This window comes from Schistocerca gregaria, unplaced genomic scaffold, assembly GCF_023897955.1.
Source record: "Schistocerca gregaria isolate iqSchGreg1 unplaced genomic scaffold, iqSchGreg1.2 ptg000440l, whole genome shotgun sequence".
Lineage (NCBI taxonomy): Eukaryota > Metazoa > Arthropoda > Insecta > Orthoptera > Acrididae > Schistocerca > Schistocerca gregaria.
In genome coordinates, this window is record NW_026061863.1 from 1,586,072 (window position 1) to 1,730,250 (window position 144,179).

Below are 144,179 nucleotides of genomic sequence, written 5' to 3' on the forward strand. Positions count from 1 at the left end.
CTATTACATTTTCGTCTCCCTTCACTACCTGAATAATTTCTTTTATCTGATCATGGAGTTCTTGAATTTCTTCGCCATCTGCTGAGGTAGTTGGCATATAAACTTGTACTACTGTAGTAGGCATGGGCTTCGTGTCTATCTTGGCCACTATAATGCGTTCACTATGCTGTTTGTAGCAGCTTACCCGCACTCATATTTTTTTAGTCATTATTAAACCTACTCCTGCATTACCCCTATTTGATTTCGTATTTATAACCCTGTATTCACCTGACCAGAAGTCTTGTTCCTCCTGCCACCGAACTTCACTAAATCCCACTATATCTAACTTTAACATATCCATTTCCCTTTTTAAATTTTCTAACCTACCCGCTCGATTAAGGGATCTGACATTCCACGCTCCGATCCATAGAATGCCTGTTTTCTTTCTCCTGATAACGACGTCCTTTTGAGTAGTCCCCGCCCGGAGATCCGAATGGAGGACTATTTTACCTCCGGAATATTTTCCCAAGAGGACGCCATCATCATTTAACCATACAGTAAAGTTGCATGCCCTCGGGAAAAATTGCGGCTGCAATTTCCCCTTGCTTTCAGCCGTTCGCAGTACCAGCACACCAACGCCGTTTTGGTTAATGTTACAAGGCCAGATCAGTCAATCATCCAGACTGTTGCCCCTGCAACTACTCTTCAGGAACCACACGTTTGTCTGGCCTCTCAACAGATATCCCTCCGTTGTAGTTGCACCTGTTGTGGTTGGCAGGAGAGCCAACCGTGATAGTAAAGGAGGCCGAAATGCTCGCGTTTTAGCTCACGCAGGCTCGCGTGAGGTCTGGAACATGACAAGGGAATTAGAATTGAGAAAAACGGACGTAGCTGGTGGAATACTTAACTTTAATCCATTAATGGAGAACGTCGCTCTTTAAAGTACATGATTCACAATATCAATAATACGGATAATGGCGCCTTGCTGGGTCGTAACAAATAACGTAGCTGAAGGCTATGCTAACTATCGTCTCGGCAAATGAGAGCGTAGAAGTCAGTGAACCATCGCTAGCAAAGTCGGCTGTACATCTGGAGCGAGTGCTAGGAAGTCTCTCTAGACCTGCCGTGTGGCGGCGCTCGGTCTGCAATCATTGATAGTGGCGACACGCGGGTCCGACGTATACTACCGGACCGCGGCCGATTTAAAGGCTACCACCTAGCAAGTGTGGTGTCTGGCGGTGACACCACAGCACCTACGGTACGGATATCTGTACCGTTGAGGCACGCAAGCGTCCCCACCAACGGCAAGGTCCGTGGTTCATGGGGGGAGGGCCCTGAAGGGTATTGTGTACATTAAAGTCACGAAGTAGCAAAAAGAGGTGAGGGTGTTGGCCACTGCTAACATCAAATGCTGGAGTGATGTCAATAATAGAAAGGGAACAAGTGATGAAAGGAAATTCAGACTGTAACAGCTTGCAGCCAAGTGTTCAGTGAGAGTGATTGAATATGAACGTCAACCAATAGGAGCAGCATGAATCCTTCACGAGATGGAATGTAATCATTGGGAGAGAGGGGGGAGATTAAAGTGGACTGGAAAGAAACGGAAGACGTCGAAGCCATCACAAGGGCAATTTTGTTTCCTCAGGGCAGGGATTCCAAGAGCAGTTTAAATCTTCATTGTTGGATGTAGTGACAAACATTCCACTGGAGGGAAGTCATGACGGATATGGGAGGAGGAATAATGGTGGGTTGTCACCTCATGGGCTGCTGAGTGTCAGCCTTCAAAGAATCAATGCTATAGGGCGTAGTGGCTGGAGGATCCTGTTCCATGCAACCTACGAAAGTGTCGGCATCCTCACTGAGTAAGTGTGCAGGTTCCATGGCACGAAAAAGGTTGGCACTGGCAGAACGGAGCTTGGGCAGGTGAGGGTGTCATGTGACGACGCTGCTTATGAGGACCAGCGAGTCAGCGAAAGGAAAGACAGTTTTCCTTGGATATCTGAGCCTTTGCTGTCGGCAGATGAAGTTTCAGATGTCTGTTGGCTTGAAGGATGTTTAAAATCTTCACAGGGCACTTTAGTCCCTGATTTCTAGCCTGCTGGTTGTGTAGCAGGTGATTTCGCCGCCAGAGGTGAAGATGTTGCGAGTTGCAGCTTCGGAGAAGGAGAAGCGGATACTACCGTGACACTAGGCTATTTTACAACTGCGATGCTGCATTTGAGAACGCATGTCCGTGTGGCGATTTCCTTTGAGGAGCGAGGAGTATCGAGATTTATACTTTTAGTAGCAGATGGTGGAAAACACAGCTTTCACTATCCAACAGCTTGTTAACGATAGGTTAAGGCTCTTTTTCCTTCACTCTGATCGCCTTGACAGCTTGCTCACGGAGATACAGAGGAAATTAACGAGATGAGGCAGCATAGTTGATATTGTAATTTATGCAGCAGGGAGAAGGTGGTGGGCAATTGCACTCATGAGCATCCCTACCACAAGTACTACATTCGGCTGTGCTTCGTCAAGATATTTGAGTATGATTGTAATGTAGACACCAGCAACAGCTGACTGGGCTTGTCATGTGGCACGTGATGAACTACTTAGCTTGCCGTGATCTGACAGAAGCACTACTACATCGGACATGGAACAGTGTGTGTAGGCACTATGGTTTTGTCAACCTGTTTCATTACCTGATGGTCTTCATCCATCCAGATAACACTCGCTGCAGAAAAACCAGAAATATCAGTGGAAGTTCGAAAAATACGTCCCACCGGTGAGAGTATTAAAATCCTAAAGGTAAACTTCAACTAAGTGCCAGAGTTTGAGGTGCTCATCAAAAGCAGTGATGCTCACATTGTGGTAGGTACAGAAAGCTGGTTCAAATCCGAAATGGTAGATTTTTAGGGAAAATTTAGGTGTACATCGAAAGTATAGATAAATGACAAATACAGGTCGTGTATTTGTCGCAGTACAGTAACTCAAATCCACAGAGAGAAATTGAAGCTGCATGTGGGTGACTGCACAAGACTGAGTACCACGAGTGGGTATAAAAGGATCCTATCGCCCAACAGACTCCTCTACTGATGTAACCGAACACTTGAACAAAACTAATTTTCCCAGTTAATTGTTGGATGATTAAAGTCTCCACCACTGATTACAATATGATTGGGGAACTTGTTGAGAAGTGAACTGAGGTTTCGTCTAGTGGTGGGTATGGTAGGGCGTCCTGTGAAAGTTCACTAACAATTACTGTTAACTGACAGTTAAGAACCCTAGTTATGATGGAAATATATTGGATTTAATGCAACGAACATACCTGAATTCTGAGGATACCCACATCGAAACTGGGATCAGTGACCATGGTGGGGTTCTGGCAACAGTGATTATTGAAGTACAGAGGTCAACTAGAGCAGAAAGATAAGTATGTTCTGTAAACTAGATGAAAATGGATGTTGTCATATGTGAATGACGAACTGGCAACACAAGGCAGGAGCATGTAGAAGAAATATGGCTCAAATTTGAAAGGGTAATTGACCACATGCTGGATAGATGTGTGTCCCACAGAACAGTTCATAATGGGAGATAACCTCCATGGTATAGAAACGCTGTAACGGAACTTTTAAAGGAACATTAGTGCAAAATAGGTCTGAAAGCTTAGGGCTATAGATAGGTGCTGAATGAAATGTTTGAAGGGATCACGCTCTGTTGACAGGCAGTGACTACCGTAGCCAAATATGTGAATGTAGGCTTTCCCGGCGTGTACTGCTGATGAAATCTTCTCGGGCTTCCATCCGGGTATCTGCGTCGAAAACCCGCGACGTTTCGATGAGGACATTTAACGTATATAGAGATGGGCAGCACGAATGGTCACAGGGTTAATTCGTGGGAGAGAGAATGAAAGAACTAATTCTCGAATACAGAAGCTATCCCGAGAAGGTGTTAAAGTTTCAAGAACCGGTTTTAAATGATTACTCTAGGATATACTACCATCCCAATTGCTCACATTGGGATCGTGAGTATATGATTAGAGTAAGTACTGCACGCACAGAGGCATACGAATGATCGTTCTTTCCGTGCTGTATACGTGAATACAAGAGGAAGAAGCTCTAGTAACTGGTACAATGGGACGTAACTTCTGCCATGGACCTCATGATGGATTGCGGAGTATAGATGCAGATGCAGACTTAGACGCTACCACCTTGAAACTCATCTGCATCGTCCTCTTGTTTCCTCCCTTACAAGCCAATCATCTTACTTTTTCTTTTGGCAGTCAAAAACTGGCGGAACTGTTTTCGTAGCTCTATTCTTTTTTGACAAGTTCTCTTTACTTGGGCGTCCTCGCTTTGATTTCTCTTAACGGCTAATAGTCCACCCGCAATTTCCGCTTTTAATTTGCGCAGTGGAATGTGTTGTTCTTGAAGTAATCTGCAGTCCATTCGAGTCACCTGGTGATCACTGCAATTTTAATTGCGTCCTGGAAGCTGTATAAATACTAAATCATCGATGCTATGTAGTATTTCTATAGTTATGATAATTTGTCAATCAAATACCACCAATACAGGTGTTGTAAGGTGCAATGACCCACCTTGGGACTTGCACGTATTGTCTTTGTGGAATGTTCCACCTGTGTCTCACCCTGAGTCTCAATACCAACGAAAGATGAATGCAGAGTAAGACGTTTGTTATCGTACGTATTACTACAATGGATCTCCTGTATCTTCTATTGGACATGCTATTGCTCCTCGTTCTCCAGCCTTCATGTCTTTTCGTTGGGGAGGTCAATCTTTCAGTATATTTACTCCTAATACTCAAGAGAGTACTAAAGAGTGTCACTCATAAAGAAATTGTCGGCGTGCACCTTGAAATTGTGGTTTTCTGTCAATGTGTGGTTTTTTGTAGTTTTCGGGCGCAAACTACAGTGGTCATTAGCGCCCAGACTAAATTATGAATGCACTGTGAGGCACAATGTTAAAGCAGCAACTAAAAAGGACAACACTAATAAAAGGCACATTAACAGGCAAGGAATAATAAAAAACAGCATAATCAAATGTCAGACAGGTTTGTCGAGTGGATAAACGATGAACGCGAGCAGCTGCTTTTGGGTCATTCGCTAAAATTTCTTCCAGAGTACATGGGGGGCTATGATCAAAGCGCAGTGCACTAAAATTTGGACAGGACATTAAAATGTGGCGTACAGTTAGCGATTGCCTACATTGGCAGAACGGCGCCGACGCAGCCGTCAGCAGATGGCGGCGGCTGAACCGGCAGTGTCCAATACGTAACCGGGACAAAACGACCTCCTCCCGCCGAGAAGGGCGTGAAGAGGTTGTCCAAGCCGTGGGGAGAGGTTTCAAGGTCCGAAGCTTGTTTTCAATAAGTGTAGACCAATTGGCATGTCACAGCGATAAAATGCGCTGACAAATGACCCTGCTGAAATCAGATGAAGGCACACAACAAGAACCTGTCCGAGGCTGGAGGACCGCAGCCTTGGCGGCGGCATCTGCAACTTCATTCCCAGGGATACCGACATGGCCAGGAACCCACATAAAGGTAACCGGAGAACCATCGTCAGCCAGCTGCTGAAGAGAGCGTTGGATCCGGCGCACGAAAGGGTCAACCGGATACGGATCACTGAGGCTCTGGATGGCGCTCAGGGAATCAGAGCAGATGACATAAGCAGAATGTCGGTGGCGGCGGATGTATAGAACAGCCTGGTAGAGGGCAAAGAGCTCAGTTCTGAAACCGAACAATGGCCATGGCGCCGGTATTTGAAACTGTGTGCCCCGACAATAAAAGAACACCTGACACTGTCATTGGTCTTAGAGCCATCTGTATAAATGAAGTTCGTATTAATGAACTTCGAACGAAGTTCGACAAACCGCGAGAGATATACTGAAGCTGAGGTTACCTCCTTCGGGAACGAGCTGAGGTCAAGGTGAACGCGAACCTGAGCGTAGGGTCAAGGTGGCGTTTGGCTCTCGCCCACTCTAAAGGTTGCAGGGAGTGAATAATTAAGTTGCTGAAGGAGGCAACGAAAGCGAACTCCAGGGTGTAGCAGGGCAGATACATAGAACCCGTATTGACAGTCGAGAGAGTTATCAATAAAGGAACTATAAGACGGCTTGTTGGCCACTGATAATAGCCGACAGGCATACCAACATAGCAGTACATCGCGCTGGGAGGTTAGTGGCAATTCACCGGCTTCAGCATGAAGACTCTCGACGGGACTAGTATAAAACGCTCCGATCGCAAGACGTAAACCCCGATGTTGTATGGAGTTGAGACGGCGTAAGATGTACGGCCGTAAAGAGGAGTGTACAAAGCTCCCACAATCCAGCTTCGAGCGGACGATCGACCGATATAAGCGAAGTAGGACGGTTCGATCCGCTCCCCACAACGTACCGCTGAGAATATGGAGGGCATTTAGAGAACGGGTACAACTGGCAGCCAAAAAAGACATGTGGAGATAAGTTTCCTGTCAAATGTAAGACCTAAAAATTATCCTGTCTCCACGAATGGGAGAGCAACGGAGCCCAGATTTAAGGACGGTGGGAGAAACTCTTTGTAGCGCCAGAAGATAATACAGACCGTCTTCTCGGCAGAAAAACGGAAGCCATTGGCGACACTCCAGGAGTAAAGCTGGTCAAAACAACGCTGAAGACAGCGCTCCAGGAATCATGTACGCTGTGCGCTGCAGTAGATGGTAAAATCGTCCAAGAAAAGGGAGACTAATACATCAGCTGGGAGGCAATCCATTATTGGATTGATCGCTATGGCGAAGAGAGTGACGCTCAAAAATGAGCAATGTGGCACCCCATTCTCCTAGCGAAAGGCGTCGGACAGCATAGAACCCACAAGTACCCTTATGTGTCGATCGATTAAAAATTCACGAAAAAAAAAGAGGGAGGCGACCGTGAAATCCCCATGTAAGCATGGTGTGGGTAACGCCCGCCCTCCAAAAGGTGTCTTAAGACTTCTCCAAATCAATGAACACAGCTACTGTCTGGCACTTCCGCAAGAAGTTATTCATAATGAAGGTCGACAAGGTAACCAAATGGTCGTCAGCAGAGAGGCACCTACGAAATCCACATTGTACATCGGTAAGTAGTTTGGTTTGGCTGCTCGAATCTCGACGCCTAAAGTTAACCATTCGTTCCATCACCTTACAGACATAGATGGTAAGCGAGATGGTCGCTATCAATAGGCGGAGAGTTCTTGTCCATTTGTTCAATAGGTTCGTCAGCCATCTTGTTAAGACGGCCGGGAGGTGGAGCTTCCTCCGGCGGTGAACGGCCAGATGTTCGGCTACCAGCGGTGCGGCCAGGCGAAACGGATGACGGCCTGGGGGGGCAACTGCTGGGTGGCGCAGGAGAAGAAACGCGCCGTGGCCGAGAAGGAGAACTGTGCTTCCTATGAGCCTTCTTGGAAGGTTGTTTAGTCGAAGTACTGGTCGATGGCTGGGAGTTCGAGGTACATAGGAAGTCTTCACGGGACGGTTCCTTCTTGAAGGCCCGTGCAGCTGACTTCTGGGTCTTCGACTAGGCAGAAGCTGATGAAGGTTCTTGTGTCTTAGGGGTGACGGGAGGAAGAGGAGACGTTGACCGGGCGATCTTAGCACTGGCCGAACGGACGACCGTAATGCTAAAGGTCAGATAGCATGTCTGTGTCGACACCTACCTAGTAGGCGAAGGAGGGGAGGGGACAGTACTGTATTTCCTTGTTGGGAGCAGCGTGGGCTTCCTACTAACAAATAGCTTGCGAGCAGCCGAGGTGGACACTTTCTCTTTGACCCGAATTTCCTGTAAACAGCATTAATCCTTGTAGATGGGACACTCGCGGGAGGATGCTGCATGGTCACCCTGACAGTTCACACAACAAGGTGACAGACAGACAGTCACCCCCATGGGCGTCCCTGCCACAAGTGACGCATTTATCGGCATTACAACTAGACTGGCGGGTGTGATTAAAACGACGACACTGGTAGCAGCGAGTAGGTGTCGGGACGTAAGGGCGAACAGAAATAACTTCATAGCCCACTTTGATGCGCGACGGCAGCTGAACACTGTCAAAGGCAAGAAAGCTTGGTTAGTTGGTTGGTTGTGTGGGGTTTATAGGACCAAACAGCAAGGTCATCAGCCCCTTGTTGCAAATGTGGTCCATTCCACTTGTTTGACATCTCAGGAAAGTCAGAACAATAAAAGGGAAGAAGGTGAAAACGTAAAAGGGCAGTCATGTTGTAAATGGTAAAAAACAATATGAGGGAAGTCAGCAAGACAACGAACCCAACACTATGATGAAGCAGCATAGGCAATACCACCTATGACTTAAGACGTGCAACTGCTAGAATGTAGAAGTACCTATGAGAAAAGGAGACTAACCAATCCTTTAAAAAAGGGTAAAACAGAGTAAGAGGGGAAGAAAATATTATCTCTGTCAGGGCGGTGAGTCTGGAATCTCCAAACATGGCTTACAGTGGGAGACACCCAAGCACTCACCGCCCTGCCCCAACACCTTAAAACTGAGAATAAAAACCACTTTCCTGGAGGAAACAGAACCAGAGAGACCATGTGGGAATCGTCAGCCAACATCAGAGGTAAAGTGTGGGTGAGTCTGTACTTAGCACGCAGAGCCAAAAGAAGGAGGCATTCAAGAAAAATGTGGGCTACTGACTGGAAGGCTCCACAACCACAAAGTGGGGGTGACCCATCCCGCAAAAGACTGGTATGGCCAATGCGGAGACGACACAGTGTGGTCGAGTCTTTCGCGAGAGGTGGAAGGAAGAACACCATGATCCTTGTATCACCTTGATTGCACGAGGTTTATTAGACAGCGGAGAAGCGTCCCAAAAGTTGGCCCGTGCCTGTGTGAAGTGGGATTTGATGTGAAGCCGTAAATCCGCTGCAGGAGGGGTTAAAGAAAACGGGGGTAAGTGACTGCTTCTCCAGCCAAATGATAAGCGAGCTCATTACTCAGGATACCCACATGGCCAGGGACATAAAGGAAGTCAATGGAACAAGCAGCACAGTGAATATCAACGAGATGGTCATGGATGACAGAGACCAAGGGACGACGCAAAAAATATCAGTCAATAGCAAGAAGGCCACTCATTGAGTCGTTACATGAACAAAACACAGTTGTGTTGGGACTGTTTAATAAAAGTAAAGGGCCTGGGAAATTGCCATCAATTACACAGTAAAAACCCCACATGTAGGTGGCAGCAGGTGATTTTTCGTTCCAACAGGGGACGTGAAAGCATACCCCACATGATCAGCAGATTTTGAGTCATCAGTGTAAAAACGACAGCATCCCGAAACTCCCATTAAGTTAGGCGGAAAAAGGAATGGATCACCATTGGGGGGATGGAATCTTTTGGACGTTGGAGGAGATCAATCCAAATTAGAGGCTGAGGAACTAGCCAAGGGGGGGGGGGTGGAGGGGAGAGAGCGAGGAAGACAGGACAAAGAAGAAAGCTGAAAATCACAGCAAAGAGACGCAAGGCAGAGCCCAACCGGTAAACCCGCCCGAGGGATGGAATGGGGTGGGCGACGTCCATGGTCTCGTAACAGGACAGAATAGGAAGGATGAGAGGGAGGGACAGCGAGTGCTTAAGACACCAGAAGCTGGGACCGCCGAACAGAAAAGGGGGGAGGGGAATCCCAGATTCAACCAGGAGACTATCAACAGAGGTAGTAGGGAAGGCACCGGTGGCCAAATGGATACCACAATAGTGGACTGGATCCAGCACGTGCAGTGTGGAAGGAGCAACTGAACCATAAACTTGACAGCAATAGTCCAAGCGAGACAGAACTAGAGCATGATAAAAATGGAGGATGGGGGAACGGTCTGCACCCGAAGAGGAGTGGGTAAGGAAGTGAAGGACATTGAGTTTACAGAAACATCCTACCCTCAGATGTCTGATATGGGGCAGCCAAATGAGCTTTTTGTGGAAAAGATAACCAAGGAAACGAAACTGTGGGACCATTGGCAATCGTTGTGCATAAAGATAGGGCTCTGGATCGGGGTGGATCATAGTACGGCGGCAGAAGTGGACCACCTGCGATTGTAGAGGAGTAAATTGAAACCCGTGGGAGAGGGTCCATGCAGAGGCACTCCATGTAGCTCCCTGGAGCTGCCGTTCTGCAGATGCCATCGAGGAGGAACTAACCCAAATGCAGAAACCATCCATATACAGGGCAGGGGCAACCAAAGGACTGACTGAGGCCACACGTCCATCGATAGCAATGAGGAAAAGAAGGACACTCAAGACAGAACCCTGTGGGATACCTGTCTCCTGGGTCCGTGGAGAACTAAAAACAGTACCAACTCAAACTCTGAATGACCGATGGAACAGGAACTGGCGGATGAAAATCAGTAGTGGGCCCCAAGACCCTTCTGATGAAGGGTAAGCAAAATGTGATGGCACCAGGCCATGTAATAGGCCTTTAGAAGGTCAAAAAACACTGCAACTAAATGGTGGCGCTGGGAAAAAGCCTGCCGAACTGCAGATTCCAAGTGAAGTAAATGATTGGATGATTGGAGACCGTCCCTCTTGGAAGCCACACTGGTAAGGGGACAATAGATCTCGAGACTGGAGGACCGAATTGAGCCGACGGGCTACCATCCATTAAAGTAACTTACAAACAACATTGGTCAGACTAATTGGCCAATAGCTGTCTACAAATAGGGGGTTCTTAACAGGCTTAAGGACAGGAACCACGATGCTATCCCTCCACAGAGAAGGGAAGTCGCCCTGGAGCGGATACAGTTAAACAGCTGGAGAAGATGTTGTCATTGTGGAGCACTGAGATGTTGAAGCAGTTCGTTATGAATGGAATCTGGGCCAGGGGCCGTATCATGAGAAGAAGATAGAACAGAAAGAAATTCCCATTCAGTAAAAGGTTTGTTTTAAGAATCTGACTCACAAGGGGTAAAACATAAGATGAAAACTTCAGCCACCAGTTTCTGGTGAAGGAAAGCAGCTGGATAGTGGGCTGATGCCAGTGCAAAATGGGTCGCAAGGTAGTCTGCACAAGCTAATGGGTCCGTACAAAGGCCATGTGGGAGGTGAAGGCCTGTGAGGGTGGACTGCCAATGGCAACCTTGGAGAGAGCGAAGTGTAGCCCATACTCGTGACAGAGGGACAGTACTACCAAGGAAAGAAACGAATCGTTCCCAACATATCCACTTGCTCTGTTTCATTCAATAACGTGCTTTAGCGCAGAGGCGTTTAAAGGTAGTAAGTCTGGCTACGGATGGGTGCCCCTTAAGGTGTTGCAAAGCTCGACAGCGATCACGGATTGCAATGGCAATGGCTGTACTCCACCATGGGACTTGCCGGCGACTTAATGGCCCAGATGAACGTGGGACAGCAGGGCTAGCAGCGCGAACAATCGCGTCAGACACGACATGTAGGTTGTCATCAATACAACCCGACAAAGAGGGAGAAAACAAGACCTGTTTAGTTTATAGAGGCCAATCGGTGCGTTGGAAACGCCAACAAGGTAACGTGTCATTTGGGGAGCGGGAAGGGAGAGAGATAATCAACTGGAAATGGTCACTATCACAAAGGTCGTCATTTGGCGACCAGTGTAATGAACGGAGGAGAGAGTGCAAAGAAAAGAGAAAGATCAATGGCATAAAAGGTATCATGACCGGCACTGACATGAGTAGGAGAGCCATCATCAAGAAGGCACAAGTCGTGGTCTGCAATAAACTGGTCTATGAGAAGACCTCGTCTAGATGGAAAGGCACTGCCTCACAAGGGATGATGAGCATTAAAATCCCCAAAAAGGAAGAAGGGAAGACGATGTTGCTGAAGGAGGGCAGTTAAGGCAGCAGGTGTAAGAGTCCTGTCAGGAGGGAGGTAAAGATTGGAAACCGTGACCTCAGAGTCTAGGTGTACCCTAACAGCAACAGCTTCCAATATAGTTTGAAGAGGAATCCACCTGCTAGCAATGTCTGTACGGACCAACGTACAAACGCCACCAGAAGCCCGTGAGGGTCCGACCCGATTTCGACAGAAAACACTGAACCGACAGAGGGTCTGTGAGTGATCATCAGTAAAATGAGATTCCTGTAGAACCACACAAGCTGCAGAGTAAGACGAAATAAGGGATTTCAATTCTTGAAGGTGATGGTAGTATCCATTACAGTTCCATTGGATAACCACTGAACAATGATTTCAATGGAGGTTGAACAGGCTAAAGCCAGTCATACCACCCAGTCACCATCTGGCACCGACAAGGAGGGGGCGACATCCATGAACGACAGAATCCGGATGGGACCTCTGCTGATTGGTTGGTTGGGTGTGGGATTGAAGGGACCAGACTCCTAAGGTCATCGGTCCCTTGTTCCACGATAAAATCACACGAAATAAAAACTGTCAGTCGTTAAAAACGGAGAACTGAGACAAGGGACGACACAATACGAGAAAGACAGACAAAGACCAGACAAACGGAACTAAAATCACACCGAGTGTGAAGGTGGTTGGCCGACCATGAAAATAAGGAAAAGCCAACCACCAAATGACATTAAAACCCACAGTTTAAAACCACAGGCGAAAGGCCCAAGTCAATACAGGAAAGAAAAGGACAAACACTCAAATCATACGATAAAAACCCCCCCGAATAAAACTCAACACGAGGACCTCTGCTGACACCAGAGGCTCTTTGTCTCGGACTTTTGTTGCTTCTTTTCTCTTTGAGATCTAGGAGGGCCGTGTGGCATAAAGGAGCAAGCTGCTGCAATATCGCGAACAGAAAGACCGGGCAACCTGGGGGCCGACAGACCGCGGCTCTCGCGGTCGTCACGATGCAGCAGACCTTTGGCCTCGAAGGTGCTGGGAAGGGGCATCCTGAATAGGCGCCTTGACCGGCAGATGCCGAAGGAGTGGGACACTTTTCCGGCTGGAGAGGGGAGCACCGCCCAGAGAAGAAAGTGCTGGAGCTGCAGGGGAGGGGGGAGGCGAGGGGTCCGAGATGGGGGTGAGGAAGGGGTGAAGATGAAACCAAAGCATAACTAGATGTCATGGACACAGGCTGAAGACCTGGATACTTCTTACGGGCCTCTGTGTAGGTTAATCAATCGAGGGACTTATACTCCTGTATCTTCTTTTCCTTCTTATATACTGGGCAATCGGGTGAACGTGGAGAATGACTACCATGACAATTTACACACACAGGAGGGGTAACACATGGAGTGGACGTCCACAGTCACCACAGAGAGGGGCCTGTGAACAGCAGGAAGACGTGTCCAAAACGCAAGCTCATAGGTGGTGGGAAGTACGGCTTCACATCACATCGATAAAACATAATCTTAACTTTTTCAGGCAGGGTAACCCCTTCAGGGTCCAAGATAAAGGCACCAGTATCAATACGACTGTCTTTAGAACCCTTCTGAACACGCCGAACAATCTGAACACCCCGCCATCCGAGATTGTCCCGAAGTTCCTCATCAGTTTGAAGGATGAGGACCGTGTGAAAAATACACATTGATCCAAGATGGGTACAGGCACAAAGGGCCATAGATTGGGCAAGTGAAGCAATTTTGATCAGTAACAAACCTGACCTCATCTTGATCAGGGAGTCCACTTCACCAAAATTGTCTTCCATGTGTTACACAAAATATAAAGTTGGTATTGGTGAAAGTATCCCCATCAGTCCTGGTGCAAACTGGATAATGGGGGAAGTGCTTCGCCAGTAGCCAACGGGCCTGACCCTCTTCCCAGGGGGTAGTCATGGAAGGGAAGGCCGAAGCGGGCAAGAGAAGAAGCACTTTAAGAATCAGTTCTACGCTGAGAGACAGCTGCAGAAGAACAGCCAGAGTTCTGGACCCATATGCATTTCATTTGCATAGCGTCCGCCCTGATACCACCAACTCAGATCAGGGGCTCTTCTCACAGGTGCCACCTAACCACAGCAAGGGCCATCTGGCATGGCCGACATTGCCAGGAGTTCCGATGCTCCAGCATGACGAGCAACCACTCCAAGGCATGCATGAGGAGGTCACAGCTCAGGTATCAGAAGTGTAATCCCTGTGTGTTCAGGGGGCTCAACCAAAAGGGTACAAAGCGACCCCACCACATGGGCTGGCTACCGTGCTGGCTATGCAACCTAGTATCAGACAACGACGTAAAAGAGAAGGTGGAATGTACTAGGAGACACTAGGTAAGGTGCTCTTCCCCAAATGGTTCACACTATGGAGCAAAAATTTAGGAATGGGGGTCAAACCCCAGAGGGGGACAGGTAATGGCAATAGGAGGAGCTGATTATGCAACAAAGCCAAATTGTAAAACCAACAGAACCAGGAGGTTAGCAGGGGCCAACTTAAGCAAGGACGCCAAGAGAGGGAGAGGAGAGGGCGAGGGGAAAGAAACAAGGAGGGGAAAGGAGGGGAAAAGAAAGGAAATGCAGCCCTGGAGAGAAAGAAGGCTGCAATAGCTCAGGGCCCCTTGCTCGCCACACACGTATCCACAAAAAAGTTGTGGACCCCATAGGGGGGCAAGAAAACTGTCTGGGTCATTACAAGGTCATAGTCGACCTTTTTCATGACCCTATGGACAGCTGTCACGCTCTTCTCAGCGAGGAAAGACTGAATCTCCTCGTCAATCAATCCATCAAGTGATCTAGTAGATACCACACCACGAGATGAATTCAAAGTGCAGTGAGCCCCCACCTGGACAGGGAACGTGTACAGGAGTGTGTCGCGAAGGAGTTTTTGTGCCTGAAAGGCGCTCTCAGTTTCCAACAACAAGATACAGTTACGCATCCTGGTGCAAGACTTGTCAGATCCACCTATGACATCTACGCAATTATGAATAACGAAGGGGTTGACAGATGAAAAATCTTTTCCATCATCAGATCTAGAAACTACGAGAAACTTTGGGGCAGGCGGCAGTACTTTTGTCACTGGTGGCCGGTCATGTTTCCGTTTTTATGGCAGAAGTCGAGAGAGGAGAAGGAGAAGAAGAAGAATTCATTGCGGATGAATCCCCTATGATTGCCACCATCTCAGATGGCGTGCTCCTTCCTTGTTGGGACCCTCCCAGAGGGTGCTCCTGCCTTAGGTGAATGTTTACACCTCAGGTCACACTTCCCGAGAAACGGACTGAGGGAACAATCGGCATAGTCAGAAGGTGTCAGCTCAGGCGATCATCCCTACCCGGGCCTGGCCTTTACCAGGGGGTACGTGTGAACCTTACGTGCCTACCCAGGGCGTACGGAATTACGCATTACGCCGTCACCAGCTATGCGTGTGAATGCGTGGGTCGGCCTTCAGGCACGCACAGGGAGGAAAGAAGAATAGAAAAAAAGGGAGAGAGGGAGGGAAAGGACAGACTGTTTTAAACGCTGAGCTGGAGACAATAGGGCGGACAAAAAGGTAAGGAGGAGGCAGGGAGGGAGGAGAAGTCGAGGATGAGGAAGAGGAGGAGGAGAAGAAGTCGAGGAAGGGAAGGGCAAGTCGAGGAAGAGGAGGAGGAGGAGGAGGAGGAGGAGGAGGAGGAGGAGGAGGAGGAGGAGGTGATGATGAGGAGGGGAAGGAGGAGAAGGCGAGAAATAGGTGGAGGAGGAGGAGGAGGAGGAGAATGCAAGGAAAAAAGGAAGGAATACAGTGATGGAGGGAGAAGGACAAAGGAAGGAAAAACAAAGGAAGGAAAACAAAGGAATGAAAAGGAATGGAAGGAAAAAGAAATGAAAGAAAAACCAAGAAAGGGAGGAAGATACCAGAATAATCCAAAAACAAAAATGACATCAAATGTAAGTCGTTGAACCGTTCGTCTCCGGACACAGTCGCAAACTACCCCCTTGAGGGGGAGGGACTCCTTTTAGTCTCCTCTTACGACAGGCAGGAATACCTTGGGCCTATTCTGACCCCAAACCCGCTGGGGTTGAACGAAGCGTAGCTCCAAAATTCGGTATGGAAGAAATGCAATCCTTAGTCGTACTTTATGTGGGTCGCAGGAGTGAAATAAGTAGCTTTTTAATCTTCAGGGCATTGTAGCCTGAATAGCATGCAACACGTGACAAGAACTTGTCAGAACGTCGTATAGGTCTCAGTATTGGAAAGATGTAAACGCCAGATGGCAAATACAGTCGTGTAATTTCCCGTTTTACGTTAGCCAGAACTGCACCCTCAGATTGTCGGATTTTATTACACCCTAATCACACCTCTGCTGGTGTTGAAAATCATCTTCCGTTATCCGAAAGTGAGTCACGTACGAGTCTTCGGTACAATATATTCTCGATGATTCGTGGTAACCTTTAACAGCAAGATTACAGTTAATGTGTTGCCGAATTTATTTGATGTTGTGCTCACCTACAGACTGAAAAATGAAGAAACACACACATCTGAAACCCCTTCATGCAACCATCACACTACCGACATAGCCCCAGTTGGTAGCAGTAATAATAATAGCTATGCAACTTTTGTCCACTTATCACAGCCCAAGATATATCCACTAAAGCAACTAACCGTGAGATGCAGCATCCCTCTCTAACAGATTCTTTGACGTTAAAAAGTAAAGTTACACTTACAATTCCCGATAATGATTTATCCTACGGGTGGTTTCCGACAAAGCTGAGATTTCAATCTATTGATACCAAAATATATCCCGATGACTTTTCATTCACAAAATGGCACAAACGCCTTTTACCGATCTGTTTCTTGCAGTCTGCTTCGTATAATGTCGGCCGATATGCCAATAAAAACATATGAATTTCAGCAATTATCCGAAATGTGCACGATCGGGCGGTAACATCAGCTACCCTGTGACCGCGCACGTAGCGACTTACTGGTTTGGAAAGATCTTCGGTCGATGTAAAATGCACAGATACCGTCGTCGACGTGACCGCAGCCTTACAGGAATGTATTACTGCACGAAGTCTTTAGCTGGCATACAGGCCACCGAGCTTCCCATATTGCTGACCCATTTTCTGCCATTTGGTAAAATTATCTTTTTCCATACTGAAGGCACTCTTCCCTCTAGCCTCTTAGCACTTCCACGCGCTCGTTGCCATGTCTACGTGATTCCTCTTCGTTGCTGCTATCGCTGCACAGACCCTCTCCCGCGAGAAGGGAATTTTGGTATCCTGTCAGTACGAAATATGGTCAATCTGTCGACCCAGTGACTCAAACCCCCAGTGACACAAAAGCCTACAGCACAGTGTCAACAGAGCTCACATCTGTCCACTTACTCACTTACGAACTAGAGTTTCAGTTGGCAAACCAACTCTTCAGGGCACCAAACGGGCGATCCAGGTAGTTCGTATGTGGGTCTACGTGCGAGATGCGCCTATTTTCTCACAGCAGGGCCACGAAAGATTGGAAAACTTCACCGCATCGATCCCGGATCCTGTAACGGTCTGTTCCAAATCGTGACTGCTGTACACACTATTCTGATAACCTCTTCGGCAAAGTGTGTTCGCTCTGTCGTGTAACGCATCCTGTTCTTATCGGTGACGATGTCCACAAATAACTTACTGTTATGAAGAGTTTGTAGCACTTCTTCAGCTCTCCACGAGTGCCTGAGTTCATTATCAAGCAAAGGTACCCAAGTATTGCGACACAAAACAGATTCTCCATTTGTTCCAGAATTGTTAACAGGGAGGATGGAAGTTCATGTTCCTTGCTACAACGAATAGTCTTAGAACGATGTCCGAATTTCAGTATTTTTCCGCTGTTGCCTCCTAATATCAGTATTCCGCCTTCTGTTCTCTACGTAAGTGAATTTCATTTCGTTCGATTCCCAGAGACCGATGATACGCTGTTCTTGCTCTCTAAACTGGTTTCCTTATCTTTCGAATTTGTCACTGTCTTACACCGTTGTTGCCGTAGATACCGACTCAAAGCGACCTAAGTCTGTGTTGTGAAGTTGTGGGACCTTTTGTCTCTCCGCATCGTCGAGCAATTTTGTTACTGAAATGTTATGCCCCGTCCTTCGCGTTTTATGAACATTGGCTGCATAACACTTGTGAATACCCTTTCCGGTAATATTCAGTATTCCTCTTCCATAATTTCGATGTACTTTCTGACTGCCAAAACGAACAGGTTTTCCACTCGATCACAGAGCTGCATGTTTTGCTTTAGCTGCTTCCGCTACTGCTGTCGTGCGTGTAGAAGCAAACTGTTGATCACAGCCCACTGAAACTCGCGTCGCGCCAGTAAAGGGTAAACTGTGGCACCCACCGACCTCCAACGGATTGCAAAAATAAATTAATTCTTTTCCGAAACTGTTACTCCCTTCACCGCCGCACCTCCCCCTCACAAAAAGTATAAAGGTAAAAGTTTCACCACCTCTACATCTCGAATGTTGGCTTCCTAAAATTCCTCGTCATGTTATATTAATTTGTACTTCAGTGTTACTGGCTATTAGCCAAAATGTTTCCTCACGTTATCGACGTGTACCACTGAAGCTGAGTATACAAGTATGTCGTACGACACAGGTTAGGAGACGAGACGTGGTAAACGGCGAGTATCGAGAAAAACCAACTCCTCCTAAAAGCTTAAATGCTTCTGCATCTCCATACCATATTTTAAATGAATTAAGAAAAGGTGTTAGAGAGTAGTTGTCGTATCGCTATCATGCACAGTCGTCTAATTATAAATACCACTATAACGTAGCAAATTATTACTAGTTGTCATCTTGTAATGATTGCGTCGCCAATAGGAATTCAGTATTCGCCGCGCCTTTGATTAGGCTTTGCGCCTTAGATCTAGGAGACGATATAGTCGCCTTGGAGCCGTATTCCGGTTAACGTTTGTTAAATCTCAAGAATCAAATTTGTAGTTGAAAATTATTAAATTCGCGCAGTTGATCGGTTCTCTCATTGCTGACGAAAAGCGACTGCAGTGCTGAGTATTTTGTGGAAGTTCGAGTTTTGTGAGTGGCTTGATGTAGGAGATATTCGTGTGCGAACCTTTCAACATGAATTCCGCTTGGCATGTTTCTTGCAGATTGCTACACATTATGTTGACCACTTCTCTATAAGACGCCTACTGAACACAATGTATTGACTCAAGTAGTCGTGGGTCAGCGACTTTTTCGGACTCAGAAAACTGCCATCAAGCCCGTATTTAATATCCGGACTTTATTTACGCCATATCGCTGATTTTCCGTTAAAAGTTCACACCTGAAAGCAGCCCAAGATATTTATTCCGACCCGATATTTTCAGTGTTATGGAGGCAAAACAACTAGAAAGAAATTTTAGACTCTCCCGAACGAGACATGCAAGAAACCCGAACGCTCGGTAGTTTAACTTTCGGTTTCTGCCCATGGACTGGAGTTGTGGCTTTTTCGTGGTGGGCACTTAGCCGAATTTTCGCCAACGCTATTTCTGTTGGCTAATCCAGTATCTACCTACACACAGTGAGTGTGCAGAAAACCTGAAGACTATAGAGGTAGATGGACGTTCTCCAAAGGACAGTGAGAACAACACGCGCCGCCACTTTTTTTCTTTTTTTTTCCCCGCACTTTGGTAGACGTTTCACGCAGGACCACGCAGCCAGCATCACACAGAATGACGCAACCGTATTCCGCAGCACGCTGCAACACGTTTCTGCACCCAAGGAAACCTGTCTTAGCACGAGAGGCGGATGTCACAGGCGAGCAACTGTCACCGCGCACACTTCACCTTTCCCAAAACGGCAGAATAATGCGCACCGACCGGTACTTCGGAATAACTTCTGTAACATACATAATATTTTCTGGCTGTTCTCTACTTTGAAAAACACTAATTCATTATCCGTTTAGTACAACAGACTAAAATGGTTAATTTATCATCAAATTACGATTACATTTCTACGTCTAAATGTTTCCACACTGTTGACTTGCGCTTCATTAATACACGTAATGTGAAATCAAAGACGTCACTTCATCTGTGTTACAAAATTTCTTCTGCAAAATTACAATAGCAAAGGAATACGCAGCAGTGAAGACAACGATTCATACAGAAAACCCGATACCACTGGCTGCGCGCTTGCACGGAAGTTTAAAGGTAACATCCTGAAAATGAGGATTTCGGAAATATTCCGGGAATGAAATTTACGTTAAGCAAGAGAATTCTTTCAACCTGTAAAGAGAGGCCACCTAGCTCCGAACGATATATGTGTCAACTAAGTATGAGTTGAACTCTACAAATATTCAACGCGAGTTATTGAGCCTTTAATATTGTAAAGGCGTCTCTTTTGATTTCGACGGCACGAGAGCAATTAGCCTACATCTAAGCCCTCGATGGCAATGTGAACACAAATTCTCTACCTAAACTACAAGCAATGAAATGGTTTTTAACAATAAAGCAATGTAATCCTACGTAACAACGTCATACTTTCATTTTCCGCTATCAGCTCTTACTGCAAACACTTCAGAAACACTAAACGCTAAAAAATTTTCGGTTCTTTTCATTTAACCTCTATGCTGTGCTACATTTGCAGATTTTACACGGACGAGGAACTCCGATGAAACTTGCGTAACATATGGATAAAATTTTCCGTTGCTTGTGTATAATACGAGAGCGTAATACACATCCAAATGGTCTAAAAATATTCATTCTTGTCAACCACTTACTACAGGTTTCCTCCATTTAGGTTGGTTGGTTTGAAAGAGGGGGGAAGGGACCAAACTGTGAGGTCATCGGTCTCTCGTTCCCAACAAAATTATTACACAAGGGAAATAAAAGAGATGTACAGCACGGTAACAGGAGAATGGAGGAACCAGGAGAAGAACAGGACAATCAACACTACCATGGACAAAACAGGAAAAGAAAGCCACAGAGGAGCAAGAAACAAGATAGAACAGATAAAAACATGAGCAGATGATCGTGGCTGACCCACCACGAGAACAAAAAGGAAAAAGCTAGCCACTCTGCGACACATGAAAACATCCACCACACAAGCTTTAGAGCTGAAACTTATAAAGAATGATAAAACCCACCCTCACGAATAAAACTTAAACCTAAATTAGCCAATGAGGCTTTTTCAGTTGAAATTAATGGCAACTAGTCCGGCAGCAAACCCGAAGAGATTTTCAAGACTTATTACGCCGGGAAAGCCTACGAAGTCACAACTAGTCCGGTAGCTGAAGAGTCCGTCACAGGGCAGCCAAAGGAGGACAGCTCACCAAGATATGGGCCACCGTCAGCCGGGCGCCACACCGAAACTGACTGAGGTGGGTAATCACGGTGCAGGAGGCAGCCATGTGTCACACAAGCGTGGCCAATGCGGAGCTGGCAGAGAACCGCAGAGTCCATACGAGAGGCCCACATGGAGGGTTGCCACACATTCGAAGTCTCCTTAGTGGCACGCAGTTTGTTGTGCATGCTGAGGTTAAGCCTTTTCGTCTCCCAAGCCGCAAAACCTTGCGGCGTAGTACAGCAAGCTTGTCAGTTGCAGAGAAGCCGATCTCCATGAGTGGTTTCCACGTAGCCTGTTGGCCAATCTCTCAGCAAGTTTGATGCCTGGGATTCCGAAGTCACCAGGGGTCCAGAGAAACACCAATGAACGACCGAACCGTTCCAGGGCGTAGATGAACTCCTAGATGATCGCTACCAACGGATGACGAGGAGAGCACTGGTCGATACCTTGTAGGCTGCTCAAGGAGTTGGCACACAGGAACGACTCCCCAGAGCATGAACACATCTGCTCAAAAGCTCAAGATACAGCCAACAGCTCCGCCATGGAAGAACTGCAGCCATCGGGAAGGAATGCTGTTCATTATGTCCTCCATGGACATACGCGACGCTGACGAGAGCATCAGCCATCGAGCCATCAGAGTAAACCAATTTGTCGCCTCAGTACGTGTCAAGAATAGAGATGAAGTGACAGTGGAGAGCCGCAAGGTTAATGGAGTCGTTAGGGCCACGTGAAAGATTTAGACAAAGCTGTGGCTGAGGCTTACAGCATGGAGATGTACGTGAATGGACCTCGAGGAGAGGTAGAACAGGCAAGGACTCCAGACAGAAGCAATCGAATGCAAACCGTAATCATTAACCCCCTGATCTGGGTTGCTGTTGTGGGGGCTGGAATGCCGTGGGCAGGGAAAAGGAGAGGGTAATTTGTATACTCAGGAGAACTACAAATGTGTGCAATGTAACTGGCGAGCAATTTTGCACGTCTAATTTATAATGGAGGGATCCCAGCCTTCACCAGTACACTGGTCACCGGACTCATCCTGTCGCTAATCGAACCCCACAGTGGTGCACAGGGTCGAGTAAATTCAGCGCTGAGGGCACTGCCGAACCCTAAATCACACTCCCATAGTCAATTCGTGATTGGACAAGGGCTCTGTAGAGCCACAGCAGCGTAGATCTATCTGCACCCCAGTTCGTGTTGCTCAGGCGTCGGCGGGCATTGAGGTGCTGCCAGCACTTCTGCTTAAGCTGACGAAGATGAGGAAGCCAAGTCAATCGAGCAACGAAAACCAGTCCTAAGAATGTGTGTGTCTCCACTACAGTGAGTGGATCGTCATGAAGGTAAAGTTCTGGGTCCAGATGAATGGTACGACGCCGACAGAAGTGTATGACACACGACTTTGCGTCTGGAAACTGGAGGCTGTGGGCTATAGCCCATGCCTGCACCTTGAGGATGGCTCCCTGTAGGTGATGCTCAGCAACACCAGTACTGGAGCAGCAGTACTAAATGCAGAAGTCGTCTGCATTCAGGGAAGGTGAGATGGAGAGTCCAACAAACAGCTGCTCCTAGATCGTTAAAGGCCACTAAAAATAGAGACACTAAAAATAGAGACACTCAATACAGAGCACTGTGGAACTCCATTCTCCTGGATATGGGTCGTACTATGGAAGGCACCAACTCGGACATGGAGTGACAAGACGTTTCCGATGAACATCCAGAGTGGCCCCAGAGACACTACTCATACAATGTGACAAGGATGTGATATCGCCAGGTCGTGTCATATGGTTTTCGTAAATCAATGGAGACAGCAATCAGGCGTTGGCGTCTGGAGAAGGCCGTTTGGATGGTAAACTCTAGGGACACAAGATTAGCAGTGGTAGAGCGACCCTGGCAGAAACCACCCCGACATGGAGCCAGTAGGCCATGTGACTAAAGGGACCCAACAAAACCGCCCACATACCATACATTCCAGCAGCTTATGAAGAACGTTGGTGAGGCTAATGGGCCGACAGCTAACCATGTCAAGCGAGTTTTTACCGGGTGTGAGCACCGGAATGATGTTGTTCCTTGCAATTGCAATGGAAAGACGCCACTGCTCGAGATCCGGTTGAACATGACGAGATGATATCGCTTGTAGTCAGATGAGAGACATTTAAGTATCTGGCTGTGGATCCGATCATGTCCAGGAGCTCTGTCAGGGCAATATGCAATTGCACTGAGGACCTCCCACTTTAACTGCGGCTGGACGAGAACATCACCTCAGTCAATACACGCCACAGTGAACCCTATAACGCCGCATTTATAGTGTGTGAAAGGCTGGGGGTAATTTTCCAGGGCAGAGTGCTCGGCAGAGTGCTCGGCAGAGTGCTCGGCAGAGTGCTCGGCAGAGTGCTCGGCAATCGCGTTTGTGTCTGTAGATAACACGCCATTTACGCTAACACCAGTAACACTTGTTAAGGTCTGGTACCCAAAAAGATGATTGATCTTTGCCCAGACGTGGGAAGGTGACGTATGGCGTCTAATTGTCGAGATGTATCTCATCCAACTTTCCTGCTTCCGTCGTTTGATAAGTTACCGAACGCGGGCACAGAGCTATTTAAAGGCTACTGTATGAGGTGCTCCATGGCAGGGTGCTGCTTATGACACTGTAGAGATCTCCGACGCTCCTTAATTACTTCAGCATCTTCCGGCGACCACCAAGGGACTGCCTTACGCCTTGAGCACCATGAAGAACGAGGGATTAAGTTTTCTACTGCAGAAACAATTGCTGTAGTAACTTGCTCAACCATCACTTAAATGTAACTGTGTGGGGGAAATTAAACGGTGACAGCAGAGGTGAAAGATTCCCATTCCTCCTTGTTTAAAGCCAATCTGGGCAGCCGTCCATGAGCATGATACTGGGGCAGTGACAGAAAGATGGGGAAGTGGTCACTACCATACAGGTCGTCACGGGCTCTCCAGTGGGTTGATGGGGGAAGTCTTGGGGTTTGAAGTGACAAATCGATGGCTGAGTAACTACCACGAGCCACACTGAAATGTGTAGCAGTCCCAGTATTTAAGAGGCGGAGGTCGAACTGAGACAAAGATTCGACATCTCTGTCTTGGCAAATAAGCACAGTGACAACCCACAAGGGGTTATGGTTGATTAACTCCCTAAACCTTTCCCACTTTTCGGAGATTTTACCAATCAGTGCAGCTAATACATCTAGGGGTTCGACACCATCTGGAGGAAGGTATATATTGCACAGTAAGATCCTCCATCGTCCTTATTCTGATAGCCACAGCTTCAAGGGGGATTTGAAGGGGCACAGGTTCACTACAGACAGTTTAGGACATAAACGAAAACTCCACCTGACACCCTATTATAGCCGCTACAGTTACTGTAATATCTGTTTAGCCATGGAGGGCAGAGGGTCCGCATTGTCAAAAACCAGCTTTCCTGGAGGGCAATACAGATAGCAGGTGTAAAGCCCAACTGTTGCCATAGCTCATCCAGGTGGTGGAATAATGAATGACGTCATCGTGACACTGTGAAAGCATGGAACATTCAATGAAGTGGTTTATGCCTCAGGCAATAAGCCGGCGGCAGCATGTGACTCTGAGCACTCTATAACCGTCATGTCTGTCTGTGTGTGTGTGTGTGTGTGTGTGTGTGTGTGTGTGTGTGTGTGTGTGTGTGTGTGTGTGTGTGTGTGCATGGGATGGTGATTTATGCATTTACTGAGGACCTATATCCCGCCAGACCCTCCCACACCCACCCACACACACACACACACACACACACACACACACACACACACACACACACACACACACACACACACACACACACACACACAGCTTGGTCCTAGTGGTTTTATTTTTGGATTTCTCTCACTGCACCTTGGGTTTCCCTGGCTGGGAGAACTTCACTGATTCAGTCTCCAGGACTGAGAATGAGCGTGAAGCCCTTCGACAAGCTGCTTTTGGGCTCTTCAGTCACTGGCAGGTGTCAAATTTCCCACTAGGAGAAACCTGGGAAGGGGACCCCTTCCTAGCGAGAGAAGCGAGGAAGACTTCTGTTCCCTTCCAAGATGGAGAAGCATATGTCCCCGATGGTTGGAGGAGTGTTGCTTCCAAAGTAGGTGGTGCAGGAGCAATAGGGAGGGAAATGCCCTCCACCAACAAGGAACATCTTTCGGCTCTGAGAGGTGGCTATGATTGGCAGAGCTGATCGTATTACGCCGATGTTACAACAGTCGTGGTACAATGTCACAGGCACAGGATGCAGGCATTCAAATTTTCTCTTAGCCCCAGTGTAGGTCATTCTGTCCAGTGTGTTTTAGTCCATGATTTTCCTTTCTTTCTGGAGAATCCTGCAGTGTAGTGAGCAAGGCGAATGGTGCTCTCCACAGTTTGACAGATTGGAGGCGGGGCACATGTAGTATTGGGATGTGAAGGGCATCCAGAATTTTGACATGTGACGCTGGATGTACAGCTGTATATGTCCAAACTTGCAGCTCTTAACGCACCGCATCGTGTGAGGAACATTGGGCTTTACAACACAGTATTAGACCGTCACGTTGACCTTCTCTGTCAATTTATCACCCTCGAAGGCCAAGACGAAAGCAGCGGTGGCAACCTGATTATACCTCGGACCCCAGTGGACACGCTGGACGAAATGAACACCGCGCCGCTCCAAATTTGCGCGCAGCTCATCGTCAGACTGCAAAATAAGGTCCCTGTGAAATATGATACCCTCGACCATATGTAAGCTCTTGTGGTTACAGAAACATCCCCAGCTTGTCATAAGCGAGTAAATACCCTGACTGGGCATACATGGGGAGTTAATGGCACAGGCATCAGGGGGTGTGGTCAGAGGGCTACAACTGACAGGGTACATAGCGGCCCCACTACAATGGGCAATCTACCGTGCTGGATGTCAGGTGCAACCAAGCGAACAAGTCCATTATAATCGTCGGTATAGAAAACGATACTGCACCGTTTATGGAAAAATACGCACCCAGGAGGGTGGCCTCGCCCAACAGTAGGAGAATGAGCAGAAGTGCAGATCCACGTCGACAAAGGATGCGGTAAGTCTGAGCACATGAATGCTATACTCCATGTAAGGCGTCCTTCCTAAATTGGCTCGCTCTTCGGGAAAATTTTGAAAAATTAAGGTCAATTCATAGAGGGGACCACCACATATAGGCCAAAACGTGAGACTCCTTTTAGTCGCCTCTTACGACAGGCGGAAATACCTCGGGTCTATTCCAACCCCTGGACCTGTAGTGGGGGGGGGGTCTCCATTTACCTCGAAGTTTTGGTTTTTATGCTTAGTCTGCTAACTACGACAAAAGGTGTGTAAATATGGCGCGAACGGGACTGGGCTGCACTGAAAATCGTTCTGCTAAGGCCCCTCCACACGCACTATTATATCTGTCGGCCGACCGACCAACGGACCAATTTCGTAACCGCTTGCACAACGCAATCACGGTGCCTCATGTGATTTGCTCGTATGATAAATATCTACGCGATTCCGGTTGGTTTTACAAAGGAACAGAAACTGGAGTTTGCCAGCATTTATCTAGCATTTTCTGGCCTTGTTACTCAAAGCCAAGGCAAAGATGCGACTAATTGCAGGAATGAAATTTAACTACGTTGTTACTTAGACGGTAGCTAATGATATTCGTAATTATTTAAGAACTGCTGAGCATCAAACCGTTTTTAACCAAAAATGAATTCATCATAGGTTGTAAGCTCCGAGGAGAAACATCTCGCTACATTGCGATTTCTAGCCAATGGTAGGGTTTGAGCGCACCTCAAATTCAGGGCTGTTGTATCCCCACAATTGACTAAAATGATTCATTTCCCTGCAAAGCGATTTATACATGACTGAAGAAGTACAGCACGGTTAAGCAAAATAAAAGACGTTGACATAAACGTCATCAATTCCAATAAACAATGCGAAAGTAACTTACATACTTCGTAAGACAAATTACTACAGCAATTGTTATAAACAAATGCAAAAAGTATTTAACAGCTATACATTCATCAGGATATAATACTTATTAATACACCCTCACACCTTTTTATAAGGTTCTATCCTGCAGCCCTTTTTCCTGGGCGTAGACCGGTGACGAGAGATATGAAATCCTGTCGATTTGATTTCGGAGTTCTCTTCTCTACAGCCAACACAGTGATGCTTGACAGTGTCATTTGTCATTGTGTTGTGGAAGTAGGCTTTAACGCGTTTCAACGTACTCACGCTTGTTTTGCAAGACACGGTGGTTCGTGGAATTGCAAGAAGCAACGACAGTCATTTCACTCCTCCGGAGAACACGTTTTTTAAATCAATTGTTTACAATGGACTGAAGGATGTCATGAATCTCCAGACATTTATCCTCACTGCTGTAAATAAAGTTTCTTCTCTTCAGTTTCTCATTGTCAAAGGATACATTTTAAGTAGCTTTTCAACATTACGTATAGGGAAATTGTTTCACGGTAGTCCTGGTTCAAATGGTTCAAATGGCTCTGAGCACTATGGGACTTAACATCTATGGTCATCAGTCCCCTAGAACTTAGAACTACTTAAACCTAACTAACCTAAGGACATCACACAACACCCAGCCATCACGAGGCAGAGAAAATCCCTGACCCCGCCGGGAATCGAACCCGGGAACCCGGGCGTGGGAAGCGAGAACGCTACCGCACGACCACGAGATGCGGGCACGGTAGTCCTGGAATCTAGTTTCCGTGTTTACTATTACTGTGTCGATTACCTCTAATACTAGCCTTCTCCATTTCTAAATACATATTTCTGTTTCGTTACACTAGTTCAAATACTCCTGCTGAAATTGTAAGACTCTTTCTTACCTTCCACTTTGCGTTTCATACATATTAGTCTCTCACTAGCCTTAATGCAGCTTTCTATTTCAGGCTTACAGATTTACTTTGCAAAATGTCGAACAAGATACTGGTATGCTGGAAAATCTATTTGTACACCTGCAGTAGAAAAAGAGAAGTCTGGTGATCAAGTATACAATTTAGCCCAATTGGTCGATGTAAAGAAATATAATCCCAGTCTTGCTTGTATTTCACATTCAATGCTGCTCATGTCCGTGTAGTGAAGAAAAATGGTTTTAACAGCGTGTGAATGAAAATACCTTGTTTCGCAAGGACCTTATAATTCAAATTCCCCTTCCCCCTGAAGTTAACTTGTTTTACCGCAACGGCTAAGATTCGTGAAATACTGGTTTGCTATAAAAAAATTTAATTGCGTAATTTTTAGAAGCACAGAGGATGGTCCAACTGATGTGCACAGCAGTGGATACAGACTGCACGAGGGTGTGCCTCTTTCACTATAGGATGTACACAATTTTTCCGTGTTATTGCACTACAGCCGTCTTATGTTTGCGATACTAGTTTGTTTTTATCAATATTCTAACTGCTTAGCACTTGCAGCTAAACAGTGGCTATGCCTTGTGCACACCAGTTTTTAGCTAAGTCATAAAACCACATCCATCTCATATTTCTCCTTATTTGCAAAACGAAAAATTACTAATAGCTTACTTCAGACATCCGTTATTTCGTCGGCTTGTACTGACAAAGGACTTAATTTCACTTGAAACTTGCTCTAGAGGATTATTTTAACTTCACTTGAAATCTGTTCTTTAACAACATCCATAATACAAGTTGTTAAATGATTGTCAGAAAGTGGCTTCAAGTACTCCATGATGCTAAATAATCTTTCGTGAGTGTTCGTATCCAGCGAAGAATTTCAGAAGTTCTAAAAATTTTATTCACTCATGCCTCAGATTCCTCACGAGTTCGGAGACAACTTTTGCCATGCTGAAAAGCAGATAGTCGTAATGCATCTATTCCGCTTCTGTTTCTGTAACCTTCTCGTTGTGTTTCAATGTTCCAATCGTGCTGCTTGTGAAAGAGCATGGTCAATTCTTACTGTGCTTAGCTGATTGTATTTAACAGTTGCTGTAACATGTGAAATTGAACCTTGGTCCTTTTTAGCATTCGAAATAAAATTTTGATGCCTCTTCGCCTAGTCCCCACTTACGCGATCAACCGTCAACCATTCCAAATAACGCACAGTAAGAACAAAAGTTGTTCCTTACAACGCTGCCACTTTACCACCGTTTTGAATTTTACTATTGTGTTTGAAAGCTTCTTACAAATTTTCCCTAAAATTTGATAGACAAACTGCGTCAGCTTTCTTTCTTACACTCTTGCAAACACCACAATTGCATTGTGTGTGTATTTGGAAGAAAAGCGGTAGAGAAACAGTAAACACTTGAATGAAGCCCTAGGTATTACGTCAAGATAGTAAAAGAATTCAGCAAAATTTGTTACGAGAGCTACAAGAGGAGGAATTCAAGTCTTAACATATAAATTACTTATGAATGGATGAGATTATTTCAGTATTTGCTCAGTAAAGTGGATTCTCATGTTACAAAACAGAATGTCTTCTGGACATACAGCATTTCTAAGAATAAACTGTGTCACTGCGATTTCTTGATACATGAGAGCTACTCTGGTTTATGACACGGCACATTAATATCACATTGTAATCAACCAAAATAATTTCAGAAACGTGTCAAGCGATTTATAAACCGGTGAAGGTAAATAAACGTTTAGTACACTTTATGGGGACTATAAGAACAATTTTTAATTTTAAATAGTGTTACCACATCGGCAAAATTAATACAAAGTTCGAAACAGATGAAGCGCTTTTTAATTTGTCGCATCCAGAATCTAAAAACAGACAAAGTAGAAAGGAAAGCTAAGAAAGAATTTTTGAGTGTGACCACATCCTCTATTCCGGTTTGCTGCATGTATGTTTCCAGATGTAGGGATGGATGGCTGTAGCTGTGATTGTGGACATGAAGTCAAGTGCAGTATATTCCACCTCCCATCAACACACAAATGATAGCATGCATTATGCCCCTTGCCCCCCCCCCCCCTCCCACCCATAGCCCAAGCTACTTTATTTTTAAAAATTCGACGAAACTAACTTTGAAGCCATATTTACAAACACACTCCAGACACGTCCAACAGCTGTAGCGACGCCAGCGCTCGAAGGTGAAAAGAAAGCTTCACGCCACAAGCCCGAAGTGCGGCACTCAATGTTACGAGCGTTAATGGGTAACATCGTGTGACAGATACCACGTGTAATCTACTCTAGCGCCCTCCGTACCAGCAATCGACGTGGATCACTTCTGGATATTAGACAGACTCACAATCTACAAGTCGACAGAGAACTCTCAGGGCGGACTTTCCAGCAATTAGCTGGGATAGGGAAAACAGTTTCAGTTAAGCTATCAAGGAAATTTAATAAACGCGATATTCCACTTCAGCAAGAAAGATGGCACACTAGCGTCCACTGTAACGTTTCTTTCCTTATGGGTAGTTAAAAGTGAGAGAAATATTCAAATAAATGAAAAGAAATAATCTGCGCATAATTATGAGTTTAACCCCACCGTGGCATCATATTTGTAACGTGTCCTTCCTGTGGCAGTATCTGTACGCGCATATATATATAATTAACCTTTGTAATCTACTGGACCATTACTATTATTTACCCTCTATGCCAACTCTGTTACATTCTTTCAATGTATGAGATCCTGGTGTTACTGAACACCATCGTCAACCGCTGTTTTAAGGCTCGTTGACTGCACGACACTGCTGTCAATGATCTACTGGTCTTCCTGAAAGCAGGCCTTCAGGTCCGACCTATGGAGAATAATTGCTTATCGCAATGTGCCGCTTAAGTATGTCGTTCATCTTGCTTTCAAATAACGTGACCACAATTTCATGATACATCTACCTAAAAAGTATAAAATCATTTAAGTAGTTCAGTGCGGTAGTATTAAAAGGTTCACTACAATAACTGCAGAGACCGATATTTATGAATGATAATCTTATTATTCCATAAAAAAAATAAGACGTAGGAATTTCGGCAACCCTCCTCTTAGTACATCGAATGTCAAAACAGAAGTGAATCATAAGAAGAGAAAGTCTTCGTTTCTTTACAAAATCACTTGGTTTTTTCGAAAACTTAATTTGTTTTTCCTACAGAGGTCTCCTTTTACGTTTCATACATACAAGCTCTGAGTTCTCATCAACATCTGTTACTAAATCAATTGCTTTATATATATTATTCGTGACACAAGAGTTTTTAATATTGGATAGTTCCTCTTTTTTTTTTTTAGATACACTTCAGTAACCTTATGAATTCTGGAAGCTACTGTATAACAGTATCTCATTCTAGCATTCAGGTAAAATTGGAGTGGTTACTTGACTAGACTACACACCAATTCCTTCCTTCACATATACTTGCAAGTTAACAAAAAATGACTATTTTGGGCAAAACGTTTGTGCCTTCGTTCCAGAAGTGTGGAAATATTTTGTCCTTGTTCCGGACTGATATATTGGTTTGATCACCAAGTTGTTGAGAAAATCGGACCTAAAAAACCAATCTGAACATTTGGACTTACTTAATTTCAATGTTTCTGATTACTTGAATTGTACTGCTTCTTACAGTCTATTACATCAACTTAGAAACTTCTTCTGTGTTCTACTATGGTGCTTTTAGTGTTTCCGCATACCGCAGCACGCAACATGGTTTTGCAGACGATAAGTGAAACTGTTTCTTAGAGAAGAGAGGACAAAGAGACGATCTGGCATTAAGTCGATTCGATAGCAAATGACAAAAACGGGCGGATTTCTCAGGTTTTTACTACATATGAACACTTTTCACATTCTCCCGTGCAACGCGGCTGCTTGTCCTCCTTTCATGCAAAATCTTAAGGTCCTAGCTCATGTCCAAGGCACCACAGCCGGCTAAAAAGTCAATAATCGTTAACTAAAACTTGATTTGTACTGCTTCTTACTGGGTATTACATAAACTTAGGAGCTTCTTTTGTGTCAAATTATTATTTTCAAATCAACAGCTCATTGCATACACTCCTTACTAGAAACATGAATAATCTCCACAAAAATTTGGAAGTTAATTACTTTGGTGCAATAAAGTCTCGATCATTCAGGAAAACGGATTTTCAATAACTTATCAGCAGCCATAAAAGTTTTACTACTGTCAAAATTCATTTTAAGTGCAGCCTAAAGGATTTATTTAACCATCTCCTCCGACACCATTAATGAATTGAATTTTTTAGTAGAACTAGGGCGTGCGCGATTGAGAGTGAGTGAGGAGTGAGTGAGTTAGAATAAGAGAGAGAGAGAGAGAGAGAGAGAGAGAGAGAGAGAGAGAGAGAGAGAGAGTGGGGGGGGAGGGTGTCAAATAATACGAGTACGATCAGAAGTACGTTTAAATTTTCATCCCTCATTTCACGTCGATGATCCGTCCACTTGCGATCTGTGGAAGGTAAATTAGCATATTAGTTTCCCACTGAGCATCTCCTCATTATGGATCATTTGCAACAGAAACTACATATAGTCTAATCTAACCGTCTTGTCTGTCCTATCTCTGTTGAAGGGTACACATGAGACAGATGCCTTCTTATTGTTGTTGTTGTGGTTTTCAGTCCAGAGACTGGTTTGATGCAGCTCTCCATGCTCCTGTATCATGTGCAAGCGCCATCTCCCAATACCCACTGCAACCTACATCCTTCTGAATCTGCTAGTGTATTCATCTCCTGGTCTCCCTCCTCGACCTTTACCCTCCGCGTTGCCCTCCAATACTAAAATGGTGATCCGCTGATGCCACAGAACGTGTCCTACCAACCGATTCCTTCTTGTAGTCAAGTTGTGCCACAAAGTTCTCTTCTCCCCAATACTATTTAATACCTCGTCATTAGTTAAGTGATCTACCCATCTGATCTTCAGCATTCTTCTGTAGCACCTTATTTCTAAAGCCTCTAGTCTCTTCTTATCCAAACTCTTTATCGTCCATGATTCACTTCCATACATGGCTACACTCCATACAAATACTCGGATAACACACTTCCTGATACGTAAAGCTTTACTCGATGTTAACAAGTTTTTCTTCTTCAGAAACACTTTCCTTGCCATTGCCAGTATACAATTTATATCCTCTATACTTCGACCGTCATCAGTTATTTTGCTCCCCAAATACCAAAACTCCTTTACTACTTTAAGTGTCTCAGTTCCTAATCTAATTCCTTCAGCATCACCAAACATGTTTCGACTACATTCCATTATCCTCGTTTTGCTTTTATTGATGATCATCTTATATCATTCTTTCAGGACACTCCACTCCATTCAGCTGCTCTTCCAGGTCCTTTGATGTCTCTGACAGAATTATGTCATGAGCGAACCTCAAGGTTTTAATTTCTTCTCCATAGATTTTAATTCCTACTTCGATTTTTATCTTTTTTTCCTTTACTGCTTGCTCAATAAACAGATTGAATAACATCGGCGATTGACTAGAACCGCATCTCACTACCTTCCCAACCACTGCTTCCCTTTCATGCCCCCTGACTCTTGCAACTCCCATCTGGTATGTGTACAAATTGTAAATGGCCTTTCACTCACTGCATTTTACCACTGCCACTTCAGTATTTGAAAGAGTTTTCCAGTCAACATTGTCCAAAGATTTCTCTAAGTCTACAAACGCTAGAAACGTAGGTGTGCCTTTCCTTAATCTAGCTCTTAAGAGAGGACGTAGGGTCAGTATTGCCTCATGTGTTCCAGTATTTCTACGGAATCCAAACTGATCTTCCCCGAGGTCGGCTTCTACCAGTTTCTCCATTCGTCTGTAAAGAATTGGCTTTAGTATTTTGCGCCTGTGACTTACTAAACAAATAGTTCGATAATTTTCACATCTGTCAACAACTGCTTTCTTAGAGATTGGAATTATTATATTCTTCTTGAAGTCTGACGGTATTTCGCCTGTCTCATACATCTTGCTCATCAGATGGTAGAGTTTAGTCAGGGCTGGCTCTCCCACGGGTGTCAGTAGTTATAATGGAATGTTGAATACTCCCGGGGCCTTGTTTCGGCGTAGGTCTTTCACTGCTCTGCCAAACTCTTCACGCAGTATATCATCTCTTATTTCATCTTCATCTACATGCTCTTCCATTTCCAAATTCTGTTTTCAAGCCCATTGCCCTTGTATAGATCTTCTATATACTCCTTCCACCTTTCTGCTTTCCCTTCTTCGCTTATAACAGGGTTTCCATCTGAGCTCTTGATATGCATACAAGTGGATCTCTTTTCTCCAAAGCTTTTATTTTTATTTATTTATTGTTCCGTGGGACCATATTAAGGAGAAATCTTCATGGTCATAGAACGAGTCAATACATGAAATTATAACACGATAGTAGAAACAGATAAAATGAAATATAAAAACATATTAAGGCGACAAGTCGTAAGTTTAAATAAAGAAAATTAACTACGTAACACTGAAATTTGCATAATTTTTTAGCTCTTCCAGGAGCTCCTCGACAGAATAGAAGGAGTGAGCCATGAGGAAACTCTTCAGTTTAGACTTAAAAGATTTTGGGCTACTGCTAAGATTTTTGAGTTCTTGTGGTAGCTGATTGACAATGGATCCAGCAGAATACTGCACTCCTTTCTGCACAAGAGTCAAGGAAGTGCATTCCACATACAGATTCGATTTGTGCCTAGTATTAACTGATTGAAAGCTGCTAACTGTTGGGAATACGCTAATACTGCTAACAATAAACAACATTAAAGAAAATATATGCTGTCAGGGCAATGTCAGAATTCCCAGACTATTGAATAGGGGCCAACAAGAGGTTCTCGAACTTACACCCCATATAGCTCGAACAGCCCGTTTTGAGCCAAAAATACCCTTTTTGAATCAGAAGAATTACCCAAAGAATATAATACCATACGACCTAAGCGTATGAAAATATACGAAGTAGACTATTTTCCATGTTGAACTGTCACTAATTTCAGATACTGTTCTAATGGTAACTAAAGCAGCATTTAGTTTCTGAACAAGATCCTGGACATGGGCTTTCCACAACGGCTTACTATATATCCGATCGCCTAGGAACTTTAACTGTTTCGTCTCGCTTATAACATGCCCATTCTGTCTGATCAAAATATCGGTCCTTGTTGAATTGTGAATTAGAAACTGCAAAAACTGAGTCTTACTGTGATTTAGCATCAAATTGTTATCCACAAGCCATGAAGTTAATCCATTAACTACATTATTTGATACTGTTTCAGTATTACACACAAGATCCTTCACTGCCAAGCTGGTGTCGTCAGCAAACAGAAATATTTTTGAATCACCTGTAATACTAGAGGGCATATCATTTATATAAGTAAGAAACAGCAGTGGCCCCAGAACCGACCCTTGGGGGAATGCCCTCTTAACAGAGCCCCATTGCGAATGATTATCACTACCACTCTCAATATCGCAGAGAATTACCTTCTGCTTTCTGTTCTTAAAGTAAGAGGGGAACCAATTGTATGCTACTCCCTTACTCCATAATGGTCCAACTTGTGCAGTAATATTTTGTGGTCAACACAGTCAAAAGCCTTCGTTAAATCAAAGAAAACACCTAGCGTTCGCAACCTTTTATTTTATCCGTCCAAAACCTCACAGAGAAAAGAGAATATAGCATTTTCAGTTGTTAAACCATTTCTGAAACCAAACTGTACATTTGACAGCAAATAATGTGAATTTAAATGCTCCAGTAACCTTGTATATACAACCCTCTCGATAACTTTAGCGAACTCCGATGGCATGGAAATAGGTCTAAAGTTGTCAACATTATCCTTGTCTCCCTTTTTATAAAGTGGCTTCAGTAGAGAGTACTTTAATCGGTCAGGAAACCGACCACCGCTAAAGGAAAAGTCACAGATATGGCTAAGTACTGGGCCAACATACACAGAACAATACTTCAGTATTCTGCTAGATAGCCTGCCATATCCATGAGAGTTCTTGGTCTTTAGTGATTTAATTATTAACTCAATCTCCCTCTTGTCAGTATCATGGAGGACCGTTTCAGGTAACAGTCTCGGAACACTTTTTTCTAAGAGCGCTATATGATTCCCTGTTGGGGCTAGGTTTCTATTTAGTTCACCTGGTACATTCAGAAAGTGATTATTAAATACTGTACATATATGCGACTTATCAGTAACACGAACATTCCCACTACGCACTGATTCTATATCGTCGACCTGTCTCTACAGACCAGCCACTTCGTTTACGACTGACCATATGGTTTTAATTGTATCCTGAGACGTAGCTATTCTATCTGCATACTACTTTTCCATACCAGTTTACATATGATTATATGAATTAAGGAGATCTACCAACATCCTTTTACTTGCACAATCACTTTACAATTAATATTGAAATCACCATATATAAATAATTTTTTGTACTTCCTACAAAGTGTACCAAAAACCTCCTCTAGCTTTAGCAAAAATGTTGTGAAATTGGCGTCTGTGCCTCTATAAATAACAATTAGAAGTTTAGCTCCATTAAATTTAACCATACCTTCACAACATTCTAACACCTTTTCAGTGCAGTACTTAGAAACATCAATTGACTGTAATGGGATGCTGCTTTTCACATACATGGCTACTCCCCCACACCGAAAAGAGCTCCTAGAAAAGCTGCCAGCCAACCTGTATTCTGGTAAAGGAAGCCTCTGAATTATCTCCTTATTTAAGAAGTGCTCAAATATACCAATAATTTCAGAGTCAACATCTATAAGCAGTTCACTAACTTTATCTCTAACATCTTGTATATTTTGATGAAATATACTAATTCTCTCATTACTTGGATACTTAAGCTTTGTCAAAAGTGGATCTTTTGTTAGAGAGACTTCCCTTAAGCAGGAACACCTATCAGCTGACTGGTACAGCTCTAACATCAACTACTGCAGGAATTTTCCCATGAGTGATCCCACCACCTCGATCTATGCTGTCACTTTAATTTTCCTGTAGGCGGTGTCTATCTTACCCATGGTGATTTTCGCCTCTACATCCTTACATTTGTCCTCTAGCCATCCCTGCTTAGCCACTTTGCACTTCATGTCGATCTAATTTTTGAGACGTTTGTATTCCTTTTCGCCTGCTTCATTTACTGCATTTTTATATTTTCTCCTTTCATCAATTGAATTCAATATTTCTTCTGTTACCCAAGGATTCCTACTAGCCCTCGGCTTTTTGCCTACTTGATCCTCTGCTGCCTTTACTACTTCATCCCTCAAGGCTACCCATTCTTCTTCTACTGTATTTCATTCCCCCATTCCTATCAATTGTTCCCTTATGCTCTCCCTGAAACTCTGTACAACCTCTGGTTCTTTCAGTTTATCCAGGTCCCATCTCCTTAATTTCCCACATTTTTGCAGTTTCTTCAGTTTTAATCTACAGTTCATAACCTATAGATTGTGGTCAGAGTACACATTTGCCCCTGGAAATGTCTTACAATTTAATACCTGGTTTCTTACCATTATATAATCTATCTAAAATCTTGCAGTATCTCCAGGTCTCTTCCACGTATACAACGTTCTTTCACGATTCTTGAACCAAGTGTTAGCGATGATTAAGTTATGCTCTGGGCAAAAACCTACCAGGCGGCTTCCTCTTTCATTTCTTACCACCATTCCATATTCACCTACTACGTTTCCTTTTCTTCATTTCTCTACTATCAAATTCCAATCACTTGTCACTATTCTATTTTCATCTCCCTTCACTATCTGAATAATTTCTTTTATCTCATCACACATTTCATCAATTTCTTCCTCATCTGCGGACTACTTTTAAGATTATGGTAGGTGTGGGCTTCATGTCTATCTTGGCCACAATAACGCGTTCACTGTGCTGCTTGTAGTAGCTAACCCGCATTCGAATTTTTTTTTTATTCATCATTAGACCTACCCATGCGTTAGGTTCATATTGGCCTTCCTAATACTTAAATCTATATTCGATGTTAACAATGACGCCGGTGGATAGACTATATGAAATTACTGATCGTCGATAAAGTCGCGAATATAACCGACATGCTATTGGGCCCTTCGCAGGGAAAGGGTTTTCGCCGCAAAAAGCGGGAAACTGGAATCCAGCAAATGAGTAAAAAATACATATTCGGTGACAAAAAATTAGTGTACGTACACAACAATAGACTGGGATTTCTGTATTACATAAAGCAGTTTTTGTAATTGTATCTTGCAGCTTTAGTTATTTTTAATTAAAAGAGATTTTAAAAGGACAGAAAGAGCGTTTTGGTCTACGCTACACATCGTTCTGTTAGTATAGTCTTGACTTCGTAATCACTTTCGTGGACTTCTGCAACTCTCAATCAAAATCTCCAACCTAATCGAGACAATACGCTACGATACAGCCGACATCATGACAAGAGAATGGGCTACATCAAACTCGAGGTAATTTTATATAGATAAGGATCTCAATGACCTGTGTACGTCTAATATAAAAGATCTCCTAACCATTCTCCTCAAATAGATCGCCATCTTCACTTGACCTTTAACTGAAACTGTTTCAGAATGAAAGACTGAATTCAAAGAAAATTTGGCTTCCAGTCACAAAACTAGAAAAATAAAAATAATAAAAGTGAGAATGTGAAACAGGTTAGCAATAACCACAAACAGGAGATTCTACAGAAAATCAAAGTGAGAAAGGAAATTATTAATATTATCGACCGTTTAGGAACTCTATGCTACGAAAGGGATGAAACCACATATAGAATAACTGGTGTAAAAGTTAGTGTGTTTTAAGATTAAATCCAAACAACAATTAGAGAAAAATATATCGAAGCTAGGCCTATATTACGAAAAATTGCTAAATCTCGAGGCATATTGTGTCCTCCAGTATTTGATGAAGTGTTTGTGCCCCTAGCACGGATAAAACAGGATCTACAGCATCAACAGAAACTTCGGATATGTGTTTCATATTTCATCCAAGCCTACAGTCTATAAATACTAAAACAAAATACCACTACAGGGAAACTACCTACGAAGAAGTTCTTGGTAAAACTATGTAGCTGTAGTTGCCTTGGACTAACGACGTGTGATTATCAATGTAACCTGTACAGACTGTACGCTTTCCAAAGCTGTTATCCATGAAAAAGCTAAACGACGTTTCGTGAACAAAACACAATTTAAGACCGGACCACTAATAAAATTATCTGACAATAGGCACTGTTGAAAATTTGTGCCAGACCAGGATTACCACCCGAGTCTCCTGGTTACTAGGGAGAGGCAATGATCACTGTGTCCGAATTACGCAGTGGTCAACATAATAGCACGAACTGCCCGAGCATGCCGTTCGTCAGATCCAAATTCTCAATTTCTCCATAGACTGCTAATGCAGTGCTCCTTGAACATTATCCTCCTCGCCTTAATTAAACAGACACAGAATATATACAAGCTTGGCCTTACGAACATTGCAGACGCCGTCTATGCAACACGCGTCACACTTCAAAGAGTTTACCAATACATTGCATTGTTTACTATCGACCACGGATCAAGCAACGTAAAAAGCACTGCGTCTACTGAGATCATGATTCAGAGTTTTTTTTTTTTAAAAAAAAAGAAACTAATAAGTCGCCTACATATTATAGTTGCTGCCGAAAGAGGAGAATCACTATTTTCCCACAAACGGAAATATAGTTAAAATTACGCTTCTAATTCGGCTAGTTTCGGCGGTTACTAAAATTTGTAGTGAAAGTTACATAGGGAACTCTCCCGTCCCCCCACCAGAAACGTAGTTTTCGTCGCTGTTGTGCGACTTTTGTACACAGCCAGAGAAAGTGTGTTAAACATGGCGCGGACGGAAACACTAGGCTACGCTACAAGGAAATCTGCTTACACAACGTTTACTCGGCATTAATAATCGTTGGCGTAAACATCTCTCAATCAAATTACCCCCTTCCAACCTAACTTAGATCTCGGGCTACACTGCCCATAGGCCTGTCATCACAACCAAAATTTCAGTGTGTGGGGGATATCCTGTATTTCTCGCTAATCTCTCTCTAGGCAAAAATGTCAGTTATTGTAGATTGGTGGCAGTCTCAACTACAAGATTTACTAATGATAAACACTATTGAGGCGGCTCGTAATTTTAGAATAGTTCTCTTCGTCTTACTTGGCATAAATTGTTCGCTGGCGTCCCAGCAGCTAGCTCCTTCAGTGTCTGCTTCTGCCATCGCACCACGCCAGTCTGTTGTTATCCTAGCAGACAGAACGCACCGCACATCCGACAACTTCGGAACCACTCAACTGGCCAGTTAGCAACTGAGCCGAACACTGTTTACACCGTCAAAGGAAAACTATGCAAAGATGTACACTCGAATGGCACGACTGAGTAGTACACACACAAACACACAAACAGTAATATCTGTAGAACGTCCATCGACACGCGCAGAACGAAATTCTTCTCGCGAACGTACAGCGTCTCCGAAAAAAATCTCGTGACTATATTCCGGCGTTACGGCCAGGTTCTCATTCAAATGAGCAAAAAATGTTATATATTTTTTTTGAGACAGTGAAAATACACTTGAAGGATCTGTTTGGGAGTTACGAGTGATCATACTATGAGCTTTATTTTAGATTTTCAGTAAAAAAAAATGGCGCCCGCAATTATGATTTGATCACGCGGACTGCGTGCAGTGTGGCCTCTCAGATGTTACCTGAAATCAAAAATGGATGACATCAGTTGATACTAAATTACTTCTCTGAAATTGAAAATGGAAAACATCAGTCGATGGTACATAAAATTTATGGGAGCGCATACCTAACCGCAATGAAACAACCGTAAATTTAACGATACGGTACTAATTCGAACTCTGAGTTCGATTTTTTGGGTGGTTTGTTTCACTCCTTATGCCTTCACAAAAATTACTTAATATTAATCAGTGTCATATATTATAGGTATAAGCTCCTAAGAAAATTGTTTACTTTTCTGGGTAAGAGGTAGAAGTTAAGAGATTGAACCATTTTTAGTTAATGCTGCATGCCGTTCTGAGAAAATTGTTTCTCCAAAAAAGTTCAACGTCTAGGGAAACCTTTTAGTTATATTATTACTTCGATTTGCATGAACTGAGGGTTACATGTATATTTTTAATGTCGCTGAACACGAATCTGCAGTAAGATTTTCAATATTCAAAACGGCTAATGCAATACGGAGAGCACAGGATTATGCTTTGTCCAATTTTTACCAAAAATGCATTTTCGTTATTTACGTTTAGTGTGCAATCCAAGGAGCACTTTTCAACCCTTCCTCTGGCTGGAATTGTTCCTAGATAGCAACTCCCTGTTCTTCTTGGCAGGAAAAGCCGATCTGTCTAACCTGGATATGCAGCACTCGTTATTCGTCAGTGTTATCGGCGAGTATGTTTGCAGTATGAATCATTTTGTGGACGTGCGTCACGGGACGAGCTTTGATCTACATCTATATGGATACTCTGCAAATCACATTTAAGTGCCTGGCAAAGGGTTCTTCGAATCCCCTTCACAATTGATAGTTAATTGAAACCCTCAGCTGCCGACAGGTGTTGTTGATACACTTCGATGGGGACAGCTGAAAATGTGTGCCCCGACCGGGACTCGAACCCGGGATCTCCTGCTTACATGGCAGACGCTCTATCCATTTGAGCCACTGAGGACACAGATGAATACCGCGACTGCAGGCATTTATCCCTTACACGCTTCCCGTGAGACTCACATTTCCAACCGGCCACAATCCACAAACGTAATGTACGTAATAGGTGTTTGCCCATCCACTCAATTCTGGCCCACACTAAGGTGACGATTCCCGTAAGATTTCGGGCAATCTGTGCGCATTCGCACAGACGAAGGTCAATGGCTGGGTAACGTTTAACCATATATATGAAGATAGTAACTGTTCTCGAAAGAACAGGCGCCACTGACGACCGGGCAGCTTCTCTAGAATACATGGTAGACCGGCCTATGTGGCCGAGCGGTTCTAGGCGCTTCAGTCGGGAGCCGTGCGACCGCTACGGTCGCAGGTTCAAATACTGCCTCGAGTATGGATGTGTGTGATGTCCTTAGGTTAGTTAGGTTTAAGTCGTTCTAAGTTCTAGAGGACTGATGACCTCAATTGTTAAGTCCCATAGTGTTCAGAGCCATTTGAACCATCAGTCCCTGTGCTTACACACTACTTACATTAACTTATGCTAAGGACAACAAACACACACAACGATGCCCAAGGGAGGACTCGAACCTCCAACGGGGGGAGCCGCGCGAACCGTGACAAGGCGTTTGAGACATGGCGGATACCCCGCGCGGCTCATGGCAGTCGTGACACTGCTTCAAACAATGGGCTGTAGAAACTTTTTTAAAGCACGGATTAAAAAAAAAAACTTTTCCGTTCCAAGAGTCTGGACAAGTACACCTTAAAAAAAATGCAACTACAAAGAAATTGAATTTTCGAACTTTTTGGATGAGAACCTGTCCCTATGGAACACCGTTGATAAAATGTCACAGGGATTATGTACTCAGGTTTCACATGTGGATTAACAATTCCTAATCGAGGAATTTGCATCTCCCACCTTGGAATTCTCAGTACAGAATTTTTATCCATTACGAGATTCTCAGCCACTTGCAGAAGTGATTTCCCGTGATTCTGCAAAACTTTTCCGTTAGCCAATCGTAGCAACTATAATATTTGGTTCCTGGTGCATGACATGTGTCTTAACTTAAAGTGACCAACTCATTTGCATAAAGAGCTAACTTATCATCCGCTTCTTTACTTGCGTAGACCGTTTATGGTCTTCAAAGATTTTTTTTCTTTAATCGTTTTTATATGTCTTTTATCAACTGCAACACTTTCTAAACTTAACGCCATTGAAGCATGGTCTTTTACTGAATGACCAAAAAACAATGCCGACAGCTGGAGTCGAAGGTTTTTGTTAATCAAGCCGTTTGTATTCTTGTGGTGATATCTCCATAGAATCTTTCATTCCGCAACACATATTTCTTTTATATAACTGAGAAGTGAAATACCGGTTTTCATAGATGCCGATTTAACATATTTTAATATAACGCAATAAATATTTCATTAAAATTTTCATCCCCTTACTATCGAAGTTCCAAAACCACTGAAACACATAGTTTTTAAAAATTCTAACAGAGGAGCCGAATACGAATTGTCAGATATATTTAGTAATGCTTTCATAATGAACCATTTTGAGAAACATCTCACACCCTTTAGGAGTTAGGTTTTCAAAAACAATTAAACATGTATTCTTCTATTTAGAACCAAGGAGCCAAATTCAAATCTTCATCCATTTAATTCTAAAAATGCTTTCATAGTGAAATATTTCATAAAACTTTTCATCCCCTATTTCACTCTATTAATGAGTTAAATTTCCAAAAGCAACGAAACACATTCTTTTTACATCCAACTGAGAAGTCAATTACCTATTTTCATAGATGTAACTTTAACAATGCTTTAGTAGTTCTTTAATAATGATTTATTTTCAAAAAACCTTCACTATTTATTCTATCCCCCCCCCCCCCCCCAATGAAAGAATTTCGGAAAATGATAAAAACCTTTTTTTTTTTGTTTCTGGCTGAGAAACCAAATGTCAATTTTCGTAGTTTTGTAGTTCTAGCTTCAACAGTGACATAGGGACATATTTTTTTTAAAAAAACTTTTCAACTCATATTTCACCCCCTTAGGAGTGGAATTTCGAAAAATCTCTTCTTAAATGGTGCTTTCAGCGTAATATTTACACCTTCATCAAATTTCAAGTCTGTATACTTTGCAGGTTGGGCTGGAAGGCGATGAGTGAGTGGATACATGTGCCCCTATCGCATCTCCTTGGAGGTTGTAGTTCCAAAAACAGTGAAACACGTATATTTCAATAACAGAATTTCCATAGATTTATCTTTAAAAATTCTTTCACACTGAATTATTTTCATAAAACATTTCATCCTATATTCCCTCTCCTTATGAATTGAATGTATCAAAAACAGTGAGACATGTAATTTTTTTTTTTATTTTTACTTCAACCGAGAAGCCAAATTCAGGTTTAAATATATTTAGCTTTAAAAATGCTTTCATAATTAAATATTTCATGAAACATTTCATCCTCTATGTAATGGGATTGTGGTAGTGACACACCAAAATCACAATAGTAATCCGTTGTAGTTGCTACACATTTTATTACAATCAAAAGCATTATAAAATCACAATCACAAAAATACAAGAGATTGCCTTATAAGGCCAGATCAGATGGACAAATAATAAATAAATTTCTTTACGTGGAACAAGACCCGTTAATCTTCAAATTTGGATATGACTAGGTAAATATACTTAGGAAAGGCTTTACTTAAATAGTACAAATGTGCATAGAATGCGCAGCAGAACTCTCATTACTTCCAATCAGCAGAGAAACAGATTAAGCCTAAGAAACAGATTTTTTAACGTTTGGCTACCCAACTGTCCATAACAAAACTATATACAAATGATTAAAGCAATTAAGGAGGTACTTTAATTTTGACCAAACCGACCTTCAAATTTACTTACTCAATTGATTAATCAACAATATTCTTAGAATGATTACAACTAGAACATGACCATATGACAATTCCCTTAAAATAAGGTTGCTTCAATATTTCGTGTGAATTGGCGATAGACGCGAGCAGACCAAGGATTCAAATCAATACGAGAGATCCACGAGACAGGGAGTGACATAGAAATATACTCAACTTGACAATGCAATTGAACTTTGGATGCTATAGTTCTCCACCGGAACGATGGAATCACGCGAAAGTGACAACATAACCGAATATGTAAAGGAGAGGACATGGCCTTAAACATCTCTCTGCCGCCGTGGTGCTCTGTTCCCAGTATGCTAGCGTCGACCGCTGCCAGTTATCTCTAACACAACACACATCAAGGGTAGAGAGTTTTCTGAGACATATACTACACAACCTTATCTGGAGAGAAGGTGAGCATTACAACTGAACTGAAACAAATGAGCCTCCGTCAGTTACTTGCCCAGTGCCAGCCCTTAAACTTTGATTAATAAGTTCGCTAAAAGTCATGCCGAAGTTAAGATGACAAGATTTATCTCCAGGTTCCGCATATTAGGGGCAGAGACAATGAATTGGCGACGCTCTTAGCCGTATGTTCGCGGGAGAGTCTGGGGAAGGCAAGGGCCACGTGGAGCCGGATCTTGGAGCGAATTTCCTTCTCTCCGAGACACCCGGTTTCTTCTGCGACTCAGCCGGCAAACAGGCTGTGGACCCCGGGTGGGGACCGAATAGGCAGCAGTAGGCGGATGGCGACGTCGTTACTGGCTGTTGCCCTGTTGCCTTCGGGGGGGCGGGGGGCTCTTGTGTAAAGGGGGAGACAACCGTGGTGAAGTGAAGGTCTCTATTCCACAGGAACGAGTTAGCATGATATATCCACGATTCGGTGGTCGGGGGTCATTTGGCGCTATACAAGACCTAGAACCGAGTTCGGGAACACATGTTTTGGCCCAACCTATATCGCGATGTCAGGAGATTTGTTGGCAACTGTGTCCAGTGTAAGCGCGGTAAGCCCGATGTGGGTCCGTGCAGAGAACTACTACAGTCGCTTAGGGAGCAGTGTCCTCTGGACCGCGACTCAAAGATCGAAGCAACGATCGATGGAAACTGGCGCCAGAAACGCACCAGCTCACTCTATTTCATCCCCTTAGGGGTTGAACTTCCAAAAACACTAAAACACGTATTTTCTTATTTGTAACCTTGAAGTCAAATACCAATTTTCGTAGATGTAGCCTTAAAAATACTTTCATAGTTATTCCATAATTATTTATCTCAAAATAAAATGTTCACCCGCTATTTCACTTCATTCCCAGTAATAATGGAACACATATTTCTTTATTTCTGACCTAGAAACCAGATACAAATTTTCGTATGCCTAGCTTCAAAATTACCTTAATAGCTACATGTTTCAAAAATCCTATAATTTCCTGTGTCTCCCCCTTTCAGTGTAGGAGGGATAGTGTCGTACAAGAGACAGTATACTCAGTAGACAACGAACTGCTAGTTGTGAAATCAGCGACATAGGAACCGAGACTGACACAGAAGGTGCTGAAGGTGAAGCACACTAGACTCGTGTCTACCACGGCTTCTAATAATATCGATTTACCATGAACGGAAGTTCCGAAAAGTGAGCAAGTAATTTTACAGTAAATTCAGTACCGATGGAGAGGATATACAACGAAAAACATTTCTATAAAATTTCAGAAATAATGAAATATTCCACTCAAGTCGCGCGGCAGAACACGCAATGGATATGCTTGCACTTAAGACGGAAAGCCCCACGTGCTTACGCAGGCTTACGACAGATCGCAAAATTCGGCAGTAGGCGTAAGCCAACCTCGTGTGCTGCTACCTGTTGTTGATGCCAGGCATCAAGGTCTCAGTAGTACGGCCATGCACTGGAGAGTAGTTGCTTTGTAAGCACTCCGCCTTCAGTCCACGAGTGGCCTACTGGGACGGGACCATCCGACCGCTGCGTCATCATCCGTGGAGGATGCGAACAGGAGGGGCGTGGGGTCAGCACACTGCTCTCCCCGTCGTTATGGCGGTTTTCTTTGACCGGAGCCGCTACTATTCGGTCGAGTAGCTCCTCGATTGGCACCACGAGGCTGAGTGCACCCCGAAAAATGGCAAGAGCGCATGGCGGCCTGGATGATCACCCATTCAAGTGCCGACCACGTCCGACAACGCATTTAACTTCGGTGATCTCACGTGAACCTATGCAACCTCAGGGGCAAGGCCGTTGCCGCAGATATTTTAGAGTAGTTGCTAACGTTTCATAATTATCTAGTTTACGGGGAAAATGTAAAAATGGCGATTGTCACCAAAGCTACAACTAATCTGAATTTCTGGTTAGTTATCAAGTGGTCTTGTGTGCGAGCCTGAATTTTTCATCCTTTGCGGTGGGAATGATTCAAACCTGTCATGTTCTTCTTATGAAGTGTTCTATTTATTTTACACACAATGATCATTTGTAGTTGTGTTGAGTTACTACCTTGATAAATTTTTGGATGGCGCACGTATCATAACTGAGATCTGCGCTTGCGCTTAATGGCTGAAGGTGAATTAGCGTAATGAGTAGTAGCGAATGTTATAGTAACATGTTTGTACATTATTTCAGGTAAATTACGTTAGTCGTGTAATATTATCCGTATACCAGTATAGTATGTGGGCCAATTACGTTAGTCATGGAATACTATCTGTATAAGACTATGTCACCTTGATGTCCCGGAATTTGCTTCAATTTTGGAATCCACGAAAGAACTGGAAATTTTCCTTTACACAGCTTTCCATATAACTTCTATTATAGTGATTCAGTCTTGTCTGTCACTCGACTTTTCTGATCGGGAAATAAATTCTATCGCTCAGATGCTTATTACCTCTTCGTGTTTCTATTTGCCGATATTGCTCATAAACACTTACATATCTCAAAGTTGCTATGGACAGTGATGGAACGACACACTTTTCTATGGCGACACTGCACTTTAGAGATAGAAAAACCGATCGGTTAAAACGATATGGGTATTTTAGTTCTGAATAACCCATGTCTTTCGGTATTTGTTTGCTCTCGGTTATAACAAGTATCTTTTTTTTTCCCTGATAACCACATAAAAACAGATATATCGATTAGCCACAGCAGCCGCCGTAAAATTTTTAGTTTTCAAGTAAACCTTTTTTTAAAAAAGACGAGTAATTTTTATTCGTAAGATTTCCATAGCTCTGAAATACTGCGTTATTACAGAAAAATGGGAAAAGTGATGTATGCCACTTTAATAACACTGCTGACAGAAACGAGCAACAAATGGATTGGTCCAGCATTGCCGAGACAATATTGTGCCTGTTATACAAGCAGTGCGCGAGACTGGACGCAGTTTCTCGCTGTTGTCGAACGTCAGTTGTAACACAGAATGGCACCATCTGGAAATCTGGAAGTATTTTACGATATGCGGTAACGAGTGAAGCACATGGGTTGATTTGGTCGACTTGAAACATCATACAAGGAAAAAAGTTAAAATTTCCGGGATAGAAATAGAAAGTGCCTGATCTGCTGCCTGTGTCTACGTAGTATGCCGTTATCTGCTTGTAGCCCTTGAAAACAGAGAAATTAAAACGAAAAAGAGTTCTCCAGCCGAAGTATTCACCCTTTATTGCAGGACTATACGTAACTCCCGCATAGTGCTGTGATAACCGATTACAATATAATTTTTGAGCAGAGCTTCTAAAAACTAAAATCAGTAGGAGAATACTGGCAGTTTTCTGTAGTACGGAAGCACTCGCCATATTTTGAGAGAAGCAGCGAACAGCTGACAAAGTTTTATTTGACTATTTATTTTAAATTATGTCCGAAAGAACAGACACTATATCCATATACGTATATGGTTCTGGCAATACCAGCCATGACCTTCTTCTGTGAAGATGCACACGTATTCCCCGAACTGTTACGGCACTTGGTAAGAATGTCTTCCACGAGTAATGAGTGTGTTGGTGTGGGACACTACGAATGTAGTGTGTGCACATACTATGTGAGTCTCGCGGGAGGCCTGTGCGAGATAGTCCCTGCAGTCTGTGCCCTCGGTGGCTCAGATGGACAGAGCGTCTGCCATGTAAGCAAGAGATCCCGGGCTTTAGTCCCAGACGGGGCACACATTGTCACCTGTCCCCGTTGATGTATATCGACACCCGAGAGCAGCTGACCGTATTAATATAATTCTAATTTCGTTCTGGACGGCTGCAGGTCATCATAAAAGTATTTAATTTTACGTGTTGATTCCATTTATCAAGAAACTGAGAAAGTCAATTTTTTTAAATCTTTGTAGGATTCCTACGTTTACTAGAGGAAATAATGTAAATAAAAGACTGAAAATCGGTTATTACAAGCACTGGAATAGTGACGGGCTTTAACAATTAGGTTAAAGTGAGCCGAAAACCAGTTGTTTCAGCGATAACCGACATTCCCACTGGAGTTCTGCGTGGTAAGATTGACGCGCAATTGACGCATGGTGCACGGAATGGCAATTGAATCTCAATGTAGACAAGTGCAATCCGACAACAGAGGAAGTGGGTTACAATACGCTTGTTCGCCCACTGCTTGAATACTGCTCAGCAGTGTGGGATCCGTACCAGATAGGGTTGATAGAAGAGAGAGAGAAGATCCAACGGAGAGCAGCGCGCTTCGCTACAGGATCATTTAGTAATCGCGAAAGCGTTACGGAGATGACAGATAAACTCCAGTGGAAGACTCTGCAGGAGAGACGCTCAGTAGCCCGGTACGGGCTTTTGATAAAGTTTCGAGAACATACCTTCACCGAAGAGTCAAGCAGTATATTTCTCCCTTCTACGTATATCTAGCGAAGAGACCATGAGGATAAAATCAGAGAGATTAGAGCCCACACAGAAGCATACCGACAATCCTTCTTTCCACGTACAATATGAGACTGGAATAGAAGGGAGAACCGATAGAGTACCCTCCGCCACAGACCGTCAGGTAGCGTGCCTAGTATGGATGTAGATTTAGACATCTAGAACAGTTTTTCAGGAAGGTTACTGCAGCTCTGATGTTCTCAAAATGAACGGGCCAGCCATTGGCGTCCTCGAGGGGGAGGGGAGGAGGTGGGGAGGGGAGAAGAGGCAAAGGGGCACTTTCACCCATAGCCCCCAACCCTCCCTGGAATCTGGAGTAAAGAGGTTTTATTCGTTACAGTATACTCATACTCTTCCAGATAAGACTTCTCCACAATACTGCTAAACCTTAGCTTTGACCAGTTGTAGCGCTTATAGAGTTAGGGTCATGCAGCTTGTTGCATCTCGTAACTGACCAGCTGATTTGTACACACAGTGCCAGTTTCAGAATCATGCACTCCAGCCCCGACGCGCCTCCCGCACTCCCCTCCACTGGAAATATTTCTGCAGATTCCAGTCTGCCACTGTGCATATGTTTTGATAACATCCTGGTTTTAATAGCATCGAAGGAACAGCATTGTGCAGTAAAGGGTAGACCTAGCACAGACCACACCATTCACATTGAAACGCATCACTTAGTAGACGGTGAAGTACTCTGAAGCTAGCCAGATAGAAACAGAAGTTCCTGGCACTATATTTGACCCAAATTCTAATCTTACACTAATCTCTTGTATCTACCTACCACGCCCTCAAAAAGCCAACGATTTACTATTATCAGAAGTTCCGAAAAATGAGGAAGAAATTGGCCCACACTTTTTTCCGTTGTGTATTATTTCGATTCCCCCATAAAGGGAATGGACTTGTAGCCACAGGTTACACAAGCGATAGATGGCTTAAAATACATAAAAAGAGATGACAATAAGAGACGATTTTTAAAAACACAATGGTACACGGTATTTTCGATTTTTACAGGAAAATAATGGATGACAAAATAAAGGTTTTTGAAAAATACGCTGGTGGACAATATTGGGGATTTTTTATCTTTATAGATGACTAGCGGAAAAGCATGGCGTTGACCAGGCATTTATTTACAGCTGTGCGTCCACGCCCGTACAATGCAGCGTCTGGCCTTGTCCTGAATTTTTATAACGTATCTCCTGAAACATGTGTCGTACAATGATATAATTTTGTAGGTACGTTCAGCGTCATATGCGGATACTGTCTGCGAAATTTATTGCGAATATAGTAGCAAAGAAGTAACAAATTTAAATGTCACGAATGCTGTGATGCCCACACACTTGGGTGCAACTAATGTACACGGAATGCTTGGCACGATCATTATAGCTACCATCACCTATGGTCGAAATTGGACCATTTGTGTCGACGTAGTGAAAATATAAATGTGCATAACATGGTAAACGTCCATTCTTTCGAGCCATCGGACCTGATCTACGATCAAAAATATCTTGTAAATGTGGTAGGGGCCACGGCCTTGCCGCAGTGGATACACCGGTTCCCGTCTGATTACTGAAGTTTAGCACTATCGGGCGAGGTCGGCACTTGGATGGGTGACCATCTGGGCCGCGATGTGCTGTTGCCATTTTTCGGGTTGCACTCAGCCTTGCGATGCCAGTTGAGGAACTACTCGACCGAATAGTAGCGGCTCCAGTCAAAGGAAACTACCACAACGAGTGGGAGAGCCAGCTCCTCCTCCACCCTCAGTGAGGATAACGTGGCGGTAGGATGGTACTGATTGGCCACTTGTGGCCTGAAGACGGAGTGCTTTTTTAAAGTAGTGCTGCCTAGATAAAACTGACAGTCTAGGCTCAGGGACTGTCCACGGTAAATGCTGCATTGGACCTACGAATACTATTAAAATAACAGTTTGAGTTCTCTTTAATTGTCCAATCATCTGAAGTGAGTCCTTATTACAGTGCGCTGAAAAATAGATTTTACGTTAATGGAAGATAAATTTTATGTTTCCAGAATGAGATTTTCACTCTGCAGCGGAGTGTGCGCTGATATGAAACTTCCTGGCAGATTAAAACTGTGTGCCCGACCGAGACTCGAACTCGGGACCTTTGCCTTTCGCGGGCAAGTGCTCTACCAGCTGAGCTACCGAATCACGACTCACGCCCGGTACTCACAGCTTTACTTCTGCAAGTATCCGTCTCCTACCTTCCAAACTTTACAGAAGCTCTCCTGCGAACCTTGCAGAACTAGCACTCCTGAAAGGAAGCTGTGAGTGCCGGGTGTGAATCGTGCTTCGGTAGCTCAGATGGTAGAACACTTGCCCGCGAAAGGCAAAGGTCCCGAGTTCGAGACTCGGTCGGGCACACAGTTTTAATCTGCCAGGAAGTTTCATATCAGCGCACACTCCGCTGCAGACTGAAAATATCATTCTGGAAACATCCCCCAGGCAGTGGGTAAGCCATGTGCCCGCAATAACCTTTCGTTCAGGAGTGCTAGTTCTGCAAGGTTCGCAGGAGAGCTTCTGTAAAGTTTGGAAGGTAGGAGACGGATACTGGCAGAAGTAAAGCTGTGAGTACCGGGCGTGAATCGTGCTTCGGTAGCTCAGATGGTAGAGCACTTGCCCGCGAAAGGCAAAGGTCCCGAGTTCGAGTCTCGGTCGGGCACACAGTTTTAATCTGCCAGGAAGTTTCAAATTTCATGTTAATGGCGGCAAATTAACTTTACCCTAATGACACACAAGGTCAATGCCGTTGTATCACATAAAGTATTCTCAGATCGAAATGTTTAGCATTACAAAATCTCCAATGTAGATTCATCATGCCACAATTATAATTCTCAAAATAATTTGGAGCTACGTTCAATGCATATTTAAATGCATCTTTCAAAACAATAACAGAATTCTCATTAGATCATCATTACCAGTGGCTAGAGAATTCCTATTATTTCGTCTACCAAAAACCGCGTCTCACTATGGCTACTTCAGTACAGTTTTGTTTTCCACTGCTGACAATAGAAACGATCTGGTAGATGTGGCATTGTAGATGCCCAGTATGCGTGTCTTAATGGAAATAAACCGTCTGGAACGTTTACCCTTGAACGTCCCTGGAATGGGATTTCATGGAACGTTATTACTTTCCTGTGTCCATTTCTATCACACCAGCTGATCGCCATGACTGGGGAGGGGGAGGAGGGGGTGAATTTAAAGTTGGCAGCACTTTGAGTGGCAGAAAAACCGAAGAAAACCTAACGTTTTCGTCATTTGTTTGACGTAGTGCCAGTTCGTCACATAGGACGCTTTTCTTTCGGAAACGTTTACATTCATCGTCTGGCAATCAATGTCGCCTGCCGAGGTATGCAGTCGCACCACTCTGTACGAAACAGAAGCTTAAGTTGATGGAGTCGACAGAAGCTTAAGTTGATGGAGTCGACAAGTAAGGAGCAGTGTCTGTCTTGTTTTAGATATGGAAAATTCAATTATAGGCCTTATTTTCTGCCTTGTAGTTGACATAGGACCTTGCGATTTTGCACGACCGAGGTCCGGTAGCCACACCACACGGGAAAATGCGAGGAGTGTTAATGTGTAGTAAAAACCGAAGAAAACCTTACGTTTCCTACATTTGTTTTCCTAATAACGAAATGGGAAATCGTCAGAATGAACGCTTTTCTCTCAGAAACGTTTACATTTATCGTCTGGCAATTAATGTCTCGTGCTGAGGTATGCAGTCGCACCACTCTGTACGAAATACAGTAGGTTCTAAGGTGATTCAGTCGACAAGTATGGTCGCAATATATTGTCACCTCGAAATACATCGACACCTCGAAATAAATCAACACCTCGAAATAAATCGTCACCTCGAAATAAATCGCCACCTCGAAATAAATCGCCACCTCGAAATAAATCGAAACCACGAAAGAAATCGAGACCCAGAGATAAATCAAAACCTCGATATAAACCGACACATCCAAAACAACCGACACATCGAAATGAGTCGAAATATCGAAATGTATAGACATCAAGATGCATTACGACGTACGAAATGGATCGATAATTCGAAATAATTCGAGGTCTCGATATGATGCGTGGTCTAGAAACACATCGATATCTGGAAATATATCGATACCTCATAATACAAAGATTTCTCTAAAAAGAGGGATATCTAGAAATTTATGGTTACTTGAGATATAGAGATATCTCGAAATATATCGATATCTCGAAAGAAATCGCTATCTGGAGTACACCTATACATGGAAATATATAGATACCTCAAAAAATATAGACAACCCGTATTGTGTCGGTATATCAAAATAAATCGATATCTCGACATAACCGGATACACAGAATCAATCGATATCTCGAAATACGTCGACTACTCGATATAGACAGATATATAGAAATAAATCGACTGCTCAATACAAAACTGGGCCTCGAAATAAAATGGTATATCGAAATGAATCGATAATGTGATATGTATGGATGTCTCAAAATAAATCTGACCTCTAAGAAAACGATTCACGAAATAAATAAATAAATATCGAAATATATCGCTAACTCGATAAATAACGATATCTAGTGGTCAGATATATGTTTCAAGATGACAACACATATCAGTATAGTTCGATATACATGAAAATAGTTTCGATTTTCAATATAACGATAGCTTCCTAGACCTGGGGAAACAAAACGCCGATCCGACCTCGGGACAAAAACGCCGACCTCGGGGGAAAAACGCCGACCTCGGGGAAAACCGCCGACCTCGGCGTTATGACATGGTCATAACAGAAAAGACCCATTCTTTAGAAAGTTTAGAATGAGATGTTCTAAATATTACAGATAATCTATTTACAATAATCTACAAGTACTGCACAATGAGAAGAGACTTTGAAATAGTGCACAGCCAGGAAGACAGAGGTTGCATTGCTGTTTCTAATCTTCTGGTGTTTGAGATTCAGAATCTAGGATTGCCTATAATGAGAACAGCAGGAATGAATGTCCTGCACCAGTATAGAACATACTCTGAAACTCCATAGAAAATCACATGGCACAATTATTTTACATCATTCTCAGCAAGCTACAGAAGCCTCTAATGGACATAACAACGTCGTCACCTCCTTCACCAGTGAAAGATCTTAGTAGCTATTGAGTCATGACTAGGTGGCCAATTAATAATTTGTTGTTCAAAGCTAATTTCAGTATAAATGGGAATACTCAGTGGACATCTATTACAGTCATATTTTACTGTCTAAGATATATCAACTTTCCAGACTATAAGTATAAGCAGAGCTCGGTCTTTCCCATTCCGAGTTTGTTTAGAATGTATCAAGGGAATCAGATCCACTGGGCATTTAGAGCAACCTGCTTTAAACAATATGAGCAGGCAGTAGACACAGACACGGAATTTTTCATTTCTCTCTGAAACGGTTACCTTCATCGTCTGCAAACTTATGTTCCGTGCTGCGGTACGTGGAGGCACTTATAGCAATAAGGTAGAACACAGAAGAAGCTTATAAGTTGATGTAATCGGCCAGTAAGAAGTAGTACAATTGAAGTTTAGTTATCGATTATTGACTTATTAGCCAACTTTGGTGCCTGGGACATGAACAACGACCTTAAGATTTGGCATGAAACGAGACCTAGCAGCCACGTTACACGAAGAATGTGAAAAGTGTCCATATGTATTAAAAACCTGAGAAATCCGACCGTTTTCGTCATTTGCTATCGAATTGACGTAATGCCAGATCGTCACATTGGCCGCTCTTCTCTCGAAAACGGTTACATTTATCGTGTGCAAAGCTATGTCGCGTGCTGCGGTATGCGGAGACACTAAAAGCACCATAGTAGAACACAGAAGAAGCTTCTAAGTTGATGTAATAGACAGCAAGAAGCAGTACAATTCAAGGTTTGTTATCGATTATTGACTTTTTAGCCGGATTTGGTGCCTTGGACATGAGCTATGACCTTACGATTTTGTATGAAGGGAGGTCTAGCAGCCACGTTGCACGGGAGAATGTGAAAAGTGTTCATATGTAGTAAGAACCTGAGAAATCTACCCGATTTCTTCATTTGCTATCGAACCGACTTAATGCCAGATCGTCACATTGGCCGCTTTTCTCTATCAAACGATTACATTTATCGTCTGAAAACTTATGTGGGATGCTGCGGTATGCGGAGACACTAAAAGCACCACAGTAGAACACACAAGAAACTTTCTAACTTGATATATCGGTCAGTTAGAAACAGTACAATTCAAGTTTTAGCTATCGATTATTGACTTATTAGGTGGATTTGGTGCCTTGGACATGACCGACGACCTTAAGATTCTGCATCAAACAACGACTGGCAGTCACGTTGCACGAGAGAATGTGAAGAGGGTCCATATGTAATAAAACCCTGAGAAATCGCACCGCTTTCTTCATTTGCTATCGTATCGACGGATTGCAAGATCGTCACATTGGAAGCTTTTCTCTCTCAAACGGTTACATATATCGTCTGCAAACCTATGTGGCGTGCTGCGGTAGGTGGACACACTAAAAAGACCATAGTAGAACACAGAAGAAGCTTCTAAAATTATGTAATCGGCCAGTAAAGAGCAGTACAATTCAAGTTTCAGTTATCGATTATTGACTTATTAGGTGGCTTTGGTGTCTTGGACATGACCGAGGACCATAAGATTTTGCATGTAACAACGGCTGGCAGCCACGTTGTTGTTGTTGTTGTTGTTGTGGTCTTCAGTCCAGAGACTGGTCTGATGCAGCTCTCCATGCTACTCTATCCTGTGCAAGCTTCTTCATCTCCCAGTACCTACTGCAACCTACATCCTTCTGAATATGCTTAGTGTTTCATCTCTTGGTCTCCCTCAACGATTTTTGCCTTCCATCCTGTCCTCCAATACTAAATACGTGATCCCCTGTTGCCTCAGAACATTTCCTACCAACCGATCCCTTCTTCTGGTCAAGGTTTGCCACAAACTTCTCTTCTCCCCAACACTGTTCAACACTTCGTCATTAGTTATGTGATCTACCCATGTAATCTTCAGCATTCTTCTGTAGCACCACATTTCAAAAGCTTCTATTCTCTTCTTGTCCAAACTATTTATCGTCCACCTTTCACTTCCATACATGGCTATACTCCATAAAAATACTTTCAGAAATGTCTTCTTGACACTTAAATCTATACTCGATGTTAACAAATTTCTCTTCCTCAGAAACTCTTTCCTTGCCATTGCCAGTCTACATTTTATATCCTCTCTACTTCGACCATCATCAGTTATTTTGCTCCCCAAATGGCAAAACTCCTTTACTACTTTAAGTGTCTCATTTCCTAATCTAATTCCCTCAGCATCACCCGACTTAATTCGACTACATTCCATTATCCTCGATTTGCTTTTGTTGATGTTCATGTTATATCCTCCTTTCAAGGCACTGTCCATTCCATTCAACTGCTCTTCCAAGTCCTTTGCTGTCTCTGACAGAATTACAATGTCATCGGCGAACCTCAAAATTTTTATTTCTTCTCCATGGATTTTAATACCTACTCCGAATTTTTCTTTTGTTTCCTTGACCGCTTGCTCAATATACAGATTGAATAACATCGGGGAGAGGCTACAACCCTGTCTCACTCCCTTCCCAACCACTGCTTCCCTTTCATGTCCCTCGATTCTTATAACTGCCATCTGGTTTCAGTACAAATTGTAAATAGCCTTTCGCTCCCTGTATTTTACCCCTGCCACCTTTAGAATTTGAAAGAGAGTATTCCAGTCAACATTGTCAAAAGCTGTCTCTAAGTCTACAAATGCTAGGAACATAGGTTTGCCTTTCCTTAATCTTTCTTCTAAGATAAGTCGTAAGGTCAGTATTGCCTCACGTGTTCCAGTGTTTCTATGGAATCCAAACTGATCTTCCCCGAGATCGGCTTCTACTAGTTTTTCCATTCGTCTGTAAAGTATTCGTGTTAGTATTTTGCAGCTGTAACTTATTAAACTGATTAGTTCGGTAATTTTCACATCTGTCAACACCTGCTTTCTTTGGGATTGGAATTATTATGTTCTTCTTGAAGTCTGAGGGTATTTCACCTGTCTCACACATCTTGCTCACCAGATGGTAGAGTTTTGTCAGCACTGGCTCTTCCAAGGCTGTCAGTAAATCTAATGGAATGTTGTCTACTCCTGGAGCCTTGTTTCGACTTAGGTCTCTCAGTGCTCTGTCAAACTCTTCACGCAATATCGTATCTCCCATTTCATCTTCATCTACATACTCTTCAATTTCCATAATATTGCCCTCAAGTATTTCGCCTGCGTACAGGCCCTCTATATACTCCTTCCACCTTTCTGCTTTCCCCTCTTTGCTTAGAACTGGGTTTCCATCTGGGCTCTTGATGTTCATACAAGGGTTCTCTTATCTCCAAATGTCTCTTTAATTTTGCTGTAGGCAATATCTATCTTACCCCTAGTGAGATAAGCCTCTACATCCTTACATTTGTCCTCTAGCCATCCCTGCTTGGCCACTTTGCACTTCATGTCGATCTAATTTTTGAGACGTTTGTATTCCTTTTCGCCTGCTTCATTTACTGCATTTTTATATTTTCTCCTTTCACCAATTAAATTCAATATTTCTTCTGTTACCCAAGGATTTCTACCAGCCCTCGTCTTGTTACCTACTTGATCCTCTGCTGCCTTCACTACTTCATCCCTCAGAGCTACCCATTCATCTTCTACTGTATTTCTTTCCCCCATTCCTGTCAATTGTTCCCTTATGCTCTCCCTGAAACTCTGTACAACCACTGGTTCTTTCAGTTTGTCCAGGTCCCATCTCCTTAAATTCCCACCTTTTTGCAGTTTCTTCAGTTTTAATCTACAGGTCATAACCAATAGATTGTGGTCAGAGTCCAAATCTGCTCCTGGAAATGACTTACAATTTAAAACCTGGTTCCTAAATCTCTGTCTTACCATTATATAATCTATCTGATACCTTTTAGTATCTCCAGGGTTCTTCCATGTATACAACCTTCTTTCATGGTTCTTAAACCAAGTGTTAGCTATGACTAAGTTGTGCTCTGTACAAAATTCTACGAGGCGGCTTCCTCTTTCATTTCTTAGCCCCAATCCATAATCAGCTACTACGTTTCCTTCTCTCCCTTTTCCTACACTCGTTTTCCAGTCGTCCTTGACTATTAAATTTTCGTCTCCCTTCACTACCTGAATAATTTCTTCTATTTAATCATACATTTCTTCAATTTCTTCGTCATCTGCAGAGCTAGTTGGCATATAAACTTGTACTACTGTAGTACGTGTGGGCTTCGTATCTGTCTTGGCCACAGTAATGCGTTCACTATGCTGTTTGTAGTAGCTTACCCGCATTCCTATTTTCCTATTCATTATTAAACCTACTCCTGCATTACCCTTATTTGATTTTGTGTTTATAACCCTGTATTCACCTGACCAAAAGTCTTGTTCCTCCTGCCACCAAACTTCACTAATTCCCACTATATCTAACTTTAACCTATCCATTTCCCTTTTTAAATTTTCTAACCTACCTGCCCGATTGAGGGATCTGACATTACACGCTCCGACCCGTAGAACGCCAGTTTTCTTTCTCCTGATAACGACATCCTCCTGAGTAGTCCCCGCCCAGAGATCCGAATGGGGGCTATTTTACCTCCGGAATATTTTACCCAAGAGGACGCCATCATCATTTAATCATACAGTAAAGCTGCATGCTCTCGGGAAGGATTATGGCCGTAGTTTCCCCTTGCTTTCAGCCGTTCGCAGTACCAGGACGGCAAGGCCGTTTTGGTTATTGTTACAAGGCCAGATCAGTCAATCATCCAGACTGTTGCCCCTGCAACTACTGAAAAGGCTGCTGCCCCTCTTCAGGAACCACACGTTTGTCTGGCCTCTCAACAGATACCAATCCGTTGTGGTTGTACCTACGGTACGGCTATCTGTATCGTTGAGGCACACAAGCCACCACACCAACGGCAAGGTCCATGGTTCATGGGGGGGGGGGGGGGGCAGCCACGTTATGCGAGAGAATGTGAAAAGTGTCCATAAATAGTAAAAACGTGAGAAATCGAACCGTTTTCGTCATTTGCTATCCTATAGTCGGAATGCCAAATCGTCACATTGGAAGCTTTTCTCTCTCAAACGGTTACATATATCGTCTGCAAACCTATGTGGCGTGCTGCAGTATGCGGAGACACTAAAAGCACCACAGTAGAACTCGCAAGAAATTTCTAAGTTGATGTTATCGGTCAGTAAGAAGCAGTACAATCAAGTTTTAGTTATCGATTATTGACTTATTAGCCGTGTCCATAAGTAGTAAAAACCTGAGAAATAGCACTGTTCTCGTCATTTGCTATCGTATCGACGTAATGCCACATCGTCCCATTGGCCGCTTTTCTCTCTCAAACGGTTACATTTATCGTCTGCAAACTTGTGTGGCGTACTGCGGTATGCGGAGTCACTAAACGAACCCCAGTAGGACACAGAAGAAGCTCCTAAGTTCATGTAATCCACCAGTAAGAAGCAGTACAATTCCAGTTTTAGTTATCAATTATTGACTTATTAGCCGGGTTTGGTGCCTTTGACATGACCAACGACCCTACGATTTTGCATGAAACAACGACTGGCAGCCACGTTACGCGAGAGAATGTGAAAAGTGTCCATAAGTACTAAACACCTGAGAAATTGCACCGTTTTCGTCATTTGCTATCGTATCGACGCAATGCCAGATCGTCACATTGGCCGCTTTTCTCTCTCAAACGGTAACTTCTATCGTCTGCAAACTTATGTCGCGGAGACACTAAAAGCACAACAGTAGAACACAGAAGAAGCTTCTAAGTTGATGTAATAGCCAATAAGAAGCAGTGAAATTCAAGTTTTAATTATCTATTGTTTACTTTTAGCCGGCTTTGGTGCATTGGACATGAGCCAGTACCTTAAGATTTTGCATGAAGGGAGGTCTAGCAGCCGCGTTGCACGGGAGAATGTGAAAAGTGTTCATATGTAGTAAAAACCTGAGAAATCGCACCGTTTTCGTCATTTGCTATCGTATCGACGTAATGCCAGATAGTCACATTGGAAGTTTTTCTGTCTCAAACGGTTACATTTATCGCCTGCAAATTTAAGTGGCGTGCTGTGGTATGTGGAGACGCTAAAAGAATAACAGCAGAACACACAAAAAGCTTCTAAGTTGATGTTATCAAACAGTAAGAAGCAGTACAAATCAAGTTTTATTCATCAATTATTGATTTATTAGCCGGCTTTGGTGTCTTGGACATGATCGAGGACCATAAAATTTTGCATGTAACAACGGCTGGCAGCCACGTTACAAGAGAGAATGTGAAAAGAGTCCATAAATAGTAAAAGTCTGAGGAATCAGACCGTTTTCGTCATGTGCAATCGTATTGACGGAATGCCAGATCGTCGCATTGGAAGCTTTTCTCTCTCAAACGGTTACATATATCGACTACAAACCTATGTGGCGTGCTGCGGTATGTGGAGGCACTAAAAGCATAACAGTTGAACACACAAAAAGCTTCTAAGTTGATGTTATCAAACAGTAAGAAGCAGTACAATTCAAGTTTTAGTTATCGATTATTGACTTATTAGCTGGCTTTGGTGACGTGGACATGACCAACGACCCTAAGATTTTGCATGAAACAACGACTGGCAGCCACGTTAAACGAGAGAATGTGAAAAGTGTCCAAATGTTGTAAAAACCTGAGAATTCGCACCGTTTTCGTCATTTGCTATCGTATCGACGTAATGCCAGTTCGTCACTTTGGCCGCGTTTCTCACTAGAACGGTTACATTTAACTTCTGCAAACTTATATCGCGTTCCGCGATATGCGGAGACACTAAACGCTCCACAGTAGAACACAGAAGAAGCTTCTAAGTTGATGTAATCGGCCAGTAAGAAGCAGTACAATTCATGTGCTAGTAATTGATTATTGACTTATTAGCCGGCTTTGGTGCCTTGGACATGACCGACGATCTTTCGATTTTGCTGGAAACAACGACTGGGAGAAACTTTACAGGAGAGAATGAAAAAAATATCCACATGTAGTGAAAACCTGAGAAATCGCACCGTTTTCGTCATGTGGTATCGAATCGACTTATACCCGGGCCGTTGAAACATTGCACTTGACGTTTGCGTATGAAGTTGGCAGTGTAACAGAGTAACAAGTGAAGAACGATAGGCACTAGGCGTTCAGCGTGGGGCGCCAGCCAATCACAGCGCAGTGAGCACTGCTGTTACTCACGTGCTGTGACGTTAAAGTTACCGCGTTGCCGGCTTTGTTTAGTGAATGTGTATACAACGTGAGTTGTGTGTTGTTTACCGCGTATTTTCGTTGTACTGTGTGCTATATCGTTGTGACTTTTGTTACGTTGTGAGTTTACGTACTTGGAAAATGCCACCGAAAAGACTTCGTTCACCTAGTGACAATCCTTTGCGTCGAGGGGTGCCGCTAAACAGCCAGGCACTGGAGTTGCTACGCAGAACTCGTGAGTTTTACGAGCAGGAGAAAAGCTACGTAAGAATTCATGGACAGCCATCAATTCCTGCCGACAAAGTGGTGGAACGTACGTCGAAAACTCTTGGTATTAGTGCAAGAACGGTAGTAAGTAAGGGAGTATTACTACAAAACTTTGAAGATACTGAAGTGAGCCGTAACGACTCCGAGCTGTCTGGATCAAATAATACATTTTTATCAACCCCGGGAAAGAAGAAAAAGCGGCGTAGTCCTATCACAGATTTAGATTCTTTCCAGACTGATGCAGTTCGTAGGCATGTTTATGCTTACTACAGCAGAAAAGAGTATCCGACTGTAGCTAAGTTATTAATCTCTTTAAAAGAAAGTGAACTCTTCAGGGGTGGTAAAACATCACTAAAATTTGTGCTAAAAAATATGGGTTTCCGTTACAAAACGCTAGACGGACGCAAAGTACTGTTAGAGAGGGCACATATTGTTACCGCTCGTAGCATTTTCTTGCACAAAATTGTGGGCAGAGACATTCATTCCATAATTTGGCTAGACGAAACGTGGGTTAATGCCGGGGAAGCTGTCAGTAAATGTTGGAGGGATAACACACCCAGCAGTACCGGCCATCAGCCGAAGGGAAGAGGAGCTAGATTAATTGTGGTCCATGCAGGCTCCTCCAGTTGTTTTGTCCCTGACGCACTTTCAGTTTTTAGATCAAAAAAGACTGGTGATTACAATGAAGATATGGATCACGCACGATTTGTTGAGTAGTTCAGGAACCTTTTAAAACAATTTCTTGTCCCTACAACAATTGTAATGGACAATGCTCCATATCATTCGGTGATACAGAACAATGCCCCAACTACAAATGATCGGAAAGAAATTATGGTGCAGTGGTTACAGGCTCGAAATATTGCAGCGGATATGGGTATGACAAAGGTTCTGTTATATTCTCTCGTTAAAGAAAATAAGCCTACGACACCTACATACGTAGTAGACGAAATTGCCAAGGAGCAGGGTCATACTGTAATAAGGCTGCCACCATATCACTGCCATTTCAACCCTATTGAGTTAGTATGGAGTGACGTAAAAATGTATGTAAGGAACAACAACAAGTCCTTTACAATAGCAGAGGTGGAAAAGCTGTTGCGTGAAGCTCTTGTGACTGTGGATGCAGCCTCACGGAGAAAAAAAGTAGAGCACGTCGAGAAGCTTATACGAGCAGCACAGACAATAGAAGGCATTATCAGTGGCCTGAACAATTAATGATTTGTCTTGCCGATGACGACGATGAAGACGGTTTTAGCGATGAATCGGACAACAGTGACGATGGCGAGCTGGATGGAATTGCGCCATTATCGCTGTAAATTGGTGAGTGAAAAAATTCTAATATTGGTTATTTATTGCAATCTCGGTTATTATTTATTTTGTAAACTACGTACATTATTGATTTTAAAGTACCAGTCGTCAGTTGCTTGTTTTTTGTATTTCTATGCTCCGTTATCGAAAGGGTGCGCATTGTTATGCTTTTACATGCATTATTATACGGTTGTTTACTTCCTGTCATTGTAGTACAACTAAAAACGAGTTTTTATATACATTGCAATTGCTCAATCGCTTGCATTTACGAGACGGGACGGAAAACTGTATCGTCTGCTGTGTGTATAGAGGCTGCTGTTACAACATCGCTATTACAGTATAGCCAACCTAGCTAGACAAAAAGCGAACTGTCAAGTGCATTGTTTCTCCGGCGGGAGAATAATGCCAGATCGTCAGTTGGGCCGCTTTTCTCTCTCAAACGGTTACATTTATCGACTGCAAACTTATGTCGCGTGCTATGGTATTCGGAGACACTAAAAGACCACAATAGAAGACAGAAGAAGCTTCCAAGTTGATGTAATCGGCCAGTAAGAAGTTTTAGTTATCGGTTATTGGCTTATTAGCCGGATTTAGTGACTTGGACATGACCGACGACCTTAAGATTTTGCATGAAACAGCGACTGGCAGCCACGTTACACGAGGGAATATGAAAAGTGTCCATATGCAGTAAAAACCAGAGAAATCGCACCGTTTTCGTCATTTGCTATCGTATCGACTTAATGCCAGATCGTCTCTTTGGCCGCTTTCCTCTTTCAAACGGTTACATTTATCGTCTGCAAATTTGTGTGGCGTGCTGCGGTATGTGGAGACACTAAAACACCACAGTAGAGCACAGAAACTTCTAAGTCGATGTAATCGGCGAGTAAAAAGCAGTACAGTTTAAGTTTTAGTCGTCGATTATTGACTTATTAGCCGGCTTTGGCGCCTTGATCATGAGCTAGGACCTTGCGATTTTGCATGAAACGACATCTGGACGCCACGTTGCACGGGAGAATGTGAAAAGTGTTCATATGTAATAGAAACTTGAGAAATCCGCCCCTTTTCGTCATATGCTATCGAATTTACTTAATGCCAGATCGTCACATCGGTCGCTTTTTACTCACTGAAACGTTTACATTTATCGTCTGCAAAGTTATGTCGCGTGCTGCGGTATGCGGAGACACTAAAAGCACTATAGTAGAACACAGAAGAAGCTTCAAAGAAGATGTAATCGGCCAGTAACAAGCAGTACAATTCATTTTTATTTATCGGTTATTGACTTATTTCGCTGCTTTAGTGCCTTGGACATGAGCTTGGACCTTGCGATTTTGCATGAAACGACGTCTGGACGCCACGTTGCACGGGATAATGTGAAAAGTGTTTATATATGGTAAGACTTGAGAAATCCACCCTGTTTCACCTTTTGCTTTCGAATCGACGTAATGCCATATCGTCACATTGTCCCCTATTCTCTCTGAAACGTTTACATTTATCGTCTGAAAACTTATTTCGCTTGCTGCGGTGTGGGGTGACACTACAAGCAACAAAATAGGAGCTTCTTAGTTGATGCAATCGGCCAGTAAGAAGTAGTATAAGTGAGATTTTTGTTACTGATTGATGAATTATTGGCCGGCTTTTATTGCCTTGCATGTGAACGAGGACCCTATGCTTTAGCATGAGCCGAGGTCAGGCAGCCACGTTACACGCAAAAATGCGAAAACTTTTAATATGTATTTAAAAACTGTAGAAGAGCACCCGTTTGCGTCACTTGCCTTATCACGTATTGCTAGATAGTCACATAGGTATCTTTTCTCTTGGAAACGTTTACATTTATGGTCTGGAAACCTATGTCACGTACTGAGGTATCCAGTAGTAACACAAGGAACAAAATAGAAGCTTCTAAGTTGTTGCAATTGACTAGTAAGAAGTAGTACAAGACTAGTTTCGGTTACGGAATGTCAATTATTGGCCAGTTTTGGTGTCTTGCAGTAGATTGAGGACCTGGGAACTTATCTGTCTACTTACGCTCCCCCCTCCCCTCCCGTCCGGTAGATTTCTGTCTACCTATCGCTCTTCCGCTACCGCTACTCTCGTATTAGGTCTGCCTACCTACCACCCCTTGGAAGATCTCTCTCTACCTACCTCACCCATTTGTCTACCTACTCCCCTCCATGGAATATGTCACTCTACCTTCCTCCCATCAGAAGATGTCTGTCGACCTCCCCCTTTCCAGAGATGTCTGATTACCCACCCACGCAATCGGAAGATGTTTGTCTTCCTACCCCCTTGGAAGATGTCTGTCTACCTACCCCATGCCAGGATGTGTCTATCCCCCCCTCCTTGGAAGATGTCTGTCTACCCCCTCTTGGAACATGTCTTCCTACTCCCCCTCGGAAGATGTCTGTCTGCCAACCCTCCCCACAGAAGATGTCTGTCGACCTTATCCCTCACTCGGAAGATGTCTTTCTACCATACACACTGCTTTGGAAGATGTGTGTCTATCTACGCCCTCCCCCCTCCCGTCTTGGAGGATTTCACTCTACCTACCACCCCTAGGAAGAAGGCTATCTAACCAACTGTCGGAAGATGTCTCCCCCCTCTCGGAATATGTCTATCTACCACCCTCTCAGAAAGTATCTAACCCCCTCGGAAGATGTCTACCACCACTCGGAAGATGTCTACCTACCCTCGGAAAATGTCTGTCTACCTACCCCTTCAGAGGATATCTGTCCACCTACCTCCCATCTGAAGATGTCTGTCTACCTACCCGCACCCTTGGAAGATGTCTGTCTACCTACCCCACTTGGAAGATATCTGTCTACATACTCACTCTCTATGAAGATGTATGTCTCCCTACCCACCCCTCGGAACAGGTCTGTCTACCTACCCCTCCCCCCCCCCCCTGGGAAGATGTCTGTCTACCTACCCTATACTTTGAAGATGTCTGTCTGCCTACCTCCCCTCGTAAGGTTCTGACTACCTTTTTGTTTAGCCCATCCAGTACTTCACAGAGAAAAGAGAATATACCATTTTCAGTTGCCAAACGACTTCTAAAACCGAACTGTGCATTTGATACAAATCGTGTGATATAAAATGATCAACTAACCTTACATGCACAGCCTTTTCGGTAACTTTTGCAAACACTGATGGCATAGAAATAGGTCTAAAATTTTCTACATTATCCCTTTCTTTTCATAAAGCGGCTTTACAGCTGATTACTTTAATCGCTCAGGAAACTGACCGTTCCTAAAGAAAAATTACAAATTTGGCTGAATACAGGACTAACATGTGCAGCACAGTACTTTAATATTATGCAAGACACTCCATCATAACCATGAGAGTCCTTAGTATTCAGTGATTTAATTATTGACTCAATCTCCCCCTTGTCTGTATCACAGAGGAGTATTTCAGACATCAATCTCAGAAAGGTATTTGCTAAGAAATTTGTATGATTTCCTGTTGAAACTAAATTTTTATTTAGCTCGCCAGCAATGCTCAGAAAGTGATTGTTAAATACCGTACATATATCTGATTTATCACTAACGAAAATATTATTACTTAGAACTAACTTTATATCATCGACCTTGTGCTGATGACCAGTCACTCCCTTCACAACTAACCAAATGTCTTTAATTTTATCCTGTGAATAAGCTATTCTATTTGCATATCACATACTTTTTGCCTTGCTAATAACATTTTTAGGCACCTTATAATCCTGTTTGTAAGGGGCTATGGTAGCTCGATTGTGACTACTTCTAACATTTTGATGTAATTCCCACTATGTTCTACATGATATCCTTATCCCACTAGTCAGCCAACCGGGCTGTCCATGACTGCTAGTACCCCATTTAGAATGTTCTAATGGAAAACAACTCTCAAAGAGCATGAGAAATGTGTTATGGAAAGCATTGCATTTATCCTCTGTATTATTGGCACTATAAACATCTTGCCACTCTTGTTCCTTGACAAGTTTTAAAAAACTCTCTATTGCTGTTGGATTGACTTTCCTATGTTCTATGTAACTAAATATGACATTGGTTGGAGTAAAAAAACCTTTTAGTGTTAAAATTTGTGCATTATGGTCTGAAAGGCCATTCACTCTTTTACTAACAGAATGCCCATCTAGTAATGAAGAACGAATAAAAATATGGTCTATGACTGTGCTACTGTTCCCCTGCACCCTAGTTGGAAAAAAACACAGTTTGCATCAGATCATATGAATTTAGGAGATCTTCTAACATCATTTTTCTTGGGACCGAGCGAGGTGGCGCAGTGGTTAAGACACTGGACTCACATCCGGGAGGACGACGGTTCAGTCCCGCATTCAGCCATCCTGATTTAGGTTTTCTGTGATTTCCCTAAATCACTTCAGGCAAATGCCGGGTTAGTTCCTCTCAAAGGGCATGGCCGACTTCCTTCCCCATCCTTCCCTAACCCGACGAGACCAATGACCTCGATGTCTGGTCTCCTTCCCCAAACAACCCAACCCCCCTTTTTCTTGCACAATCATATACAAAATTAATATTGAAGTCCCCACATATAACTACTTTCTGGTACTTCCTACACAAGTGAATCAAGAACCCTCTCTAGCTTAAGCAAAAATGCTCTGAAGTTGGAGTTAGAGGCCCTATAAACAACAGCAATTAGAAGTTTAATTTCACTAAATTCAACAAATGCTGCACAACTTTCAAATATCTGTTCAGTGCAGTGTCGCAACAAGTCTATGGACTCAAATAACATACTGTTTTTTTGTGTACAGAGACACTTCCCCACCCCGCAAGGAACTCCTTGAGAAACAGCCAGCTAATCTGTAGCCTGGTAAAGCAAGCCTATAAATTATCAATTTATTGAAGTGGTGCTCTGATGTACCAATAATTTCAGCATTAACATCTATTAGCAGTTCACTAACTTTATCTCTAATAAATCTTATATTTTGATGAAATATGCTAATTCCTTCTTTACTTGGAAACATTACATCCTCTGGAGGAGAGCCCTTAAAGGCACTTCCTTTAAGCAGGTATACCTATCAGCTGACTTCAGTATTAAAAAGGTGCAGCTCTAACAGCAACTACTACAGGAACTTTTCCATGAGTGACACCACTACCGCCACCACCACCCACTACACTGTCACCTATAAGCTTAGGTAGCCTCCCCTTCGCATACCTATTGAGGTGCAGGCCATCCTAGTGAAACCCAATTTACTGATAGACCCAACTGGTACCACTGAGATGTGATCCATGCCCTCTGTCATCAGTGCACCCTCCAGCCCCACATTAACGCGCCTAACAGCCGCATTAAGGTGTGGCCGATCATGATGCTGAAACAGTTTCACGAAAAGCACATTAGTGCCACCAGTTTGAGTAGCTATCTTAACCAAGTCACCACTGACATCATACCCCCTGTCCCTATTGCGACTGCTCCCAGCTCCATCCACTATCACTACCTTATCCTCCTTTGTAAAATTCTTACATAACTCCCCTACGCTTTCAGCCACCTGAGCCAACCCTGCACTAGGCTTCACAATGCTTGTGACCTGGTACTGACTCCACAAAACTTCCTGCAAATGCTGGCCCACACCTCTACCGTGGGAACTACCTAGCAGCAGAACCTAGGCCTCCTAATTGCTGAGGACTGCTGCAAGTTACCTACATATACAGCTTCACGAGGCTCCTCTCCGCTCTACTCTGACAGTTTGTCGTATCTATTGCATGTATGCAAAGTAAAACTGTCTGACTACCTCCTTTTCCTAGCTATCTTCCTGCCAACTGCCAGTTCCCATTCCCTAGCACCCTTCACCCTCCTCAACTTATCTAGTTCCTTCTTTGCGCATTGTAACTGCACCTGAAGGGCACAGATCTTACACTCCTGCTCTTCTATTAACTTGTTTCTACTACAGATTCTACATTCCCAGGACAGGATCACCCTAAAATTACCACTGGCTTCCCCAATGCATTTCCCGCAATGAAAACACTTTGAACAAATCCCACAGTGTAATCCACTACTCACAAACCTACGACAGAACCCACACTTCTCACTCATGATAAAATTTTACAGTTACTAAAAAAAACTATACGTCTACGTTACCAAAGTTCAGTTACAAAAGCAGCACTGTTTAAGAACTAACAACTATGGTCTCGAAATTCTCTAACTACTAAGAAAGCAGCTACTTGTATTAATACTACTACAACACAGCCGATACCAATACCAGAAAAACTTCACAAAATTAATGGCTAAAACCAAAAAATTAAAACTAAACGCCAGTTCAAAACTAAAGCACGAAATTTACTGAAAACTCTATAAAACACAGCGAGCGAACGATTACAAAAGTTTATTAAGTCATTATTTCACCACAAACGGCAAGCAACACCACTGTAATCCATTCAATTTAATAACTGTATTACAGAGCACAAACAAGTTCGTCAGTACTTAGCTTATAACCGCTACAGATGCAGTGCACGCCGCAAAATGTAAACACACTGATGAGGCGCGAGGCTTAGACGAACCACGAAAGCACACTCACAAATAATAGACCACTCGAGTCAATGCAACAGGAAGAAAGACGGAGGTAAATGAATATCCACTAATAAGTTGCTTTTACGGCTAAAATAATAACACAAACAAACTATAAAATACGTAAATGAAGCCTAAAAGTTATAAAACATTAACAACCTATTTCAACAGCAGTGCAGCTCACTTGACGTCACACCCATGACCATCTGCCCCCCCCCCCCCCCCTGGGATGGTGCCTATCTACCCCACACTCGAAATATGCCTATCTATCCCCCTCAGAAGATATCTGCCTAGCTACCCCCCCCCCCTCGGAAGATATCTGTCTACCTACCCCTCCTCGGAAGATCTATGTCAACCTGCACCTACCTCCCCACCCCCTCAGATGATGTCTGTGTACCTACCCACACCCTTGGAAGATGTCTGTCTACCTAACCCCCCCCCCCTCAGAATATGTATGACTACCTACCACTCCCCTCGGAATATGTATGTCTACCTACCCCACCCCTCGGAAGATATCTACCTACACCTCCCACATCGGAAGATGTCATTCTACCTCTCCTCATTGAAAACTGTCTGTCTCTCATCGCCCCACCACCTAATATGTCATTCTACCTACTTGCCTCCTTAGAAAATATCAGTCTACATAACCCCCCCACAGGCGATGTCTGTCTACCTGCCCCGTGAAATACGTCTATCTACTTAACCCCCTCGGCAGATGTCTGCCTACCTCAACCCCCTAAGGAAGATGTTTGTCCACCTACCTCACCCTCTGAAGATGTCTATCTACATCCCCCAGAAAAACTTTCTCCCCACCTCGTAAGATGTCTATCACTCTGGAAGATGTCTCTCAACCCTCCACCCCCCCCCCCCCACTCGCTACGCAGATGTCTATCTACCTACCTGCCCTCTCGGAATATGTCTGTCTACCTATCCCAACCCCCATCCAGCCCCCCGCTCAGAAGTTGTTTACCCCTATCATGGAAGATGTCTAGAGACCCCCAAACTTCAGAAGGTGTCTTCCAGCCCTCATCACCATTCGAAGATGTCTACCCCCTTGGAGGATGTCTACTCCCCCTGGAAAATGTCTGTCTACCCATGTTGGATGATGTCTGTCTATCTACTCAGCCCCCCTGGAAAGATGTCTGTTAAACTACCACCCCTTGGAATATGTTTATCTATTATTACCAGCACAAAAGATGTCCATCAACCTACAATCGCCCTCTGAAGATGTCTGTCTACCTGTAGCTCCCGCTTGGAAGATGTCTGTCTACCTACACCCATCAGAAGATGTTGTCTACTTACCACCATCGGAATATGTCTCTCTACCTATCCTCTCTTGGCAAATGTCATTCTACACCAACCCTCTGAAGAGGTCAGTTTACCTACAACCCCCCAGAAGAAGTCTGTCTACCTACCCCCCCTCTCGAAAAATGTCTATAGTCACCCTACCTCGGACAATGTCTCTCTACCTATGCCCCATCATGGAAGATGTCTGTCTACCCACCCACCCATCAGAAGAAGGCTGTCTACTACCATCCCCTCACAGAAGATGTCTGCCAACCAACCCCCTATTGGAAGATGTCTGTCTACCTACCCCACCCCACCTCTGAAGATGTCTGTCTACCAACCCTCCACTTGGAAGATGTCTGTCCTCCTACAACCCCTCAGAAGATGTCAGTCTACCTAACCCTCTCTCAGACGTTATCTGCCTAAATACCCCTCCTCAGATGGTTTCTGTCTACTTACACCCACAACCCCTCATAATATGAATGTGTACCTAAACCCCTCAGAATCTGTATATTTACCTACCCAACGTCGAATGATTTGTGTCTATCTTATCCCTATCTCGGAAGATGTCTGTCTCCCTACCCACCCCCTCTGAGGGTGTCTGTATACCTACCCCCCTTCTCAAAAGTTGTCTCTCTACATTCACCACACATTTGAAGATGTCTATCTATGTACCTCCTCTCGAAAGATATCTATCTATTGCCACCATGGAAGAAAAGTATCTCTCCCCTCTCGGAAGATGTCAGTCTACCACTCCTCTCAGAAGTTATACACTCCCCATCTGAGAATGTCTACACCCCTCTCGGAGGATGTCTGTCTACCAAACTACATCCTTTAGAAGCTGTTTCCCACCCCTTGGAAGATATCTGTCTTCCAACACCCCCATCCCCCCATGGAAGATGTCTGTCTACCAAACCCAGCCTCAGAAGATGTCTCCATACCTACCACCACTCAGAAGATGTCTGTCTACCTACCCACCCCCATCATAAGATGACTGTCGACGTTATCGCCTTCAGAAGATGTCTGTCTACATACCCTCCCTCAGAAGATGTCTGCCTACCTAAGACCAGTGGATGATGGACAACTACCTCCCTCTCGGAGGATGACTACCTCCTCTCTGAAGATATCTGTCTATGTACCCTCCCCTCGAAAGATGTCTCTTCCCCCTCAGATGATGTATGTCTACCAATGCCCACATGGAAAGTGTCTGTCCTTCTAACCCCTTCGGATGATGTCTGTGTACCTACCAACCTGGAAGATGGCTGTCTACCTACCCCCAATCGGGACATGTCTGTCTACCTTCCCACCTAGGCATATGTCTGTATACCTACAGACGGCCGTGGTGGTCTCGCGGTTCTAGGCGCACAGTCCGAAACCGTGCGACTGCTATGGTCGCAGGTTCGAATCCTGCCTCGGGCATAGATGTGTGTGATGTCCTTAGTTTAGTTAGGTTTAAGTAGTTCTAAGTTCTAGGGGACTGATGACCACAGCAGTTGAGTCCCATAGTGCTCAGAGCCATTTGAACCATTTTTTTTATACCTACACCCTTTCGGAAAATGTCTGTCTACCTACCCCATCACCTCAGAAGATGTAATTCTACTTACCACATCTCGGAAAGTGTCAGTCTACTTATGCCCCACCCTCAGAAACTGTCTGTCTACCTTGCCCCTTTGGAATATGTCAGTTTACCAACCCCACTCAAAAGATGTCTGCTTACCTACTCTCCCATCCAAAGATATCTGTCTACCTACCACCTCTCGGAGGATTTTGTCTACCCCCCCTCTGAGATGTCTTCCTACATCCCCTTGGAAGATGCCTATCTAAACCCCTAGGAAGATATCCCTCCCTCTAAAAATGCCTACCTAACCCCTTCCACATCGGAAGATGCCAATCTCGCCCCTTAGGTTGATGCCTACCCACACCCACCTCATAAGATTATCTATCCATTCCCTCCAAAGATGCCAATCTCCCTCCTCGGAAGAGGTCTATCTACACCCCTCAGAAGATGTGTATCTACCACTAATCTTGGAAAATGTCTATCTACCCCCCTTAGAAGCTGTCTCCCTACCCCCCATGGAAGATGTCTACCCCCTTCTGAAGATGTCTATCTACCCAGCCCAGGCGGAAAATATCTATGTATCCCTCCACTCGGATGGTGAAAATCAACCAACAGCTTGGAAGATGTCTATCTACCCCACCCTCAGATGACATCTACACCCTCTGGAAGATACCTATCCCCACCTCAGAAGATGTATATCCCCCAGGAGGATGTATATAACCCACCTCATGAAAGATGCCTGTCTACCAACCCCCTCCTCTTGGAATATGTCTGTCTACCTACCCCACCCCTGTAAGATTTCCATCTAGCCCCTCCCCTCAGAGGACGTTTATCCTACACTCAAAAGATTTCTACAGCCTTCCTTCATTTGGAATGTGTCTACCGCCTATTCTGAAGATGTCTGTCTACCTCCAAATTCTAGGAACATGTCTGTATGTCTGTCTTCCTCACAAACTCGGGAAAAGGCTATCTATCCCCCCTATGGAAGAAATCTATCTAACCCTCTCTCGGAAGATGTATACCTACCCTCCTTGCCGAAGATATCTACACCCCATCTTCGAGGAGCTCTATCACCCCTTCACGGAAGATGCCTGTTTATCTACCAGAACCCATTGGAAGATGTAAGTGTACATACCATCACTCCCCACAGAACATGTCTGTCTACTTACCGACCATTCTTGGAAGATGTCTGTCTACCCCCCTCCCCCTTTGAAGATGCCTGACTACTCACCTCCCCCCATGGAAGAATACTATCTCCCCCCCTCCCAGAAGATGTCAATCTACCTCTCGAAAATATCTACCTCCCCCCCCCCCAGAAAAATGTCAACCCTCTCTCTCGAAGGATATCTGTTTACCTATCCGGCCCGAATCGAAAAATGTCTCCCCCTTGGAAAATGTCTGTCTACCAAGCTCCCTCCTGGAAGACGTCTGTCTAAGAAACAACCACTCAGAAGATGTCTGTCTATCTACCCCTCCTCGGAATTGTTTGTCTACCATTATCACCACAGAAGATGTCTACTCCCTCCCCCCTTGGAAGATGTCTGTCTACCTACCACCCCCTCAGAAGATGTCTGACCACATACCCTGCTTCGGAATATGTCCGTCTACTTACCCCTCGCAGAAGATGTGTGTCTTCCTACCTCCCCACAGAAGATGTAGGTAAACAGATATCTTTCGAGAGGGAGTAGGTAGACAGACATCTTGCAAGGGAGTGATATGTAGACAGAAATTACCAAGGGGTGGGGATAATTTAGACAGACTTCTTCCGGGGGGGGGGGGGGGCGTGGGTATACATACATTTTCTGAGTGTATGTAGGTAGACAATCTTCTGAGGGAGTAGGCAGTAAGGCACCTTCCGAGGGGGGTAGGTAGACAGACATCTCCCATTGGTGGGTTGGTAGACAGCCAACTTCCGAGGGGCGTACTTAGACAGACATCTTCTAGAGGGGTAAGTAGACCAACATCTTCCAAGAGGGGGGGGGGGGGGTAGGTAGACAGACATCCTCAGAGGATAGGGGGGGGGGGTAGGTAGATAGACATTATCTGTGGAGGTGTGGATAAACAGACATCTTCTGAGGGGTAGGTAGACAGACATTTTCTGAGTTGTGTTATAGGTAGACAGATATCTTCCAAAGGGGGGTAGGTAGACAGAGACTTCCTTGGTGGTAGTTTGAGAGACATCTCCTGATGGGGGGTTGGTAAACAGACTTCTTCTGAAGAGGGGTAGGTACACAGACATCTACTGTTGGTGCAGGACAGATAGACACAATTCTTCTGAGGCTGGGGATAATAGAAATCTTCCGAAGGAGGGCACATGGACAGATATTTTCCAAGTTGGGCAGGCTGACAGACATCTTCCGGGGGGTAGAAAGACATAGATATTCCAAGGGTGGTAGGTAGACAGACATCATATGTGCGGTGGAAGGTTGATAGACATCATCTTAGTTTGGGTATGTAGACAGGCATCTTCCAAGGGGAGGGGGTATATAGGAAGATACCTTCTGAAGGGGATGATAGACATCTTATGGGAGTAGGTAAACAGACATCATTTGTGTGGATTTGATAGACATATATATTGGGATGGGGTAGTTAGACATCTTCCGAGTGGTGGAAAATAGACAACTTCCAAGGGGGAAGTAGGCATCTTCCTAAGTGAGGGGGCAGGTTGCCTGACATCTTCCATGGGGGAGGTAGCCAATCATCTTCCAAGGATGGGTTCAGTGGACAGATATATTCGATGGGGGGGAGGGGGGTAGGTAGAGAGAGACCTTCCTGGGGCGTAGTTTGACAGACTTCTCCTGATGGAGGGTTGGTAAACATACTTCTTCCGAGGGGGGCTGGAAATAGACATTTTCCGAGGGGGCGGGACAGATAGACACACATCTACTGAGCTTGGTGATGTTAGACATTTTCCGAAGGGGGCATGTTGACAGACATTTTCTGAGTTGGGCAGATAGACATATATTCTTTGAGGGGGTAGACAGACATACATCTACCAAGGGTGATAGATATACATTTTCTGAGGGGACGGGTATGTTGGCCGACATCTTCTGACGAGGGAGTAGATAGACAATTTCTGAGCTGGGGTAGAAAGGCATCTTCGAAGGTGGTTAGATAAGCATCTTTCAAGAGTGGATTGGGTAGATAGACAGACATTTCCCGAATGGGGGGGGGAGGGGGGTAGGTAGTGAGACATCTTACATACAGGGGTAGGTAGACTATCATTTTCTCAGGGTAAGATGGGTACACAGACATTTTGCGGGGGGTAGGTTGACAGACATCTTCAAGGGGGTAGGTAGACAGACAACTGGGGGGGGGGTGGTTGTTAGACAGACATGTTCCAAGGAGGGGTAGATAGACAAACATCTTATGGGGGGGGCAGGTAGACAGACATCTTCCATGTGGGGTACGTAGACAGACATATTCTAGGGGGTGAGACTGGCATATACCGAGGTTCGTTAGTTAGACAGACATCTTCCAGAGGGGTCCTAGGTAGACATACACCTTACGAGGGTAGTGATAGGAAGTCATACATCTTCCAAAGCGGTTTTTTCGGTTGTCAAATGACTTCCAAAAGGGGGGTATGTACACAGACATCCTCCAGGGATGGGGGAGGGTTTGACAGAGATCTTCAGAGGTGGGGTAGGCAGTTAAACATCTTTCGAAGTGGGGGTAGGTAGGCAGACACCTTCTAAATGGCGGTACCTAGGTAGATGGGCAGACATCTTCTGGGGGGGGGGGGGGAGGTAGGTAGACAGGTATCTTCCAAGGGTGTGTACGAAGAAAGTCATCTTCTGATGGCGGGTTTGAGAACACGTTTTCCGGTTGAGGGGATAAGTAAAGAGACATCTCAGGGGGAAGTAGGTAGACAGACATCTTACGATGGGGGGTGGTGTACGTAGGCTGTCATCTTACGAGGGGGGGTGGTAGATAGACAGATATGTTCCAAGGTACTCTATCAACTGCGAAACACCAAAACCGACAAATAACTGAATTTTCTATTACTAAAACTAGACTTATAATATGTCTTACTTGCCTATTACATCAACTTAGAAGTTTCTATTTTGTTTCTTGTGGAGTCATCACATACATCAGCAGGCGAGAGAAGTTTTCAGATGATAAATGTAAACCTTTCCGGAAAAAAAGAGATCAATGTGACGAGATGTCATTACGTCATTACGAAAGAAAAAGACGAAATCGTGAGGTTTTCTCAGTTTTTTACTACATATTATCACTTTTCGCATTTTCTCGTGTAATGTGGGTGCCAGACCTCGGTTCATGCGAAATCATAAGGTCCTCGGTCAAATGCAAGGCACCAAAACCGGCCTACAGTTTAATTTTCGATACCTAAAACTTGAGTAGAACTACTTCTTACCTACCTATTGCATCGACTTAGAAGCTCATATTTTGTTGGTTGTGGTCCCACCGCATACCTCAGCACATGACGTAAGTATCCAGATGTATATGTAAACATTTCCGTGAGCAAAGCTGCCACTGCGACGATCTGGCATTACGATTAAGCGCGTGAGTGCGTGTGAAATCGCTCTCTAAGTTTTCATACATTTTTAGGTTTCAGATACATATTTTAACGGTTTTTGTGATAATATTTACTATATAAGTTACTTATTAATGGTTTCTTCAGTCACCTCCGCCTTTCTTGAGTTGTGACCCGATCTTTGTGAGTGTTTCGTATCGAGCACCTTAACTTCTTACCTGTGTTTACATTCCGCGCTGACCAGGTACAGCTGTAGCGGCGCATCCAAAGCTAAGTACTAATTACTTGTTTGTGTATAGTGGCTTATTTTGGAACTTTAAGAGTCTTCGTCCGGTGTTCTTATTGTCATCTGGTGAAATAATTTCAAACGAAATTTTCGCGAACTGTTTTCAGTTTCGTTACTGTGTCATTAGACGTTTGATTATCTTTCTGTTTTGTCTTTTGTTATATTTGCTGTTGATAAATACTGTTAATAATAGTAGCTACTTGATTTGTAGAGCAAGATTATGATTATTGTAGCCAGTTTCTTTTTGTACTGACGGAACTTAAATAAATGCGAAAGGTTTTCTCAGGTTTTTACTACATATTAACACATTTCACATTTCTCCGTGCAACGTGGCGGCCAGACCTCGATTGATGCAAAAGCTTAAGGTCCACGATCATGTCCAAGGCACCAAAGCCGGCTAATATGTCAATAATCGATAACCAAAACTTGAATTGTACTGGTTCTTTCTGGCCGATTACATCAAATTAGAAGCTTCATCTGTTTTATACTTTGTTGCTTTTAGTGTCTCCGCATACCGCAACACACGACATAAGCTTGCAGACGATAAATGTAACAGTTTCAGAGAAAAAAGCGGCGAATGTGACGATCTGGCATTACGTCGATTCAAAAGCAAATGACGAAAACGAAAGGTTTTCTTAGAATTTTACTACATATGAACACCTTTCAGATTCTCTCGTGTAATGTGGCTGCCAGACCTCGTTCGATGCCAAATCTTAAGGGCCTCGGTCATATCCAACGCACCAAAGCCAGCTAATAAATCAATAATTGATAGCTAAAGCTTGATTTGTACTGCTCCTTACTGTCCGATTACATCAACTTAGAAGCTTCTTCTGTGTTTTAATATGGTGCTTTTAGTGTATCCGCATTACCGAAGCACACGACATAGCTTTGCAGACGATAAATGTATCCGTTGTAGGGAGAAAAGCGGCCATTGTGACGATCTGGCATTAATTCGACTCGATAGCAAATGACTAAAACGGGCGGATTTCTCGAGTTTTTACTACATATGAACACCTTTCACATTCTCCCGTGCAACGTGGTCGACAGACCTCGTTTCATGCAAAATCTTAAGGTCCTAGCTCATGTCCAAAGTACCAAAGCCGTGTAATGAGTAAATAATCGATAACTAAAACTTTAGTTGTAGTGGCACTTGCTGTCCGATTACATCTACTTAGAAGCATCTTCTGTCTTTTACTGTGGTGCTCTTAGTGTCTTCGCAAACAGCAGTATGTGACATAGCTCTGCAAACGATAAAAGTAACCGTTTCAGAGAGAAGAGCTCCCAATGTGACGATCTGGCATTAGGTCGATTCGATAGAAAATGACGAAAACGAGCGGATTTCTCAGGTTTTTACTACATATGAACAGTTTTCACATTCTACTGTGCAACGTGGCTGACAGACTTCGTTCGATGCCAAATCTTAAAGGCCTCGGTCGTATCCAACGCACCAAAGCCAGCTAATAAATCAATCATTGATAGCTAAAACATGATTTGTACTGCTTCTTACTGGCCGATTACATCAACTTAGAAGCTTCTTCTGTGTTTTAATATTGTGCTTTTAGTGTATCCGCATTGCCGCAGCACACGACATAGCTTTGCAGACGATAAATGTATCCGTTGCAGGGAGAAAAGCTGCCATTGTGACGATCTGGCACTAAGTCGATTCGATAGCCAATGGCAAAAAAGCGCGGAATTCTCAGGTTTTTACTACAAATGAACACTTTTCACACTCTCCCGTGCAACGTGACTGGTAGACCTGCCTTCATGCAAAATCGTAAGGTCTTAGCTCATGTCCAAGGCACCAAAGCCGGCCAAAAAGTCAATAATCTTTAACCAAAATTTGAATTGTACTGCTTCTTACTGGCTATTACATCAACTTAGAAGCTTCTTCTGTGTTCTACTATAGTGTTCTCAGTGTCTCCGGTTACCGCAGCACGCAAAATAGCTTTGCCGACGATAAGTGTAACCGTTTCATAGAGAAGAGCAACAAAGTGACGATGTGGCATTAAGTCGATTCGGTAGCAAATGACAAAAACGGGCGGATTTCTTACGTTTTTACTACATATGAACACTTTTCACACTCACGTGCAACGTGGGTGCTAGATCTCCCTTCATGCAAAATCGTAAGGTCTTAGCTCATGTCCAAGGCACCAAGCCGTCACTAATCGAGAACTAAAACTTTAATTATACTGCTTCTTACTATCCACTACATCAACTTAGAAGCTTGTGTTCTACTATGGTACTTTCAGTGTCTCCGGATACCGCAGCACGCAATATAGCTTTCCAGACGATAAGTGTAAACGTTTCATAGAGAAGAGAAGCCAAAGTGACGATCTGGCATGAAGTCGATTCCATAGCAAATGACAAAAGCCGGCGTTTCTCTCATGTTTTTACTACGTATGAACACTTTACACACTCTCCCTTGCAACGTGGCTGCTATACTTCCCTTCATGCAAAATGGTAGGGTCTTAGCTCATGTCCAAGGCACCAAAGCCGGCTTAAAAGTCAATAATCGATAACTAATACTTGAATTGTACTGCTTCTTACTGTCTATTACATCAATATAGAAGCTTCATCAATGTTCCACTATGGTGCTTTCAGTGTCTCCGGATACCGCAGCACGCAAAATAGCTTTGCAGTCGATAACTGTAACCGTTCCATAGAGTAGAGCCGCCAAAGTGACGATTTGGCATTAAGTGGATTCGATAGCAAATTACAAAATCGGGCGGATTTCTCAGGTTTTTACTACATATGAACACGTTTCACACTCTCCCATGCAATGTGGCTGTTAGACCGCCCTTCCTGCAAAATCGTAACGTCTTAGCTCATGTCCAAGACACAAAAGCTGGCTTGAAACTCGATAATCGATAACTAAAACTTGAATTATACTGCTTCTTACTGGCTATTACATCAACTTAGAAGCTTCTTCTGTGTTCTACTATTGTGATTTTAGTGGTTCCGCATACTGCAGCACGCAACATAGCTTTCCAGTCGATAAGTGTAACCGTTTCATACAGAAGAGCGGCCAAAGTGACGATCTGGCATTAAGTCGATTTGATGGCAAATGAGCTAAACGGGCAGATTTCTCAGGTTTTTACTGCATTGTAACACTTTTCACATTCTCCCATGCAACGTGGCTGGTAGTCGTCCCTTCATGCAAAATCGTAAGATCTTAGATCATGTCCAAGACACCAAAGCCGTCTAAAAAGTCAGTAATCGATAAGTAAAACTTGAATTGTACTTCTTCTTACTGGCTATTCCACCAACTTAGAAGTTTCATCTGTGTTCTACTATGGTGCTTTCAGTGTCTCCCGATACCGCAGCACGCAACATAGCTTTGCAGACAATAAGTGTAACCGTTTCATAGAGAAGAGCTGCCAAAGTGACGATTTGGCATTAAGTCGATTACATAGCAAATGACAAAAACGTTCGGTTTTTTCAGGTTTTTACTACATATGAACACTTTTCACACTCTCCCGTGCAACGTGGATGGTAGACCTCCCTTCATGCAAAATCGTAACGTCTTAGCTCATGTCCAAGGCACCAAAGCCGCCTAAGAAGTCAATAAACGATAAGTAAAACTTGAATTCTACTGCTTCTTACTGGTTATTACATCAACATAGAAGCTTCTTCTGTGTTCTACTATGGTGCTTTCAGTGTCTCCGGATACCGCAGCACGCAACATAGCTTTGCCGACGATAAGTCTAACCGTTTCATAGAGAAGAGCAGCCAATGTGACGATCTGGCATTAAGTCGATTCGATAGTAAATGACAAAAACGGGCGGATATCTGAGGTTTTTAATACATATGAACACTTTTCACATACTCCCGTGCAACGTGGGTGGTGGACCTCAATTCATCCAAATCATTAGGTCTTAGATCATTTCCAAGGCATCAAACCCTGCTTAATAGTCAAGAATCTATAGCTAAAACTTGAATTGTACTGCTTCTTACTGGCTATTACATCAACTTAGAAGCTTCTTCTGTGTTCTACTATTGTGATTTTAGTGGTTCCGCATACTGCAGCACGCAACATAGCTTTCCAGTCGATAAGTGTAACCGTTTCATAGAGAAGAGAGGCCAAAGTGACGATCTGACATTCAGTCGATTCCATTGCAAATGACAAAAACGGGCGGTTTTCTCAGGTTTTAACCACATATGAACACATTTCACACTCTCCCCTGCAACGTGGCTGGTTGACCTACCTTAATGCAAAATCGTAAGGTCTTGGTTCATGTCCAAGGATGCAAAGCCGTCTTAGAAGTCAATAATCGAGAAATAAAACTTGAATTGTACTGCTTCATACGATCTATTACATCAACTTAGAAGCTTCTTGTGTGTTCTACTATGGTGCTTTCAGTGTCTCCGGATACCGCAGCACGCAAAATAGCTTTCCAGACGATAAGTGTAAATGTTTCATAGAGAAGAGCGTCCAAAGTGACGATCTGGCATTAAGTCGATTCCATAGCAAATGACAAAAACGGGTGGTTCTCTCAGGTTTTTACTACGTATGAACACTTTACACACTCTCCCGTGCAACGTGGCTGGTAGACCTCCCTTCATGCAAAATCGTAAGGTCTTAGCTCATATCCAAGGCACCAAAGCCGGCTAAAAAGTCAATAATCGAAAACTAAAACTGGAATTGTGCTGCTTCTTACTGGCTATTACATCAACTTGGAAACTTCGTCTGTGTTCTACTATGGTGCTTGCAGCGTCACTCGATACCGCAGCACGCAACATAGCTTTGCAGACGATAAGTGTAACCGTTTCATAGAGAAGATCGGCCAAAGTGACGTTCTGGCATTAAGTCGATTCGATAGCAAATGTGGAAAACGGTCGGATTTCTCAGGTTTTTACTTTTCACATTCTCCCGTGCAACGTGGCTGCTAGACCTCCCTTCATGCAAAATCGTAAGTTCTTAGCTCATGTCCAAAGTTCCAAAGTCGGCTTAAAAGTCAATAATCGTTAACTAAAACTTGAATTGTACTGCTTCTTACTGGCTATTACATCAGCTTAGAAGCTTCGTCTGTATTGTACTATGGTGCTTTCAGTCTCTCCGGATACCGCAGCAGGCAACATAGCTTTGAGAACGAAAAGTGTAACCGTTTCATAGATAAGAGCTTCCAAAGTGACGATCTGGCATTAAGTCGATTCGATAGCAAATGACAAAAACTGGCGGATTTCGCAGGTTTTTACTACATATGAACACTTTTCACATTCTCCCGTGCAACGTGGCTGCTAGACCTCCTTTAATGCAAAATCATAAGGTCTTAGCTCAAGTCCAAGGCACCAAAGCCGTCTAAAAAGTCAATAATCGACAACTTAAATTTGAATTTTACTGTTTCTTACTGTCCATACATCAACATAGAAGCTTCTTCTGTGTTCTACTATGGTGCTTTCAGTGTCTCCGGATACCGCAGCGCGCAACATAGCTATGCAGACGATAAGTGTAACCGTTTCATAGACAAGATCGGCAAAACTGACGATATGGCATTTAGTCGATTCGATAGCAAATGACAACAACGGGCGGATTTCTCAGGTTTTTACTACATATGAACACTTTTCACATTCTTCCGTGCAATGTGGCTGGTAGGCCTCCCTTCATGCAGAATCGTAAGGTCTTAGCTCATGTCCAAGGCAGCAAAGCCGGCTTCAAAATCAGTAATGGGTAACTAAAACTTGAATTGTACTGCTTCTTACTGGCTATTACATCAACTCAGAAGCTTCGTCTGTGTTCTACTATGGTGTTTTTAGTGTCTCGGCATAGCGCACCACGCAACATAGCTTTACAGACGATAAATGTAACCGTTTCATAGAGAAAAGTGGCCAAACAGACGATCTGGCATTAAGTCGTTTCGATATCAAATGACCAAAACAGGCGGAATCCTCAGGTTTTTACTACATATTAACACTTTTCGATCTATCCCGTGCAACGTGGCTGGTAGACCCCCTTTCATGCAAAATCGTAAGGTCTTAGCTCATGTCCAAGGCACAAAAAACGGATTAAAAGTCAATAATCGATAACTAAAACTTGAATTGTACTGCTTCTTGCTGTGTATTACATCAACTTAGAAGTTTCTTCTGTGTTCTACTATGGTGCTTTCAGTGTCTAGGGATACCGCAGCACGCAACATAGCTTTCCAGACGATAATTGTAACCGTTTCATAGAGAAGAGCGGCCAATGTGACGGACTGTCATTAAGTCGATTCGATAGCAAAAGACAAAAACGGGCGGATTTCTCAGGTTTTTACTACATATGAGCACTTTCAACATTCTCCCATGCAACGTGGCTGCTAGACCTCTCTTCATGCAAAATCGTAAGGTCTAGCCCATGTCTAAGGCACCAAAGACGGCTAATAAGTCAATAATAATTCACTAAAACTTGAATTATACTGCTTCTTACTGGCTATTACATCAACTTAGAAGCTTCCTCTGTGTTCTACTATGGTGCTTTTAGTGTCTCCGCATACCACAGCACGCGACATAGCTTTGCATAGAGAAGAGCGGCCAATGTGTCGATCTGGCATTAAGTCGATTCAATAGCAAATGACGAAAACCGGCAGATTTTTCAGGTGTTTACCACATATGAACAGTTTTCACATTCTCCCGTGCAACGTGGTTGCTAGGCCTCCCTTCAGGCAAAACCTCAAGGTCCAAGCTCATGTCCTAGGCACCAAAGAAGGCTACAAAGTCAATAATCAATAACTAAAACTTGAATTGTACTACTTCATACTGTCTGTTTCATGAACTTAGAAGCTTCTTCAGTGTTCTACTATGGTGCTATTAGTGTCTCCGCATACCGCAGCACGCGACATAGCTTTGCAGACGACATATGTAACCGTTTCATAGAGAAGAGCGGCCGATGTGACGATCTGGCATTAAGTGGATTCGATAGCAAATTAAGAAAACGTGCGGATGTTACAGGTTTTTACTACATATGGACATTTTACTCATTCTACCGTGCAACGTGGCTGCTAGACCTCCCTTCGTGCAAAATCTTAAGGTCCTAGCTCAAGTCCAAGGCACCAAAGCCGGCTAAAAAGTCAATAATCGATAACTATAACTTGAATTGTACTTCTTCTTACTGGCTATTACATCAACTTAAAACCTTCTTCTGTGTTTTATTATGTTGCTTTACGTATCTCCGCATTCCGCAGCACCCGACATAGCTTTGCAGAAGAAAAATGTAACCGTTTCATAGATGATAGCGGCCAATGTGACGATCTGGCATTAAGTCGATTCCATAGCAAATGAAGAAAACGGGCGGATTTTTCTGGTTTCTACTACATATGAACACTTTGCACATTCTCCCTTGCAACGCGGCTGCTAGACCTCCCTTCATGCAAAATCGTAACGTCTTAGCTCATGTCCAAGGCACCAAAGCCGGCTAAAAAGTCAATAATCAATAAATAAAACTTGATTTGTACTGCTTCTTACTTGCTATTACATCAACTTAAAAGCTTCTTCAGTGTTTTACTATGGTGCTTTTAGTGTCTCCGCATACCGGAGCACACGACATAGGTTTGCAGACGAAAAGTGTAACCGTCTCATAGAGAAGAGCAGCCGATGTGACGGTCTGGCATTAAGTCGATTCGATAGCAAATTTAAAATCGGGCGGATTTTACAGGACTTTACAACATATGAATATTTTTCACATTCTACCGTGCAACGCGGGCTGCTAGACCTCCCTTCATGCAAAATTTTAAGGTCCTAGCTCAAGTCCAAAGCACCAAAGCCGGCTACAAGGTCAATATTCGATAACTAAAACTTGAATTGTACTGCTTCTTACTGGCTATTAAATCAACTTAGGAGCTTCTTCAGTGTTCTACTATGGTGCTTTTAGTGTCTCCGCATACCGCAGCAGCAGACATAGCTTTGCAGACGAAAAGTGTAACCGTTTCATAGAGAAGAGCGGCCAATGTGATGATCTGTCATTAAGTCGATTCGGTAGCAAATGCCGAAAACGGGTAGATTTTACAGGTTTTTACTACATATGAACACTTTTCACATTCTCCCGCGCAACGTGGTAATAGACCTCTCTTCAGGCAAAATCTTAAGGTACTAGCTCATGTCGAAGGCACCAAAGCCGGCTAAAGAGACAATAATCGATAACTAAAACTAGAATTGTAGTGCTTCTTACTGGCTAATACATCAACTTAGAAGCTTCTTCTGTGTTCTACTATGGTGATTTTAGTGTCTCCGCATACCGCAGCACGCGACATAGCATTACAGACGAAACGTGTAACTGTTTCATAGAGGAGATCGGCCAATGTGTCGAACTGGCATTAAGTCGATTCGATAGCAAAGGACGAAAACGGGCGGGTTTTACGGTTTTTTACTACATATGAACACTTTTCACATTCTCCCGTGCAACGTGGATAATAGACCTCTCTTCAGGCAAATTATTAAGGTCCTAGCTCATTCCCAAGGCATCAAAGCCGGCTAAAGAGACAATAATCGATGACTAAAACTCGATTTGTACTGCTGCTTACTGGCTATCACATCAACTTACGAGCTTCTTCAGTGTTCTACTATGGTGCTTTTAGTGTCTCCGCATACCGCACCACTCCACATAGCATTGCAGACGAAAAGTGCAACCTTTTCATCGAGAAGAGCGGCCCATGTGACGATATGGCATGAAGTCGATTCGATAGCAAATGACGAAAGCAGGCGGATTTTGCAGGTTTTTACTACATATGTACACTTTTCACATTCTCCCGCGCAACGTGGTAATAGACCTCTCTTCAGGCAAAATCTTAAGGTACTAGCTCATGTCGAAGGCACCAAAGCCGGCTAAAGAGACAATAATCGATAACTAAAACTAGAATTGTAGTGCTTCTTACTGGCTAATACATCAACTTAGAAGCTTCTTCTATCTTCTACTATGGTGATTTTAGTGTCTCCGCATACCGCAGCACGCGACATAACATTACAGACTAAACGTGTAACCGTTTTATAGAGAAGAGTGGTCAATGTGACGATCTGGCATTAAGTCGATTCGATAGCAAATGACGAAAACGGGCGGATTTTACAGGTTTTTATTACCTACGAACAACTTTCACATTCTACCGTGCAATGCGGGTAGCTACACCCCATTCATGCAAAATCCTAAGGTTCTAGCTCATGTCGAAGGCACCAAAGATGGCAAAAATGTCAATAATCGATAACTAAAACTTGAATTGTACTGCTTCTTACTGGCTATTACACCAACTTAGAAGCTTCTTGTGTGATCTACTATTGTGCTTTTAGTGTCTCCGCATACCGCAGCACGCGACATAGCATTACTGACGAAACGTGTAACTGTTTCATAGAGAAGAGCGGCCAATGTGACGATCTGGCATTAAGTCGATTCGATAGCAAATGACGAAAACGCTCGGATTTTACAGGTTTTTACTACCTACTAACAACTTTCTCATTCTACCGTGCAACGCGGTCTGCTAGACCTCCCTTCATGCAAAATCTTAAGGTTCGAGCTCATGTCCATGGACCAAAGGTGGCAAAAATGTCAATAATCGATAACTAAAACTTGAATTGTACTGCTTCTTACTGGCAATTACATCAACTTAGAAGCTTCTTTTGTGTTCTACTATGGTGATTTTGTGTATCCGCATACCGCAGCACGCGACATAGCATTACAGACGAAACGTGTAACTGTTTCATAGAGAAGAGCGGCCAATGTGACGATCTGGCATTAAGTCGATTCGATAGCAAATGACGAAAACGCTTGGATGTTACAGGTTTTTACTACCTACAAACAACTTTCACATTCTACCGTGCAACGCGGTCTGCTAGACCTCCCTTCATGCAAAATCTTAAGGTTCGAGCTCATGTCCATGGACCAAAGGTGGCAAAAATGTCAATAATCGAAAACTAAAACTTGAATTGTACTGCTTCTTACTGGCTATTACACCAACTTAGAAACTTCTTGTGTGATCTACGATTGTGCTTTTAGTGTATCCGCATACAGCAGGACGCGACATAGCTTTACAGACGAAACGTGTGAGAGTTTCATAGAGAAGAGCGGCCAGTGTGACGATCTGGCTTTGAGTCGATTCGATAGCAAAGGACGAAAACGGGCGGATTTTAGGTGTTTTTACTACATTCGAACACCTTTCACACCCTTCCGTGCAACGTGGCTGCTAGACCTCACTTCATGCAAAATCTTAAGTTCCTAGCTCTTGTCCAAGGCACCAAAGCCGGCTAAAAAGTCGATAATCGACAACTAAATCTTGATTTGTATAGCTTCTTACTGGCTATCACATCAACTTAGAAGCTTCTTCTGCGTTCTACTATGGTCCTTTTAGTGTCTTCGCATACCACAGCACGCGACGTAGCTTTGCAGACGGAAAATGTAACCGTTTCTTAGAGAGGAGCGACCAATGTGACGATCTGGCATGAAGTCGATTCCATAGCAAATGACGAAAACGGGCAGATTTTACAGGTTTTTACTACATATGAACACCTTTCACATTCTCCCGTGCAACGTGGCTGCTAGACCTCCCTTCAGGCAAAATCTCAAGGAACTAGCTCATGTAAACGGCGCCAAAGCCGGCTAAAAAAACAATAATCGATAACTCGAACTTGAATTTTACTTCTTCTTACTGGCTATTACATCAACTAAGAAGCTTGTTTTTGTTCTACTATGGTGCTTTTAGTGTCTCCGCATACCACAGCAAGTGAAATAGCTTTGCAGACGAAAAGTGTAACCGTTACATAGAGAAGATCGGCCAATGTGACGATCTGGCATTAAGTCGATTCGATAGCAAATAACGAAAACGGGCAGATTTTACAGGTTTTTAATACATATGAACACTTTTCACATTCTCACGCGCAACGTGGGAATAGACCTCTCTTCAGGCAAAATCTTAAGGTACTAGCTCATGTCGAAGGCACCAAAGCCGGCTAAAGAGACAATAATCGATAACTAAAACTAAAATTGTAGTGCTTCTCACTGGCTAATACATCAACTTAGAAGCTTCTTCTGTGTTCTACTATTGTGATTTTAGTGTCTTCGCATACCGTAGCACGCGACATAGCATTACAGACGAAACGTGTAACCGTTTCATAGAGAAGAGCGACCAATGTGACGATATGTCATTAAGTCGATTCGATAGCAAATGACGAAAACGCTCGGATTTTACAGGTTTTTACTACCTACGAACAACTTTCACATTCTACCGTGCAACGCTTGCTGCTAGACCTCCCTTCATGCAAAATCTTAAGGTTCGAGCTCATGTCCATGGACCAAAGATGGCAAAAATGTCAATAATCGATGACTAAAACTTGAATTATACTGCTTCTTACTGGCTATTACACCAACTTAGAAGCTTCTTGTGTGATCTACGATTGTGCTTTTCGTGTCTCCGCATACCGCAGCACGCGACATAGCTTTGCAGACGGAAAGTGTATCCGTTTCTTAGAGAAGAGCGGCCAATGTGACGATCTGGCATTGAGTCGATTCGACAGCAAGTGACGAAAACGGGCGGATTTTAGAGGTTTTTACAACATTCGAACACCTTTCACACCCTTCCGTGCAACGTGGCTGCTAGACCTCACTTCATGCAAAACCTTAATGTCCTAGCTGTTGTCCAAGGCACCAAAGCCGGCTAAAAAGTCAATAATCGACAACTAAAACTTGATTTGTAAAGCTTCTTACTGGCTATCACATCAACTTAGAAGCTTCTTCTGCGTTCTACTATGGTCCTTTTAGTGTCTTCGCATACCGCAGCACGCGACATAGCATTACAGACGAAACGTGTAACTGTTTCATAGAGAAGAGCGGTCAATGTGACGATCTGGCATTAAGTCGATTCGATAGCAAATGACGAAAACGCTCGTATTTTACAGGTTTTTACTACCTACAAACAACTTTCTCATTCTACCGTGCAACGCGGTCTGCTAGACCTCCTTCATGCAAAATCTTAAGGTTCGAGCTCATGTCCATGGACCAAAGGTGGCAAAAATGTCAATAATCGATAACTAAAACTTGAATTGTACTGCTTCTTACCGGCAATTACATCAACTTAGAACCTTCTTTTGTGTTCTACTATGGTGATTTTAGTGTCTCCGCATTCCGCAGCACGCGACATAGCATTACAGACGAAACGTGTAACTGTTTCATAGAGAAGAGCGGCCAATGTGACGATCTGGCATTAAGTCGATTCGATAGAAAATGACGAAAACGCTTGGATTTTACAGGTTTTTACTACCTACAAACAACTTTCACATTCTACCGTGCAACACGGTCTGCTAGACCTCCCTTCATGCAAAATCTTAAGGTTCGAGCTCATGTCCATGGACCAAAGGTGGCAAAAATGTCAATAATCGAAAACTAAAACTTGAATTGTACTGCTTCTTACTGGCTATTACACCAACTTAGAAACTTCTTGTGTGATCTACGATTGTGCTTTTAGTGTATCCGCATACAGCAGGACGCGACATAGCTTTACAGACGAAACGTGTAAGAGTTTCATAGAGAAGAGCGGCCAGTGTGACGATCTGGCTTTGAGTCGATTCGATAGCAAAGGACGAAAACGGGCGGATTTTAGGGGTTTTTACTACATTCGAACACCTTTCACACCCTTCCGTGCAACGTAGCTGCTAGACCTCACTTCATGCAATATTTTAAGGTCCTAGCTCATGTCCAACGGACCAAAGCCGGCTAAAAAGACAATAATCGGAAACTAAATTTGATTTCTACTGCTTCTTACTATCTATCACATCAACTTAGAAGTTTCTTCTGCGTTCTACTATGGTCCTTTTAGTGTCTTCGCATACCGCTGCACGCGACATAGCTTTGCAGACGGAAAGTGTATCCGTTTCTTAGAGAAGAGCGGCCAATGTGACGATCTGGCATTGAGTCGATTCGACAGCAAATGACGAAAACAGGCGGATTTTACAGATTTTTACTACAAATGTACACTTTTCACATTCTCCCGTGCAACGTGGCTGCTAGACCTCCCTTCAGGCAAAATCTCAAGGAACTAGCTCATGTCCACGGCACCTAAGCCGACTAAAAATTCAATAATCGATAACTAAAATTTTAATTGTACTCCTTCTCACTGGCAATTACATCAACTTAGAAGCTTCTTTTGTGTTCTACTATGTTGCTTTTACTGTCTCCGCATACCGTAGCAGCAGACATAGCTTTGCAGACAAAAAGTGTAACAATTTCACAGAGAAGAGCGGCCAATGTGACGATCTGGCATTAAGTCGATTCCATAGAAAAAGACGAAAACGGGCAGATTTTACAGGTTTTTACTACATATGAACACTTTTCACATTCTCCCGTGCAACGTGGCTGCTAGACCTCCCTTCAGTAGCTCATGTCCACGGCGCGAAAGCCAGCTAAAAAAACAATAATCGATAACTCGAACTTGAATTTTACTTCTTCTTACTCGCTATTACATCAACTAAGAAGCTTGTTTTTGTTCTACTATGGTGCTTTTAGTGTCTCCGCATACCGCAGCAAGTGAAATAGCTTTGCAGACGAAAAGTGTAACCGTTACATAGAGAAGATCGGCCAATGTGACGATCTGGCATTAAGTCGAATCGATAGCAAATGACGAAAACGGGCGGATTTTAGAGGTTTTTACTACATTCGAACACCTTTCACACCCTTCCGTGCAACGTGGCTGCTAGACCTCACTTCATGCAAAACCTTAAGGTCCTAGCTCTTGTCCAAGGCACCAAAGCCGACTAAAAAATCAATAATCGATAACTAAAATTTGAATTGTACTGCTTCTTACTGGCAATTACATCAACTTAGAAGCTTCTTTTGTGTTCTACTATATTGCTTTTACTGTCTCCAAATACCGCAGCACCCGACTTATCTTTGCAGACGAAAAGTGTAACCGTTTCATAGAGAAGAGCGGCCAATGTGACGATCTGGCATTAAGTCGATTCGATAGCAAATAACGAAAACAGTCAGATTTTACAGGTTTTTACTACATACGAACACTTTTCACATTCTCCCGCGCAACGTGGTAATAGACCTCTCTTCAGGCAAAATCTTAAGGTACTAGCTCTTGTCCAAGGCACTAAAGCCGGCTGAAAAGTCAATAATCGACAACTAAAACTTGATTTGTATAGCTTCTTACTGGCTATCACATCAACTTAGAAGTTTCTTCTGCGTTCTACTATGGTCCTTTTAGTGTCTTCGCATACCACAGCACGCGACACAGCTTTTCAGACGATAAATGTAACCGTTTCTTAGAGAAGAGCGGCCAATGTGACGATCTGGCATTAAATCGATTCGATAGGAAATGACGAAAACAGTTGGATTTTACAGGTTTTTACTACATATGAACACTTTTTACATTCTCCCGTGAAGCGTGGCTGCTAGACCTCTCTTCATGCATACACTTAAGTTCCTAGTTCATGTCCAAGGCACCAAAGCCGGCTAAAAAGACAATAATCGATAACTCAAACTTGAATTTTACTTCTTCTTACTGGCTATTACATCAAGTTAGAAGCTTGTTTTGTTTTCTACTATAGTGCTTTTAGTGTCTCCGCATACCGCAGCACGTGTCATAGCTTTGCAGACGAAAAATGTAACCGTTTCAGTGAGAAGAGCGGCCAATGTGACGATCTGGCTTTAAGTCGATTCGATAGCAAATGAAGAAAACTGGCCGATTTTACAGGTTTCTGCTACATATGAACACTTTTCTCATTCTCCCGTGCAATGTGGCTACTGGACCTCTTTTCATGCAAAATCGTAAGTTCCTAGCTCATGTCCAAAATACCAAAGCCGGCTACAAAGTCAATAATCGATAACTAAAACTTGATTTGTAGTGCTTCTTTCTGACTATCACATCAACTTAGAAGCTTCTTCTGCGTTCTACTATGTTGCTTTTATTGTCTCCGCATACCGCAGCACGTGACATAGCTTTGCAGACGGAAAGAGTAACCGTTTCATAGAGAAGATCGGCCAATGTGGCAATCTGGCATTAAGTCGATTCGATAGCAAATGACGAAAAGGAGCAGTTTTTAAGGTTTTTACTACATATGAACACATTTCACATTCAAGCGTACAACATGGCTGATAGACATCACTTCAGGCAAAATCTTAAGGTAGTAGCTCATGTCCAAGGCACCAAAGCCGGCAAAAAAAACCATAATCGATAACTCGAACTTGAATTTTACTTCTTCTTACTGGCTATTACATCAACTTAGAAGCTTGTTTTATGTTCTACTATGGTGCTTTTAGTGTCTCCGCATACCGCAGCAAGTGAAATAGCTTTGCAGACGAAACGTGTAACAGTTTCATAGAGAAGAGCGGCCAGTGTGACGATCTGGCTTAGAGTCGATTCGACAGCAAATGACGAAAACGGGCGGATTTTACAGGTTTTTACTACAAATGTACACTTTTCACATTCTCCCGTGCAACGTGGCTGCTAGACCTCCCTTCAGGCAAAATCTCAAGGAACTAGCTCATGTCCACAGCACCAAAGCCGACTAAAAATTCAATAATCGATAACTAAAATTTTAATTGTACTCCTTCTCGCTGGCAATTACATCAACTTAGAAGCTTCTTTTGTGTTCTACTATGTTGCTTTTACTGTCTCCGCATACCGTAGCAGCAGACATAGCTTTGCAGACGAAAAGTGTAACAATTTCACAGAGAAGAGCGGCCAATGTGACGATCTGGCATTAAGTCGATTCCATAGAAAAAGACGAAAACGGGCAGATTTTACAGGTTTTTACTACATATGAACACTTTTCACATTCTCCCGTGCAACGTGGCTGCTAGACCTCCCTTCAGTAGCTCATGTCCACGACGCGAAAGCCAGCTAAAAAAACAATAATCGATAACTCGAACTTGAATTTTACTTCTTCTTACTCGCTATTACAGCAACTAAGAAGCTTGTTTTTGTTCTAGTATGGTGCTTTTAGTGTCTCCGCATACCGCAGCAAGTGAAATAGCTTTGCAGACGAAAAGTGTAACCGTTACATAGAGAAGATCGGCCAATGTGACGATCTGGCATTAAGTCGAATCGATAGCAAATGACGAAAACGGGCGGATTTTAGAGGTTTTTACTACATTCGAACACCTTTCACACCCTTCCGTGCAACGTGGCTGCTAGACCTCACTTCATGCAAAACCTTAAGGTCCTAGCTCTTGTCCAAGGCACCAAAGCCGACTAAAAAATCAATAATCGATAACTAAAATTTGAATTGTACTGCTTCTTACTGGCAATTACATCAACTTAGAAGCTTCTTTTGTGTTCTACTATATTGCTTTTACTGTCTCCAAATACCGCAGCACCCGACTTATCTTTCCAGACGAAAAGTGTAACCGTTTCATAGAGAAGAGCGGCCAATGTGACGATCTGGCATTAAGTCGATTCGATAGCAAATAACGAAAACAGTCAGATTTTACAGGTTTTTACTACATACGAACACTTTTCACATTCTCCCGCGCAACGTGGTAATAGACCTCTCTTCAGGCAAAATCTTAAGGTACTAGCTCTTGTCCAAGGCACTAAAGCCGGCTGAAAAGTCAATAATCGACAACTAAAACTTGATTTGTATAGCTTCTTACTGGCTATCACATCAACTTAGAAGTTTCTTCTGCGTTCTACTATGGTCCTTTTAGTGTCTTCGCATACCACAGCACGCGACACAGCTTTGCAGACGATAAATGTAACCGTTTCTTAGAGAAGAGCGGCCAATGTGACGATCTGGCATTAAATCGATTCGATAGGAAATGACGAAAACAGTTGGATTTTACAGGTTTTTACTACATATGAACACTTTTTACATTCTCCCGTGAAGCGTGGCTGCTAGACCTCTCTTCATGCATACACTTAAGGTCCTAGTTCATGTCCAAGGCACCAAAGCCGGCTAAAAAGACAATAATCGATAACTCAAACTTGAATTTTACTTCTTCTTACTGGCTATTACATCAAGTTAGAAGCTTGTTTTGTGTTCTACTATAGTGCTTTTAGTGTCTCCGCATACCGCAGCACGTGTCATAGCTTTGCAGACGAAAAATGTAACCGTTTCAGTGAGAAGAACGGCCAATGTGACGATCTGGCTTTAAGTCGATTCGATAGCAAATGAAGAAAACTGGCCGATTTTACAGGTTTCTGCTACATATGAACACTTTTCACATTCTCCCGTGCAATGTGGCTACTGGACCTCTTTTCATGCAAAATCGTAAGTTCCTAGCTCATGTCCAAAATACCAAAGCCGGCTACAAAGTCAATAATCGATAACTAAAACTTGATTTGTAGTGCTTCTTTCTTACTATCACATCAACTTAGAAGCTTCTTCTGCGTTCTACTATGTTGCTTTTATTGTCTCCGCATACCGCAGCACGTGACATAGCTTTGCAGACGGAAAGAGTAACCGTTTCATAGAGAAGATCGGCCAATGTGACAATCTGGCATTATGTCGATTCGATAGCAAATGACGAAAAGGAGCAGTTTTTAAGGTTTTTACTACATATGAACACATTTCACATTCAAGCGTACAACATGGCTGATAGACATCACTTCAGGCAAAATCTTAAGGTAGTAGCTCATGTCCAAGGCACCAAAGCCGGCAAAAAAAACCATAATCGATAACTCGAACTTGAATTTTACTTCTTCTTACTGGCTATTACATCAACTTAGAAGCTTGTTTTATGTTCTACTATGGTGCTTTTAGTGTCTCCGCATACCGCAGCAAGTGAAATAGCTTTGCAGACGAAACGTGTAACAGTTTCATAGAGAAGAGCGGCCAGTGTGACGATCTGGCTTAGAGTCGATTCGACAGCAAATGACGAAAACGGGCGGATTTTACAGGTTTTTACTACAAATGTACACTTTTCACATTCTCCCGTGCAACGTGGCTGCTAAACCTCCCTTCAGGCAAAATCTCAAGGAACTAGCTCATGTCCACGGCACCAAAGCCGACTAAAAATTCAATAATCGATAACTAAAATTTTAATTGTACTCCTTCTCGCTGGCAATTACATCAACTTAGAAGCTTCTTTTGTGTTCTACTATGTTGCTTTTACTGTCTCCGCATACCGTAGCAGCAGACATAGCTTTGCAGACGAAAAGTGTAACAATTTCACAGAGAAGAGCGGCCAATGTGACGATCTGGCATTAAGTCGATTCGATAGCAAATGACGAAAACGCTCGGATTTTACAGGTTTTTACTACCTACAAACAACTTTCTCATTCTACCGTGCAACGCGGTCTGCTAGACCTCCCTTCATGCAAAATCTTAAGGTTCGAGCTCATGTCCATGGACCAAAGGTGGCAAAAATGTCAATAATCGATAACTAAAACTTGAATTGTACTGCTTCTTACCGGCAATTACATCAACTTAGAACCTTCTTTTGTGTTCTACTATGGTGATTTTGGGTATCCGCATACCGCAGCACGCGACATAGCATTACAGACGAAACGTGTAACTGTTTCATAGAGAAGAGCGGCCAATGTGACGATCTGGCATTAAGTCGATTCGATAGCAAATGACGAAAACGCTTGGATGTTACAGGTTTTTACTACCTACAAACAACTTTCACATTCTACCGTGCAACGCGGTCTGCTAGACCTCCCTTCATGCAAAATCTTAAGGTTCGAGCTCATGTCCATGGACCAAAGGTGGCAAAAATGTCAATAATCGAAAACTAAAACTTGAATTGTACTGCTTCTTACTGGCTATTACACCAACTTAGAAACTTCTTGTGTGATCTACGATTGTGCTTTTAGTGTATCCGCATACAGCAGGAGGCGACATAGCTTTACAGACGAAACGTGTGAGAGTTTCATAGAGAAGTGCGGCCAGTGTGACGATCTGGCTTTGAGTCGATTCGATAGAAAAGGACGAAAACGGGCGGATTTTAGGTGTTTTTACTACATTCGAACACCTTTCACACCCTTCCGTGCAACGTGGCTGCTAGACCTCACTTCATGCAAAATCTTAAGTTCCTAGCTCTTGTCCAAGGCACCAAAGCCGGCTAAAAAGTCGATAATCGACAACTAAAACTTGATTTGTATAGCTTCTTACTGGCTATCACATCAACTTAGAAGCTTCTTCTGCGTTCTACTATGGTCCTTTTAGTGTCTTCGCATACCACAGCACGCGACGTAGCTTTGCAGACGGAAAATGTAACCGTTTCTTAGAGAGGAGCGACCAATGTGACGATCTGGCATAAAGTCGATTCCATAGCAAATGACGAAAACGGGCAGATTTTACAGGTTTTTACTACATATGAACACCTTTCACATTCTCCCGTGCAACGTGGCTGCTAGACCTCCCTTCAGGCAAAATCTCAAGGAACTAGCTCATGTAAACGGCGCCAAAGCCGGCTAAAAAAACAATAATCGATAACTCGAACTTGAATTTTACTTCTTCTTACTGGCTATTACACCAACTTAGAAGCTTCTTGTGTGATCTACGATTGTGCTTTTCGTGTCTCCGCATACCGCAGCACGCGACATAGCTTTGCAGACGGAAAGTGTATCCGTTTCTTAGAGAAGAGCGGCCAATGTGACGATCTGGCATTGAGTCGATTCGACAGCAAGTGACGAAAACGGGCGGATTTTAGAGGTTTTTACAACATTCGAACACCTTTCACACCCTTCCGTGCAACGTGGCTGCTATACCTCACTTCATGCAAAACCTTAATGTCCTAGCTGTTGTCCAAGGCACCAAAGCCGGCTAAAAAGTCAATAATCGACAACTAAAACTTGATTTGCAAAGCTTCTTACTGGCTATCACATCAACTTAGAAGCTTCTTCTGCGTTCTACTATGGTCCTTTTAGTGTCTTCGCATACCGCAGCACGCGACATAGCATTACAGACGAAACGTGTAACTGTTTCATAGAGAAGAGCGGTCAATGTGACGATCTGGCATTAAGTCGATTCGATAGCAAATGACGAAAACGCTCGGATTTTACAGGTTTTTACTACCTACAAACAACTTTCTCATTCTACCGTGCAACGCGGTCTGCTAGACCTCCTTAATGCAAAATCTTAAGGTTCGAGCTCATGTCCATGGACCAAAGGTGGCAAAAATGTCAATAATTGATAACTAAAACTTGAATTTTACTGCTTCTTACCGGCAATTACATCAACTTAGAACCTTCTTTTGTGTTCTACTATGGTGATTTTAGTGTCTCCGCATTCCGCAGCACGCGACATAGCATTACAGACGAAACGTGTAACTGTTTCATAGAGAAGAGCGGCCAATGTGACGATCTGGCATTTAGTCGATTCGATAGCAAATGACGAAAACGCTTGGATTTTACAGGTTTTTACTACCTACAAACAACTTTCACATTCTACCGTGCAACACGGTCTGCTAGACCTCCCTTCATGCAAAATCTTAAGGTTCGAGCTCATGTCCATGGACCAAAGGTGGCAAAAATGTCAATAATCGAAAACTAAAACTTGAATTGTACTGCTTCTTACTGGCTATTACACCAACTTAGAAACTTCTTGTGTGATCTACGATTGTGCTTTTAGTGTATCCGCATACAGCAGGACGCGACATAGCTTTACAGACGAAACGTGTAAGAGTTTCATAGAGAAGAGCGGCCAGTGTGACGATCTGGCTTTGAGTCGATTCGATAGCAAAGGACGAAAACGGGCGGATTTTAGGGGTTTTTACTACATTCGAACACCTTTCACACCCTTCCGTGCAACGTAGCTGCTAGACCTCACTTCATGCAATATTTTAAGGTCCTAGCTCATGTCCAACGGACCAAAGCCGGCTAAAAAGACAATAATCGGAAACTAAATTTGATTTCTACTGCTTCTTACTATCTATCACATCAACTTAGAAGTTTCTTCTGCGTTCTACTATGGTCCTTTTAGTGTCTTCGCATACCGCTGCACGCGACATAGCTTTGCAGACGGAAAGTGTATCCGTTTCTTAGAGAAGAGCGGCCAATGTGACGATCTGGCATTAAATCGATTCGACAGCAAATGACGAAAACAGGCGGATTTTACAGATTTTTACTACAAATGTACACTTTTCACATTCTCCCGTGCAACGTGGCTGCTAGACCTCCCTTCAGGCAAAATCTCAAGGAACTAGCTCATGTCCACGGCACCTAAGCCGACTAAAAATTCAATAATCGATAACTAAAATTTTAATTGTACTCCTTCTCACTGGCAATTACATCAACTTAGAAGCTTCTTTTGTGTTCTACTATGTTGCTTTTACTGTCTCCGCATACCGTAGCAGCAGACATAGCTTTGCAGACAAAAAGTGTAACAATTTCACAGAGAAGAGCGGCCAATGTGACGATCTGGCATTAAGTCGATTCCATAGAAAAAGACGAAAACGGGCAGATTTTACAGGTTTTTACTACATATGAACACTTTTCACATTCTCCCGTGCAACGTGGCTGCTAGACCTCCCTTCAGTAGCTCATGTCCACGGCGCGAAAGCCAGCTAAAAAAACAATAATCGATAACTCGAACTTGAATTTTAATTCTTCTTACTCGCTATTACATCAACTAAGAAGCTTGTTTTTGTTCTACTATGGTGCTTTTAGTGTCTCCGCATACCGCAGCACGTGTCATAGCTTTGCAGACGAAAAATGTAACCGTTTCAGTGAGAAGAGCGGCCAATGTGACGATCTGGCTTTAAGTCGATTCGATAGCAAATGAAGAAAACTGGCCGATTTTACAGGTTTCTGCTACATATGAACACTTTTCACATTCTCCCGTGCAATGTGGCTACTGGACCTCTTTTCATGCAAAATCGTAAGTTCCTGGCTCATGTCCAAAATACCAAAGCCGGCTACAAAGTCAATAATCGATAACTAAAACTTGATTTGTAGTGCTTCTTTCTGACTATCACATCAACTTAGAAGCTTCTTCTGCGTTCTACCATGTTGCTTTTATTGTCTCCGCATACCGCAGCACGTGACATAGCTTTGCAGACGGAAAGACTAACCGTTTCATAGAGAAGATCGGCCAATGTGACAATCTGGCATTAAGTCGATTCGATAGCAAATGACGAAAAGGAGCAGTTTTTAAGGTTTTTACTACATATGAACACATTTCACATTCAAGCGTACAACATGGCTGATAGACATCACTTCAGGCAAAATCTTAAGGTAGTAGCTCATGTCCAAGGCACCAAAGCCGGCAAAAAAAACCATAATCGATAACTCGAACTTGAATTTTACTTCTTCTTACTGGCTATTACATCAACTTAGAAGCTTGTTTTATGTTCTACTATGGTGCTTTTAGTGTCTCCGCATACCGCAGCAAGTGAAATAGCTTTGCAGACGAAACGTGTAACAGTTTCATAGAGAAGAGCGGCCAGTGTGACGATCTGGCTTAGAGTCGATTCGACAGCAAATGACGAAAACGGGCGGATTTTACAGGTTTTTACTACAAATGTACACTTTTCACATTCTCCCGTGCAACGTGGCTGCTAGACCTCCCTTCAGGCAAAATCTCAAGGAACTAGCTCATGTCCACGGCACCAAAGCCGACTAAAAATTCAATAATCGATAACTAAAATTTTAATTGTACTCCTTCTCGCTGGCAATTACATCAACTTAGAAGCTTCTTTTGTGTTCTACTATGTTGCTTTTACTGTCTCCGCATACCGTAGCAGCAGACATAGCTTTGCAGACGAAAAGTGTAACAATTTCACAGAGAAGAGCGGCCAATGTGGCGATCTGGCATTAAGTCGATTCGATAGCAAATGACGAAAACGCTCGGATTTTACAGGTTTTTACTACCTACAAACAACTTTCTCATTCTACCGTGCAACGCGGTCTGCTAGACCTCCCTTCATGCAAAATCTTAAGGTTCGAGCTCATGTCCATGGACCAAAGGTGGCAAAAATGTCAATAATCGATAACTAAAACTTGAATTGTACTGCTTCTTACTGGCAATTACATCAACTTAGAAGCTTCTTTTGTGTTCTACTATGGTGATTTTGTGTATCCGCATACCGCAGCACGCGACATAGCATTACAGACGAAACGTGTAACTGTTTCATAGAGAAGAGTGGCCAATGTGACGATCTGGCATTAAGTCGATTCGATAGCAAATGACGAAAACGCTTGGATGTTACAGGTTTTTACTACCTACAAACAACTTTCACATTCTACCGTGCAACGCGGTCTGCTAGACCTCCCTTCATGCAAAATCTTAAGGTTCGAGCTCATGTCCATGGACCAAAGGTGGCAAAAATGTCAATAATCGAAAACTAAAACTTGAATTGTACTGCTTCTTACTGGCTATTACACCAACTTAGAAACTTCTTGTGTGATCTACGATTGTGCTTTTAGTGTATCCGCATACAGCAGGACGCGACATAGCTTTACAGACGAAACGTGTGAGAGTTTCATAGAGAAGAGCGGCCAGTGTGACGATCTGGCTTTGAGTCGATTCGATAGCAAAGGACGAAAACGGGCGGATTTTAGGTGTTTTTACTACATTCGAACACCTTTCACACCCTTCCGTGCAACGTGGCTGCTAGACCTCACTTCATGCAAAATCTTAAGTTCCTAGCTCTTGTCCAAGGCACCAAAGCCGGCTAAAAAGTCGATAATCGACAACTAAAACTTGATTTGTATAGCTTCTTACTGGCTATCACATCAACTTAGAAGCTTCTTCTGCGTTCTACTATGGTCCTTTTAGTGTCTTCGCATACCACAGCACGCGACGTAGCTTTGCAGACGGAAAATGTAACCGTTTCTTAGAGAGGAGCGACCAATGTGACGATCTGGCATAAAGTCGATTCCATAGCAAATGACGAAAACGGGCAGATTTTACAGGTTTTCACTACATATGAACACCTTTCACATTCTCCCGTGCAACGTGGCTGCTAGACCTCCCTTCAGGCAAAATCTCAAGGAACTAGCTCATGTAAACGGCGCCAAAGCCGGCTAAAAAAACAATAATCGATAACTCGAACTTGAATTTTACTTCTTCTTACTGGCTATTACATCAACTAAGAAGCTTGTTTTTGTTCTACTATGGTGCTTTTAGTGTCTCCGCATACCACAGCAAGTGAAATAGCTTTGCAGACGAAAAGTGTAACCGTTCCATAGAGAAGATCGGCCAATGTGACGATCTGGCATTAAGTCGATTCGATAGCAAATAACGAAAACGGGCAGATTTTACAGGTTTTTAATACATATGAACACTTTTCACATTCTCACGCGCAACGTGGTAATAGACCTCTCTTCAGGCAAAATCTTAAGGTACTAGCTCATGTCGAAGGCACCAAAGCCGGCTAAAGAGACAATAATCGATAACTAAAACTAAAATTGTAGTGCTTCTCACTGGCTAATACATCAACTTAGAAGCTTCTTCTGTGTTCTACTATTGTGATTTTAGTGTCTTCGCATACCGTAGCACGCGACATAGCATTACAGACGAAACGTGTAACCGTTTCATAGAGAAGAGCGACCAATGTGACGATATGTCATTAAGTCGATTCGATAGCAAATGACGAAAACGCTCGGATTTTACAGGTTTTTACTACCTACGAACACCTTTCACATTCTACCGTGCAACGCTTGCTGCTAGACCTCCCTTCATGCAAAATCTTAAGGTTCGAGCTCATGTCCATGGACCAAAGATGGCAAAAATGTCAATAATCGATGACTAAAACTTGAATTGTACTGCTTCTTACTGGCTATTACACCAACTTAGAAGCTTCTTGTGTGATCTACGATTGTGCTTTTCGTGTCTCCGCATACCGCAGCACGCGACATAGCTTTGCAGACGGAAAGTGTATCCGTTTCTTAGAGAAGAGCGGCCAATGTGACGATCTGGCATTGAGTCGATTCGACAGCAAGTGACGAAAACGGGCGGATTTTAGAGGTTTTTACAACATTCGAACACCTTTCACACCCTTCCGTGCAACGTGGCTGCTAGACCTCACTTCATGCAAAACCTTAATGCCCTAGCTGTTGTCCAAGGCACCAAAGCCGGCTAAAAAGTCAATAATCGACAACTAAAACTTGATTTGTAAAGCTTCTTACTGGCTATCACATCAACTTAGAAGCTTCTTCTGCGTTCTACTATGGTCCTTTTAGTGTCTTCGCATACCGCAGCACGCGACATAGCATTACAGACGAAACGTGTAACTGTTTCATAGACAAGAGCGGTCAATGTGACGATCTGGCATTAAGTCGATTCGATAGCAAATGACGAAAACGCTCGGATTTTACAGGTTTTTACTACCTACAAACAACTTTCTCATTCTACCGTGCAACGCGGTCTGCTAGACCTCCTTCATGCAAAATCTTAAGGTTCGAGCTCATGTCCATGGACCAAAGGTGGCAAAAATGTCAATAATCGATAACTAAAACTTGAATTGTACTGCTTCTTACCGGCAATTACATCAACTTAGAACCTTCTTTTGTGTTCTACTATGGTGATTTTAGTGTCTCCGCAATCCGCAGCACGCGACATAGCATTACAGACGAAACGTGTAACTGTTTCATAGAGAAGAGCGGCCAATGTGACGATCTGGCATTAAGTCGATTCGATAGCAAATGACGAAAACGCTTGGATTTTACAGGTTTTTACTACCTACAAACAACTTTCACATTCTACCGTGCAACACGGTCTGCTAGACCTCCCTTCATGCAAAATCTTAAGGTTCGAGCTCATGTCCATGGACCAAAGGTGGCAAAAATGTCAATAATCGAAAACTAAAACTTGAATTGTACTGCTTCTTACTGGCTATTACACCAACTTAGAAACTTCTTGTGTGATCTACGATTGTGCTTTTAGTGTATCCGCATACAGCAGGACGCGACATAGCTTTACAGACGAAACGTGTAAGAGTTTCATAGAGAAGAGCGGCCAGTGTGACGATCTGGCTTTGAGTCGATTCGATAGCAAAGGACGAAAACGGGCGGATTTTAGGGGTTTTTACTACATTCGAACACCTTTCACACCCTTCCGTGCAACGTAGCTGCTAGACCTCACTTCATGCAATATTTTAAGGTCCTAGCTCATGTCCAACGGACCAAAGCCGGCTAAAAAGACAATAATCGGAAACTAAATTTGATTTCTACTGCTTCTTACTATCTATCACATCAACTTAGAAGTTTCTTCTGCGTTCTACTATGGTCCTTTTAGTGTCTTCGCATACCGCTGCACGCGACATAGCTTTGCAGACGGAAAGTGTATCCGTTTCTTAGAGAAGAGCGGCCAATGTGACGATCTGGCATTGAGTCGATTCGACAGCAAATGACGAAAACAGGCGGATTTTACAGATTTTTACTACAAATGTACACTTTTCACATTCTCCCGTGCAACGTGGCTGCTAGACCTCCCTTCAGGCAAAATCTCAAGGAACTAGCTCATGTCCACGGCACCTAAGCCGACTAAAAATTCAATAATCGATAACTAAAATTTTAATTGTACTCCTTCTCACTGGCAATTACATCAACTTAGAAGCTTCTTTTGTGTTCTACTATGTTGCTTTTACTGTCTCTGCATACCGTAGCAGCAGACATAGCTTTGCAGACAAAAAGTGTAACAATTTCACAGAGAAGAGCGGCCAATGTGACGATCTGGCATTAAGTCGATTCCATAGAAAAAGACGAAAACGGGCAGATTTTACAGGTTTTTACTACATATGAACACTTTTCACATTCTCCCGTGCAACGTGGCTGCTAGACCTCCCTTCAGTAGCTCATGTCCACGGCGCGAAAGCTAGCTAAAATAACAATAATCGATAACTCGAACTTGAATTTTACTTCTTCTTACTCGCTATTACATCAACTAAGAAGCTTGTTTTTGTTCTACTATGGTGCTTTTAGTGTCTCCGCATACCGCAGCAAGTGAAATAGCTTTGCAGACGAAAAGTGTAACCGTTACATAGAGAAGATCGGCCAATGTGACGATCTGGCATTAAGTCGAATCGATAGCAAATGACGAAAACGGGCGGATTTTAGAGGTTTTTACTACATTCGAACACCTTTCACACCCTTCCGTGCAACGTGGCTGCTAGACCTCACTTCATGCAAAACCTTAAGGTCCTAGCTCTTGTCCAAGGCACCAAAGCCGACTAAAAAATCAATAATCGATAACTAAAATTTGAATTGTACTGCTTCTTACTGGCAATTACATCAACTTAGAAGCTTCTTTTGTGTTCTACTATATTGCTTTTACTGTCTCCAAATACCGCAGCACCCGACTTATCTTTGCAGACGAAAAGTGTAACCGTTTCATAGAGAAGAGCGGCCAATGTGACGATCTGGCATTAAGTCGATTCGATAGCAAATAACGAAAACAGTCAGATTTTACAGGTTTTTACTACATACGAACACTTTTCACATTCTCCCGCGCAACGTGGTAATAGACCTCTCTTCAGGCAAAATCTTAAGGTACTAGCTCTTGTCCAAGGCACTAAAGCCGGCTGAAAAGTCAATAATCGACAACTAAAACTTGATTTGTATAGCTTCTTACTGGCTATCACATCAACTTAGAAGTTTCTTCTGCGTTCTACTATGGTCCTTTTAGTGTCTTCGCATACCACAGCACGCGACACAGCTTTGCAGACGATAAATGTAACCGTTTCTTAGAGAAGAGCGGCCAATGTGACGATCTGGCATTAAATCGATTCGATAATAAATGACGAAAACAGTTGGATTTTACAGGTTTTTACTACATATGAACACTTTTTACATTCTCCCGTGAAGCGTGGCTGCTAGACCTCTCTTCATGCATACACTTAAGGTCCTAGTTCATGTCCAAGGCACCAAAGCCGGCTAAAAAGACAATAATCGATAACTCAAACTTGAATTTTACTTCTTCTTACTGGCTATTACATCAAGTTAGAAGCTTGTTTTGTGTTCTACTATAGTGCTTTTAGTGTCTCCGCATACCGCAGCACGTGTCATAGCTTTGCAGACAAAAAATGTAACCGTTTCAGTGAGAAGAGCGGCCAATGTGACGATCTGGCTTTAAGTCGATTCGATAGCAAATGAAGAAAACTGGCCGATTTTACAGGTTTCTACTACATATGAACACTTTTCACATTCTCCCGTGCAATGTGGCTACTAGACCTCTCTTCATGCAAAATCGTAAGTTCCTAGCTCATGTCCAAGATACCAAAGCCGGCTACAAAGTCAATAATCGATAACTAAAACTTGATTTGTAGTGCTTCTTTCTGACTATCACATCAACTTAGAAGCTTCTTCTGCGTTCTACTATGTTGCTTTTATTGTCTCCGCATACCGCAGCACGTGACATAGCTTTGCAGACGGAAAGAGTAACCGTTTCATAGAGAAGATCGGCCAATGTGACAATCTGGCACTAAGTCTATTCGACAGCAAATGACGAAAAGGAGCAGTTTTTAAGGTTTTTACTACATATGAACACATTTCACATTCCCGCGTACAACATGGCTGATAGATCTCACTTCAGGCAAAATCTTAAGGTAGTAGCTCATGTCCAAGGCACCAAAGCCGGCAAAAAGAACCATAATCGATAACTCGAACTTGAATTTTACTTCTTCTTACTGGCTATTACATCAACTTAGAAGCTTGTTTTATGTTCTACTATGGTGCTTTTAGTGTCTCCGCATACCGCAGCAAGTGAAATAGCTTTGCAGACGAAACGTGTAACAGTTTCATAGAGAAGAGCGGCCAGTGTGACGATCTGGCTTAGAGTCGATTCGATAGCAAAGGACGAAAACGGGCGGATATTACAGGTTTTTACTACATACGAACACCTTTCACATTCTACCGTTCAACGTGGCTGCCTGACCTCTCTTCATGCAATATTTTAAGGTCCTATCTCATGTCCAAGGCACCAAAGCCGGCTAAAACGACAATGATTGAAAACTAAATTTGCTTTCTACTGCATCTTACTATCTATCACATCAACTTAGAAGCTTCTTCTGCGTTCTACTATGGTGCTTTTAGTGTTTCCGCATACCGCAGCACGTGACATAGCTTTGCAGACGAAAAGTGTAACCGTTTCATAGAGAAGATCGGCCAATGTGACGATCTAGTAATTAAGTCGATTCGATAGCAAATGACGAAAACGAGCTGTTTTTAAGGTTTTTACTAGATATGAAATCATTTCACATTCCCGCGTACAACATGGCTGCTAGACCTCGCTTAAGGCAAAATCATAAGGCACTAGCTCATGTCCATATCACCAAAGTCGGCTAAAAAGTCGATAATCGATAACTAAAACTTGAATTGTACTGCTCCTTACTGCCTATTACATCAACTTAGAAACTTCTTCTGTGTTCTACTACGGTGCTTTTAGTATCTCCGCATACCGCAGCACGCGACATAGCTTTACAGACGAAACGTGTAACCGTTTCATAGAGAAGAGCGGCCAATGTGACGATCTGGTATTAAGTGTGAGATGATATTCATGAGTTCCAAAAGAAATCCGCTGAAATTCCATTACTCGATAAATAGTATAATTCTCAAGGCTGTCAATTCAACTAAGTACCTGGGTGTTAAAATTACGAACAACTTCAGTTGGAAGGACCACATAGATAATAATGTCGGGAAGGCGAGCCAAAGGTTGCGGTTCATTGGCAGGACACTTAGAAAATGCAACAACTCCACTAAAGAGACAGCTTACACTACACTCGTTCGTCCTCTGTTAGAATATTCATGCGCAGTGTGGGATCCTTACCAGGTGTCTCCACATACCGCAGCACTCGTTATAGCTTTGCACACGATAAATTTAACCGTTTCAGGGAGAAAAGTGGCCAATGTGACGATCTGGCATTAAGTCGATTCGATAACAAATGACGAAAACGGGCGGATTTCTCAGGTTTTTACTACAAATGAACACTTTTCACATTCTCCCGTGCCACGCGGCTGCTAGTCCTCCTTTAATGCAAAAATCTTAAGGGCCTAGCTCTTGTCCAAGGCACCAAAGAAGGGTAAAAAGTCAATAATCGATAACTAAAACTTCAGTTGTACTGCTTCTTACTGGCTATTACATCAACTTAGAAGCTTTATCTGTTTTATACTATCGTGCTTTTAGTGTCTCTGCATACCGCAGCACGCGCCATAGCTTTGCACACGATAAATGTAACCGTTTCAGAGAGAATAGCGGCCAATGTGACGTTCTGGTTTTAGGTCGATTCTATAACAAATGACGAAAACGGGCGGATTTCTCAGGTTTTTACTACATATTAACACTTTTCACATTCTCCCGCGCAACGCGGCTGCTAGTCCTCCTTTAATGCAAAAATCTTTAATGCCTAGCTCATGTCCAAGGCACCAAAGAGGGGTAAAAAGTCAATAATCCATAACTAAAACTTCAATTGTACTGCTTCCTACTGGCTATTACATCAACTTAGAAGCCTCTTTTGTGTTGTACTATGGTGCCTTTAGTGTCTCGGCATACCGCAGCACGCGACATTGCTTTGCAGACGATAAATGTAACCATCTCAGAAAGAAGAGCGCCAATGTGAAGATCTGGCTTTAAGTCGATTCGATAACAAATGACGAAAACGGACGGATTTATCAGGTTTTTACTACATCTGAACAATTTTCACATTCTCTCATGCAGCGTGGCTGCTAGTCCTCCTTTCATGCAAAATCTTAAGGTACTAGCTCATGTCCATGGTATCAAAGCCGGTTAAAAAGTCAATAATCGATAACTAAAACTGGAATTGTACTGCTTCTTAGTGGCTGTTACATCAACTTAGAAGCTTCTTCTGTATTCTACTATGGTGCTTTTAGTGTCTCCGCATACTGCAGCACGCGACATAGCTTTGCAGACGATAAATGTAACCATTTCAGAGAGAAGGGCGGCCAATGTGACGACCTGGCTTTAAGTCGATTCGATAATAAATAACGAAAACGGACGGATTTTCCAGGTTTTCACTACATGTGAACACTTTTCACATTCGTCCGTGCAACGCGGCTCCCTGACTTCCCTTCATGCAAAATCTTTAGGTCTTAGCTCATGTCCAAGACACCACAGCCAGCTAAAAAGTCAATAATCGATAACTAAAACTTGAATTTTACTGCTTCTAACTGGCTATTACATCAACTTTGAAGATTCTACTGTGTTCTACTGTGGTTCTTTTAGTGTCTCCACGTACCGCAGCACGCGATATGGCTTTGCAGACGATAAATTTAACCGTTTCAGAGAGAAGAGCGGCCAATGTGACGATCTGGCTTTAAGTCGATTCGATAACAAATGGCGAAAAGGACGGATTTCGCAGGTTTTTACTATATATGAACACATTTCATATTCTCCCGTGCAACGTGTGTGCTAGACCTCCCTTCATCGAAAATCGTAAGGTCCTAGCTTATGTCCAAGACACCAAAGGCGGCTAAAAAGTCAATAATCGTTAACTAAAATTTGAATTGTACTGCTTCTTACTGGCTATTGTATCAACTTAGAAGCTTCTTCTGTGTTCTACTATGGTGGTTTTAGTGTCTCCGCATACCGCAGCACGCGACATAGCTTTACACACGAAGGATATAACCGTTTCAGAGAGAAGAGCGGCCAATGTGGCGATATGGAATGAAGTCGATTCGATAGCAAATTACGAAAACGGTCGTATTTTTCAGGTTTTTACTAGATTTAAACACTTTTCACATTCTTTCGTACAATGCGGCTCCCTCACCTCCCTTCATGCAAAATCTTAAGGTCTTACCTCATGTCCAAGGCACCAAAGCCAGCTAAAAAGTCAATAATCGATAACAAAAACTTTAATTTTACTGCTTCTAACTGGCGATTACATCAATTTCGAAGCTTCTTCTGTGTTGTACTGTGGTTCTTTTTGTGTCTCCACGTACCGCAGCACGCGATATAGCTTTGCAGACGTTAAATGTAACCCTTTCAGAGAACAGAGCAGGCAATGTGACGATCTGGCCTTAAGTCGATTCGATACTAAATTACGAAAACGGACGGATATCTCTTGTTTTTACTACATATGAACACCTTTCACATTCTCCCGTGCAACGTGGCTGCTAGACCTCGATTCATGCAAAATCGTAAGATACTAGCTCATGTCCAAGGCACCAAAGCCGGTTAAAAAGTCAATAATCGATAACTAAAACTTGAATTGTACTGCTTCTTAAAGGCTATTACTTCAACTTAGAAGCTTCTTCTGTGTTCTACTATGGTGCTTTTAGTGTCTCCGCATACCGCAGCACGCGACATAACTTTGCAGACGATAAATTTAACCGTTTCTGGGAGAAGAGCGGCCAATCTGACGGTCTGGCTTTAAGTCGATTCGATAACAAATGACGAAGACGGATGGATTTCTTATTTTTTTAATACATATGAACACTTTTCACATTCTCCCGTGCAACGCGGCTGCTAGTCCTCCTTTCATGCAAAATCTTAAGGTCCCGGCTCATGTCCAAGGCACCAAAGAATGGTAAAAATTCAATAATCGATAACTAAAACTTGAATTGTACTGCATCTTACTGGCTATTACATCAACTTAGAAGCCTCTTCTGAGTTCTACTATGGTGCGTTTAGTGTCTCCGCATACCACAGCATGCGACATAGCTTTACACACAACAAATGTAACGGTTTCAGACAGAAGAGCGACCAATGTGGCGGTGTGGAATGAAGTCGAATCGATAGCAAATGACGAAATCGGCCGTATTTCTCAGGTTTTAACTACATATGAACACTTTTCTCATTCTTCCGTGCAACGCGGCACCCTGACCTCCCTTCATACAAAATCTTAAGGTCTTAGCTCATGTTCAAGGCACCAAAGCCAGCTAAAATCAATAATCGATAACTAAAATTTGAATTGTGTTGCTTCTAACTGCCTATTACATCAACTTCGAAGCTTCCTCTGTGTTCTACTGTGGTTCTTTTAGCGTCTACACGTATCGCAACACGCGATATAGCTCACAGTCCATAAAGACAGTCCTGATCGTTCATCATAGTAAAATAGCAGTGTTTTTGATCAATGTCTATGGAGTAAAAGAAAGTGCACACTGAAGTAGTGGATTTCCATGCAGTCTTGAAGAAGTAGTGTTTTCCTTCCAACAGAAAGACAGTGCTGGCTCTTCAGATGCTGACAGGTAATGGGCCACCACATAGCAAACCCACAGCAGAGTCAGCCCAAGTTTTGAAGAATATTGGTAGGTAGGTCGTCACAGAATAGGCCCATTGTAGTCCTGGTAGAGATTACGGTATTGGTGGGCCACCAGAGGTGCAGACCCATTGCAGTCCTTGTAGAAATAATGGTATTGGTGAGTCATCAAAGGTGTAGACCCACTGTAGTCCTTGTAGAGATGGCCAGCAGCTATCTGTTTGACTGTGCAGGCGCACAATCACCATTGAAGAGTCTTGCGGATAATATAACAAGTCCATAACCACCACTTGTGCACTCAGAAAAATTGTTTTTGAATTGTCCTTAGAACCAGCAATGCTGTTATCCATTCCCTTACTGAGTTATTAACACACGTGCAAACACTATCAGTCCCTACTTCTCACATATTGTCCATATACTATGACCAACAGAAACGTGTGACGTGAAATGTAATTTACAAGTTACTTAATTTGATGAACTGGTGTCAATTACAATTTTATAACATAAGAATGCAATAACAAAGGTACAAAATACATCTTTAAAGAACATAACAATACAGATAACATTTGCAGTAGTACAGGCTTTACAAAAGAATCGAAATAGCAAATATATCAGTGTTACAAAAATTACAACAAAAGTACATACATAAGGTTCAGAATAACTTTTGAAACATCAACTTCACACATGAGCATTAAAACAAAACACTATAAATAATGTCTGAACATATTTACAAAGAAAATGACATAGTATTTGAAAAATTCTACAACATAAATCTTATTAGCTAAACACATAAAGACAGGAAAAAGACAAATACACAAGGGTACATAAACACATAGAGGGATAATACGAAAGGAAAGGACAGGGTTTGTTTTACTGCAGTATTTTGCATAGAGATCTCCCTTAGTTCATCATTTTTCCAAAAAGTCCTATCTAAACCTGCTTTCTGTATTCGGTTCACATCCTCTTTCAAAAATAGTTTTTCTCCACTGTACACTACTTTTTTGGCCAAACCAGTTTCTTAAAGCTTCTCAATGCTTTTCTTCCAATTCATCATAGTTAGTTTCTTATATAGTCTACCCCCTCTTAAGCTAACTTAAATCTACTGAGCTCAGATACGAAACTAAGGGACGAGGCAATGCAGCAGCACAAAACAATTAACACAAACAGCAATGATAAAAAAATGGAAATTGGCAAAAAAAGGCAGCAATATTACAACTAATATAAGGCAAACAAGAAAAATAAATCAGTAATAAAATTAGCTTAACCTAGTAATACAAAGTGACATTCAGTAGCACTATGAATGGCAAGCAGCCGCAGCAAATGCTATAACTTATACCTAAACATGACAAAGCTGAAGCAGAAAAAATATTACAGTATAAATGTTTAATACCTATGTCACATCTTAACATTAGAGTGATGCATCACGAAAACATACGCTAGCAGATAAGTTACCAAATCGTAAAAAGATTATTTTTGCAATTCCTGTGAAGGGAAATGTCTATTTGTGTTCTCTTTTCTAAGAAAGTATCATAAAATGATTCTTTACTGGGTCTGTAGACAGAAAATAGTGATATTAGTACATCTATTAAATTTTGTTTTAGCCAATGCTGCAGTGCAGATAGAAACTGGATATTAAAGAAAATGAGCAATCTCTCAGCTATAAAGACAATAGATATAAAATATTTCTCATCATTTCATTTCAGTAAATATCATAAATTAAGAGCTTCACAGTGTAATCATATGTTTTCAGGTTTGGGCGTGGCGTATTTGCGATGCTTTCTACAAAGGAATGAATGTCAATAGCGAGGATAATGGCCTCTTTTTTTTTACCTGTGTCTCTGAAAGTCACACACTAATGGCTTTCTTTTTGTCAGGTGGTTGTCGCGCAGCTGGGTGCCCACGACGCATTACATGCAGTTGGTCACTTAACTGTCTTATCGAAATATTTACGACACCAGTTTCCGCTACAGTGGCAGGCTCATATAAAAAAATTCACAGGTCAAGAATTTGCGTTACACATCTGTAGAAACAAAATACTATTGATATAACAGTGTCCAAAAAATTTTCGTCGGCATTGTAATACGTTCACGCATTTACATACATCTCATAACTCTTAAAGTACGATTCTTGGTTTCCAACAACTTTTTTCACAAACCAGAGTCCCTAACCTCTTCTCATTATTTCTTACCTTATTCGTCGACACTTCTTCAATATTTCATCATAACAGATACATAGCATAATCAAATGACTCATATAGCATCGGCTTATTGATCATAAACATACCGCAAGAGCATAATACACATAGTAATCGTAATAATAACATCATAACACCTCAGTCAACTCTCAAAATCTCCGTAACTTCCTCCAATAATTTCAAAACCTAAAAAAAAAATTCTCTGCTCATGTCAAAAGTGTCATCTGCCTCAAACGTACTTTAAAAATCGTGATCCCATACCAAATATGTCATTCAAAGCTCTCATAGTATCACAATGGTTCCGAAAAAATATGAACAGTTCACAAAGTACAGACAAAATACAACTTCGTAAGTGTGAAGTTATCCAATGGTGTAATTACGTAAACATCTGTCGCTGATGTAGTAAAGTAAATGTTTGTCTCTCTCAGTTAAATGATCAGATAGCTGTGTAATTTATGTGTTAGAGAAATATGGTACCGATGTGTAAAGTTGTATAAGCAAATACCATATTAGCTAGGGCTCCTTGTGCTTGCCAAACACATGGTACACAAAGCATGCGTGTACCCCCCTGAGGATAATGTAATTATATCCTCAAGTGTTACAGATTACAGCAATGGAATGAAATGTATTACGGAAAACTTTCTTTGTAATTAAAATATGTTGAAAAATAAATAGTTTAATGCGTGTCCTGTAGCGCTAAATGTGCGTCTTGCTGTAAGACAATCTCTGTGGAAGTGTCGTAGTTGTTGTCCTCCGAAGGCTAAGTTCTGCAGAAGTCAATGTACTTACCTCATGATAAACGAAATTGAAATGCTATGCGTATAGATATCATAGTTATTACACTTATTGCCGTGATGAAGTAAGTACTGTACTGTACGTATTGTTGTGCTACAGAAAAGGCTGTCTCATTGTAGCTATACCACAAACGTTACTACTAAAACATGTTTTACTTTCCAGAAAAATTCAGAAAAACTGTGTAGATATAAAACAGATAAGCTGCAAAAGCAACGTTGTAAATTGTCACTCATCAGTAGCGTCGTGATAAAATCGTGTAGCTGTCACATAAACTAACCACTGTATCATCTGGTATCTCACAGAAAGTACTTTAAATCCAGAATGTATTTTCAAGTAAACCAAAATGTTGCATTAAAATCCCATTAGCAATACTGGTAAATGTTCTAAGTATGTGAACCTTATGGTCGTTACGTAATCGTGCAACTAACAAGCAAGAATGTACACGCACAATAACACTGTGACGTCTGTTCACTATAACAATGCATTCGTAATTTCTGTTTAAATATGTTCCGTAGGTTCTAAACTGGATAGTAAACTTCAAACATTGTTGCATGTTAACAGTTTCTCAGTGTGACAAAGCATACTAGAAATGTGAAGTGAAATGTTTTATGGCAAAGACAAAGTTAAAAAGCAGATTATCTTTCAATAAACGGTTTTACATGTGAAATGTGGTGTAAACCTTTACTCTTCCTAGTACGCAGAGTTTCAACTTCAACGCAATTATCATGTGGTATACGTCGGATTCTGTAAGGTCCATTGTAAACTAGAAAGAATTTGTGACTCAAGTGTTTCTTCTTATGTGACAATGGATGAGCTTTAATGAGAACTTTCTGACCAATATATAATTTCTTTGCATTTGCTTTACCGTGTAATTTTTTCCTTTTGTCTGCAGCAGAATTTATATTTTTAATAGCCAAATCAATTATGTCTTTGTGTCGAAGTTTACGTGTATTCGGAAAAGGTACAAGCTCTCTGATTCTGTTTGGTGGTTCTTTATTCTTCAGTACAAGAACAGGTGGTAAAGCAGTGGAGTCATGAGGCATTTCATTCAGCACGTTTTGAAATAAGTGTAAATATCTGTCCCAATGCTGATGCTTTCTGTGACAATAAAGTCTGCAAAGCTTATTGATTTCTTTCATAATCCGTTCAGACGGGTTACAATGTGGTGAGTACAATGAAATAAAAACAGATTTGATTTTATGGTTACGAAGCATGCGTGACCAAACAGCAGATCTGAATTGCGGTCCGTTATCTGAAATTACTTTACTAACGTGTCCAACTTCACGTAAGAAATTTCTAACAAAGGCGTTGGATACAGACCGTCCAGTGGCTTTACGTAACGGAGTGAAAGAAACGAATTTTGAAGTAAGTTCAACAGCGACTAGAACGTACGAAAATCCATTAGATGTTCTGACAAGCGGTCCCAAGAGATCAACAGCAGCAAATTCTTTTAATTTAGAAGGAATGATAGGAAACAATGGAGCACGATGAGTGACAGTAGATGGTTTCGCCTTTTGACAAAGTTTACAAATAGACAAGACTCTTCGAATTCTCTTTTCCATATTGTTAAAATAACAAGTCGTTCGAAGAATATGATAACATTTTCGTGGACCAAAATGTGCATAGCTGAAATGAATGTACCAAATGAGCTTATTAACAAAATCGTCTGGAATGCAAAGTACCCATAGCTTGTCATCAACAGTGCATCGTTTGAACAGTATGTTGTTTCTAACCAGATAATAAAGCCGAATCTGTGTGTGTGTCTTTTCATGCCATTTACTTTTGATGTCTTTCCAAATCGGATCTTTGTCTTGTTCATGAGCAATGTCCTTTAAAGATGTGGTGATGAAGTTTTCAAAGGCGACTTTCTGGATGTAAAGAATACTGAAATTTCTCTCGAGGTTGCTTTCTGTGTTACTTTTCTCAAGCCCAGCCGGTGCGCGTGACAGTGCGTCCGCAACAATGTTCTCCTTGCCGGGAATGTAGACTATTGTGAAGTGGAATTCTTGCAGAAACAATGCCCAACGTTTTAACCTGTCATGATTTAATTTTGAAGACATAAGAAATTGTAATGCACGGTGGTCACTGTATACTTTTACGTGCTTACCATAAAGAAAGAAACGGAATTTGTTAAATGCCCAAACGATAGCTAAAGCTTCTAATTCAGTAACGGAATAATTTTTTTCAGATTTTGTTAGCACTCGGCTAGCAAAAGCAATGGTTTTCTGAACAGTAATGTCATTTTCTGTGTCTTCTTGAAATAAATGGGCACCAAGACCGACTTTAGAAGAATCCGTGCTTAGGCAAAAGTCTTGTGAAAGATCTGGATGAGCTAGTATTGGCGCGTTAAGGAGCGATTCTTTCAAAGAATTGAATTCCAACTGTGCTTGTTCGTCCCAGTTCCAAATAGTATTTTTTCCAGTGAGAGAACAAAGTTTTGGTGTAACTAGAATTTGCATATTCAGAAAACGACGGTAAAAATTTACGAGACCTAGAAAACTGCGGACTTGTTTTTTTGTGGATGGAATTGGAATGGCTCTGATTGCTTCTAACTTTTCAGGAACCGGCTGGATGCCTTCAGAAGAAATAATATGTCCCAAAAACTTCACTTTTGTCCTACCGAATTCAGACTTTTCCAAGTTAACTGTAATTCCAGATTCTGCAAAAATATGTAACACGCTGTTGAGGATGCGATTATGTTGTTCCCATGAGGCTTCTGCTATCAGAATATCGTCCACATATAAGGTGATGTGACGTTTTAAGAGCTCAGGTAATATGGAATTTAGCCCGCGAATGAATGCTGCCGAGGAAATGTTCAAACCAAAAGGAAGTTTCCGAAACTGATAACAAACGCCAAAACAAAGAAAAGCTGTATATTTTCTACATTCTGGATGAAGTTCGATCTGATAAAAGCTGGATCTGAGATCAATGGAAGACAACACTTTTACACCATTAAAATTTTGAAGAAGTTCTTCCAACGTTTGCGGCCTGTCTGTTTCAGGAATAATGATAGTATTGATTTGTCTCGAATCTAAGACAAGCCTGATCGATCCATTTTTCTTCTCAACAACATGTAATGGATTGTTGTATGAGCTTACTGCAGGCTCAATAATGCCGTCGTCAAGCATGGATTGTATTTCTGTTCTAACACGGTCCCTATAATGTGCTGGAATTACGTATGGTCTAACACAAAATTTAGTATGCTCATGAACACGAAATTGGTATTGAAATCCCTTGATTGTTCCTGTTTTGTGAGTAAAAACTGTGGAATGTGCTTGTAAAATCTCAGAAAGGTCCTGCCTATCAGTGTAATTACAATTCTCAATTGTTTGAATTTTATTCTGAATTAACTCATTAGTTTCAATTGTGCCGTCGATATCATCCCTGTCAGTACTTGCAGAGCGACTGTTAGTGTCTAGTTCCGTAGAAAATTCCGAACTGTTGTCTAACAGAAGGAAAATCCGATTAATTTCCTCGTCATGGTTTGAGAGCCAATCTTCAAATTTCAAAGCTATTGACTTACCTTCTTTCTCTAAACTTATTTCAGCATCGTGAAAGTTTAAGATTGCTTTGTATTCATTCAAAAAGTCTACTCCCAGTATAATTTCCGTCGACAACAATGGAACAATAAGAAAGTTCATAGAGAAGCTGTGGCTCTGACAAAAGAATTCTAAGTTGGTTTGTTGGTGTACATCTACACTTTTTCCAATGACTGCACTTTGTAATTTAATCTTGCGTAACGGAAGTGTGGGGCAATCGTTCGATTTATTGCATTTGCTAAAAGCTGTTTCACTAATTACTGAAATGGGACTGCCTGAGTCAAGTACTGCCGTAAATTTTACGTCATTTACAGTAATGTGAATCACAGGATATGCAATGTTGTTGTGTTTTACGTCGTGTTCCTGGAGTAATATGTCCCTAATTTCTTCCATTTTAACGTAATTACTAGCTACGGCAGCTGCGTCGTCAGTTTGATAACTACGTTTTGAGGCTGCCAGCGGTATGAGTCATTGCCTACTGTGTCTTTGTTGGCGCGCGTCGTTATTGGGATTTGGAGACCTAACTTCTACAAATTCACCTTGTCGAGAGGGCCCTGCTCTGTTTGATTCCCGCCAGTTCTGCTGCAATTCAGGTCTGTCGTTACGATCATATCGTCTGTCGTCATGTCGGTAGATTCCATAGTTTCTTTCTTGTCGGTCACGTGGTGGAGAATTTCTCTCTGAATCGTAACTGCGCGCTGGACCGTTGCGTCTAAAGTTATTCTGTCTCCCTTGATAGTAATTATTTTGGTTCCCATATTGTCTGTTTCTCTGATTGTCTCTGTGATAGTCATTACCGCGGAGAGGTGACCTTTCCCTGTAATTATTACTACTCTGCCAACGGTTGTCATACGGGTGGTGTCTGTTTTGGTCACGATTTGTATTGTGAGAATAGCCTTGTCGTGTCCAGTTATTATTTCTTTCATCGCGGAATTGCGACGGATGTGACCTGTAATTGTTGTGTTCCTGTTTTCGCGTTCCGCGATTGTCAGTGTCAATTTCTAATTCTTGTAAGAGTCCCTGAAAAGCTTCAATGTCGTCTTTGCAACGGCCTGCCAAAATAATATGCCGTAAATGTTCAGGCAATTTGATTAAGCAAATGCGGATGAGTTCTGACAGGCTGTATGGGTTTGACAGGTACTGATTCTTGTGCAACATGTCTTCAAAATATTTCACAAGACTGGAAAATTCAGATTGTTCGAAATGTTTCATCATCATGATGCCATGTTTTACTCGGTCTTGTGTGGCTTGCGGCCAATATGCTGAGAGGAAGGCATGGTAAAATTCTCCTTCACTGTGGCAATCGTGAATGACCGATCGCATTCTTACAGCTGGTTCATTCTCTAAGCAGCCATACATAAATTCTAATCTGTGCTCTAGTGACCAGTTGGGAGGAAAACAATGAGAGAATTGATGGAGCCACGCTTGTGGATGAATGTCGTTGCCAGAATTCTTAAATGTTTTGAATTTACGTGCAGTAATGAACAGCTTATAGTCAAAATCATCGTCTCGGCGGGTAGCATATCGGTCATTGTTACGTCGTGTCGGCGGTTCCATCTCAGAATTCGGTGTACCTTGCCAATTTCTTTCATAATTTCCGAAGTGCCCTGTGATATTATTTTGTGGCTGTTCCGTATTTCTATGTCGCTCTTTCCGTGTTGGAGCGCGAGTGTCCTCTGAAATACGTAATTGTTGTATTACCTGTGTCAGCTGATCCTGTACTTCCCGGATTTCTCTTTGGTGTTGCGTACTAATTTGATTCAGACTTTGTTTGAATTTCCTAATTTGTTCGCACTCTTCTGTGTCATTAAAGACTACCGGTTTTGTGTCATTCAAATTATCATCTACCTTCGTAGATAAATTAGTGAACTGATCCGAAAGTTCGGCTACTTTCTCCGATAGTGAACACATTTCCTCAGTGTGATTTTCTGAACCAAATTTCAGAATGTCCATTTGTGTTGAAATCGAATCTACTGTGTCCTTTAAGTTTTCCTGAGTTCTTGCAAGTTGCATAACCGAATCGGTGGATGCAACTGAGTCCATTTTAGCTTGCAAGGTGTCGTGATTTTAACGAACAACAGTTTGCAATTCTTTTATGGCTGCTTCGTGATTCTGTAATGAGTTTTCATGCCGCGAAAAAATAGGTTGAAAATGCTCACAAATTTGTGTTTTTACGTCATTACAGATTTTTTGACATTTCGATTCAATGTTATGTAACTCAGTAGTTAAATCTTCACGTGTTTGTTCAAGTGTGGTGTCTAACTTCCGAAGATTATGTTCCATTGTGTCCAACTGTTGCTGTGTTTGTCTTTGATTTTGTTCCATTGTGTCTAACTTTTGAAGATTTTGTTCCATTGTGTCTAACTTTTGAAGATTATGTTCCATTGTGTCTAACTTTTGAAGATTTTGTTCCATTGTGTCTAACTGTTGCTGTGTTTGTCTCTTGTTTTGTTTCATTTGTTGCATTAATTGCAATAATAATGTATTAGTGTCTGGAATTTGATCATCTATGCATTTCATCAGTGCATTTGCACCGGCAACATTCACAGTTTGACAAGCAGAAAATGTGTCTCGGCTTATTTGAGAAAACGGTGAGGACGCAAACCTGAATGTACAGTATTTGCAAGATTGTGTCCTGTCATATCGGATTCCTGACGCGAGCTGTTGCCGACCAATCGATCGATAATGCTTCCCTGTTCACTAACTGTTTCACTTCCTACACCATTATTTGCAGCCCGCTCCATTTTCCTATGCACTATTACCAAATTACTACTTTGAACATTTGTGAATTCATTACATGGTGGCGCTAACACATTGCTTCCGTCTTCACTGTCATTTCCCAGTTTACTTTGTAGCCTAGTATTACGTTTTTCACACGCCATTATTGTCACAATATTTCACACGATAAAACAGAAAAGCACAATTTGAAGAGCAAAAATAACAGAACACATTAACATAGCACTGAAAATAATATCTAGTTAATTGCAAGCGCAGCTGCGAAATACTTGGTGCAACTCTACATGCATGCCACAACTGTTGTACTGTACAACAATGAAAGACTACAACTACAAAGGAAATTCACTCTAAGATTAGGCGCTAGCAATAAACAAAAGCTACACTAATTACACAAACTACAAGGAAAAAATCAGAAGATTCCAGTGAGGTATCCTCGGCTAAGGGTCGACATATGAAACGTCCCCTTAGAAAAATTATACAAGACTGTGCTTAAATTGACACACAATAGTTTTTAGCGCAACGCAATCTGACTTTCAATAATCCCTACAAAAGAATGGCCCTGACTAACGTTAACCTATATGTTTCACAAATCACTTACCTCACAAAAATCTTCGTTACTCGAACTACTGCAATACAGCGAGCGCCACTACTGCCAGCTAACTAAAATAATCAAACTGCGGAAGGCACTAACTACTGATAGGTACAGTTAGCAAATGAAAGATTTTGATAGAGAACAAACAATGTATTTACTTTAATAGTCATAATATATATATCAGTTCATGACACCAATTCTTACAAATTTCAAAACTCCGCCATCTCTCTCCCCACGTCCACCACTGCTGGCGGCTCACCTCCAACTGCGCAACGCTACGCGCTGTTAGCATTCAGCTGCCGCTGCCCAACACTACAATGGCAGACAACAATGCAAACTAAACACAGACTGCACACGGCACAGCCAGTGATTTTTTCATACCGAGCGCTATGTGGCGTTACCAATAAGAAGACCTAAACAGCCTACTTACAAGCTCATGTCCAAGGCACCAAAGATGGGTAAAAAATTAATAATCGATAACTAAAACTTGAATTGTACTACTTCTTACTGGCTATTACATCAACTTAGAAGCTTCATCTGTGGTATACTATGGTGCTTTTAGTGTCTCCGCATACCGCAGCACGCGACATACCTTTGCAGACGATAAATGTAACCGTTTCAGAGAGAAAAGCGGCCAATGTGACGATTTGGCCTTAAGTCGATTCGCTAACAAATGACGAAAACGGACGGATTTCTCAGGTTTTTACAACATATGAACACTTTTTACATTCTTCCGTGCATCGCGGCTGCTAGTGGTCCTTCCATGCAAAATCTTAAGGTCCTAGCACATCTACAAGACACCAAAGAAGGGTAAAAAGTGAATAATCGATAACTAGTACTTGAATTGTACTGCTTCTTACTGGCTATTACATCAACTGAGAAGCTTCTTCTGTGTTCTGCAATGGTGCTTTAAGTGTCCCCGCATACCGCATCACGCTACATAGCTTTGCAGACGATAAATGTAACCGTTTCAGACAGAAGAGCGGCCAATGTGACGATCTGGCTTTAAGTCGTAACGATAACAAATGACGAAAACGGACGGATTTCTCTGGTTCTTACTACATATAAACTCTTTTCACATTCTCCCGTGCAACGCGGCTGCTTGTCCTCGTTTCATCCAAAATCGTAAGGTCCTAGCTCATGCCCAAGGCAACAAAGAAGGGTAAAAGGTGAATAATCGATAAGTAAAACTTGAATTGTACTGCTTCTTACTGTTTAATACACCAACTTAGAAGATTCTTCTGTGTTCTACTATGTTGCTTTTAGTGTCTCCGCATACCGCAGCACGCGACATAGCTTTGCAGACGATAAATGTAACCGTTTCAGAGAGAAGAGCGGCCAATGTGACGATCTGGCTATAAGTCGATTCGATAGCAAATGACAAAAACGGATGGATTTCTCAAGTTTTTACCACATATGAACACTTTTCACATTCTCCCATGCAACACTGCTGCTAGTCCTCCTTTCATGCAAAATCTTAAGGTCCTAGCTCTTCTCCTAGGCACAAAGGCCGGCTAAAACGTCAATAATCGATAATTAAAACTTGAATTGTACTGCATCTTACTGGCTATTAAATCAACGTAGAATTTTTCATCTGTAATCTACTATGGTGCTTTTAGTGTCACCGCATACCGCAGCACGCTACATAGATTTGCAGACGACAAATGTAACCGTTTCACATAGAATAGTGGCCAATGTGACGATCTGGCTTTAAGTCGATTCGTTGACAAATGACGAAAACCGGCGGATTTCTCAGGTTTTCACTACATATGAACACTTTTCACATTCTCCCAAGCGACGCGTCTGCTAGTTCTCCTTTCATGCAAAATCTTAAGGTCCTAGCTCATGTCCAAGGCACCAAAGCCGGATAAGAAGTCAATAATCGATAACTAAAACTTGAGTAGTACTGCTTCTTACTGGCTATTACATCAACTTAGAAGTTTTTTCTGTGTTCTACTATTGTGCTTTTAGTGTCTTCGCATACCGCAGAACGCGACATAGCTTTGCAGACGATAAATGTAACCGTCCCAGAGAAAAGAGCGGATAATGTGACGATCTGGCTTTGAGTCGATTCGATAACGAATGACGAAAACGGACATATTTCTCCTGTTTTTTCTACATATGAACACAGTTCACATTCTGCCGTGCAACGCGGCTGCTAATCCGCCATTCATGCAAAATCTTAAGGTCCTAGCTCATGTCCAAGGCACCAAAGCCAGTTAAAAAGTCAATAATCGACAACTAAAATTTGAGTTCAACTGCCTCTTACTGGCTATTACATCAACTTAGAAGCTTCTTCTGTGTTCAACTATGGTCTTTTTAGTGTCTCCGCATGCCGCCGCACGCGACATACCTTTGCAGACGATAAATGTAACCGTTTCAGAGAGAATAGTGGCCAATGTGTCGATCTGGCTTTAAGTCGATTCGATAACAAATGACGAAAACGGACGGATTTCTCAGGTTTTTACCACATATGAACACAGTTCACATTCTCCCGTGCAACGCGGCTGCTAGTCCGCCATTCATGCTAAATCTTAAGGTCCTAGCTCATGTCCAAGGAACCAAATAAGGCTAAAAAGTCAATAATCGATAACTAAAACTTGAATTGTACTGCTTCTTGCTGGCTTTTACATCAACTTAGAAGCTTCTTCTGTGTTCTACTATGGTGCTTCTAGTGTCACCGCATACCGCACCACGCGACATAGCTTTGCAGACGATAAATGTATCCGTTTCAGAGAAAATAGCGGCCTTTGTGACGATCGGGCTTTAAGTCGATTCGATAACAAATGAAGAAAACGGACGGATTTCTCAGGTTTTTACTACATATGAACACTTTTCACATTCTCCCGTGCGACGCGGCTGCTAGTACGCCTTTCACGCAAAATCTTAAGGTCCTAGCTCATGTCCAAGGCACCAAGGAAGGCTAAAAAGTCAATAATCGATAACTAAAACTTGAATTGTACTGCTCCTTACTGGCTATTACATCAACTACTATGGTGCTTTTAGTGTCTCCGCATACCGCAGCACGCGACATAGCTTTTCAGAAGATAAATGTAACCGTTCCAGAGAGAAGAGCGTCCAATGTGACGATCTGGCTTTAAGTCTATTCGATAACGAATGGCAAAAATGGGCGGATATCTCATGTTTTTACTACATATGAACACTTTTCACATTCTCCAGTGCGACGCGGCTACTAGTACGCCTTTCACGCAAAATCTTAAGGTCCTAGCTTATGTCCAAGGCACCAAGGAAGGCTAAAAAGTTAATAATCGATAAGTAAATTTTGATGTACTGCTTCTTACTGGCTTTTACATCAACTTAGGAGTTTCTTCTGTGTTCTACTATGGTGCTTTTAGTGTCTCCGCATTTCGCAGCACGCGGCATAACTTTGCAGGCGATAAATGTAACTGTTTCAGAGAAAATAGCGGCCAATGTGACGATCTGGCTTTAAGTCGATTCGATAACAAATGACGAAAACGGACAGATGTCTCCGGTTTTTACTACATATGAACACTTTTCACTTTCTCGCGTGCAACGCGGCTGCTAGTCCTCCTTTCATGCAAACTCTTAAGGTCCTACCTCATGTCCAAGGCACCAAAGAATGGTAAAAAGTCAATAATCCATAGCTAAAACTTGAATTGTACTGGTTCTTACTAGCTATTACATCAACTTAGAAGTTTCTTCTGTGTTCTACTATGGTGCTTTTAGTGTCACCGCATACCGCAGCACGCGACATAGCTTTGCAGACGATAAATGTAATCGTTTCAGAGAGAAGAGCGGGCAATGTGAATATCTGGCTTTAAGTCGATTCGGTAACAAAGGAGGAAAATATACGGATTTTTGAGGTTTTTACTACATATGAACACTTTTTACATTCTCTCGTGCAACGCGGCTGCTAGTCCTCTTCTCATGCAAAATCTTAAGGTCTTACCTCATGCCCAAGGCACCAAAGAAGGGTAAAAAGTCAATAATCGATAATTAAAACTTGAATTGTACTGCATCTTACTGGCTATTACATCAACTTAGAAGCTTTTTCTGTGTTCTACTATTGTGCTTTTAGTGTCTTCGCAAACCGCAGAACGCGACATAGCTTTACAGACGATAAATGTAACCGTTCCAGAGAGAAGAGCGGCCAATGTGACGATCTGGCTTTGAGTCGATTCGATAACGAATGACGACAACGGACATATTTCTCCTGTTTTTACTACAGATGAACACAGTTCACATTCTCCCGTGCAACGCGGCTGCTAATCCGCCATTCATGCAAAATCTTAAGGTCGTAGCTCATTTCCAAGGAACCAAGGATAGCTAAAAAGTCAATAATCGATAACTATAACTTGAATTGTACTGCTTCTTACTGGCTTTTACATCAACGTAGAAGTTTCCTCTGTGTTATACTATGGTGCTTTTTGTGTTTCCGCATGCCGCAGCACGCAAAATAGCTTTGCAGACGATAAAAGTAAACGTTTGAGAGAGAATAGCGGCCAATGTGACGATCTGTCTTTAAGTCGATTCGATGACAAAAGACGAAAACGGACGGATTTCTCAGGTCTTTACTACATATGAACACTTTTCACATTCTCCCAAGCAAAGCGTCTGCTAGTCCTCCTTTCATGCAAAACCTTAAGGTCCTAGCTCATGTCCAAGGCACCAAAGCCAGCAAAAAAGTCAATAATCGATAACTAAAACTTGAGTTCAGCTGCTTCTTACTGGCTATTACATCAACTTAGAAGCATCTTCTGTGTTCAGCTATGGTGTTTTTAGTATCTCCGCATTCCGCCGCACGCGACTTACCTTTGCAGACGATAAATGTAACCGTTTCAGAGAGAATAGCGGCCAATGTGACGACCTCTTTAAGTCGATTCGATAACAAATGACGAGAAAGGACGGGTTTCTCAGGTTTTTACTACATATGAACACTTTTCACATTCTCCCGTGCAACGCAGCTGCTAGTCCTCCTTTCGTGCAAAACCTTAAGGTCCTAGCTCATGTCCAAAGCACCAAAGAATGGTAAAAAATCAATAATCGATAGCTAAAATGTGAATTGTACTGCTTCTTACAGGCTATTACATCAACTTAGAAGCTTCTTCTGTGTTCTACCATGGTGCTTTTAGTGTCTCCGCATACCGCAGCACGCGACATAGCTTTTCAGACGATAAATTTAACCGTTTCAGAGAGAATAGCGGCCAAAGTGACGATCTGGCTTTAAGTCGATTCTATAACAAGTGACGAAAACGCACGGATTTCTCAGGTTTTTAGTATATATGAACACTTTTCACATCCTCCCGTGCACCGCGGCTGCTAGTCCGCTTTTCATGCAAAATCTTAAGGTCCTAGCTCATGTCCAAGGCACCAAAGAAGGGTAAAAAGTTAATAATCGATAGCTAAAACTTGAATAGTACTGCTTCTTACTGGCTATTACATCAACTTAGAAGCTTCTTCTGTGTTCTACTATGGTGCTTTTAGTGTCTTCGCATACCGCAGAACGCGACATAGCTTTGCAGACGATAAATGTAACCGTTCCAGAGAGAAGAGCGGCCAATGTGACGATCTGGCTTTAAGTCGATTCGATAACAAATGACGAAAATGGACGGATTTCTCAGGTTTTTACTACATATGAACACAGTTCACATTCTCCCGTGCAATTCGGCTCCTAGTCCGCCATTCATGCTAAATCTTAAGGTCCTAGCTCATATCCAAGGAACCAAATAAGGCTAAAAAGTCAATAATCAATAACTGAAACTTGAATTGTACTGCTTCTTGCTGGCTTTTACATCAACTTAGAAGCTTCTTCTGTGTTCTACTATGGTGCTTTCAGAGTCTCGGCATTCCGCAGTACGCGCCATACCTTTGCAGACGATAAATGTAACCGTTCCAGAGACAAGTGCGGCCAATGTGACGATCTGGCTTTGAGTCGATTCGATAACGAATGACGAAAACGGACGGATTTATCCTGTTTTTACTACATATGAACACAGTTCACATTCTCCCGTGCAACACGGCTGCTAGACCGCCATTCATGTAAAATCTTGAGGTCCTAGCTCATGTCCAAGGAACCAAGGAAGGCTACAAAGTCAATAATCGATAACTAAAACTTGAATTGTACTGCTTCTTACTGGCTTTTACATCAACTTAGAAGTTTCTTCTGTGTTCTACTATGGTGCTTTTAGTGTCTTCGCATACCGCAGAACGCGACATAGCTTTGCAGACGAAAAATGTAACCGTTTCAGCGAGAACAGAGGCCAATATGACGATCTGGCTTTAAGTCGATTCGATTAAAAATGACGAAAACGGACGGGTGTCTCAGGTTTTTACTACATATGAACACTTTTGACATACTCCCGTGCAACGCGGCTGCTAGTCCTCCTTGCATGCAAAATCCTAAGGTCCTAGTTCATGTCCAAGGCACCAAAGAAAGGTAAAAAATGAATAATCGATAACTAAAACTTGATTTGTTCTGCTCCATACTGGCTACTACATCAACTTAGAATCTTCTGCTATGTTCTACTATGGTGCTCTTAGTGTCTCCGCATATCGCAGTACGCTACATAGCTTTGCAGACGATAAATGTAACGGTTTCAGAGAGAAGAGCCTCCAATGTGACGATCTGGCTTTGAGTCGATTCGATAACGAATGACGAAAACGGACGGATTTATCCTGTTTTTACTACAAATGAACACAGTTCACATTCTCCCGTGCAACGCAGCTGCTAGACCGCCATTCATGTAAAATCTTAAGGTCCTAGCTCATGTCCAAGGAACCAAGGAAGGCTACAAAGTCAATAATCGATAACTAAAACTTGAATTGTACTGCTTCTTACTGGCTTTTACATCAACTTAGAAGTTTCTTCTGTGTTACACTATGGTGCTTTTTGTGTCTCCGCATACCGCAGCACGCGACATAGTTTTGCAGACGATAAATGTAACCGTTTCAGAGAGAATAGCGGTCAATGTGACGATCTGGCTTTAAGTCGATTCGATAACGAATGACGAAAACGGACGGATATCTCAGGTTTTTACTACATATGAACACTCTTCACATTCTCCCGTGCAACGCGGCTGCTAGTACTCTTTTCACGCAAAATCTTAAGGTCCTAGCTCATGTCCAAGGCAACAAGGAAGGCTAAAAAGTCAATAATCGATAACTAAAACTTGAATTGTACTGCTTCTTACAGGCTATTACATCAACTACTATGGTGCTTTTAGTGTCTCCGCATACCGCAGCACGCGACATAGCTTTTCAGACGATAAATGTAACCGTTCCAGAGAGAAGAGCGTCCAAATTGACGATCTGGCTTTAAGTCTATTCGATAACGAATGACGAAAGTTGGCGGATTTCTCAGGTTTTTACTAGAAATGAACACTTTTCACATTTTCCCGTGCAACGCGGCTGCTAGTCCTCCTTTCATGCAAAATCTTTAGGTCCTAGCTCATGTCCAAGGCAGCTAAGAAGGGTAAAAAGTCAATAGTCGATAGCTAAAACTTGAATGGTACTGCTTTTTAAAGGCTATTACATCAACTTAGAAGCTTCTTCTGTGTTCTACTATGGTGCTTTTAGTGTCTCCGCATACCGCAGCACGCGACATAGATTTGCAGACGACGAATGTAACCGTTTCAGAGAGAATAGCGGCCAATGAGGCGATCTGGCTTTTACTCGATTCGAGAACAAATGACGAGAACGGACGGGTTTCTGAGGTTTTTTCTACATATGAACACTTTTTACATTCTCCCGTGCAACGCACCTGCTAATCCTCCTTTCATGTGAAATCTGAAGGTCCTAGCTCATGTCCAAGTCACCAAATAAAGATAAAAAGTCAATAATCGATAACTAAAACTTGAATTGTACTGCTTCTTACAGGCTATTACATCAACTACTATGGTGCTTTTAGTGTCTCCGCATTCCGCAGCACGTGACATAGCTTTGCAGACGATTAATGTAACCGTTTCAGAGAGAATAGCGGCCAATGTGACGATCCCTTTATGTCGATTCGATAACAAATGACGGAAACGGACGGGTTTCACAGGTTTTTCTACATATGAACAATTTTCACATTCTTCCGTGCAACGCATCTGCTAGTCCTCCTTTCATGCAAAATCTTAAGGTCCTAGCTCATGTCCAAGGCACCAAAGCCGGCTAAAAAGTCAATAATCGATAACTAAAACTTGAATTCTACTGCATATTACTTGCTTTTACATAAACTTGGAAGCTTCTGCTGTGTTCTACTATGGTGCATATAGCGTCTACGCATACCGTAGCACGCGACATAACTTTGCAGACGATAAATGTAACTGTTTGAGAGAGAATAGCGGTCAATGTGACGATCTGGCTTTAAGTCTATTCGATAATAAATGAGGAAAACGGACGGATTTCTTAGGTTTTTACTACATATGAACACTTTTCACATTCTCCCGTGCAACGCGTCTGCTAGTCCTTCTTTCATTCAAAATCTTAAGGTCCTATCTCATGTCCAAGGCACCAAAGCCGGATAATAAGTCAATAATCGATAGCTAAAACTTGAATTTTACTGCTTCTTACTGGCTATTACATCAACTTAGAAGTTTCTTCTTTGATCTACTATGACGCTTTTAGTGTCTCCGCATACCGCAGAACGCGACATAGCTTTGCAGACTATAAATGTAACCGTTTCAGAGAGAAGAACGGTCAATGTGAAGATCTGGCTTTACGTCGATTCGATAACAAAGGAGGATAACGGACGGATTTTTCAGGTTTTTGCTACATATGACCAGTTTTGACATTCTCTCGTGCAACGCGGCTGCTAGTCCTCCTCTCATGCAAAATCTTAAGGTCTTATCTCACGTCCAAGGCACCAAAGAAGGGTAAAAAGTCCATTATCGATAGCAAAACTTGAATTGTGCTGCTTCTTACTGGCTATTACATAAACTTAGAAGCTTCTTCTGTGTTCTACTATGGTGCTTTTAGTGTCACCGCATACCTCAGCACGCGACATAGCTTGGCAGACGACAAATGTAACCGTTTCAGAGAGAAGAGCGGTCAATGTGAATATCTGGCTTTAAGTCGATTCGATAACAAAGGAAGAAAATGGACGGATTTTTCAGGTTTTTACTACATATGAACACTTTTCACATTCTCCCGTGCGACGCGGCTGCTAGTACGCCTCTCACGCAAAATCTTAAGGTCCTAGCTCATGTCCAAGGCACCAAGGTAGGCTAAAAAGTCAATAATCGATAGCAAAAACTTGAATTGTACTGCTTCTTACTGGCAATTACATCACCTTAGAAGCTTCTTCAGTGTTCTACAATGACGATTTTAGTGTCTCCGCATTCCGCAGCACGCGACATAACTTTGCAGACGATAAATGTAACTGTTTCAGAGAGAATAGTGGCCAATGTGACGATCTGGCTTTAAGTTGATCCGATAACAAATGACGAAAACGGACAGATTTCTCCGGTTTTTACTACATACGAACACTTTTCACATTCTCGCGTGCAACGCGGCTGCTAGTCTTCCTTACATGCGAATTCTTAAGGTCCTACCTCATGTCCAAGGCACCAAAGAAGCGTAAAAAGTGAATAATCCATAGCTAAAACTTGAATTGTACTGCTTCTTACTGGCTATTACATCAACGTAGAAGCTTCTTCTGTGTTCTAATATGGTGCTTTTAGTGTCTCCGAATTACGCCGCACGTGACATACCTTTGCAGACGATAAATGTAACCGTTTCAGAGAGAGGAGCGGCGATTGTGACGATCTGGGTTTAAGTCGATTCGATAACAAATGACGAAAACGGACGGAATTCTCAGGTTTTTACTACATATGAATACATTTCACATTCTCCCGTGCAACGCGGCTGCCAGGAATCCTTTCATACAAAATCTTAAGATCCTAGATCATGTCCAAGGCACCAAAGAAGGGTAAAATCTCAATTATCGATTACTAAAACATGAATTGTACTGCTTCTTACTGGCTATAACATCAATTTAGAAGTTTCTTCTTAGTTCTACTATGACGCTTTTAGTGTCACCGCATACCGCAGAATGCGACATAGCGTTGCAGACGATAAATGTAACCGTTTCATAGGGAACAGCGGCCAATGTGTTGATCTGGCTTTAAGTCGATTCGATAACAAACGACTTAAACGGACGGGTTTCTCATGTTTTTACTACATATTAACACTTTTCACATTCTTCCGTGCAACGCGGCTCCTAGTAATTTTTTCATGCAAAATCTTAAGATCCTAGCTCTAGTCCAAGGCTCCAAAGAAGGGTAAAAAGTCAATAATCGATTACTAAAACTTGAATTGTACTGCTTCTTACTGGCTATTACATCAAATTAGAAGCTTCTTCTGTGTTCTACCATGGAGCTTTTAGTGTCTCCGCATACCGCAGCACGCGACATAGCTTTTCAGACAATAAATTTAACCGTGTCAGAGAGAATAGCATCCAATGTGGCGATCTGGCTTTTAGTCGATTCGAGAACAAATGACGAGAACGGACGGGTTTCTCAGGTTTTTTCTACATATGAACACTTTTCACATTCTCCCGTGCAACGCACCTGCTAGTCCTCCTTTCATGTGAAATCTTAAGGTCCTAGCTCATATCCAAGGCACCAAAGAAGGGTAAAAAGTCATAATCGATAGCTAAAACTTGAATTGTACTGCTTCTTACTGGCTATTACATCAACTTAGAAGCTTCTTCTGTGTTCTCCTATGGTGCTTTTAGAGTTTTCGCATACCGCAGCACGCGATATAGCTTTTCAGACAATAAATGTAACCATTTCAAAGAGAATTGCAGCCAATGTGGCGATGTGGCTTTAAGTCGATTCGATAACAAATGACGGAAACGGACGGGTTTCTCAGGTTTTTGCTACATATGAACACTTATCACATTCTCCCGTGCAACACGGCTGCTAGTCCACCTTTCATGCAAAATATTAAGGTCCTAGTTCGTGTCCAAAGCACCAAAGAATGGTAAAAAAATCAATAATCGATAACTAAAATATGAATTGTAATGTTTCTTACAGGCTATTACATCAACTTAGAAGCTTCATCTGTGTTCTACCATGCAGCTTTTAGTGTCTCCGCATACCGCAGCACGCGACATAGCTTTTCAGACGATAAATTTAACATTTTCAGAGAGAATAGCGTCCAATGTGACGTTCTGACTTTTACTCGATTCGACAACAAATGACGAGAACGGACGGATTTCTCAGGTTTTTCTACATATGAACACCTTTCACATTCTTCCGTGCAACGCGGCTGCTAGTCCTCCTTTCATGCAATATCTTAAGGTCTTAGCTCATTTCCAAGGCAACAAAGCCTGCTAAAAAGTCAATAATCCATTACTAAAACTTGAGTAGTACTGCCTCTTACTGGCTATTACATAAACTTGGAAGCTTCTTCTGTGTTCTCCTACGGTGCTTTTAGTGTCTTCGCATACCGCAGCACGCGACATAGCTTTTCAGACAATAAATGTAACCGTTTCAAAGAGAATTGCGGCCAATGTGGCGATCTGGCTTTAAGTCGATTCGATAACAAATGACGAGAACGCACGGATTTCTCAGGTTTTTAGTACATATCAACACTTTTCACATTTTCCCGTGCAACGCAGCTGCTAGTCCTCCTTTCATGCAAAATGTTAAGGTCCTAGCTCATGTACAAAAGCACCAAAGAAGGGTAAAAAGTCAATAACCGATAACTAAAACTCGAATTGTACTGCTTCTTACTGGCTATTAGATCAACTTAGAAGCTTCTTCTGTGTTCTACTGTGGTGCTTCTAGAGTCTCCGCATACCGTAGCACGTGACATTGCATTGCAGACGATAAATGTAACCGTTTCAGAAAGAAGAGCGGACAATGTGACGATCTGGTTTTAAGTCGATTCGATATCAAATGACGAATACGGACGGATTTCTCTGGTTTTTACTACATATGAACACTTTTCACAATCTGCAGTGCAACGCGGCTAATAGTCCTCCTTTCATGCAAAATCTTAAGTTCCTAGCTCATGTCCAAATTCACCAAAGAAAGGTGTCGATGAAAACACAGAAATTGCATCGCGATTGAATACAACAGGCACCATGCGGACTTTTCCCCATGGGAGTAATGTCTCAAACTCTCCACGCTTTGATCGCTCCCTAGCAGACCAATAGTAGTTTCCGAAGCACATCTGGAGGCAGTTTGTAATCTGTGGACCTTCAGAGTGTTGATGAAACACAGAAGTTGCACCGAAATGGAATACAACATTCACCATGCGAACTTTTCTCCTTGGGAGTAATGTCTCAAACTGTCTGCGCTTTGATCGATTCCTTGGAGACCAGTAGTGGTTTCTGAAGCACATCTGGAGGCAGTTTGTAATTGTGGACCTTCAGAGTGTTGATGGATCACAGAAATTGTATCGAGATTGAATACAACAGGCACCATGCGAAATTTTCTCCATAGGACTAATGTCTCAAACTGTCTACGCTTTGATCGTTCCCTGGAAGACCAGTAGCAGATTCCGGAGTACATCTGCAGGAACTCTGTAATCTGTGGACCTTCCTTTCAGAATGTTGTTGAAATATTAAAATTGTATCCTGATTGAATACAACAGGCACCATGAGGACTTTTCTCCATGCGAGTAATGTCTCTAACTGTCTACGCTTTGATCGTTCCCTGGAAGACCAGCAGTAGTTTCCGAAACACATTTGGAGGCATTCTGTACTCAGTGGAGCTTCAGAGTGATGATGAAGCACAGAAATTGCATCGTGATGGAATAAGATATTCACCTTGCGGACTTTTCTGGAAGGGAGTAATGTCTCAAACTGTCTACGCTTTGATCGTTCCCTGGAAGACCAGTAGTTGTTTACAAAGCACAACTGGAGGCATTCAGTATTCTTTGGACCTTAAGAGTGTTGATGAAACACAGATATTGCATCGGGATTGAATACAACATGCCTCATGCGGACTTTTCTCCATGGGAGTAATGTCTCAAACTGTCTACGATTTGATTGATTTCTGGGAGACCAGTAGTGGTTTCCGAAGCCCATCTGGAGGCATTCTGTAATCTTTTGACCTTCAGAGTGTTGATGAAACACAAAAATTGCATCGGGATTGAATACAACAGGCACCATGCGGACTTTTCTCAATGGGAGTAATGTCTCAAACTGTGTACGCTTTGATCGTTCCCTGGAAGAACAATAGTAGTTTCCCAAGCATATCTGGAGGCTGTTTGTAATCTGTGGAACTTCAGAGTGTTGATGAAACATAGAAATTGCATCGGGATTGAATACAAGAGGCACCATGCGGCTTATCTTCATGGGAGTAATGTCTCAAACTTTCTACGCTTTGATCGATTCCTGGGAGACCAGTAGTGTTTTCCGAAGCCCATCTGGAGGCATTCGTAATCTTTGGACCTTCAGAGTGTTGATGATACACAAAAATTGCATCGGGTTTGAATACAATAGTCACCATGCGGACGTTTCACCATGTGAGTAATATCTCAAACTGTCTACGATTTGATCGATTCCTGGGAGACCAGTAGTGGTTTCCGAAGCCCATCTGGAGGCATTCTGTAATCTTTGGACCTTCAGAGTGTTGATGAAACACAAAGATTGCGTCGGGATTGAATACAACAGGCACCATGCGGACTTTTCTCCATGAAGTCACGTCTCAAACTGCCTACGCAATGACCGTTCCCTGGAAGACCAGTAGTAGTTTCCGAAGCAAATCTGGAGGCATTCTATAATCTGTGGACCTTAAGAGTGAAGGTGAAACACAGAAATTGCATCGTGATTGAATACAGCATTCACCATGCGAACTTTTTTCTATGGGAGTAAGGTCTCAAACTGTCTACGCTTTTATAGTTCCCTGGAAGACCAGTAGTAGTTTCCGAAGCATATCTGGAAGCTTTGTGTAATCTGTGGACCTTCAGTGTGTTGATGGAACACAGAAATTGCATCGGGATTGAATACAACAGGCACCATGCGGACGTTTCTCCATTGGAGTAATTTCTTTAACTGTCTACAGTTAGTTTGTTCCCTGGAAGACCAGTAGTAGTTTCCGAAGCCCATCTCAAGGCATTCTATAATCTGTGGACCTTCAGAGTGTTGATGGAACACAGAAATTGCATCGGGATTGAATACAACTGGCACCATGCGGAGTTTTCTCCATGGGAGTAATGTCTCAAACTGTCTACGATTTGATCGATTCCTGGGAGACCAGTAGTGGTTTCCGAAGCCCATCCGGAGGCATTCTGTAATCTGTGGACCTTCAGAGTGTTGATGAAACACAAAAACTGCATCGGGATTGAATACAACAGGCACCATGAGGACTTTTCTCCATGGCAGTAATGTCTCGAACTATGTACGCTTTGATCGTTACCTGGATGAACAATAGTAGTTTCCCAAGCATATCTTTAGGCTGTTTGTAATCTGTGGACCTTCAGAGTGTTGATGAAACATATAAATTGCATTGGGATTGAATACAAGATGCACCATGCGGCTTATCTTCATGGGAGTAATGTATCAAACTTTCTACGCTTTGATCGATTCCTGGGAGACCAGTAGTGGTTTCCGAAGCCCATCTGGAGGCATTCTGTAATCTTTGGACCTTCAGAGTGTTGATGAAACACAAAGATTGCATCGGGATTGAATACAACAGGCACCATGCGGACGTTTCTCCATTGGAGTAATTTCTTTATCTGTCTACGGTTAGTTTGTTCCCTGGAAGACCAGTAGTAGTTTCCGAAGCCCATCTCAAGGCATTCTATAATCTGTGGACCTTCAGAGTGTTGGTGAAACACAGAAATTGCAAAGTAAAGGAATACAACATTCACCACGTGGACTTCTCTCCGTGGGAGTAATGTCTCGAAGTGTCTACGCCTTGATCGTTCCCTGGAAGACCAGTGGTAGTCTCCGAAGCACATCTGGAGGAATTCTGTAATCTGTGCAACATCAGAGTGTTCATGAAACACAGAAATTGCATCGGGATTGAATACAACAGGCTATATGCAGACGTTTCTCCATGGGAGTAATGTCTCAATCTGTCTACGTTTACATCGTTCCCTGGAAGACAAGTAGTAGTTTTCGAAGCACATCTGGAGGCATCCTGTAATCTGTGGACTTTCAGAGTGTTGATGAAACACAGAAATTGCATCGGGATTGAATACAACAGGCACCATGCGGACTTTTCTCCATGGGAGTAATGTCTCAAACTGTCTACGATTTGATCGATTCCTGGGAGACCAGTAGTGGTTTCCGAAGCCCATCTGGAGGCATTCTGTAATCTGTGGACCTTCAAAGTGTTGATGAAACACAAACATTGCACCGGGACTGAATACAACAAGCACCATGTGGACTTTTCGCCTCATTAGTAATGTCTCAAACTGTCTACGCTTTGATCGATTCCTGGGAGACCAGTAGTGGTTTCCGAAGACCATCTGGAGACATTCTGTAATGTGGGGACCTTCAGAGTGATGATGATACACTAAAATTACATCGGGGTGAATACAACAGGCACCATGCGGACTTTTCTCAATGGGAGTAACTTCTGAATCTGTCTACTCTTTGATCGTTCCCTGGAAGACCAGTAGCAATTTCTGAAGCACATCTGGAGGCATTCTGTAATCTGTGGACCCTCAGAGTGTTGATGATACACAGAAATTGCATCGAGATTGAATACAACAGGGACCGTGCGGACTTTTCACCATGGGAGTAATGTCTCAAACTGTCTACGCTTTGATCGATTCCTGAGAGACCTGTAGTATATTCCGAAGCACGTCTGGAGGCATTCAGTAATCTGTGGACCTTCAGAGTGTTGATAAAACTCAGAAATTGCATCGGGATTGAATACAACAGGCACCATGCGGACGTTACTCTATGGGAGTAACGTATCAAGTGTCTACGCTTAGATCGTTCATTGGAAGACCTGTAGCAATTTCCGAAGCACATCTGGAAGCATTCTGTAATCTTTGGACCTTCAGGGTGTAGGTGAAACACAGAAATTGCATCGGGATTGAATCCAACAGTAACCAAGCGGACTTTTCTCAATGGGAGTATTGTCTCAAACTGTCTACGCTTTGAACGTTCCCAGGAAGACCTGTAGCAATATCCGAAGCACATCTGGTAGCATTCTGTAATCTGTGGACCTTCAGAGTGTTGATGAAACACAGAAATTGCATCGGGATTGAATACAACAGACACCATGCCTACTTTTCTCCACGGGAGTAGTGTCTGAAATTGTCTACGCTTTGATCGTTCCCTGGAAGACCACTAGTAGTTTCCAAAGCACAACTGGGGGCAGTAAGTAATCTTTGGACCTTCAGAGTGTTGGTGAAACACAGAAATTGCATCGGGATTGAATCCAACAGTAACCAAGCGGACTTTTCTCAATGGGAGTATTGTCTCAAACTGTCTACACTTTGATCGCTCCCAGGAAGACCAGCAGCAATTTCTGAATTACATCTGGAGGCACACTGTAATCTGTGGTCCTTCAGAGTGTTGATGAAACACAAAAATTGCAACGGGATTGAATACAACAGGCACAATGCGGACTATTCTCCATGGGAGTAATGTCCTAAACTGTCAACGCTTTGATCGTTCCATGGAAGACCTTAGTAGTTTCCGAAGCACATGTGTAGGCAAATCGTAATCTGTGGACCTTCAGAGTCTTGATGAAACATAGAAATTGCATCGGGATTTAATACAACATTCACCATGCGGACTTTTCTCCATAGGTGTAATGTCTCAAACTGTCTACGATATGATCGTTCCCTGGCAGACCAATAGTAGTTTCCGAAGCATATCTGGGGCAGTTTGTATTCTCTGGATTTTCAGAGTGTTGATGAAACACAAAAATTGCATCGAGATTGTATACAACAGGCACCATTCGGGCTTTTCTCCATGGGAGTAATGTCTCATACTGTCTTCGCTTTGATCGTTCCCTGGAAGACTAGTAGTAGTTTCCGAAGCACATCTGGAGGCATTCTGTAATCTGTGGACCTTCAGAGTGTTGATGAAACACAGAGATTTCATCGGGATTGAATACAACAGTGACCATGCGGATCTTTCTCCATGGGAGGCATGTCTCAAACTTCCTACGCTTTGATCGTTCCCTGGAAGACAAGTAGTAGTTTCCCAAGCAAATCCGGAGGCATTCTATAATCTGTGGGCCTTCAGAGTGTTGGTGAAACACAGAAATTGCATCGAGATGGTGTACAACCTTCACCATGCCGAATTTTCTCCATGGGAGTAATATCTCAAACTGTCTATGTTTTGATCTTTCCCAGGAAGACCATTAATAGTTTCCGAAGTACATCTGGAGGCATTCTGTAATCAGTGGACCTTCAGAGTGTTGGTGAAACAAAGAAATTGCATCGTGATGGAATACAACATACAACATGCGGACTTTTCCCCATGGGAGAAATGTCCTAAATTGTCAACGCTTTGATCATTCCCTGGAATACCAATTGTAGTTTCCGAAGCACATCTGGAGGCAGTTTGTAATCTGTGGACCTTCGGAGTGTTGATGAAACACAGAAATTGCATCGCGATTGAATACAACAGCCACCATGCGGACTTTTCTCCATGGCAGTATTGTCTCAAAGTGTTTACGCTTTGATCGATTCCTGATAGACCAGTAGTAGTTTCCGAAGCCCATCTTTAGGCATTCTGTAATTTGTGGACTTTCAGAGTGTTGATGAAACAAAAAATTGCATCGGGATTGAGTTCAATATGCACCATGCGGAGTTTTCTCCATGGGAGTAATGTCTCAAACTGTCTACGCTTTGATCGTTACCTGGAAGACAAGTAGTAGTTTCCCGAAGCAAATCTGGAGGCATTCTATAATCTGTGGACCTTCAGAGTGTTGGTGAAACACAGAAATTTCATCGAGATGGTATACAACATTCAACATGCGGAATTTTCTCCATGGAACTAATGCTCAAACTGTCTATGCTTTGATCGTTCCCAGGAAGACCAGTAGTAGTTTCCGAAGTACATCTGGAGGCATTCTGTAATCAGTGGACCTTCAGAGTGTTGGTGAAACAAAGAAATTGCATCGTGATGGAATACAACATTCACCATGCGGACTTTTCTCCATGGGAGAAATGTCTCAATCTGTCTACGCTTTGATCGTTCCCTGGAAGAACAGTAGTAGTTTTCGAAGCACATCTGGATTCATTCTGTAATCTGTGGATCTTCAGAGTGTTCATGAAACTCAGAAAGTGCATCGCCATTGAATACAACAGGCACCATGCGGATGTTTCTCCATGGGAGTAATGTCTCAAACTGTCTAGGTTTACATCGTTCCCTGGAAGACCAGTAGTATTTTCCGAATCACACCTGGAGGCACTCTGCAATCTTTGGACCTACAGTGTGTTGATGAAACACAGAAATTGCATCGGGATTGAATACAACAGGTACCATGCGGACTTTTCTCCATGGGAGTAATGTCTCAAACTGTTTACGCTTTGATCTATTCCTGGGAGACCTGTCATAGATTCCGAAGCACATGTGGAGGCATTCTGTAATCTGTGGACCTTCAGAGTGTTCATGAATCACAGAAAGTGCATCGGGATTAAATACAACAGGTACCATGCGGACTTTTCTCCATGGGAGTAATATCTCAAACTGTCTACGGCTTGATCGTTCCCTGGAAGACCAGTAGTATTTTCCAAAGGACATCTGGACGCATTCAGTAATCGTTGGACATTCAGAGTGTTGATGAAACACAGAAATTGCATCGGCATTGTAAACAACAGGCACCATGCGGACTTTTCTCCATGGGAGTAATGTCTCAAACTGTCTACGCTTTGATCGTTCACTGAAAGACCAGCAATAGTTTCCGAAGCACATCTGGAGGCATTCTGAAATCTGTGGACCTTCACAGTGTTCATGAAACTAAGAAAGTGCATCGGGATTGAATACAACAGGCACCATGCGGATGTTCCTCTGTGGGAGTAAAGTCTCAAACTGTCTGGATTTACATAGTTCCCTGGAAGACTAGTAGTAGTTTCCGAAGCACATCTGGAGGCACTCTGCAATCTTTGGACCTTCAGAGTGTTGATGACACACAGAAATTGCATCGGGATTGAATACAACAGGTACCATGCGGACTTTTCTCCATGGGAGTAATATCTCAAACTGTCTACGGCTTGATCGTTCCCTGGAAGACCAGTAGTAGTTTGCAAAGGACATCTGGACGCATTCAGTAATCGTTGGACATTCAGAGTGTTGATGAAACACAGAAATTGCATCGGCATTGAAAACAACAGGCACCATGCGGACTTTTCTCCATGGGAGTAATGTCTCAAACTGTCTACGCTCTGATCGTTCACTGAAAGACCAGCAATAGTTTCCGAAGCACATCTGGAGGCATTCTGAAATCTGTGGACCTTCACAGTGTTCATGAAACTAAGAAAGTGCATCGGGATTGAATACAACAGGCACCATGCGGATGTTCCTCTGTGGGAGTAAAGTCTCAAACTGTCTGGATTTACATAGTTCCCTGGAAGACTAGTAGTAGTTTCCGAAGCACATCTGGAGGCACTCTGCAATCTTTGGACCTTCAGAGTGTTGATGACACACAGAAATTGCATCGGGATTGAATACAACAGGTACCATGCGGACTTTTCTCCATGGGAGTAATATCTCAAACTGTCTACGGCTTGATCGTTCCCTGGAAGACCAGTAGTAGTTTCCAAAGGACATCTGGACGCATTCAGTAATCGTTGGACATTCAGAGTGTTGATGAAACACAGAAATTGCATCGGCATTGAAAACAACAGGCACCATGCGGACTTTTCTCCATGGGAGTAATGTCTCAAACTGTCTACGCTCTGATCGTTCCCTGGAAGACCAGTAGTAGTTTCCGAAGCACATCTGGAGTCATTATGTAATCTGTGGACCTTCAGAGTGTTGATGAAACACAGAAATTTCATCGGGATTGAATACAACAGGCACTAGATTTTTCTCTATGGGAGTAATGTCTCAAACTGTCTACGCTTTGATCGTTCCCTGGAAAACCAGTAGTAGTTTGCGAAGCACATCTGGAGGCATTCAGTAATCTTTGGACATTCAGAGCGTTGATGGAACACAGAAATTGCATCAGCATTGAATACAACAGGCAACATGGGGACTTTTCTCCATGGGAGTAATGTCTCAAACTGTCTACGCTTTGATCGTTCCCTGGAAGACTAATAGTAGTTTCCAAAGCACAACTGGAGGCATTATGTAATCGGTGTACCTTCAGAGTGTTGATGAAAGATAGAAATTGCATCGGAATTTAATACAACAGGCACCATGCGAACTTTTCTCCATGGTTGGAGAGGAATGTAGAAAATTGGGATGTGGAAGTAGGTGAGAACCAATGATTATGCAACACTGAGTCTGTGACAATGGCGAAAAAGAAGAGAGACAGTGTGTCAGTGAGAAGATACAGCAGCAGTAGGAAGGAGTGAAACAGATAGTAGCAGTAAGATAGAGCAAGGCAGACACAGTGACAGCAAGAGGAAATACGACTACTACTACTACTAGTACTACTAGTAGTGGTAGTAGTAGTAATAGTAGTAGTGAATGAGTGAGAATGGGCAAGCCGCTGTGAGGGGTATGAGTGACATATTAGTGAGAAGAGAACAAGTATATTTGTGTACCAAAAGTTTTGGGAAATTTTTGGGAAGGTGCTGTGTAAAGTAGGATGAGGCAGCTAGAATCAGATTTTTCAGTCAATTATTTAAAAAGGAGCATATACACTTATTTGTGTTTAGAGAGGAGCATTTTCCCATTGGTAGATAAAACACTCAAAAAATATTACGTGTAACTGAACCAAGACATCAGATTCTTCCATTTTGTCCCTATATAACACTTAAAATGCTGAGATGAAGTGAGAGATATGATGCTGCGCGAAGAGTTTGACAGAGCACTGAAAGACCTAAGTTGAAACAAGGCCCTGGGAGTTGGCAACATTGCATTAGAACTACTGACAGCCTTAGGAGAGCCAGTCCTGACAAAACTCTACCATCTGGTGAGCAAAATGTATGAGACAGGTGAAATACCCTCAGACTTCAAGAAGAATATAATAATTCCAATCCCAAAGAAAGCAGGTGTTGACAGATGTGAAAATTACCGAACTATAAGTTCAATAAGTCACAGGTGCAAAATACTAACGAGAATTCTTTACGGATGAATGGAAAAACTGGTAGAAGCTGACCTCGTGGAAGATCAGTTCGGATTCCGTAGAAATATTGGAACACGTGCAGCAACACTGACCCTATGACTTATCTTAGAAGCTAGATTAAGAAAAGGCAAACCTGTGTTTATAGCATTTCTAGACTTGGAAAAAGCTTTTGACAATGTTGGCTGGAACACAGGGAGTCGTTTCTGAAAGTATTTGTATGGAGTGTAGCTATGTATGAAAGTGAAACATGGATGATAAATAGTTGGACAAGAAGAGAATAGAAGCTTTCAAAATTTGGTGCTACAGAAAAATGCTGAAGATTAGATGGGTAGATCACATTACTAATGGGGAGGTATTGTGTAGAATTGGAGAGAAGAGGAGTTTGTGGCACAGCTTGACTTGAAGTAGGGATTGGTTGGTAGGACATGTACTTAGGCATCAAGGGATCACCAATTTAGTATTGGAGGGCAGTGTGGAGGGTAAAAATCATAGAGGGAGACCTAGAGATTAATACACTAAGCAGATTCAGAAGGATGTAGGCTACAGTATGTACTGGGAGATGAAGAAGCTTGCACAGGATAGAGTTGCATGGAGAGCTGCATCAAACCAGTCTCAGGACTGAAGATCACAACAACAACAACAACAACAACAACAATAACACTAAAAATCTTGAAAACGGCTTAATGTTTTTACCATTTGTGTGTTATTATTAGTGTATCAAAGAAATAAAAGAAGAAACTACTCCATCTTCATCAGTGACCCATTATAAAGTTAGTTAGTTACACATTCCATGGACAATTTTGCATGACAGATTGTAATGATGTGGAGAAAGTCATTTTACATTGACATTCCAAGTTAATTTGTACATATAATTACTTTCTGATCATTTCCTAGTTTGTGTTTTTTCTTTATTATTTACAAAAAGAAAAGTGTGTTCAGATTTAAGTAAGTAATTACTGTTCACCATAGTATCCTTTGCATCACATACATGATGTAGGTATTGTCATAATGAGATACAGCATACATACATCACAATTCTAGATGTTAATATAACTAATATGAAATTAACATTATACAATGTGTTTAAAAAATTTCATAATGGACTAATGGATTGGTATTAGATGTGCCCTATAACAATTCTGACATACAAGCAGTACACTTCAAGAAACAAGAATATACAAACAATATTTAATATTTACAATCAGAACAGCATGTTTGAATGACAATGAAAAGAAAACAAGTGGTTATTAGTCATCAAGGAATTCAAAATACTCATCCATGATATAGATACATTAATTTAATACTTAAGTTTTATTTCTGACAAATTTTTTGTCATCCATAATTCCCTTGATCTAAATTGACAGTGTGTTATACAGCTTTATTCCATAATGGCTCAACCTGTTTTGAGTTTTTGTTTTTATAGCTCTTTCTACATGCAGATTCTTACTGACGTGTGTTGTACTTCTGTAAATCTGAATTCATATGTAAATTACTTGTGTGTGTACTTCTATCAGACATACTTTTGAATATGAACAACAATGGTACTGTAAGTATTATTAAATGCATGAATAAGGGCTTGCAGTGTGTTTGTGGAGAGCTGTATTTAATAATTTTAATGACATTTTCCTGTCATTTCAAAGTATCTGCAAGTGAGGTTTTTTGACACCTCAGAACATTCTTCTATAAGATACAGCAGACTGGAAATAAGCAAAATACAGTAACGTTGTACATTGTTTGTAACAAATTCCATAAATTATGCTCGGTGCAAAACATGCAGAATTGAGTTTTTGGGATATGTAAATGCAATGGCTTTTCCAGCTGAAGACATGGTCAGTGTGCATGCCCAATAATTCTGTAAACTTTACTTTCTCTATTTCGTGGGCACTCAATAAAAACTGGAGGATATACTTCTCATTTCCTTTACTGTACTGTAGCTAATTTATTTTATTTAAATTAAATGTTAACTTATTAGGAAGAAACTGCTGCAGCACGCATTTCACAACTTTTTCAGCAGTAATAGATAAGGATTTTCCATCATCACCAAATTATGGTTGTATGGTCTGCAAATAACATCATTTTTGACAAACTGTTTGGGCTTTTAATGTCAATTATATAGATAAGAAATTATAGGTGGGGCCATGAACAGTACCCTACAGGACACCTTTTGCCACCCTCTTAGCATCTGATAGCCACTTTATTTTTTGCCTGTTTTGAGACCCTGTGAGTTCCAAAACCTGTGTTCTATGTTGTAGATAGGATTAAGTTAGTTCCTTGCCAATATCTTTGATGCTATAGCTTCCAGTTTCTCATGGAGTATTTAGTGGTTTACTGTATCAAAGGCATTGATAAGATCTTTGTTGATTGCTACAACACTTTTGTTATGGTCGAAATTCCTTCTGGCTCCTTCATGAGGCTTGTATGGCTCCTGTGTTATAACCTGTATGAAAGCTGTGTTGATTACAATTCAGAAGATTGGAGGTGTCGAGATAGCTTATGATCCTGATTTTCATCAACTTCCTAAAGATTTATGAAAGAGATTGAAGGAGGGACATACGTCTGCAGTTTTCTACCTAGCATGAATACCCATTTTTGAACAGAGTTCTAACCTTAGAAATTTTCATCCTCTGTGTGAACACACCTTCACTGAATGAGAAATTGGCAGTATGTACCTGTGGCTACAAAATTTGTGGCGCAACTTTTTTATTTGTGACACTTGCACTTTATCCATTTCTGCAGACATTTTTGGCCTCAGACTATTAATTACTTCCACATTTCATATTC